General features: G+C 37.4%; 1 protein-coding gene across 1 annotated transcript; it reads left to right on the plus strand.

Moving 5' to 3' along the window:
* Positions 1 to 12,825: 12,825 nt before the first annotated feature.
* On the plus strand, positions 12,826 to 91,359 carry LOC131072110 (small ribosomal subunit protein bS20c). Its single transcript, XM_058008173.2, has 3 exons — positions 12,826 to 13,162; positions 13,420 to 13,571; positions 90,796 to 91,359. The coding sequence occupies exons 1-3, from the start codon at positions 13,018 to 13,020 to the stop codon at positions 91,027 to 91,029; spliced, it is 531 nt and encodes a 176-aa protein (XP_057864156.1). The 5' UTR covers positions 12,826 to 13,017; the 3' UTR covers positions 91,030 to 91,359.
* Positions 91,360 to 144,179: the final 52,820 nt, after the last annotated feature.

Consider the following 144,179-nt stretch of genomic DNA (forward strand, 5'->3'; position numbering starts at 1 on the left):
TTTTTTTTCGATAACTGACGGAGACCAGCTTTTGACGCGGGCAGAGTTTTGATCACTGATTTGTGGATTTGTTTGATTTATTTTCTCCAGTTTGAGTATTTCAGTTCCAGGGATGAAAACGCAATAAACACGTAAGATGCATAATAATTCCAATCACAACATGCTAACCCTATGGAAGTTGGCTTAGAGAAAAAAACCTTTGCTTGCTAACTTAGGTACACACCCAATAGCTAATCAGAATACAACTATTGAGTCTCACGCAATGGATTCTCAACGTCATATTAGCTGACTCCAAATGCTAATGGGGGCACGATATGGCAAGTGTCTTGGGAGAGTTACTATCTCTCTTGCACAAAGATTATCCCCCTTTTGGAGGTGAACCAGGTAGCTTCTATCTTATAATTCTTAGTCAAGAATTTCATTTGAAATTACCCCTTGAAGTCATGCAAGCATGATTGAGGCTTATAGCCCGACAAGGTACCAAAACAAGTTGTAGTCACGTAAACATGATTGAGACCGCGAGACCCTACAAAATGCTCGATATGAGAGATCTCAAAGAGAAAACTCAAATAATCTCATCCTCTGAGACTTTAATCATCAGAGGCTTATTTATTATAGTGAGTTGGAATGCTCAGGTCTAGCTGTACTCACTTGGGTCATTCTCAAAGGGTGATTACTTTTTCCCACTGTGATAGGCCCGCTAAAAGTACACAAATCTCAAAATTTAGAAAAAGTTTCGAGGGTCTAGATTTCTGATTGTTTGTAAAAGACAAGAGCATACTCTCCTAACTCTCTGATTTTTTTGAAAACATGAAAGACAGATTTTTTCTTTAACTAGATAGCAATTTAAGTGCCTAAAAAAAATAAAATTTAAAGAATACACGAAGTTTGGTCGATTATCTTTTAGGCAACCTACAAAAACAACACATTAGTAGTCATGTTGTTTTTTATTCTTTGATAGGCGTATGTTTTATTGATAAATTCTCTATCAAGCGTCCTGCAAGAAACTGGTTAGGCTGTAAAAAAATCTTAGGTAAACAACAGACAGACCAGAGTTAGCATCAGTGTTAGTATAATCAAAATTTAATTCACGAAAAACTTTGGCAAGTAAACTATTTTTGAAATGATAAAACATAATTTCGTACGACAGATTATACCTTCTCACACGAGTATTCTCACAGACCCAAATGATAAAACACAAAGTCAAATTATCAGAGCAGAAACTCGTATGAGCTGCTTTTCTGATCCGTATGATAAAACAGAGGCCTTGACAAAATGTCGTATGATGAAGAAATTAAACTCGTACGATATTTAGTAGAGACTGTACAAACGAGACCTATAGGATAGAAAAAAAAGTGATTTTGAGGCCAAAGTATTGAATTCCGAGCCCCACGGTGGGCGCTAAAAATGTGTGTGTGAAAAGTGGACCTATATCTGTATCTGGAATACACAACACTTCAATTAAGTCATTAGATGCATGGTTAGTAAATCAATAATGAATGAATAATAAACCATTACAAAGCGACCTATTGCCTTCTAGTAGATGCGAGTTTAGATTGCTCTAAGATTGCTAAGCTATCCAGTGACTAGATGACACCTAAACGAAGGATTTTTAATCTATATGAGCATGAATTCGAGCTAAATGAATGCACGATTTAAGCTAGATGAATGCAAGATTTTCAAGATTTAATCTAACATGATGTAAGCTATGAATGAATATTTAAGCTAGATGATTTAATGAATATGAAATAACTAATATGCAATATCTCAATGCAAATTCTTAATGAACCTAGAGCAAAAAACAACATAATAACAATATATTCTCTAGGATCCTTGAATGAGAGATGAGAGATTGAATTTATAGAAAATTCAGAAAGAAAACAATGGCTGAGATCAAATGATGATGAGCGGTCAAGATTTTCCAAGAGGAAGCACAATCTAGGTGAATTGATGTGATTGACTGCTTTTCTCAGTTTTAAAGGAAGTTGAACTAAAATTAAGATAAAATCATAAAATACTGATTTATTCTCTATTTCATTCAATTTTAATATTTAAATGTTTTAATTGCTTTCTCTAAGATTATTCTTCAATTTTTAATTTGATTTTCAAGATTATCTCCAATTGATTTCTTTTCTCAATTTTTAATTTTTTTTGTCAATTACTTCCTTTTTTGATGATTTGAATGCAAATTGATTTATTTAATTAAATATGCTAGGATATTTAATAAAATAAATAGGATAATTGTTAAAAATGATTTACTTGGAATGATCCATTAATTAAATAAATATTTAATTAATATTGGTTGATTAATTTTCCATGTGACATTTAATGATTTTAGTATACTCAAGATTAATTTTAAATTGCCTTTGGTTAGGACCTTGGTGATGGAATCGAGATTAGGGGGCCTATGGTTTAGATGACCATTTTTTAGGGTATTACACTAACTACTGTCACTGATCTAGGTACATGCACACTAGACTCTTTAACCAGATTATTTGTCTTATCTTTTGATAGAGCCTTGGGCTTAGGTTCATTATTTTTTAAGCTTAGCAGACACTTGCTCATCTTGACCTTTATCAACAAAACCTTCAATTTCCTCGCCTTTACTAGACTCTGAATTAACTGAAGGAACATTAAAGGTTCCAAGAATATACATAACATTGTCAATGGTAGATGTACCATCATATGGGTCATTATCAAGATTATCAACGAGGGCGTTAACAAGATTAACTGACACATTTTCAGGTATACTAGTAGAAGTACCAGAGTTAACAGGAGGTACCAAACCAATATTCTTAGCAACTGTCATTACAGTCTCCGTGATTTCACTTTTAAGTTTTTCTTTGGCATTAGCCTCTCCTAACATGAGACTACCCAAAGTCTTCTTGGTTCTCAATTTATTTTTTCAAGCTTCAATAAGGGTAGCCTTATTATCTTGGGAAAGTGTGGAACCAACTAATTCAAAGACTTGATCCTTAATGAACTATTCCTCTTCACTAGCAATTTGTCTGATCCTAATCAATTTATCATACAACTCCTTTGGAATATCATTCCTAAACTGATCAGCTACAAATTTCAAACTTAACATATTATAATAAAAAGGCTTTAATTATGCTATTTTGATCCTCAACATTTACCTCAGAATAAAGACCACCTACCTCTCTTGGGATTTTACCCTGAGCAAGAGATTCACATAGGCTCTCCATAACATGTGGCTTCTTGGCAATCTTTCCTTTAGACTTCTAGACATGATTCGATATTGCTCTCAATCTTCCTCTTCTTCATATTCAAGCACTATTGTCTTCCTCTCAGCTTCTGTTTTCTTCTTCGGGGAACTGGATGAGGGAAGCTACTTTTGAGAAACTTTAGATGCTTTGGATGCACTGGAAAGCCTTCCGGAATGTCTGATTTCAGTAATGTCCTCCTCAGTCAGTTTAGCCTTATCCATGGATTCTTGAATTACTTTCTTCACAACCTTTTCACAATACTTCTTAGTGAGTTCCATGCGAACTTACAAAGACGTTTCGTCTGTTGTCCCAAAACGTTCTTGAGACTCATCGACCAAACTTTGCAATAGGACTTTAGTTGCACCTTCAATTATCTCTTGGGTAGCTTCATATTTGAATGAAGGTGTTGGCATTTCAGTAGAAAGAAAGATTGTTGGCATTTCAATAGAAGGAGATTGTTGATATTCAGTAAGGATATTAAGAAGGTTGTTGAAGATTATTTGATATAACTGAAGAAGGATGATAACTATCTTTATAACATTATTTTGTCATTGATGTCAAGAAATTGATTTTCTGATTCAGTATGATGTTGCCATATCTTGAGAAGATTGATTTGAAGAGAATTAAGATGTCGATAAAAGACACAGAAAGAATGTGATGAATAAGGGGAGAAATTAGTTATTCAATGGGCAACTATTACCAAGTTAGACAATGATGAGATCATGATGTTTAGATTGTTTTGATATCCTACATATGTTGCTGATTGTAAGGTTAATACTATACTATGTCATCAAGCAAAGAACCTAGTCGGTAAACCCTAAGGTTATCGATATCGATTAACGAAGGCGGAATGTCTATCGAGTAAAGTTTAGTATTTACCGAGTTGCAACCGAGTTATGACAGATCACATTGGATGGATAAAAGCATTATTTAATGAAGGACAATGATTAGTTGGAGATGTATAAATGATTGGTATGTCATGCATGAAGTTTGTTAAGGATCTATGGCAAAGGAAAATCGACAGGAAGATCTACAGCTCAGATTGAACCGCAATAACCTTGTGCAAGTTCCAAGAAAGGAATGCAAGTCCCTAGGCAAGGTAAAACGTTTTCAGATCGAAGGATACATTGAACCTAGTCAAGATTGAAGATCTGATGGCTAAGATTGATCATGTAAAATGTGATCAAGAAGATTAAGCGGTTAGCGATTGTTTATAAATAAGGAATTGTTGATAAACAATGCATGCGGGCAAGTGTAAGCACAAGGATGCTACAGAGTGATTGCCGAGCACAGAAGCTTGAAGACCTATTTGAATAATAGAGTAGGGAGCCCAGCAAAGGGACAAGATAATCCTATGACTAGATTATTTTGAGCAAATAAGAATCTGCTTTAGCATTTTAGATGTGAAGTTGCAGATATATTTTTATTACTGTTATTTTGTAAGCGACATAAAATCTCTTAACCGAGTGGACTTAACAGTCTTATTTGTAAACCCTCTAGCAAGGTAACATTCTAAATGAGTGTTTGAAATCCTTTGACAAGGTCACTTCTAACAAAGTGAAGATCCTAACAGATCTGAGGGAAATCCCTTAGCTGGGTCACATCTAGCAATGTGTTTGTAATATTTAACAGGATTTGCTTTTAACCGAGCATACTCTAGAAGAGTATATTTCTTAGTGGGCCCGAAATCCCACAGTGGTTTTTCCCTATTTGGGTTTCCACGTTAAATCTAGTGTTATATGTGTTATGATGATTATGTGTTTATGAGTTAGCATGTTTAGCAGTTTTTGGTTGTATTGCTGAAGTATAAGTTACCGAGGTTGAATCTGTTGATTTATGGAAGATTAAGTTTATATGATTCACCCCCCCCCTCTCATCTTGTTAGCTATTGGCATCTGTACTTTACATTTAGTATCAGAACTTACAATTGGTATCAGAGCTTTGGACTCCAGAAGAAAATTTTAAAGGTACTTGAGGCAAAGATCTGAAGATGTATAAAAGGGATGCACCAAAGCTGAACAAGTCAAGTTTCTCCACATGGCAGAAAAGGATGAAGCTACATTTATCAAGAATTGGAGAATATGCAACATACTATTTGAAGAATGATTACATTGCACCGAGCACCAACCCTATGACCTTGGAAGAGATAAAGGCAAAGCAAGAACATATTCAAGCTATGATTGAAATAACATCAGCATTGATCGACTCTGAGTTTAATGATCTAGAAGGTTGCAATGATGCAAAAGCAATGTGGACTAAGCTCATATCTGTGTATGGCGGTGATGAACATGTTCAAAGAGCAAAAGTAGATAGTCTAGGAGGACAACTTGAATCCATGAGAATTAATGAAGGTGAGAACATAACCCAATACAGTACAAGGTTAAAGGAGACTGTCGATCAAATTAAAGGAGTAGGAGGAACTATTGAGGAAAAGGATGTAACAAGTAAGTTGTTGAGAACCCTTCTACCTGCTTATGCTATTCAAGTCTTTGCAATCAATGAATTGAGGTCTGTACCTAACATGTCGGTTTGTTTGGATTCTACTATTGGTAAGCTACATGCATTTGAGTTAAGTAATTTTGATAACAGTGGGTCTTCGGTAAATAAAGTAGAATATGCATTCAGTTCTTTTCATATTGGTGAAACTGATGATTACAATGACAAAATGAGTAAGTACTCTAAAGGGAATCACAGTGGAGCAAGTGAAAGATTTCGTAAGAACATGGAAGAAGGGCACAAACTGTATGAGGAAATCAAGAAGCAAGAAGAGTTTGAAGCATTATTAGCCAGAAGGTTACCGAGAGGAAAAGGTAAGTATAAAGGAAAGCTACCTTTAAAATGTTTCAATTGTGATAAAATAAGACATATGGCTTCTAACTATCCTGACAAAGAATCTAGTGAAAAGAGAGAATACCGAGATAATAGGCAGAAAGACAACCAATACAGAGGACACCGAGACTTCACGAGGAGAGATAGAAAGACATGTCTAGTCGCTGATGAGGAATCCTATGATGACAAATCTGATGAGACTGATACTGAGGAAGTTGTTTATGTGGCTATTAAAGATGGATCTAATGAAGAAAGGTATGAAGAAAAAGCCCTAATATCTCACATAAATAATAATGATTCTTGGATCATAGACAATGGATGCTCACATCATATGACAGGTGATAAACACAAATTTGTTAAATTAGAAGACTATGATGGAGGCTATGTAAGATTTGGTAATGATGCACCATGTTCGGTGAAAGGTAAAGGATCTATAACACTTCTTGACAATGCTAAATGTGATGATGTATACTGGGTTGAAGGATTGAAATACAATTTGTTGAGTGTAGCACAACTAAACAATACAAGATACCGAATAGAATTCCAGAAAGGATATGTCAAAGTTCATGACAAGCATGGAAAGTTAGCTGCTACCGAGACACAAACAAAAGGTAATACATTTCATCTTGACTCAGCTTGAAACAAGTGTCTTTATGCTAAGATAGATGATACCTAGTTATGGCATAAAAGGTTTTGTCATGTAAATTTTGATAATTTGATCAAAATAAGTAAGAAGCACCGAGTAAGAGGTCTATCGAGTCTGGAAAAACCTGAGAATGCTATGTGCCGAGGATGCCAGATGGGTAAGATGACAAGATCAAGCTTTACAAGTAAGTCCTACACTTCTAAAGGAATTTTAGATCTAGTACACACTGATCTTTGTGGTCCCATGAAAGTTCAAAGTTATTATGGTGATAAATATTTCATATTATTTGTGGATGATTACTCAAGGATGATGTCAGTTATGTTTTTAAAAGAAAAATCAGAAGCTTTTCAAATGTTTAAATGGTACAAGGCAAGAGTTGAAAATGAAAGAGGAAGACAACTGAAATGTCTTAGATCTGATAGAGGAGGAGAGTTCACTTCTGATGAATTTAACTTATTCTACAATGATCATGGTATAAAAAGGCAAGTGTCTGCACCGAGAACACCTCAGCAAAATGGGACAGCCGAGAGAAGAAACAAATCAATTGTGGATTGTGCCAGAACCCTAATGATAGAAAAAAGGGTACCTCAAACATTTTGGAGAGAAGCAATTAGCACTATAGTTTACACCCTGAACCGAGTTCAACTGAAGAAAGGAACTATGAAGACACCATATGAGATCTGGTATGACAAGAAACCTAATGTAAGTTATTTTAAAATCTTTGGAAGTAGATGCTATGTTCACAAAGATGATAGAAATGGAAAGTTTGATCAGAAAAGTGAGGAAGGAACATTTCTTGGTTATTCTTCTAGAAGTAAAGCATTTAAATGTCTGATCAAATCATCTAACAAAAAAGTGGAAAGTGCAAATGTGAAAATTGATGAATTTGTAGAAAGAAATGATGAAGGAAATTCCAAAGAACCAGAAGATTATGAAGAATTTGTTTATGTTCAACCGAGAAGTCCTACCGAGAAAGCTGCTGAAGAAAATGAAGATAATGTCTAGTTACCGAGTGATGAAGAAGATCATACGGAACCTACCGAGCCTATATTAGCCAAATATGTCAGAAGACATCATGCATCAAGTCAGATTATTGGAAATAAGGATGATCAAGTGATGACAAGGAACAAACTGAGACAGAACACATGTTTGATATCTGAATTTGAACCGAGAATAGTGAAAGAGGCATTTAACAGTGAAGATTGGGTAAATGCTACGACAGAAGAGATTGATCAAATCAAGAAGAATGACACATGGACACTGATCCCAAGACCAAAGGACAAAAATGTAATCGGTACAAAGTGGATTTTCAGAAACAAGCTAAATGAAAAAGGTGAGGTCATTCACAACAAAGCAAGACTAGTTTGCAAAGGTTATGCTCAAGAAGAAGGAATAGATTATGGTGAGACCTTTGCACCTGTGGCTAGACTTGAGGGAATAAGAACATTGTTGGCATATGCTGCTTTCAAAAATTTCAAGGTATATCAAATGGATGTTAAATTTGCATTTTTAAATGGTATACTAGAAGAAGAAGTTTACATTGAACAACCTGAAGGATTTGTTGAAGACAAGAGTAAAGATCAAGCATGTAAATTAAACAAAGCTTTATATGGTCTGAAACAAGCACCTAGAGCATGGTATGAGAGACTGCACTCTTACTTAATAAAGATTGGTTTTATAAGGACAAGTGAAAACAACAATATGTACATGAAGAATGATGAGGTCAATGGAATACTGATCTCAGCCATATTTGTTGATGATATTATTTTTTGTGGTAATGACTCCTTATGCAAGAATTTTGGAAATGAAATGTGCAAAGAATTTGAGATGTCACTAATCGGTGAGATAAAGTATTTTATAGGTTTACAGATACTGCAAATGAAAGATGAGATTTTCATTACTCAATCCAAGTACATAAAGAAAATTTTGAAGAATTTTGGAATGGAGGATTCTAAACCAGTAAGTACTCCTATGACTACTAACTGTAAACTATCAAAGAATGATGAATCCGCATCTGTTGATGAGACACTTTACCAATCTATGATTGAGAAGTTGCAATATGTTGTGCATAGTAGACTGGATATAACACATGCAGTAAGTATTGTTGCAAGATTCTCTGCAGATCCCAAGGAAACCCATATGACTACAATCAAGAGAATTTTCAGATACCTGAGAGGCACTCAAGATTATGGCTTAGTATATGAAAAGAGAAATGATTTTGATTTAAAAGTTTATACGGATGCTGACTGGGCAGGCAACATAGATGACAGGAAAAGCACAAGTGGTGGAGCTTTCATTTTAGGAGAAAGACTAGTGAGTTGGCTTAGCAAGAAACAAGGATGTATTTCACAGTCAACAGCTGAAGCTGAATATGTTGCTGCAACATTGAATTGTACCAATATAGCATGGATCAAAAAACTATTGGAAGGTATAAATGAGAAAGTTACCGAGCTAGTAACTATATTCTGTGATAACACTAGTGCCATTAACATTTCAAAGAATCCAGCAATGCACTCTAAGACAAAGCATATATCTATAAAGTATCATTATCTCAGAGAAGAAGTTCAAGAGAAGAAAGTTGTGCTAGAATATATCAGTTCAAAGGAGCAATTAGCAGACATCTTCACAAAGCCACTACCAAGGGACACTTTTGAGTATCTCAGAAGCAAGTTAGGGGTCCTACCCCTATCTTCTACTCACTAACAAAGTTTGGTGAAAGCATCAATTCGATGAATCTACAGAATATTATGTGTGGATTGATGCTGATTTACGCACTTTAGAAGGTTTTCTAAAGGTGTGCAGGAAATAGTGAATAGAGACAAGTTGTTCTGACCGAGACTGAGATGATACATAGCAAGGCAAATCACTTCACAAAGGAAGAAATCATGATTTAGTTCTTTTACTTTTTGGCATTGTTGTCAAAGGGGGAGAATACTAAATGGTTGACTGAATGGTAAAGCCCTAAATGATGAAAATAACAGAAGACTAATGACAGGGGGAGATTACTGCAAAACAGAGAAGACTAAATGCAAGACAACAACTAAGAAGCCTAATGAAAAAGGGAGAAGACTTCAGAAGATTTTAACAGCTCAAGGATAACAGGAGAAGTCTAACAACAATCTGAATCTGAATCAATTTGAATATCTTGTTGGTATTACCATTTAAAAGTTGGTTTTGCCATCAATGCGAAAGGGGGAGATTGTTGGCATTTTAGTAGAAAGAAAGATTGTTGGCATTTCAATAGAAGGAGTTTGTTGATATTCAGTAAGGATATTGAGAAGGTTGTTGAAGATTATTTATAATTGAAGAAGGATGATAACTATCTTTATAACATTATTTTGTCATTGATGTCAAGAAATTGATTTTCTGATTCAGTATGACGTTGCCATATCTTGAGAAGATTGATTTGGAGAGAATTAAGATGTCGGTAAAAGACACAAAAAGAATGTGATGAATATGGGGAGAAATTAATTATTCAATGGGCAACTATTACCGAGTTAGACAATGATGAGATCATGATGTTTAGATTGCTTTGATATCCTACATATGTTGTTGATTGTAAGGTTAATACTATACTATGTCATCGAGCAAAGAACCTAGTCGGTAAACCCTAAGGAACCTAGTCGGTAAACCCTAAGGTTATCGATATCGATTAATGAAGGTGGAATGTCTACCGAGTAAAGTTTAGTATTTACCGAGTTGCAACCGAGTTATGACAGATCACATTGAATGAATAAAAGCATTATTTAATGGAGGACAATGATTAGATGGAGATGTATAAATGATTGGTATGTCGTGCATGAAGTTTGTTAAGGATCTATGGCAAAGGAAAATTGGCAAGAAGATCTACAGCTCAGATTGAACCGCAATAACCTTGTGCAAGTTCCAAGAAAGGAATGCAAGTCCCTAGGCAAGGTAAAATGTTTTCATATCGAAGGATACATTGAACCTAGTCAAGATTGAAGATCTGATGGCTAAGATTGATCATGGGAAATATGATCAAGGAGATTAAGCGGTTAGCAATTGTTTATAAATAAGGAATTGTTGATAAACAATGCATGCGAGCAAGTGTAAGCACAGGGATGCTACATAGTGATTACCGAGCACAAAAGCTTGAAGACCTGTTTGAATAATAGAGTAGGGAGCCCAGTAGAGGGACAAGATAAGTCCTATGACTAGATTGTTTTGAGCAAATAAGAATCTGCTTTAGCATTTTAGATGTGAAGTTGCAGATATATTTTTATTACTGTTATTTTGTAAGTGACAGAAAATCTCTTAACCGAGTGGACTTAACAGCCTTATTTGTAAACCCTCTAGCAAGGTAACATTCTAAATGAGTGTTTGAAATCCTTTGATAAGGTCACTTCTAACAAAGTGAAAATCCTAACAGATATGAGGGAAATCCCTTATCCAGGTCACATCTAGCAATGTGTTTGTAATCTTTAACAGGATTTGCTTTTAACCGAGCATACTCTAGAAGAGTATATTTCTTAGTGGGTCCGAAATCCCACAGTGGTTTTTCCCTATTTGGGTTTCCACGTTAAATCTGGTGTTATATGTGTTATGATGATTATGTGTTTATGAGTTAGCATGTTTAGCAGTTTTTGGTTATATTGCTGAAGTATAAGTTATCAAGGTTGAATCTGTTGATTTTATGGAAGATTAAGTTTGTATGATTCACCCCCCCCTCTCATCTTGTTAGCTATTGGCATCTGTACTTTACATTTAGTATCAAAACTTACAGAAGGTACTCAAAATTTCCTTGGCACAACAACCTCCATATAGCATTTATCAGTTGTGAGTACAAATGTAATGTCGTTCTTATACTTGACAATGATCTCCTTCAGGATCTTGCCTCTACTTTGCATGTTCATATAAAAAATGGCAAATAAGGATGCAAATACTTACTCTCTTGCCTTAACATTGATGAACCCTTTTAACTTATCTGCAATCTGATGGGCTACAGGGGTATCTAGAGACCAAAAAATCCTACCTTGACCGGGTAACTCTTGTGAGAAATAAAATATTGGCTGACTGAGAATTGAAATAATTTTAGAAGAATAGGTTATAATCAATTTTGATAAATTAATTATAAGGCTAAGGTGATAAAATTAATTAAAATATAATTTAATTAATTTTAAGATGAAGGAGGATTGACATATGCAAAAAAGGTTTGAATTAATTAAATATTAATTTAATTAATTTTAGGCGTTTACACACATCAATCGTTGAGTTATCTTGAGCAGTCAAGACTTGACAGTTAAAACCTTGAGGTTGTCCCCTTTGATCATTTCACAATAGCATTAGGGACTCCCTTATCCAAGAGAGAATGAGATATGCTCAACATTTTATTCTGTGTTGACCAAAAGCAAAGCATACTTTTCCCACACCAACAAGAATCTCTACTATGATTGAGCCAAATAAACTTTTTAGGTTCAACATGAACAACCTTCCTGAGGGAGGAAATAATTTGTTTGGGCAAGGGTTAGTAGTGTAGGGACATTCTAGGAAGTTTGAGCCAAATAAGCACTTTAAGAGTGTATTGATTAGACATGACGAAATCCCTTATTTAGGGAGAAAAACAAGTAAAGAACTATGCATGTAGCAAGGTCCATGACAAAGGATTGTGTTTGCACGATTGACTTCCACAAAGTAGAAGAGAAAATAACCTTTATTTAAATTGTAGATGACATCTTATTTAACCCTATGAAAAGCCCACACAATATTTATTCAACAACAAAGCAAGCCTTTAGATAACACATGTTTGACAAATTAATTAATGAATGTAAATGGCTTGAAACATTACATGTATTATTGAAATCAATAATCAAGAGTATAATATTTGATAGATTAACATAACACATAATGTAAAAGATTTTTTTGTTGTCATTGTTGTTCACTCCAATTTCTAATCATTCAACATCACTAATTGAAGATTTAAAAACTTTCATGAAAAGATTTATTCAGTGAAGAAAATGTTGAAAGTGCTTATTATTATCACCTTACATGAAAAAATTGAATTGCAAAAGTTGATTTGTTTGAGCGAGCTGTCCCAAGACCATGTTTAGCCTCCTAGATGCTGAAATTTCTCTTCTTAATTAAAAAAAACCCTACAAAACTAAGAAGAAACAAATACAAGAAAATATTACAATGTAGCATGAGAAGATGAAACAGAAGACATGACACTAACCAAAATCAGACTTTCCTAATCTCCTCTCCCAAAACTTTACTGCAGCCCCGCTGATTTCATTTTACAAGTACACAGAGCTATTTTTTTGAATACAGAGAAAATTAGATCCCACGGATTTCCCTAAAATGGCCCTGCGTTTTTTCTTTCGCCGGGGCCTGTCTGCTGCAATATGTTATGGACACAGGCTTTCTCCGACCAGTTCTAATGCAACTAACAACTTTCATTTATTCGAATTTTCCTACTTGTACAGGGAAAGTGCGTTGGTTCCACGTGAGCATTCTTTTTACCCACATCTGTTTTCAGTTTGCATGGTTTTTCTGTTTTGTTGCAAAATCTTTTCTTTGGATGAACTCAAGACTGTGTATATATCTGGTGGGGCAAAGGAGGAAGTATATTTCTCAGGGTTTGCTACTTTGCCACGGAGTTATGATTTTAGGTATTGGTGGTGGAGTTGTGGAATTTGTTTCTCTGCTGTATTTCCTCAAAAAGTTGCAGGGAGAGTTACAACTCTTAGTGTTTTTTTGTAGCTTTCTTCAGGCCCCTTTCGACGACCTCCATAAGGGCGGAAGCTGCTGGAAGCAAGAAAGGTGGCTCTGCTGAAAAAAGAGCTCGCCAAGCAGAGAAGAGGCGCATTCGCAACAAATCACGCAAGACGCTGATAAAGACCCGCATGAAAAAAGTACTGTGACACTTGGGTACAATTATTCTGATTTTGCAGTTGTTAATACTTTTTCTACATGTTACAATCAGCAATTTTGCTAAAATAGTTTTTCTACTTCATTTAGAAACCTGCACTTGAATTCAAAAGTACCTATGAGATGGCCTGGACCATCCCACACATACCTGTGACTAAAATATAGCCCTCCCTGCACAAATCCCACTGAAAAACAACAAATTCCATAAAGTTAATGCATAGATTACACCAAATGAAGATGATGACTAACAAGACCCTGATAGTCTAATAACTTGACTCAAGTTTTCAATCGCATCTCCCCGATGAGGAGGTCTTTAGTCCCTAAAAGCTCAAGGACCAATTAAATTGGGAATTCCTTTCCCCACATCTCCTTTGAAACTCCATTTAACTCTTCTTTGCAACAATGCCTTCAAACCAACTTGTTTATCAAACTGATGTGAACCAACCCACCTAGGTTTCTGGACTGATCCAATCACAATATCACGGAAACTGAAAGGAACACTACCGTCACAGGTCTTAGAAGGTAACCTCTCGAGTCTCAACACTACGCTCCTTATGTCAAAGAGAGCACAGTTATTTGGGCTCAAAAAGGATTGTAAACCTCTGTTGCAACTGCTGTTCCACAGCCTTCTGCTTCTTCCTTGACTGAAGTACGTACATGGTTCCAACTACTGCTTCTCTCTTGTTGTCTACTCAACAATGGAAGAATAGACTTCCCTGTAGCATTGATTACCCTTGTATATTTAGAAGTACTTGCCAATGTGGCCTTGGACTTCCTAACACAAGTATGCAAGTAAACATCTTCTCTTTCAAGATGAGCCAGCCTATACTAATTATTCACCTTATAATAGACAACATCTCTATCATAGAGATAATGGCTTTAAAAAATGACATCACAAACATCTAATGAAATGACATTTACTGACAGTCAGAAGTATGTCCAAAAGAAAATTGACATTGCTTGATCACTGCTCTCTCTACTTTTTTGCAGCCATCCTAAAGCATATTAGTGGATGTTCTACCATCTCCAAACCAAGTTCACTAACCACCCTAAAATAAATGAAGTTTTCTTGTGAACATAATTAAAGGATAGCATCAGCCTTCTTATCTTTGCTTGGCTTTTGATTTGGAAGAGTTGAATGAGCTTCTTCCATCATTTGAGCTAACACTAACCTTGTAAACACCTTGACAAAGACACAAGACAGCCTACCATCTGCCAGGGAGCTGCATTTGATCTTTATTGTTTTGCCTCCCATTCATGTCTATCCCCTTCTTAGCCCAACAAGGTGCCGTTGATGTGTTTTTTATGCACTTCAAACACAGAATAAAATACTAAGTATTCTATCCTCTATTGAACAAGGAAACCTTATATGCTAAACAATGTGATCAAATAAGATAACCCCAAGGTTTCTTTAGTCAGGTCTTGACATTGCAATGGATAGACTCAGTTGAAATGATGTGATATGCTGGTATCACAAAGGGACTTATGTTTATGAATCGCAGTTGGAACTTGCAAACTAACTTCTCTCAATCAAAGAAAGTTAAAAAGGGATAAAGGGTTTAGGGAAATCTAGTCTAACACCTAAGGACAGTGATGATAATGAATAATGCTTTGATAGACAAATTCCTTCAAACCAAGCTTTGCTTTGCCATGATAACAATAGCTACACAAAACTGGTGCAATCTCCCAAGGTAATGAAAGTTTTGCATACTAGAACCATTCATTCAAATACCCAATGTTTGCACAACTTGAACAAGTATCCACAATCAAACTTAGCAACAATAATTAGGCTCAGACTAACTTTACACTGTAGCTTACAATTAACAAACCACAAAAAATATGAACCAAGGAATTCATCACATATCGTTACATTTCTCCATCAAGATCAATGAACTTCAACTAAATTTGAGAAGTAACAAGAAACCATGCATAATGTAGAAACACAACACACGAATCCACCATATCTTCAATGAAAATCATGTATTTATTTCGACATAGTCTTGGCAACAACTTCGAGTTTCCTCCTCCTCTACTTCTATTAATATCAACTATTCTTCTACTATTGAACTATTAACCCTTAAAAATGAAAAGCCAAGCCTTTTATAGACATCCCAATTACAATTCAAGGGCCAGGAATGATTTAAAATCAATGGCCAAGATTTGAACAACAAAACCCTAATTAGGGTAAGTTACAACTAACTCCTCTTTGACCATTGAGAAAATTACATTTGTTTGATTACATGTCCTTCTAGGACCAATGAGAAATAAGTTGTAACTTTCTATATTTCTTCAACTAGATTTAATGTATCTGGATGCTTTGACTTGGAAGTATGTGATTGGTGGATGAAGGTGAGTTGTCGCCACCTTAGCTACTTGCATGCTTTGTAGACTTGATACCTCATCGCAAGCAATATCTCTTGATACTTAACATCATCATGTGGCTTTTGACTGATTGTGATGGGTCATATTCCCGAATTGCATCATCTTCTAACTATGATTAACTCTTCTGAAACTATCTACTTGAGAGATGCATTCACTGATTTCGTCCTTTGCACTTGCATTCTATCTTCATCTTTCATTGCCTTCACGATGCCAATGCTTGATCTTCATGTGTAGTTGTTGCAAGTGTAGCCTCCATTTGCACGGTCTCTCCTTGTCACCAACTTGCAAAAGATATCCTTAACCCAGATTACTTCCTTGTTATACTGACCTTGATCTTGGATTTTCAAAGGAAATTCAAGATTGTTGTAGCATCTTTTTTCATGTCTTAGTTCGCGATCTTGCCTCTTGGTGTAACTTGATCCTCCATCCGGTTGAACTATTCTTCATTGCATTTTAGAGTTCTTTCATCCCTGAAGTATGAATGTTTCCTCCCTTCACACTGTGGAATCATCTTTCTTCTCCTCAAATGCATTAATCTTACTCTTCCTTTAGCATTTCATCTCTTATATTTGCTCTTCCATGATGTTGATCTTCTTGTTGTATGTTGTTCGCCATGTGGTAGAGTCTTCATCTTCCTTGGGTCTTGGATCTTGACTTTGATCTCTTCTTTTGCATGACATGAACTTAGCTTCTTCTTGCATGTTGTCATCTTGATTTCTTCATCCTAAGTCGTGAAGTGTTTCTCTCTCATGCTGTGAAGGCTTCATCTTTGTCTTGTTGAATCTTCCACCATTGGCCCCTTCACATGATTTGATTTCCCCATGTGAAGTGTCTCTTCTTCATGCATCATTCTTCGCATCCATCATTCCTCACGCTCCCTTGTAATTTTTCCACATTGTTAACTTGATTCCATATTATCGTTCGCTTGCAATGTTCCTACAAAAGAACGCATTAAGAAAAATTATAATAATTCAAATCTGGAAATTGCACTTAAAATTGCTTGTCTTTGTACTTTAAATCTGGAAATTACTCTTGTTAAATTGCTTTAAAAATCTGGAAATGATTGGTATTAATGATGCAAAACAGAAATTGCTAATGAATGAAATAAAATCTGCTCTGATTTTTACAACAGTTGTGGTCTTTCACCTTTGATCTGCCTTGTTTCAATGTCTTTTGCTCTCTTTGCAAACTCTAGGTGGAGGAGTGAATGGTGTTTGAGTTGAGAAAATAATTTTCACATTTACTCCTCATCACATGGCATCTTCCTTACTTGAATTGGTCTTTTAAAACCTTGATGTCGCTGATGATGATCAGAAACTATTGATGAAAGTAATCAATTTCTTCTTGTTATTTTGAATCACCTCTGCCCTTAATATCTCGATCTGCTCCTCGAATCTATGAATTTATGTTTGGATTTGAATTGTGAAGTAACAAATATGAATTCTTGCTCCTATATATTCTTTAATCACCTTGTAAGAGAGGGTCGGCTAGGCTCCATTTTTTCACATGTTTCATACATCTTTGTTCATTTCTCATATGTTAAAAAAAAAACTGAGTTGGCCTCATTACACACGTGAAGAGCACACAGGAAATACTGAAGGGGGGGGGGGGGTTGTGAATCAGCATTTCATATTTTTACTCCTTTTTTAAATGCATAAAAACCACATAAAAGAAGAAATAGAATAAGCATCAAGATGCAAACGCCAAATTTCTCACGGAAAACCTTTTTAGGTAAAAAACCACGGCACACAAAAGCTTTCAGTACCAAAAATTGGGCACCGACCTAGATTACACAAGCTAGCACCAACTCTCCTTGAAGTACAAACTGTAAAGTTTATTCAATTTCAATTGAAGAACAAGTTATATTACTAATAATGCTATGTGATTATTATTTCTAAATTCAATGTCTAATAATTCTAATTTATGATGCAGGCTGAAGGAGAGAGATCATTTATCATTTTCTATGTCTTCTCCAAATGATTCTTATCGGCCTTTATATGTTTAGGCAATCAATCAATAGATGTCTAAGGCATGACCGATCAAGGCACCTATTGATTGGTGCCTCTTCATGCCCGATATCGGTTATTATTTGGCATTTAGCAATTATCATTAATTATGCAGCCTGATAATGAATCGGTGTTTGATAACAAAGCGGGGTTTAATTTATGTTTACCCGATACCATTACATTGCGGGTTTTATAACATAACATTATATGTTATCGGGTTAATACCCTGATAACATATTAATGTCGATTCATAAAATGAATCGCCATTAATATGTGTTTATTAGCCCGATAGCATATAGATCAATGCTTATCATATATGCACAGTGTTAACAATTGCTAATAACAGTGACAATATTTATAATTTGACAATCATCTGTTAAAACCCGATTATCATATTCAAATCGGAAAGCATAGCAAAGAAGAATAAACAATAACAGAATTAAGGAGGTCAATTGCAATGGTTAGAGATGTCTTATCTTGCAGAAGCTATTATGCATTAACACAAACTACAATGATGAAGCACCTACTCCAAAAGTGAGGCATCAACCTCAGAATCTCTGATTTTGATATGTTTCTTTTCTTTAATTCATAGAATTCCCCTTTTCACAGCTTCTATAATCTGATTGCAAATCTATTATCGAACTCTCAAGTCTCAACATCTTGATCCTTATTAATTTTACACACAATGTATTTTGCACTCCACTATTATAACTTAGCATCTCCGCACCTTATCTCACCCTACATCAGGATGTTTGGCTCCTTTTTAATATCTCACACCCATGATACCCACTTCTGTGTCTGGTCAAACTCCAAAGACATGACTTCAGCTCTGAATATCCGTCACTTGCTTCTCAAAAAAGTTCAATACACCCATACTTCCCTTATACACAGCACTGTGTATTTAAAAAAAAAACGTAATAAGTACTCCACCTCACATATAAACTCAGGGCCGCCTATGTAGTTATACCATACACTATTTTTATCTCCACTGCAAACCGTTATCTGAAGCATGATATTCAGCAGCCACACAAGTTTTTTTTTAGTATTGCATCCCCTCAAAATATACTTTCAACGCATCCTTATTAATTACCTGCTCCACACACACCATCCATATACTCCATGCGTTAAAGCCTGACCAGCGGCAGACTTTTGACAATTAGGTGGAAGGAATATATTAATGATCTCACAAACCTCTCATACACATTAGCAAATCACAAAATACTTTTCTATTAACTACATCCAGAATGTAGTATAAAAATAGCACTCCAGTTATTCATATGCAATGCACTACTATATATTTAGCATATGGTTCATCAGTTCATCCCACCTTATGTTATGCCCATTAAATGATATTTGAAATTCATCATGGATGATGTGTCACTTGAAAAATACAAGCAGGCAGGGGACTTGGACAGGCAGCCAGCTCAAACTGACACCCAAGAAGCCCAACCACACAGTCAATTAGCTCAACCAGACAACCAGGTAGCTCAACCAAACAGGCAAGTAGCTCAACCAAACAACCAGGTAGCTCAACCAGATAGGCAAGGAGCTCAACCAGACAACCAGGTAGCTCAACTAGATAGGCAAGTAGCTCAACCAAACAACCAGGTAGCTCAACTAGACAGCCAAGTAGTTCAACCAAGCAGGCAAGTAGCTCAACTAGACAACCAAGTGGCTCAAGCAGCTCAATCAGGTAGCCAAAATTATTCAACCAAAATCTGATGAATAATCAACAGCTTAACTAATATTTCATTCCAATTCTCTTTACAGAAATCTTGACAAACATCCTTTGACATCAATGACAAAATATCCAAAAACACGCTACATCATTATTTTCATGTCTTGTGAGGCCCAATACCTTGGGTCGGCCTTACACCTCTCCCACACGTTTTACCTTGCAAATGCTGGTTGGCCTACTCACATTTCAAACAAACTGGCTCACCTTTAGGTCGGCCCTACATTCACCCTTTGCACACCCTGTATATACATGGTGGGATTTTATGATCAGCTTGCAATTCAAATCCAATTTTATATCTGCTATGCTTTTGATTTCAGGTTTTAGGCATGATTATGTAAGAAATCAGGATTTTCACTTCAGCATGTAAGATTTCAGGACTTTCGCTAGGCCATGTAAGAAAGTGGGATTTGAGCATCCTCATGCATGATTTCGGGGTTGTGCACCTCTTGTGTATAGCTGGGCGGGATTTTCACAAATTTGTGTAATGCAGGTGGTGGTTTTGATGTGAGCATGGATAATGTAAGGCGGAATTTAGACTACCTTATGTAATGCATGGCGGAGACAAGAAGGGTTTGTGCATTGAATTCCAAAAGACTCAAGTGGTCTTGTGATGAATGGTGGGGATTTGATGAACCTATGCAATGCAGATTGGGATAATCAACTACTCATGTAATGCAAGGTGGAAGCTAGGGCTTGTCATGTATTTGAGAAGCAGACGTTTGACCTGGCCATGTAATGTATGGTGGAATCCCAAAGGTTTTATGTAATTACTTGTGGAGATTGCACCTTCTCATGTAATATGGTGTGGAATTTTGATGCCTCCATGTATTGACTTCTGGAAATTGAATAAAGTCATGCGTATCAAAGCAGGACTTTCATGCAGTCATGTATTTCAAGTGGGAAATACCACTTGACCATGTATTTTTAAAACAAAACTTAACTTCACCCTTGCTAGTCTCAAATGAAATTTTGCCTTAGACTAACCTTTTTTGGCAACATTTAAATTTTGATCAATGTTTCAAGGCAGAGATTTAATAGAATCTTGCAATTTGAATTGGAAATCCACCTTGCATCAACATTTTTAAGCGAGTTGAGAGGCAATCAGCACTTCTGTTTAGACTTCAAATATTTGTGCAACGATTTCAAATGAACATTAACTCCATCCTTACACTTCTTACGTAGGAATTCAAGCACTAATGCATTATACTTTAAGTTGGCCCATGCATTGAATGATGAACTTTCCCCTTGCCTTGTAGAATCACAACTTAGCCCTCATCATACCCTTGCTGTGTACTCGTGGTTTCATCATTGCCATGTACAAAATTGGAGTTTTGCCATCTTCATGCTGGATTTAGGGATTTTGACTACTTTACATAAGAAATAGGAACTTTTGTCACTTCACAATGTCTTCGACATTCAGGAGTTTAAGCAACTTTGCACTGGGACATCGGGGAGGCAAAATTCCAAGGGAACCTTGCAATTCCACACTTGTAATAACTAAAGCAAGGAATCTTGCAACCTCATCTTTCAAAACTTCTCTTTCAATCGCGGACTCACTCTTGGACTTGGTTGATGAAACCCTCTCATATTAAGGTGAAAGACCACAAAAATGTTGTTAAGCAAACACCAGACCAACAAAACACCTAACCTAGCCAGCGAAAAGAGGGGTCCCCATTTGAAATGGGGCGATGTGTGAAAATGTCACAGCAGGTACCAATTCTAGGTGCAACTTCCAACTCTCGTCCTTTGTATGTCCATTTTTATCGCTATGGGTACAATGCTATAATGGTGAAAAATTAGGGTTTCACCCAATGATGAAGTAAAACCCTTGATTTTTGCTTAGGGACCACTACATTAAAGAGGGATGAATCCAATAGATCTTGCCTCAATCCAACAAAGATAGGGCTAAGAATTCTTATAAGATTCACTGGTTAGGATTGAATACCCTCTTTTAAGTTGAATTGTGAAAATGCTGAAATTAGGGTAAATGTGTTGGAACTGAAGTAATTATGCATAAACAGTGATCTATAGTCATCAAATGGAGCCACGAACCTAGATCTGAGCAATATGAGAGTGTTTGGATATGTACCCAAAAGGTCGTCCTGAATTGTTGGGACTAGAATGCTTGTCCCTTTGGTCCTCTGCACTTTTCGCCATCCAAAGGGGAACCTGCTCGTCATTGTGAATTATGCCGATCCTTGAAAGTTACAACTTCGCACCTTAGATTTACAATTATTGATGATGATGCTTTGCTTCTTGAATGTAATCATATATGTTGTATGAAACGGCATGAACATGACAAAACCCTAATCACACACACATGCTTGCATATGAATGATGTAATTTTCCTCCACAATGGTTGAATGAAGAATATGCAGCCTTGAAGATCTCTGAAAATGTTTGATGATGAATGCTTCACGGATGTAAAATCGCTGGTTATGTCCACTTATGATTAATGGATAAAATTAGGTTGATCAAATGTCTTTATATAGGGGTATCTAGGTCATTTATCGATTAGGCTGACCTCCAACGGTCATGTAGAGCCACAAAATTGAATTCTCGCCGGAGAAGTGAGACCCTTGACCCATTTTGAAATAGGTCCCAACTAAGAGGGACCAGGGCGTTGGTCCTGTTGAGGTGTTTTTTATGACAGCGCCTAACACAGAATAAAGTTGCCCAACGGTCACTTTACTCTCTCTTGATCAAAGAACAATTATATGCTAAGATTGCAGTAAGTTTAGACAATCGACTCCAAGGTTCCTATATGCAATGGACGTGACTCGGTTGGCTAATGTGATTGCTGGTAATCCAAGGGGACTTATGTTTGATCATTCTTTCACTTCTTTGCTGTGGCTGTAACTTCATCAATGGATATAGTAATTCTGCGATGCTTCTGCTTCGAATGAACTAAACTGGAAAACTGAAATTAAAGGGGAAAAGGGTTAAAAGGATCTAAATCTACTCCTAAGGGTAGTGATATCAATAGATAGTGCTTTGATGGACAAATTCCAAAATAACCAAGTTCTGCTTTGCCAAGATTAACTACAACTCCACGAGAATTGGTGCAATCTTCCAAGGACGTTGAAGGATTTTCATATCGAGAAAGTGCATTTGAATATGCTAAATGGCCCAATCCAAACGACTATCCACAATCGAACTTAGCACAATTTTGGTGGCTCAGGCTAACTTTACACTGCAACTTATAATCAACAGGATGCAAAAAGTATGAACCATGGAAATTCATCAAACACCATTACATTCTCCATTGAAATCAAAGCACTACTCTACTTCTACTCTAAGTGAGGAAGGTGAAACCATGCAAGTTTTGAAGAAATAACTTAAGTGGACACCATTAGAGAACAATGTTTCACTGTTATTATCTCAAAAACTTATCGCAACAATTTCATACAAATCTCCCCCCCTTACAAATGAGGGGGGTCACCCCTTTATATAGGCCTCAAGCCTTGGCTACATGCAAAACCCTAATTAGGGTTTACCCCAAAAGATTCCCCACATGATGCAACATGGTGGGAATCGGCCATAAATACCCATTATGCCCATATACAATTAATTCCAGCCCATTACAATTGGTATCCAAAATGCATTAAATGCACCACTCTTCACTAAATTCGCCCAACATGCATTGAATATTCCTTCATGCAAAAATCGCCCCATTATGTCATAAATGCACCATGATCTCCGCATGCGACAACTGTATGCAAAAAGAATCAGCCATAATGCCTTAAATGTGACGGCTACATGGAAAAAGATACTCCATTACCTCAACATGCATTGACCCGGTTGCCACTTGGTCAAGAAACCCTTGGAGAGAGAAAATTCTTGGAGAGAAAACTTTATCTGAGAAGAATTTTCTTGAAGTTTTCGAATTTGCCTTGTTTTGGAGGGAATTTCTATTAGTTTTCAACATCTATTTTTTAGGAATTTTTTTTCAAATTAGGGTTCTGTTGACGTGTATTTTGTACACCATCATACACAGAATAAAATACCAATAGGCATCTTATCCTCTCTTGAGAAAATAGTCTCTAACTGCTGAAGATTCGCATAAAGGATCAGTTAGGTAGACTCCAAGGTTCTTTTAGTAGGGTCTCTACGTGTGGACAAGCTTCAGTGGTATGATGTGATTTACTGGGATCACAAGGGGACTTACATGTGATGATTGAACTTCCGATCTGCTTTGCTGGACACAGGCTCTTACTAACTTAGATTTGAAAAAAATGAAAAAGGATGGGCGAAGAGAGGATCTAATCCTAATACTAAGAATGTAGGAGCAATGATTGATCTTTGACAAAACTCTAACTAGGTCTTGTTTTGACATCAATGGAACATCTACACAAGGCTAGTGCGATCTTCTAAGGGAAGCTTTATGATGTTCAAATCATCACTGCGGGCATAGATACCATCCAAGTTGATGCATATCAATGAAGAGGCAACAAATTGAAATTGAGCTTAAGCTGAACGATTCCAGTTGACTACACAAGGCAAGTCTGCAATCAACAAACTGCTAGTAGTATGGATATACGAATTCCACCATTAGTCAATCACATTTCCTGCATTCATCTAATCATCTACCATCTATGATTGAAGACTCAACAAGAAACCATGCAAATTGCAAGAAACGACACACTTCACCATTACTTCAATGAAAATGGAGTTTGTTTACAATCAATGGCAACAATTTCTTGCCTTGTCCTCCTATTCTACTCTAATTGCTATTCTATTTCTATCTTCTAATTATTCCAACTATTTACATGCTATCTCTAACTTATTGCTAATTAGCCTTTACAAATGAAATGCCTGGGCTTATATAGTGCCCACAATACAATTTGATGGCTTAGATCAATTCAAAATCAATGGCCGAGATTCAACAATGAAAACCCTAATTAGGGTTTGTTACAACCATTACATAACATTTAATGCTTGACCAATGATAAAATTGTATTGCTTGGACACATGTCCCTTCTGGAAAAATCGACCAATGGATAGCTGGGGTAGGTACATCGGAGTTTGTGCCACCTTCCATGAGTTAAGTACATTGAATCTGGACATGCTGAGGTGGACCACACTGACTGGAGGAGTGATGACTAGGATGCCACCTCATCTGACACTCGTAGCTTGCTAGATATTCAATTTGATGTCGTTGAGAGGCTATCTTTAATTAACTCTTGTCCTAACTCCTTTTGTCCTTGATGTGCAGGATGATGATGTACCTCGCCTTGGAACGCTGGATTGAAAGAGGTCGCCCCTGTCCTGGCTTGATCGTCCCGACGAAGATCGTCCTTGATTCGACTTGATTTTTCTTTGATGAGATCTCCATTTGATGCCTACAACATTTCAAAATTAGTACCATGATTTTGCAATACATAACATAAATTAGAGAGCAAATTTTAGGAAACTTAATGATAAGTCCTTTATTAATCATTTCCTAAAAACGACTATTGAGCTATGAATTCAAAATTTCAAAATTTCAAAATCTAAGCTATGACGATCAACAATTCAAAATTAAAACAATAAAATCAAATCGCCATACCTCAATAGAGAGCTAACTCTAGAATGCAAATAAAGAAAATTCGCCTAGGCAAAAAGATCGAAAATATATAGTCTTCAACGTGATCTCCTCAATGCCTTTGACAATTCGCTTCAAATGGAAACTTGGATTCGCACCACCTTAGATGATACTAGCGCCACCTTGCTTTGTAAACTCTAAATCGCACCACCTTGAATACAACTCGCACTTTCCTTTGTCTTCCTCAAATCGCATGTGGAAAGGTAAAAATGATAATGTGAAAATAATGGTTTTCACCTCTACCTTTATAGCGCTCACACCACAATTACCATATAGGCCGACTTGGTGATTAAACAAGGCAATTTAAATGATTTTTTTGAATAAATAACAAGGCCGACTCTCACAAACCAAGCGCTCCTTTTGAATTTTATTTAATTAATAAATAATTAATTAAATGCCTTTATTATTTAAATAAATAAATTTCGATTTTTATAAAGGCAAAATAATTAATAAATATTAAGCGCAAATTTTAAATGCCATTTCTAATTAAATATCGATTTTGCTAGCATTTAAATAAATTCAAAAATGTTTGTTTGAGCGCCAAAATATTTTGAAAATGAAGTATACGTACCTCATCGCCCTGGTCCCTGACTGGGGACAGGAGCGATCCATCAACTGGGTCTTGATTCTTGCAATTTCGACGTTCAGAGTCTTGATCTCCACGTTGAATTTGCCATTTTCGCTAGGATCTTCGAACTTGAGTATCTTGCTTGTGCGAATGAATGTCCTTTATGACCATTATCGCTCTGGTCCCTTGGAGAGGGACAGGAGCGATCCATGTGTTTTCTCCATGATCTTGCATCTTTATTCTCAAATTTCCATCATAAGGCGAACATTAGTGTTATTTCTTCATTCCATGCTTGTTTCGCTTGAGTTCTACAAGGCGTTTTTTGATGTTTAGAGGATCATCGCCCTTGTCCCTTGGAGAGGGACAGGAGCGATCCTTATCTTTTCTCCATTTTAAGCTCAAACTGGTAATATTTAACGTCTATCTCCCTTTGTATCGCCTTCCAAATGATGTTTAAAACCTTGTGCAACCTTATTCCAACGTGATCTTTAAAGGATATCATGCGTTTTGGCAAATATCGCCCTGGTCCCTTGGAGAGGGACAGGAGCGATTCTAGTGTCCTGGCTCAAATTTGTAAACATTTGATCTTCGTTCTTCGTTCATTGTCTTCCAAAGGACGTCCTTGACCTTGCCTACCCTTGCCTTGTCATGATTTTGAAGGAACATGGGTATTTTAATGAAAATCGCTTTGGTCCTTGTCCAAAGGACAGGAGCGATATAGGCTCTTTATACAAATTGGTGATCGTTTAACGTTTGAAGCCTTTGTATATCATCTTCTAATCATGCCTCGGACCTTTTACCACCTTGCAAAACCTTAACTTCACGTGATTCTTGAGAGATTTGGCCAATATGATAAACATCGCTCTGGTCCCTTGGAGAGGGACAGGAGCGAACTTCAAGGTTTTGAGCTTGTTCTTGCGTTCTTCAACTTGCCATTGCTTTCGATGCGTAAAATGAAGTCCCTTGATTCTCCTTAATCACTTAACACTTGATAAACTTTCAAAATCTTGGCCTTTATAGGAATTTCGCTCTGGTCCCTGCCTGAGGGACAGGAGCGAATTAGATGTCTTGGTGCAAATCCTTCATCTTTGGCAATTTTTGATGCTTTGTTCTTCAATGAGATGCCTTAAAACGTCCACGCCACCCTTCACCTTGACTTGGAGTGATTGAACTTGGAGGAAAAGGCAATATAATCATTATATCGCCCTGGTCCCTTGGAGAGGGACAGGAGCGAATTTGTACTTGTAGCCTCCATCACACTTCGTCAGCTTCCAAATTTATCTTCAACGGTCTCGTAATGTCCCCTTTCATTCATCCATGCCTTGAGATCGGTTGTAACTTGGCAAGAAATTTGTCTAAGACAAAAATCGCTCTGGTCCCTTGGAGAGGGACAGGAGCGAACTTGGGCATTTGGGTCCCTTGTTGACGTTTGATAATCTTCAATTTGTCTTCAATGGGTTCAATTCATCTCCTTTCTTGCCTTCAAACATAAAACTTGCTTGATCTTTGCCCAGATCGTACCTTATGAAGAATTTCGCTCTGGTCCTTCAGTGAGGGACAGGAGCGAATTTGACCCTCTAGGCAAAAACTTCATCATTTCGTTGTTTTTGATCAAGTCTGGATGCTCTATCATGCTCATTTCGTCCTTCACCATGCCTTTGATGTCTCGATTCGTCCAAACAAGGTCAGGAATGGCTCAACTAAGCATTTTCGCTCTGGTCCCTTGGTGAGGGACACGAGCGATTCGCCTTGGTCCCTTGGAGAGGGACAGGAGCGCTTTTCGCTCTGGACCCTTGGAGAAGGACATGAGCGAAATTTGACCTTTCGAACTCTCTATCAGGATAAATTTTATGGAATATAACATCTAAGTATAAGTGACATTTCTTATACTTTAAGTTATATTCCATATATACTTTCAGGATGTTTGAGAGTGGTTTCAGACCTCCAGGAGTTATATTGCAAAATCTAGTTTTTGGAGGTTTTTCAGTTTCCAGACTTAGTCAAATTCAGGATCAGGACATTCCAGACTTAGCCAAATTTCAGGATCAGGACCTCACTCAAGCAGGACTTGCTATCCTATTGATGTGATCCCCTGGGCAACGTTCAAAATGCAAAGGCTAGCTAACAAAACCCTAAAAAACCTAAAGAACAAACCCTAAAAAGCAAAAAACAAGGGTCCCCATTTGCAATGGGGCGATGTGTGAAAACGTCACAACAGGTTCCAAGGTCCAGGAGAGAGAAAATTTTCTCACTTAGCCAAATCTGACTTTTTTTGAAATTTGGATGAATTTTGATGCCCGAAAATGGATTTTTTCAAATTTTTTCTCGGGGGGAATTTTCTTTTCAATTTATCCTTGACTTCCATTTTCCTTGCCTTGGAATTTACCCTTCAAACTTGGGCGTGGTATTCATCCTGAGGAGGATTTTGACCTTTTCCTTGGCTCCTCATATCCAACGCTCTATCTTTTTTCTTGGGTGTTGATTGACCCTCATGGAGGAATTCTTCCTCTGCTTGACTTTCCATGACACCCCCCTTTTGGCGCCACACTCCTAACTTGGGCGCTATTTAGGCATGATGGAAGAACTTTGATCTTCTGTGGCTTTTCCTTGGCATCCCTCATCTAGCACCCCAAATTGGCCTTGGGCGCTAATTCACTACAGAGGAGGAATTCCTCATTCATTGACCTTTTCCAGGTCACCTTGGTTCTAGGCTCTAGCATCCATCCTTGCACGTGGGCGGAAATTTGGTCTCATGGAGGAACTTTTTCTTTTGCCAACTTTCCTTGGCACCTTGTTTTTGGCACCCATAGACCTAATTGGGCGGATTTTAGACATGGTGGAGGAAAATTCGTCCACACCCTAAGTTTGGCGCCCTCCTAACCACTTGGGCGCTAGATTGGCATGGTCATGGAATTTTGGGGGTGGAGGAAAATTCCTCCACCACCCTAGTTTAGCGCCCAACTCCCACCATGAGTGCCATTGGGCATGGTCAAGGAATAATGGATTTTCTTGCTTTTCTTTCCTGGCCTCAATCCAATGCTCATTCCTGACTTGGATGCCTTTCTTTGGTGAGGGATTCTTGCTTGGTTCTTCATCCAGACTATAAGCCATTTTTTTACGTTTCTGGAACAGGATGCCATTTTGAGCCGAAGTGGTTTTCTTGCCTCAAGAAGATTTATCAATGCTTTCCATTTTTGAGTGATTTCCATTTTTTGATCTATCAGTCTGCTTTTTCAAACTTTCTGGATTTAGGAATGTTCAGGAATGCTCAGTCTTTAGTGTCTGCCTGTGAAGAACCTGCCAAAAATAGACTTTCCTAGAATAGTAAGTGTTTCAAAATGTTAGGATTAGGGCAAAACAGGTCAGGAAAGCACTTACTAAAAATAGAAACTACTAATAATAGTAAGTTTGATTTTTGGCAAAATTAGACCAATCCGAGAGGCAGTGAAATCCCTAAAAAATAGGAAAAAATAGAAAGTTGCTCAGAATTCACTCAAATTTCACGTGTAGGTTCCTTGAAGGGTCTTGATTTCAATGCAATGCTCAGTTTTTCCAATACCCTAAAGGAAAGGCCTCAAATCTAAGTCTGAAGGGCAATACCCTAAAATGGATTTAACGAGTTCTAGACTTAGCCAAAATTATTCAAACGACTTGCAGACTTGATCAAATTGACCCCAAATCACTTGCAAAATGAGGAGACTGCCGCTAAAAGGCCTAGAGAAACACAACCAAAAGACCAAGAGGACCTAAAAAGTAGGGGTCCCCATTTGCAATGGGGCGATGTGTGAAAAGGTTACAACAAGTCCTTCTCAGTTAGGGACCTTAATTTAGCCTCAGGGAGAAGGATACTACTTTGGAAAATCAGCTAGTGGGTGTACATGGCATCGGAACTGGAGAATTAGCACAAATGGACCTAAATAGGAGACGAGAGACATGCTAAAGTAGGGGGCACAAACATGAGGTGTAAATTGGCCCTGTGACAATTTACGACGCTACAAATGTAAACTTTTCTTACCTTTGCCATTTGTAGTAGTGGTGTTCTTCTTGCTCTTGCCCTTGCTAACTTCCCATTCTACTAAAAACCTTGTTGTTACTCTTCACCCCGTTGTTTTCACTCGTAGGAAGAAGTTCCTTTCTTCTCCAACTAATTGTAATGGACTTGGGTACACATTTTATCAATATCCTGGGGCTTTGCCACAAGGACAGGGCTCTTTAGGTGACCAAACAGCCTACCTGTGTACTTCTTCAAGACCTTACGATCCATAACATCCCTCCCTAATTGTTTCGTTTTCTTCTTGAGCTTGGACACTTTGCCCTTGCCCTTGCTTCAAGTAATGCCAATTCATCTCCATTTTTTCCTCATTGTTAAATAGGGTAACACTGTTTTGTTAGCCACCCTTTAAAATTCTCTCAGTTGGAGATTGGTGGTACTTTTTTAATTTCCAAAGATGTGTATAACTCTAATAATAAGTAAGAGCATGCTCGGACAACTTCAACCTTTCAAAACAAAATTTGTTGATGAGGAGACACTTTGTGGGTACTGAAGTAAATCTCCATTTGAGAAGCCCACTGATCCAACCTCTTGGCACTTACCTCTCTATCATAAAGTTGAATATTGAACTCTTCCTCAACTTTAAAGAATCTCCCAGAGGTACATTCTCCTTCCTCACAATCAACTTCTCAGATTTTTTTCCTCACAGTGCTCACGTAGAATCCTAAGCTTCTCCATTAGGATTTGCATCATAGCTTCCAGCCTATCCAGTTTCTCTTTTTTGCTGGAAATCCTTGCAGCATCTTCTTTCAACCTCCTAATCAAGCTTCTCCACCATCCCCTTCTCTTGTTGTCCTTATCATCTTCGCTCTCTCTGTTTCTCCAATTCTGGGCTCAAAAGGCAGTAAATCGATCCTCAATCCCACTGTCTCTAGTAGAGGGCATAAACCAAAATAATCAGCAAAAACTGAAAATTCCCACAAATACAGGCATATGAACCTACAATAATACCACTTGATCCATTAATGGAGAGGATATTCCTTACACTTTCATCGACGATGGATATCACTTGACTAACCTTGCATAGCCTTCAAAGACTGTTTCTACCACTAACAGTGGTTAAATATACAATGCAACATTACCAAATCGCCCTGATAACTGGCAGTTTCCAGGTATGAGTCATGCTGGAATTAGTTATGGCTTGAAATTGCTTGTCAGTTTTAGGGGTTTGATTTGGAGCAGTGAGATTCGTCTAGAAATGATGCAGCTTGAATCCCAGTGATTTTGAGGTCAATGTTGAGAATCCAGAATGATTTTAGAAGTGGGTGAAGTTTTCAACACATTTTTTGTTGACTTGTTAACTCACAGGACCCTAAATGACCATTGCCACACTATACTTGCATCCAAATCTATTTGATTTTTTGTTGATCTTTTATTCTGAACCTCTGGTGGCATCATGAACATTGGTGGTGCAATTCATCATGTACTGGTGCTATGCTGCCTACCATCACTAAACTCTTCACTTTGTTACTGCAGAACATCACTTTCCACTTCTTCTACACCACCATGATTGGACATACTCAACCCTTCTCTCTTCTGCACAAAGCTAACCTTTGAATTTGTGATCACTGAATTCACCGAAAACCAATTTCTTACATATACCTTTCATTTTACTGTTACTCTTGTTCTAGATATCAGTGGGTCATTCTGCAATTCCATGGGTGCCTTCACATTTCTTCCATTCTAAGATTTTTGAACATTCATGTGCTACTGTTTTTTGCTCTGGCTCAAAAAACAACTGCTGATATTTATTATTAGTTACTAAATTAATATCAATATTAATTTCCATCTCTGTTAGTTATTAGGAGATATCTATTACCATATTAATAACTATCGGTAATATTTACATTTTTAATATCTATTCTATTTAATAATTCTTATACTAGCATATCTATACTTTAAAAATTCTTTCAAATATAGTTTAAAAAAAACATATTAAAGATAGTATGGTATTTAAATTTAATTTTTTGGAATATAGCTAAAAAACTAAATGTATATAATATTAGCTATATGTGTGTGTGTTTTGTATGGATGTATCCAAAACATACCTGGTGCCCCAACTGCACCACCCACCTCCAACCAAAAAAAAAACACATCGCGTCCACATACCGTACCTGATTACCATTCTGATTCAGTGACTTAGATACAATGTTTTCCCACTTGTTCATTAGAATTGCAACATAGAAATAAGAGCATACCAATGCAGATAAATTGAAATGAGACCTAAATATTATTGAAACCAAAGATGTAAAAATCTTAATCGGCAATAAATCTTTTGGCTGAAAATTTTTAAAAAATCGGGAATCGGCAAAAAATCGGCAATAAATCGGCAAAATTATCGAACATTTGAAAATATATAATTTCTTAAAATATTCTAAAAAAACACAGTAATTTATATTTAATTTAATACCACATACATAAAATATACCATATATTTAATAAAATTGAGTACATGATTTATAAATTAAATAATATTAATTATTAAAATTTAAATATATATGATATTATATTTATTGATTAAAAATATTAAAATTTACATTAATATTTTAGACAAATAATATTAGACTAATAAATTAGATGTATTTAACTTTAAATATAATTGTATTAAATATTAAAATAACAAAATTTAATTCTAATAAATTCATAAATTAATAATAATAAAACTATTGCTTTATGTATTGTTTCAAAGTAATGTTGAGTAAATATTTCGAAACAATCTAAGTCTCATAAATTAATAATAAAAAAACTATTGCTTAATGTATGGTTTCAAAGCTATGTTGAGTAAATGTTTTGATTCAATCTTTCAACGCAAATCATTGCAGAGTCCTTAGAAAACCCTGCCGTATATTTTGAATGGTTAGGAATGTCTGTCTGCTGCCGTATTTCAATGCTGCCATATTTCAAATGCTTCAGAATGTCCATCTTGAAACCCTCGATAAAGTCGGAGCCCTAAAAAGCGAAAAAAATCCTCTAGAACCCTTTAGAAGCTGGAAAAACACCTACAGAAAACGTTTTACTCAAATATATGTTATTAAAAATGCAACACCATATGATCTGGACGAATGTTGTAGCAAATTTCAACGATTTTCCAGCAATAATTTGAAGTTCGCCGAATTTCGAATTTCATGGACAAAATTCGGCGAACCTTGTGACTTAGATTTTAGGGTTTGCGTTGATTTTAGAGGGCGCAATTTTTTATTTCAAACTCGCAATTTCAACCGAAAAAATCCCGATTTTTACAGCTAAAAAACTGCGATATTTTAGATAAATTCGGCTGCGATTTTATCAGCGATTAATTCGGCCACCTATTTGACTCCTGATATATCGCGATTTCGACAATTTTTTGCTGATATTTTCTTCCTTGATTGAAACACAAGATCTTATTGCTGGAGAAACCCTAAAACAGGGCAAAAACACCAGTAAAAGTGAGCCAAGCTCCTTATGACACTATGTTCTAGTCTTGTACAAGTGACACAATGCCACTAGGGTGCATGCAAAGCTCAACAATGATTGCCACCAGTTTGTAACACCTGCAATTAGTCTCAGCAACTCCAAGAAACAAGGTTCTTCTACGAGACGACCATGAAAAATGAACCAAAGAAGGCTTACAATGAGGTATTCAAATTCTTCTATGCTTTCAACAAGGGACAACAACAACCTATACAAGAAGCCTATGTCTCTCTTATAACCTCCCATATGCAAAGAATGGAAGATCAAATGCTAAAAAGAGGATTTGAAGTGCTAAAACTCTTCATATTCCACTTTCTGATTGTATTATGTTGAATTCACCACTTCTGACATATTTGTCATTCACATATGCTGCAGTTGGTAATGTTTCACCATAGGTGGTGATGTTTTTGCTCTGTGTGACAGCAGGCGGTTTCTCTAAATTAAGTTTTCTCTTTATTTAGAAACCTGCAGTTCAATTTTTATGTATGAGATGGTCTAGAACATTTCACATATACCTTTGACCAAGTTACTGTCCTTCCTATGCAAAATCCTCTGAAAAGCAACAAATTCAATGAAGTTAATACATAGACCACACCGAATGACTGATGATGGCAAACTAGAACTTAAATCTTTCAGACTGTTTTTGATGAAGAAAAAATACAGGAAGAAAGTACCAGGCGGTTCTTCTATGAGACGACCATGAAAAATGAACCAAAGAAGGCTTACAATGAGGTATTTGAATTCTTCTATACTTTTAACAAGGGACAACAACAACCTATACAAGAAGCCTATGGCTCTCTTATAACCTCCCATATGCAAAGAATGGAAGATCAAATGCTAAAAAGAGGATTTGAAGTGCTAAAACTCTTCATATTCCACTTTCTGATTGTATTATATTGAATTCACCACTTCTGACATATTTGTCATTCGCATATGCTGTAGTTGGTAATGTTCTCATCATAGGTGGTGATGTTTTTGCTGCATGTGACAACAGGCGTTCTTTATTTAGAAACCTGCAGTTCAATTTTTATTTATGAGATGGTCTAGAACATCTCAGCCCTTCCTATGCAAAATCCTCTGAAAAGCAACAAATTCAATTAAGTTAATACATAGACCACACCGAATGACTGATGATGGCAAACTAGAACTTAAATCTTTCAGTGTGTTTTATTGATGAAGAAAAAATACAGGAAGAAAGTACCAGGCCACCCCTTAAATCTTGTCATCCCCTGAAATGCAAATTGATCTTAATTATAATTTGTTCAAGACTGACACGTTGACTAGTGTGATTCTGGATGTCTGTCAACATGTTATGTCCCTGACTTGGAATATGCCATTTTAACTGATAAGCCTATAGCTGAGATTTGGAAATCGGAAAGCCTGAAATCTGATGAAAAATTTGAAATTATATAAGAGATTTGATTTGTTTGAGTGATAAAGTACACTGAAATGATTGGAAAACAATGACACAGAAGATTTGTTGATATTAAAAGAACTTTTCAGCTGGTACTGTAATGTCCCCTACTAGGTATAGGCCTGTTGAACAATAATTAATCTATTTCAGTACACTTATGACTTAGACTAAATTAATTAGGAGACAATTCTATTCTTAGTTCTTTCTTAACATAAATCAAATCAACTAAAAAAAAAAGTCTGCAACCTCCTGGACAGTCTGCAACCTTCCCGCCTATGCCATCGTTCGAGTTTTGAATCGCCTGTATGACCGCCCCCTCTGGGGAGGTCCCCTCCTCCTGCAATCGGACCCCCCTCCCGATACCACGGTCGGTCCACATGCCCCCGATTCCGCTTCTGGGACCCCACTGTCTGCAAGTCTTACGGAAAGACTGTCAAGATCGGTGTTCCTTCTGGCTCTTCATCTTTGGTATTGACGGATTCTAGTCAGAGGGATGAGGACAAAGGTTTGGATAACCTTGAAGCAAACAAGAAGAATCCACCTCCTTCTGGACCGGAAAATGTTTCCGGTCAGAAGAATGTGGAAGATGGCAAAAGAGATTCCAAATCCAATTGGAAAAGTGCTCTTCTAGGGTCCACTTATACGACTACGGGAGCGGCTTTGGCTAACTTTACCCAAACTGACGAAGGAATAGAGATCAAGCTCCCTGATAGTCTCATGGATAAAATCGCTTCATCCCTTCACCTGGCGATTGTTGGACGTTTCTTCTCCTTCAGACCATCTATTGACATGGTTAGGCAATGGGCTAAGGCAAGATGGAAGTTAAAGAGAAGTGTTGATATCTCGGCTATGCCAGGAGGTCTCTTCCTTTTCAAGTTTACTATGGAGGAAGACTTGATCTTCGTCCTTTCAGGCTCTTGGGCCTATGGAAAGTATATTCTAACTCTTGCTAAATGGAAGCCTGGGTTTGACCCCTCAGCCGAACTCAATCGCATGGCTCCTGTTTGGGTTAGGCTCCTTGGCCTCCTGCTGGAATTCTGGGATGAACAGATCTTCCGCTGGATTGGGAACTCATTTGGCAGCTATGTTACAGCGGATTCGGTCATCCTTGCTAAATCCAGGTTAATTTATGCCCGTTTCTGTGTTAATGTTGCTATTAACAAAGCGCTTCCCAACTTTGTCTCCCTAAACTCAAAGTGGGGAAAATGGTCCTAGGCCATTGTCTATGAAAATGCTACTCTTTTTTGTCAGAAATGTGCTAAGCAAGGGCATACGTTTGCTAAGTGTAAGATCCCGGTGACTGCTGAACCCAAGCTTAAAGAGAAGGCTATTGTGGTGATCCTATCAGCCCAAGTGCACCCTCTTCTTCAGCCCCTTTGGGGCTGCCTAATGTGTGTGAGATCTCTGATGATTACCCCCACACTGACAAGATCCTAGACATTATAAAAACCCCTGTTGATCCAGTGAAGAAATCTAGTCCAGTAGCGCCTCTGGAAGATGGAGAAATTCCCCCGATGATTAGTCTACGACTATCCCTTGGTCCTTCTGCCTCCCCTCCTTGGCTATGGGTGATGGCTACCTCTCCCCTAGGCCTTCTGTTGTTACTATCCCCACGACTCCCCATGCCCCTTTTAACCTCTGTGGTGTTAAGTCTTCCCCGGGTGGAACTAATCTATTAAGTTTCACAGCCCCTCATTGTCCCCCTAGCAGTTCGGAGATTTCGGAGGAAGTGGCTAAATCTCCCCTGCTGACTTCTAATGTGAAGTTATCACCACCCTGTTCTCCCTCTACGGATAATGAGTACTGGTTGACTCAAAAGAAAAAAACGAGATCTAAGAAGGCAAATGTGGGCATTGATAGTAAAGCCAGAAGACCAACCGAGAGGGTGCTAAGACATAAAGTTATGGCAAGGGATATTGCAAGGGGCAGACAGTTGACCCTTGATGGAATCAACAGAACCAAGAAATGAAGTTCCTCTCTTGGAACATAAGGGGACTCAATAGCCCCCAAAAGCAATTTGCTATAAAACAATATATCTTAGAGATGAAATTAGATATTTGTCTACTTCAGGTAGTCAAAATGTCCTACCAAACTTTTGCAACCATTGCTGGTAAACTTTGGACGGGGGCTGCCTTTTTATATGTTGAGATGTTGGGGGCGTCTAGTGGAATTGCTACCCTTTGGGATCCCTGCAAAGTCCAAGGAAAGGTCTATGTAAGCTCTCAGAACTTCCTGGCGGTTACTTTTCAATATGGTGATCTCTGTTGGCACCTGTTCAATATATATGCCCCCAACTCCAAAGTGGGAAGGCGTCTGGTGTGGGAGGAAATTTCTGAGCTCATCCTTGACTATCAGAATTCTCATTACATGTTGGTTGGTGATTTCAACACCCCTCTCTATCCCTCTGAGAAATGTGGGGGTCTTGTGGATTTTTCTGATAGCATAGGAGATCTTGCTAATCTTATAAATGCTACTAGCCTCTTTGATCTCGATCTACATGATGTCCCCTTCACTTGGTCGAATAATAGGAAAGGGAACCACCTAATTCAAGTCAGACGGGATAGATTTCTTGTCTCTGCCAAATGGGATATTGTTGGTCACAACTCCTATCTAAGGACCCTCCCAAGGATCGCTTCCTATCATAGCCCTCTCCTCCTCCATTGGACTGATAGACCCCCTTTGGATCCTCCCCTGTTCCGATATGAGATCATGTGGGCCTCCCACCCGGATTTTAGAGATCTGGTCAAGGGCTGGTGGGCCACCCTGGTCCAAGGGACTGCGATGTTCAGAATTGCTGAGAAACTGAATCTCATCCGGAGGGAAGTGAAAGGATGGAATAAGGCGACCTTTGGTGACATCTTCAAAAAGAAGAAGGATCTGTGCTCCAGGCTTGAACAATTCCAAAGCAGCATGGCCTCAGGTGACCCCCCTCACTCTCTCCTTATTGAGGAGGAAGAATGCCGAAAGAATTGGAAGGAAATCCTTTCTAAGGAGGAAATCTATTAGAAGCAAAGATCCAAAATTCAGTGGCTGAAGTAGGGTGACAGAAACCCGACTTTCTTTCACCGCTTAGCTAGCATTCACAAAAGGAGAAACTTTATCAAATGCCTAAAGATGACTCTGGTCAGGAGATCACTGGCGAATCCCAAATTGGTCAAACTGCTATTGACTTCTTCATCCGTATGTATACTAAGTCCGGAAGAGGTAATGAGGCCCTTTAGGACAGGCTCTTGAGCAAGCTCCCTAATGCCATTGGGGAGGAGGATAACTGTCAGATCCTTTCTCTCGTTTCCTTGGAGGAGGTCCGTTTGGCTGTCGTTGCGATGGGTGCTTTCAAGACCCCGGGCCCGGATGGCTTCCCCCCGACTTTCTTCCATGATTACTGGGATATTGTTAGTTATGATGTCACTAAAGCGGTGAAGGATTTCTTCAGGACTGGTATATTACTGAAAAAGCTAAATAACACCTACATTGTTCTCGTCCCCAAGTCTCCGAACCCCAATTGCATGAAGGATTTTCGGCCTATAAGCCTCTGCAATTCTATTTACAAGATCATCTCCAAGGTCTTGGTGAATAGAATTAAGCTGCTTCTATCTAAGTTTATCAGTCCCTCCCAAAAAGGCTTTGTCCTTGGTCGTCAAATCTTGGATGTGGCCATTGCTACTCATGAAATTATCCATTCCATGGACAGAAGCAGAATCCCAGGTATGGCTTTTAAACTTGACATCTCAAAAGGTTATGATAAAGTCAACTGGTGCTTCCTATTTAAAACTCTCTCAAAACTGGGCTTCAATCAAAAAATTGTTGATATGATACGGGAATGTGTTTCTACGGTTCAGTTCTCTGTCTTGATCAATGGGACTCCTAGGGGCCACTTTAAAGTTGGAAAAGGTATTCGACAGGGAGATCCCCTATCCCCTTATCATTTTATTATGATTGCAGAAGTTTTGGGTAGGAATGTGGTGGATTTGATGGTCAATGGAAGACTGCAGGGGTTTAAAGCGGCTTCTACTATTCCCCCCTCGGTGATTCAACAATTTGTGGACGATACCTTTCTTTTTGGTATAGCCTCTGTGATTGAGGCTAAACACTGGAAGAATTTGCTTGCTGACTATGCCTCTGCTTCAGGGCAATGTATCAACTATGATAAAAGTAATCTCTTCTTCTTCAATACCCCCTTGGACCTTCCGACTAAAATTCTTAATATCCTTGGGTGCAAGTTTGCTACTCTTCTTGGGACTTACCTGGGTCTCCCCCTCACTATTAAAGAGGTTACCCTTGGGTTTTGGAATACCATCCTTGAAAGAGTATAGAAGAAACTTGCTGGACGGAAGGGCAAATTCCTTAGTAGTGCAGGGAAGCTCCAACTCCTTGCTGCTTCTCTCCAGGGCATCCCTGTGTACTTCCTTTCCCTGTTCAAAATCTCTAGTGCTGTGGGGGACAAGCTTGAGAAGATCCAAAGAACTTTTCTCTGGACGCGAATGGAGGAAAAGAAACGCCTCTCTCTGGTCAATTGGGATACTGTTTGCTTACCCAAGACCATGGGGGGTCTTGGTATTAGAAAGATAAATGCCTTGAACAAGGCCTTAATTGCTAAAGTGGGCTGGACCCTAACTAAAGGTGAGGCGGACTGGTGTAACATTATCAGGGCTAAGTATTTGGAAAGGGAATAGTTCTGCTTTAATTTGAGTTCCGGTGGCTTACCTCATGGGGCAAAATTATGGAACAACATCCTGAAACTTAGACCTGTTATCAGAGAAGGACTGAAGTGGCAGATTGGAAATGGTAGGAAGATTAGGTTCTGGGAGGACTCTTGGTTGGATGACAAACCTCTGGCTGAATCTCGATTCTGCCAAATAATGAATTCCCTAAAGGATCACTTTGGTGATTATATTGCTGACTACATTGTGTTGGGAAGAGGAGGGTGGAAGAACATCTCCCTGATCTTTACTGATCGACCTAACCTGTTGCCTACTGCCCTTGATCTTCAGGATCTTATGCTTGCGTGTAGGGTACCTTTATCTCCCCACGAGGACAGATTCATCTGGAAAGGGACCCAGTCGGGGGAGTTCTCGGTCAAGTCTGCTTACAGACAGCTCTTGAGACCCATTGGTGATGTTGAATGCTGGAAAAAGATATGGAACCCACAACTTATTCCAAAAATTAACTACTTCTGGTGGTCCCTTATGCATGCAAAAATCTTGACTCAGAACAATTTGAAAAGGAGGGGATTCCAACTTCCCAACAGATTTATCTTATGTAAAGTTGAGGAGGAATCTATTGGTCATCTTTTCATCCACTGCCCTTTCGTAGTGCACTTGTGGGCCATTACCCTTGAAAAATGTGGTATACAATGGGTTTTTCATGATAACATTCATCAGTTTGTTAATGGATGGTCACCTCCTACCCACCACCCCCTGATTATTCAGCTATGGAGGCAGATCCCTCCTCATATTTGCTAGAGTGTTTGGAAAGAAAGAAATAACATAATCTTCAGAGATGCTGAAACCTCCCCTGATAATGTTTTTTCTAGTTGTTTCAAAATGCTTATGGATAATATATCAGTGACTAGGTGGAAACCCCCCCCAAACCTCCTAACCTGATTGATAAAAGAATTGCGGAACTCTGGAAGCTCGCTCCGGAGTTTAAACTCTTCAATAACACTTCAAAGATCAACAGAAAAAGGACCAAATGGTAAGCCCCAAACCCCTCTTGGCAAAAACTGAATTTTGATGGTTCAGCTCAAAATACCTGGCAAGTGGGAGGTGGTGTTATTCGTGATCATAGGGCGACTACTATTGCTGCCTATGCGGGTAGCCTGAAGAATCATACCGTCACTCAAGCTGAGGGAATGGCTCTCCTATGGGGCCTGAAGTTCGCCACTACTATAGGTATTAGACAACTGAAAATTGAAGGTGATTCTAAAGTAATTGTGGAAGCTGTCAGTGGTAGATCTGTAGTGGGTTGGAAAGTGAAATCTATTTTGAGGGATGCAAGAATGTTTCTGGCTAACCTTGACTGTTTCACTATCCGCCACATTTTCAGAGAAGGGAATGCAGTTGCTGACTCTATGGTTGCTGTTGGTAGGCTGCAAGACGGCTTACGATGCTGGAGGAACATTGATCTGCTGCCAATGACCACCAAGGAGATTTTGGAGAAAGAAAAAACTAAGTCTTAATGACGAATCTTTCTAATTGTTATCAGATGAAGAGCATCAATTTTCAAATTTTGAATTTGGAGGGGAAACCCGCCCATCATGGGTTGGGGTTGCCACGTAGCTGCATATGGCCTTGTCATCAGTCTCAAGGGAGTTTAAATAATGATGATACTTATTGGCGTAGTACCGATATTGGGAAAGGCAATTTTCTATTTATCATTTGAATGAATGTCATTGGCGGTGATGAAGGCAATAGCTAGGCTCGGCTAAGTCACATTGGGCGGTATCTCGTTTGAAGTCAACGAAGATGTGATTGCTCAGTCGACAGGCCTGTCCATGGAGGGTAGGAAATGGAAGAAACAAAGCCGCATATCGGACACCACCAACCTAAACCAGTTTTTCCGCGATGGGGAGAACCTTGTGAAGCGGGTTGGTGGCTTTAACCAGGAAGAGCTTCCGCCACCTTGGGACGAGGTCTACTACATCGTCATGAAGTATTTCACTCTTGAAGGACGATATGGGGTTTTCTACTACTATCACCTTCCTTTCCTTAACCATCTTAGGAATAAAGATCTTATTTCCATCCCTCTTTTTTTTTTTATTTGCTGCACTCTATGGATTCTAATGTGAGAGATATTGCTGAAGCCAAGAAGTTAGGCAAGGACTTTACCATTCTCCACCAAGGCCTTATCCTCCGCCTTTACAATTTCCACTTGGCCCTCTGCCCTCCTCACACGATTTCTGTCCAGAATGTGCCTGAAAGCCAGTCTCCGGCCATAGCTGTTGACAACCCTGACATAAGCCCTCCTCGATTGCCCGAACTTGGCTCCTCCAGTAAGAAAATTAAAAAGCGCTACTTGGAGGGTTCGAGACCCCCAAAGAAAGTGAGAATCCTGGAAATCGACTTTGATGTTGAGATTACGGACGAAGCGAACACTCCCCGTCGCTCTGTGAGATTGGCGTCCAAACCCCCTAAGAAACCCTTAAGGGACCCCTCCTCATCCCATGAAACTGGGAATTCCATCCTCTTTGGTAATGTGGCCCCATTTCATTCCACCTCGACCCCCCATTCTACCAGCTCCACCCATGTGTCTGAGAGCCCTAAAAATTCCATGAGCCCGGATGCTGGTCCCAAATCTCGGGCAAACTCTCCGTCCCCTACTCTCAAGTTTGATAAGATGATAGTGGTGGAGGAAGTGAGCAGCATCAAGGAGGAAGCGGATGGCAAACTGACGGATTTGGAAAAGAAAGTGGATGGCATGATCGAAAACTTGCAGGAAATTGCCAACAGAACGGAGGCCATTGAGAACAAGCTGCATGATGTCTCCAGGTTTGCTCTGAATGTCATGTACAGCTTTGTGACCACTCTTTGTCTCTTGCAGGAAAGCACACTCAAAGGTAAAGGAAAGGAGGATGAGGACTACAAGGACCTCTTTAAATTCCTCACCAAAGAATGGGCAAGGAAGCTCCTCCCCAAGAGGAGCCATGGCAAAAAGAAGTAGTTGTGTTTTCTATGGGTTGGGTTTTTTGGTTTTTTGAATGGCCCTAATGGTTTGTCGGTTTACAGTTACGGTTTCTGGTTATTCCTGGACTTAACTATCTTTTGCCCTGCGTGGCATATTTTAATTATGACTTTTATATACTCGGTTAATATGCGTAGCATGTTTAAAGTTTTTGATAGAGGAAAGTTTAGGAGGCTGTGATTTTGCTGTTTCTTTGCTGACAGTTGTTTATCTACTGTTATCTTATCTGTACCCGGGTCAGCCCCCTAGTTTTGGCTGCTTTTAATATCAAAAACATAAATTAAATCTGTGATGTTCCCTATTTGAAGCTGTCATAGTTCAAATAATTTATCAATCATTAATGAATAAATCGTCAATTTATCATACTAGATAATTAATTTTTGTTGATGTATGTAGCTAGGTCGGAGCCCTTCTAGGGCCGACCTAGTGTGCATGTGGCCTTGCCGGCCTTAGAAGACATTAATAGTCGGGCCCTAATTGGGTGTCATATGTAACTTGTGGCATATGTAAATTGTGATCAAGTTAAATGTAACTTTCAACTAAGGGAGACTCATATGTAACTTGTAATATATAGGTCTAACCCTATCCTTGGCACCAAAATTATATCGCTGACTTGAGGTCCATTAGGAGGTATTGATTCATATATATGCAAGGTCACGAATTGAATAACACGAAGGACATGTAGTGTGCTCGGGGGTGACGATAAGAGCTTATCGTCTATGGTTGGGAAGGCAACAAATCTGATGTTTGCTTGTGGTTAACGAGCACTACCATAAAATCAACATGGTATCAGAGCGGGTTCCTTCTATAGAGCCTAACCGCTTGAAGGTAGATCGTGTGCTTTTGTGAGGGATCTGAAAACAGAGTTTCATAGTTTGGATTATGTGTATGTTTGGCATGCTTTTTGTGGTTACTGGGGTGGTGTGTGCCCTGGGAGTACAAAATTGTTGTCTGATTGACACCAAGGCTTTCGCCAGGGTTGGAAACCACCATGGAAGATCTGGCTGTTGATAAGATTGTTAACAATGGCGTGGGCCTCGTTCTGTCGGATTGTGCTATGGAACTTTATGATGCATTGCACTCGTATTTGTCCAGGGTGGGGATCGATGGCGTGAAGGTCGACGTTATTCATATTTTGGAGTTGCTGAGCGGGCCTTGGTGGGCGGGTGGAACAAGCTAAGGCTTATTTTAATGGGTTGAGCGAGTCCGTGAGGAAGTACTTCAAGGGAAATGGAGTGATTGCCAGTATGGAGCACTGCAACGACTTTTTGTATCTGGTCACTGAGCATATCACTCTCGGCCGTGTTGGACGAATCAGAGATTGCATTCAAGGAAGGAAGATTGCTTGCACTTCTTCGCAGAGGAAGAATCAACATTCAGGGGAAGTTTGACATATCGTCAGAAGTAACCTTGGACGAAGAGGTCAAAAGATTGATTTCAGCTTCAGAGGGAGCTTGAGGAAGCCTAACATTTCAGCTTCAGAGGGAGCCACGTCATCATGAAAATTTTGTTAATGAGTTCTTCTCTGTGAGGGAGAAGTTCGAGGTGCAATCCCTTGTTAATGAGTTCCTTCTTTGTGAGGGAGAAGTTCGAGGTGCAATCCCTTGTTAATGAGTTCTACTTTGTAAGGGAGAAGTTCGAGGTGCAATCCCTTGTTAATGCATTCTTCTTTGCGAGAGAAGTTTGAGGTGAAAGCCTTGGATCCACCCTCTGCGAGTAGGCATGGTGGATCCACCCTTTGCGAGTAGGCATGGTGGATCCACCCTTTGCGAGTAGGCATGGTGGAGATGCATTCTTCTCTGGGAGAAGTTTGAGGTTAGAGCCCTCGTTCCACCCTCTGCGAGTAGGCATGGTGGAGCCACCTTCTGTGAATAGGCATGGTGGTAATGCACCCTTCTTTGGGAGAAGGTTGAGGTGAAAGCCCTCTTCCACCCTCTGCGAGTAGGCATGGTGAGCCCACCCTCTACGAGTAGGTATGGTGGGTATCATGGAAGAAATTCCATGATGTGCTTGTTCACCCTCTAGAAGTAGCTATGGTGATCATCATCCATGGGAGTAGCCATGGTGGTTGTATTCACTTACATTTTTCATGGGAGCAGCCATGTATCTCGGATCTTGAGAAGGTCTCCTCTCTAGCTAAGAGGGAGTGTTGATGTATGTAGCTAGGTCGGAGCCCTTCTAGGGCCGACCTAGCTTGCCTAGCGTGCATGTGGCCCTGCCGGCCTTAGAAGACATTAATAGTTGGGCCCTAATTGGACGTCATATGTAACTTGTGGCATATGTAAATTGTGATTAAGTTAAATGTAGCTGGCAACTAAGGGAGACTCATATGTAACTTGTAATATATAGGTCAAACCCTATCCTTGGCGCCAAAATTATATGGCCGACTTGAGGTCCATTAGGAGGTATTGATTCATATATATGCAAGGTCATGAATTGAATAACATGAAGGACATGTAGTGTGCTCGAGGGTGACAATAAGAGGTTATCGTCTATGGTTGGGAAGGCAACAGATCTGATGTTTGCCTGCGGTTAACGAGCACTACCATAAAATCAACAATTCTAACATCCCTAATCCATAATTCTTAATGCATTGTTCAACCCTTGTTACTACCTAGTCCTAAGGAAGATGGAGATGATTATGTTACCAAAGTGCTTAGATACCAAAACACAATAGGCTCCCTCAAAGTGTACTGATGCATGCCCTTACCCTATCTTGGGAACATGCCCTTAAAGTTTACGTAACGCTGATCCTTACCCTATCTTGGGGTCACCCTATTGGTTGGATTTAGACTACCCCTCCCTGAGAACAAATCAGACCTCTTCCTCATAGGTACCTACTGAAATAACAAGAATTAGACTATAAGTATTCTCTTATATATATATATATGAAATTAAGTATGACTGTCATACATATTGCAGTCTATATTAATATTACTATTAAATTCTGCATAAGACATTATAGGCATCATATATTATGATGTCCCCATCTAAACAATCAAAGCATGATAATGCCTCTCTAAAATAGAATTTAATAATAAATAATAATACAATTAAAATATAAAACTATATATATATATATAACCAAATAAGTGAATAGAATGAACTAAATAAAATCTTAATAATAATAATAAACAAGATTTAATATATACTTTATATTTATTAAATATTAATATTAATTTCATATTTATCAAATAATAATATAAATTTTACAATATCATATTATTGACAAAATAACAAAGTAATTAGAAAACAAATATAATAATAAATAAAATTCAGAAAAATGACTATTCAATAAAAACATTATAAAATAGAATAGCAATCATCCTAATCAATAAATAAAGTTAATTATTAAATTAAATATAAGTAAACTGCTGGTGTCAGAGATCATCCCCTCACAAAAGACAGTGATATTCAGTAATATAATCAAAACTAATCATCACTTAGCACCGATTGAAGGGAGACATCAAAAGAATACTGATTAAGGACTTTATCAAACCCATTGGCTAGTTAATCAATTACTTGAATATGTTAATCAAGTAACTACTGATTACAAATGATCATGAAAGAGTTCGATTAGTCATAATCAGAGAAACGGGAATCGCCCAAAATCGTCGAGTTTGGGTGATTCCCGAGTCGAGTTGCCCTCCCCGAGTTTGCCAGGCTCGGACTTGGACTCGGACGAGTCTAGAGGGTTAAACTCGGCGAAATCACCCAAAATGCGAGTCTCAACGACTGGACTCGGTCGGCGTTGGGCATAATGAAAGTAAAAAAAAAACACAATTTAAAAGGTTTGAGCACATACAGTCCAAGAGGCGCAATAGATTATTTGTGGAGAGGATGAACGATCTTGTCTTTGCTCACTACAACCTCTGCCTCAGAATGAAAAGGAATGCAATGGCTGACAACTCCCCTATCATTCTAGCTAAGGTTGATCCTGAAGCCGAGTGGGCCACTGAGACAGAACTTGTCTTTAGTGACGACGACATTGATTGGGTCGACCGGGCAGATGCAGAGGCTGAGGCTGTAGCCATGGCAGAGGAGGAGCAGAGAGCACGAGCAAAGAGAGGCACATCAGAGCCAGAGGCAGATAGTGACACAGATATTCTTGATGTTGGTGAGGGTGGCATGGTGTCATGGGGAGAGGCTATGGCTGCCGAGTCATCCAGGACCTACCTTAGACGCCTTCATAGGGGGCCGGGGCTTGGGGATGCAGGCTCCTCTGAGCCATAGGCTTGCAGTTGTTTTTACTTTTGGTATTTGTATGGAACATTTTTATTTGATCATATGATGACATGGATTTTTTATTCCATGAGTGTTGTAATATTGTATACATTTGACAATATTTATATATCTATGTTTGTTATTTCCTTCAGCTACAATTTGTGTTTATGCTTATGTGATTGATGTATACTTGTGTTTGTAATCAAATTAGCTTCTATTTGATGATGTTATTGTGTCTTTAAGGTGTATTTAATAAAGGGTGCATGAAACAAGTTTTAAATCCTTAAAAATCTCTAAATTTCTTGAGTTTTTCACTTTGCTGAGTCCAGCTGAGTTTGTGTCGAGTTTCGACTCCGAGTCCCGAGTCCTGAGTCCTGAGACGAGTAGGCGTCGCCAAGTCGGGTCCGAATCCTGAGTCCTGTTTCTTTGGTTAGGATTGAATTTTGCAAGTTCATCTCATCACATACATTTGCATACTTTGAGACAAGTACAAGATGGATGCTCATACGTAATACAAATGCAAAAGCATATGGATTTCAAAGAATCGATGTTCAATTAATCAAGGAGACAAAGCTCCTTTAAATAGAGTTACAAAGACGATGTTTCTAAAAGAAACAATCGTTAACTAGAGGCGAAGTTAGAAACAACTTAAATGACCATTAATAACACAAAGAGAAAGATATTATTCTAATACCCTCCCTTAATGGTCATCGTTCTAACTACCAAGAGAAATAACAAAGAAGGTTGCCCCCTTCTTCTCAGAACATGCTGCAACAAAAGACACGAGCCTGCCACTGACTTTGCCACTGACTCTGCCACTTGAGATGAGTCTGCCACCGACCCTCCCAGAAACTGCAAAACTTCTGGAGATACCCAAAACAACACCAACCATCCAACTTGCTGTTGGAGAACTGTTCCTCCCTGTAACTAGAGACATACCAAGAATGGCTGTCACGATTTTGAGGAAAAAAATGGCAAACCCTCCAAACTATTGCAGATGAGCAAGATGTCCGAAAATAGACTGCAAACAAGAGACTGGTGCAGCTGTTCGCACAACAACTCCAGGTGCGACTAAAAACAGACTGCAACAAAGTACAATTTTTGAGGAAAAAATTATAAACCCTCCCATGATTTTTTTTAGGGACAAAAAATATTTTAAAACCCACAGATAATTTTTGAGGACAAAATTATTAAAACCCACATATTTTTTTAAGGGAAAAAAAAATATTAAAACCCCATCAGAATTTTTTTTCAGGTAAAAATATTAAAAATTCGAAACAAACATCGATGCCCAGAAGCCATCTTCACACTTTTCAAGGCACGAAAAACGAGGTACCTGAGAAGATGCAGAATGCATGAAACCTGAGGTACGAAGTTCAATGCACTGAGACAAGTACATGCACAAATTCCAAGACAAATTTGAGGCACCCAAAAAAATCTGAGACCAACCCAGAAAAGCTCTCGAAAAACCCACCAAGAATCTGAAATCAGAATGCAGATCCGAGGGCTCAAAAATCAAGGCATGAAAAACGATGCACCCAAAAAAATCTGTCGACGACCCAGTTGAGGTCTCGAAAAACCCACCAAGAATCTGCAACTAGAATAAAATTTTGACTTGAATTGAAGGGTCAAAACCCTAGTCAAAAATTGCAGAAACCCTAGGCACCCATGAATGAACCAAATCGAGCAAAAACACGTGGAGAATATACGCGGATCGAGGGAAAAGACACGCAATGTGATTTGCAGCAAAAAATCCACGAACTAGAAGTAAACCACTTCGAAAAACTTTTGAAATTTTTTCTAAAAAATTCCTTTCGAAAATTTATAGAATAACAAAGAAATTTCAAATTTTTTTAATTCTCTGCTCTGATACCATAATACAGATGCAAAAGCATATGGATTTCAAAGAATCGATGTTGTTCAATTAATCAAGGAGACAAAGCTCCTTTAAATAGAGTTACAAAGACGATGTTTCTAAAAGAAACAATCGTTAACTAGAGGCGAAGTTAGAAACAACTTAAATGACCATTAATAACACAAAGAGAAAGATATTATTCTAATAATACGTGTTGGTACCTGCAAGGGCAAAGTTATATGTTCCTCCAACCTCAAGGAATCAAAATTCCATCACAAGTAAACAGCTTTTTATTTTTATTTCTAACATTCCTACCATTCTTTCATGTTTTTTAAGTTGTATTGACTTTCTCTCCAATTTCAACAAATTGTGACTTCTTCCGTTGGGCAAAATAGGATTATGTATTCCTTTATCCACTGAATTAAGTGTAATAGGTTGGCTACAAAAAGAGTAGATGATTTTATCTGCATCCATTCCAACTTGTGCCTCCTAACACATAAGGAAGTTGACTACAAGGGGCAACAAAAAAATTGGGATATAGCCCATGAGTGTGCCAACTTGGATGCCTCTATTTTAGAGCTTGCCAAAGTCAAGATAGATGACAATGAAGCTCCTACACATGATGTTCATGTAGCTAGTGGGAGTGGCATTGTGGTTGTTTGTGGTTCAAGTGATGATTTAATTTATAGACTAGATGCTTTAGATTGAGAGCAAAATACAACTCTTTGATTTTATTTATTATTTTTCGAGTTTGTAATGATTTGACAAATAGATACATGATATTACATTGCATTATCAATTTTTTTTCCTTTCAGAAAATGAAATGTAGATATATGACAATTACAAAATTACATTCTATGACTTATAATATGACATATAGATATATGATAATATAATGTTGAATGAATTATGAAATGTATTTTCAATTATGTTTTTTCACTTATTTTTAGTATCAAGGATCTAATATACATTAAATTGTGTATAATCACTAGTGTATTAATATATGCATAGTGTAATGTCCCCTTAGTGTATTGCCCTAGAATTTGCCCTAAGATCACATTTGCAACCAATTAACATTAGGATGTCATCTTACCAAAAAAATATCTTTAAATGGTGCAGTCCAAGGTCAGAAACCTGCAATCATAATTGAAACAATATATGCAGATATACACATAGATATATTCAATTTTTAGATAACTTCTCATATTCATAAACATGTAAGCATATTGAAGTTGAGAGAAGGGGCATGGAGGGTCCGCCCAAAGCACTTTTCTATTGCAAGCCTAAGAGGGTAATATACGACAGCCCTCTCCCTTGGTGGCTTGTATCTGCATTCCCTGTCCACATCTCATCTCCCTAGAGACACTTGCCCCCTTGTGGGATTGTGCGGGGTTCATAAGTGGAATACTTGACCCTCTAGGTAAGTGCCCTCTGGTTCTAGGGACCCTCTTGATCCACTCTAGAACAGCTTCTTACCAGCCTAGTACATCCTTTTTGCTTACACCCTAGGCCCCTTCCTACAAGGTGGGTTTCAATCACTTATCATGTTTCATATTCTATCATAAATTCACATATTCATACATTCTTACATATGCATAAATAATATGTAGACATGTAATGCAATAAATGACAGTGATATCTAATTCACCAGAGTCTCATTAACTGTTAGTATTAATTCTGGAATAAGTATAGTTCTGCTGTGACAAATGGGACTGATCCTTCTTGGGGTCGCTGTACCTGTCTTATGGAAAGATACTTACTTTTTATGCTGTAATCTGCTAGGGATTTTGAATCACTTTCAGAAGTTCGAACTGCTGGAAGGCTACTCTCTCCTGTTTGATCTGGATATTTTCTTATTATTTTATTACTGTCTTTGTTTCTGATCTGATCCTTATATTAGTTCGGGCCTTGGTCAGTCTGCCTGATTCTGCAATAGATACACATATATACTATTGTTGTGTAGTCACTGATTGTTGCATTATTTAGTTTGTCGTCCCTTATGCTGCTCTTAATATATTACTGTTGCTGCTCATTGCTTACTACCCTTAACGATTTTTCTCTGCTTATGTCTGCTGTTCAACCCTAGAATATTTTATTCCATTCTTCTCCCTTAACTCTATCCTACCTATCCTTCTTTATACTCCACCTTCATATCTCATTGAGGAGACACATATCCTTGGAAAGAGAGATTCCTTAAGAGGGTTATGTCCCTTCATTTATGTCTTACTATTTAAATCAGATCCGCACTTCTAATTCTAGATTCAAGTTGTTTCAAATGAAGTTCTCTTCTCCCTTTTAAACCTCATGTTTGAGGTAGTCACAACTTTTCATTTCATGCCCTTTAAACATTCATTAAAATTAACTAAATTTTAATAATTTTAATTTTATTTTTTATATTTTAATTTTTATTCTTTTATATTTTAATTTTATTATTAGTATTTATTATTAAATCCTATTTCAAAATGGGTACATTAAACATAGCCAAACCCATTCCAGAAAACAAATTGTTGTACTGGCAAATTTCAAACCTTTCCCATACCAAAATTGGCAACTTAGTTGAAGAGCAATAGATAGCTACATGTATGTGAGCATGGGAGATTTAGCACTTCAAGGTCACATTCACATAATCTAACCTTTTATGTCAATCTTTGCCTTTGAATGTAAAATAATTTCCCCTTGTATCCCAGCACTTATATCCAACTCCGACTAGATCCAAGCACAAGAAGCAACAATCATAGTTTAAGTTCTTTTAGCAATGAGAATGAAATCTTCATTGCATCATCAATGGATATAACTTTAAGAATGTTACATTCCATATGTGAAGAGAATAATCAAGCAGTTCAAGCCACCAAGAATTGACTGTGAGGATGTAAGTAGAGTAGCTGGATATACCTTTGCTCCTGCTCAAGCAGGCGTATCCTCATATCCAATATGGATATAGATACAATACTACACAAATAAACATTGGTACCATACACACGTGCCCAAAAAACCTTTATTTTCCAACTGTGTCGAATATTATGTCATTTAATTTTGTTAAAATTTGACGTAAATCTTCCTAAATTTAAAAAACTTCAATCATGCATTTTTTATTCTTTTTTTGGTATAAACAAAACCTACACCAAATGTGGAAGACAAAAGGAATGTTTTTCTATTTCAATGACCCATTTTTTTGGGTTATCTTCCAATGCAACTCTACAATTTTTTGCATACAGCAAATTGTTAAATCAACTTATAATTATTTATGTAGCAATTATGTGTCTATATTGCTTTTAAGTAATAAAAATATCCTCTAATAACTTAGAAAATTGTGTTAAATATATGTGTATGTGTTTTTTTATGAATATCATATCCAGTTGTATCCAGTTGAATATGTGTAATTGTTAAAGGTTTTCTAGTGTAGAACTTCACTTGAACTTTTCAACTGTAAGAGCTTCTGAAAAAAAAGCTTTGTTAAATTTTTGCATCAACATTTCGGATCTCACTCAATGATCCATCATCATTTCATTTGATTCTGATCCTGATGATGGATCAGGGAGTGAGATCAAAACATTGATGCAAAAATTTAACACAGTTGTTCCCTGAAGCTCTTACAATTGAATTCATGGACTGTGAAAACTTGATGCTCAACTTAAAGTTCTTTCAGTCATTTTTCAAGCACTTCTACTTGAGGACAACACAATTGCACCTGCAAACAAGGCATGAAATGAAAAAAATTTGAAGTCTGAAGCTGCGAAGCTACATTGGGGTACATCAGAGCTACTTCACAGACTTTTTTTATTCTCACAACAAAAATTTTGGGCATCTAGCTGCATGAAGAGTATCTAGGTTGGGAACATCAATTAAGGCCAACACTGTAGGCTAGTGTTGGCCGTAGCTTACCTTTTGTTTCCACAGTAGGCACTGCATACAAGGACAACATCTTTAGAATTTCTTGCAACTTTCTGTTGGTGTACGTTTTATCATCTACCAAACATTAGAATAAGATACCGGCATCTAGCTGCATGAAGAGTATCTAGGTTGGGAACATCAATTAAGGCCAACACTGTAGGCTAGTGTTGGCCGTAGCTTACCTTTTGTTTCCACAGTAGGCACTGCATACAAGGACAACATCTTTAGAATTTCTTGCAACTTTCTGTTGGTGTACGTTTTATCATCTACGAAACATTAGAATAAGATACCCAAAGGTATTCTATCCTCTCCTGAAAAATCACTGCTGATTCCAAGGTCTATATGTGCGAACAAGCGACTTTAGTGGGATAGCTACTTGGGTAGTGTATAGTGAAAATCTCAAGGGGGACTTACGTTTATGAATGTCTTTCAAGCTTTTGGACTTAGATAGAATTATCAATTTCAGGCTCTCTTTGTTTTTGGATTTTCCGAGATTTAGACTTTCAAAAAGGGGAAAAGGGGATAGGGTTAAGAAAGCTGATCTAAACCTATGAATTTTGGAGACGGTATTAACTAGGTGTTCTCGGGAAACCACACTTTGCTTCGTCACACTAAGGACAACTACACAAAGCGGGTGCAATCTTCAATGGGTTGTGCTTATAATCAAGGTTTTGGCATACACAGGGGATAGGCTTAGACTAACTTTGCATAGTGAAATGGAAATCATCCATTCACCAAAAGTATGAGCGGAGATACATCGTTAATTAATACTTATCAAATCCTTCATTCAACTCTAACAACTTTGAAAGCAAATCTAAATTCACTTCTAATTAATGTGTTGAGGAAATTGAAACCATGCTAATCACTCAAATAACAGAGATAACAAAGCCTTAAGAGAAAGCGCACATGCAATGTATTATTTGAAAAAAATGACCTTCACGCAACAATATATCAAAAACCTCACTCTCCAAATGAGAGGAGGTAGCCTTATATATTTTTCCAGAAAACAATGAACGATCGAGATCAAACTGTGATCAAGGGCCCAGATTGAAAGATAAAACCCTAATTAGGGTTTCCCAAAACTAACTACCCCTTGACCAATGAGAAAATTACATTTGGGGACACTTGTCCTTCTTGCTAAATATGAACCGACAATAAAAATAGAAGGTTGTTGCATTGCCAAGTGTGCCCTTCTAGAAGCTTCTGGATAAGTCAGGTTCATTGAACTTGGACATGCTGACTCAGAACAATTTGATTGGCTGGAAGATGACGAGGCGCCACCTCAACGTGTTGGATGTCTTCTCTGAATTCTCCAATTTGTATGAAGAAATTGTCTAAGTATGGAAATTCGATTCTTCTTGTCACCATCTGATTCTGATTGGGAGCTTGTTTTTGACTCTTCAGGAGATGAAATCCTTCAAGAAGTTGTCCTTGTCGCTTCCATAGGATGAAATTCCCCAAGAAGTCTTGTTGATGTGTTTTTTATGCACATGCGAACACAGAATAAAATACCTAAAGGGTACCTTATCCTCTCTTGAATAAAGTCTCCGAATGCTGAAGATGTCGCGAAAAGGATCAATCGGGATGACTTCAAGGTTCTTTGTATGTAGGATCTCTACGTATGGATAAGCTCTCTGTGGTATGATGTGATTTGCTGGAATCACAAGGGGACTTACACTTGACGACCTAAATGTCTGATTTGCTTCGAATATTGCTAGAACACAGGATTTTACTAACTTAGATTTTGAAAAAAAAGGAAAAAGGACGAGGGCGAGGAAAGGATCTAATTCTAATACTAAGAAATGTAGAGCAATGATTGATCTTTGATGAAATTCTAACTAAGTCTTGTTTTGACATCGCAGGACCATCTCCACAAGGTTAGTGCGATCTTCGGAGGAAAGCTTTATGATGTTCAGATCATCACTACAGGCATAGACACCATCAAGCTGATGTATGTCAATGAAGAAGCGACAATTGAAGTTAAGCTTAAGCTGAATGATTCCAGTTGACTATACAAGGCAAGTCTGCAATCAACAAACTGCTAGTAGTATGGACATACAAGTTTCACCATCAATCAAACACATTTCTTCCACTCATCTAATAACATGAAATCAAAATTGAGAAGTATAAAGACCATGCAAATTGTTGAATTGACCCATAGATTTCACCATTTCTTCAATGAAGTTTTGCAAGTCTTTTACAACATTTAGGCAACAATCTTTGCCTTCTCTCTCTACTCTACTCTAATTGCTATTCTATCAACTGACTATTCACTATTTCTAACTATTCTCCCTCTAACTATTGAATAACTATTCTCTAACTATTAGCTTTTACAAATGAAGGCCCGGGGCTTATATAGTGCCCTTAATACAATTCAATGGCTAAGATCAATTTTAGATCAATGGCCAAGATTCTATAATGAAAACCCTAATTAGGGTTTGTTACAACAAACTCAATTCTGACCAATGAAATAATTGTATTAATTGGACACATGTCTTCTCTGGAATATTCGACCAATGGATAGCCGGGGTAGGTACATCGAAGTTTGTGCCACTTTTAATGAGTCAGATACATTGAATCTGGACATGCTGAGGTGGACTAACCCGACTGAAGGAGTGATGATTAGGATGCCACCTTGTCAGATACTTGCAACTTGGTAGATATCCAATTCGATGATGCTGAGAAGCTAGCTTCAATTAATTCATCTGAAACTATCTGCTTCCTCAACGAACCCTTGTTCTGACTTCTTTTGTCTTTGATGTGCATGATGATGATGTACCTCGCCTTGGAATGCTGGATTGGAAGAGGTTATTCCTGATGATGCTTGACTGAAGAAGGCCGTCCTTGTCTTGGCTTGATCTTCTTTTATGATACTGAGCTCGAGGAGACCGTCCTTGATCTGGCTTGATTTTCTTTAATGAGAGTCTGCCAAGTAATAGATCCTCCGGCTTTGGGTGGTTATTTGAAACCTACACAAAAAACTTAAAATTAGTCTTTGAGCATCATACCTTAAAGCATGAAATTTAAGACCTTTCAAGGGTATAACTTAAGATATTAATTTAAAAAAAACATGATAAATCCAGAATTCTAATTTTTCAAATTAATGGCAATGAAATCAAAATAAATCTTGAATAAGAACTTCAAAATGATTCTTCATACCTTCTCCCTTGAAAGCCTAACTATAAAACCTTGGAAAATGATGAAAGAAGACCGGATTTTGCTGGACAAGGGTTGAATTGTGGTCTTCCTTTGGATGAATTATGCCTCCACTAGCCTCCAAAAGAGCTTCTCCTTCTTTAGCAAAATTTCGCCTCCAATCTGCTGGATTTCGCTCCTCAAATTGCTCCTTAATTTCGTACTTAGAAGGGATGAATGAATGATTTGAAACTTGAAGCAATACTTCCCCATTATATAGAGCGCTCACCCTACTCCCTTCAAGGCCGACTTGGCAAATAAGGGGTAAAAACAAATAAAAATTCCTTGAAAAGGTGGCCGACTTGCCTATAAAGGCATAATAATGATTTTGAGCGCTCATCTTTTTTTTTATTTTTAAATTTCAAAATTAATTACAAGGCCCAAAGGTGGATTTTTCATTTATTTCAAGGCCTAAAAAATTAATTTATTAAATTAAAAATGCCTTTAATTAATGCGAATTTAATTTAATCCCCAAAATGTTTTAAGTTAGGGAATTTAGCGCAAATTGGGGATATCAAGGTTTGATTGAGGCTTAGTGAAGCTTCTTCAAGATTTCGCCCTGGACCCTCTGGAAGGGTTAGGAGCGATTTTTAGGTTTTAGGCCTACTCCTTTATCAACTTTTGTTGAATCTTTCACTCTTAGCTAGGCAATGTTCTTCCTTATTCACTCCACCCAAGCTTGGCTTGTCCCTGCAAGGTAAAATAGGGGTTTTTCAAATTTTCGCCCTGGACCCTTTGGAAGGGTCAGGAGCGAATTTTCCTCTTGCCATAAAAACTTGCATCCTTAGCAATCCAACCCAACTTCAAGGCAATTCAAATGTCATTTTACACCCATGTCCAAGCTTGGCCTTGCTCAAACTTTGGAGGAAAAGATAGGTTTTAGGATTTTCGCCCTGGACCCTCTGGAAGGGTTAGGAGCGAATTTCCTTTTCTAGGCTAGGTTGCTTCTTCTTGACCATCCAAATTATCTTCAAAGGACAAAACATGCTTCCTCACACTCCTTCAAGCCATAAAAAAAACAAAAAATTGCTTTGACCTTGTAAGAAAAAGGTGATTTTAAGGAATTTCGCTCTGGACCCTCTGGAAGGGTCAGGAGCGAAATTCACAATTAGGCTCAATTCTTCCACCTTTTGATAATTTCTTCCAACCTTAACATATTCTCAGGGGCAATTCCTTCCGTGTTTCATCTTATCCCTCACTTGGTTTAACCAAGTTTGATAGCAAAAAGGGGTTTTTGAGAAAATTCGCTCTGGGCGCTCTGGAAGGGTCAGGAGCGATTTTCACTAGTTTGACCAAAATCCTTCATTTTTTCAAGTTGAAACTTCCTCAGGAGGCAAAAAGGAGTTGTCCTTGTTTCATCTATGTCCAAAACTTGACTTTTTTCATTGCAAGATGAGAGCTATTCAAAATTTCGCTTAGGACCCTCTAGAAGGGTCAGGAGCGAAATTGCCTTCCTTGTCCAGAATTCATCATTTTGCATGCTTCCAAATCTTTGAATGATGTTCAATCTTCATTCCAAGAGACCCTGCACATAAAAAGTTAGCCAAAATTAGTGGCAAATAAGCTCAAATAAGATTTTCGCTCTGGACCCTCTGGAAGGGTCAGGAGCGAAATCTTCATCCCAGGCTAAACTGCTCAATTTTCAAGTTTGAAACCATTTCACAAGACAAGGTTAGATCATTTTCAAGGCCAGGAACAAGGTTTCAATCTCAAACAAGGTGGCAAATGAAGTTTATGATGAATTTCGCTCTGGACCCTCTGGAAGGGTCAGGAGCGAAATTCCTTTTCCAGGCTAAAATCCATCATTTTTCAAGGTTTTCAAACATTTCCAAAGTCCAAACATGTCCACTTTTCCCTTCAAAATGCCTTGCAAATCAAAATTTGGTCGAATAAGGCAAGAAATGAATCCTAGGTTGATTTTCGCTCTGGACCCTCTGGAAGGGTCAGGAGCGAAATTCCTAATCTTGGCCAAAATCCTGACTTCATTTTCACATGTTTCCATCCAAATAAGTGTTTTGCCCTCAAAGATGCCTGGGAACGAGTTGGTTCTAAGTTTGGGTCAAACTAGAATGTCCTATGGAGATTTTCGCTCTGGACCCTTTGGAAGGGTCAGGAGCGAAATTCGCTTTGGACCCTCTGGAAGGGTCAGGAGCGAAATTTGACTTTTTGAACTCTTCGTCAGGATCATTTTATGGAATATAACATTTAAGTATAAGTGACATTTCCTTCTATCTTATACTTTAAGTTATATTCCATATATACTTTCAGGATGTTTGAGAGTGGTTTCAGACCTCCAGGAGCTATATTGCAAAATCTAGTTTTTGGAGGATTTTTCAGTTTTCCAGACTTAGTCAAATTTCAGGATCAGGACATTCCAGACTTAGCCAAATTTCAGGATTAGGACATTCCAAACTTCATTTCAGGATCAAAACATTCCACACTTCATCACTCATCAACTTGACCTCACTCAAGCAGAACCTGCTACCCAGGTGATCCCCTTGGCGACACTCGAAAGCTAAAGGCTAACAGACAAAACCCTGAAAGACCTAGAAAACAAACCCTAGAAAGCAAAAAGCAGGGGTCCCCATTTGCAATGGGGCGATGTGTGAAATGGTCACAAGTAGTCTGAAATCCTTCTCATCAAGTCTGAGGACTTTTCTTTCTTGATGCCTTGAGATTCTTTCAAGTGCCTTGAATTCGGAGAAGAATTCCTCTAGGCCTTCGTCATAATAGCTCTTCCCATACTTAGCCAAATTTTGGCCATCTTTATGCTTGGACGAACCTTGCTCGTGGACTTGTCTTCAATTCTGAATTTGGCTTGAAACTCCATTTGTGCTTTCTGCGATGATCCCGCCTTCAGCTGCCAATTTATGCTGCGTGGGAGGAGGGTAAAAAGCCTTGGATAACTCCTCACTAATATGAATTGATGTGATCTAAAGTTCAGCTTTTCAGACATTCATCGTGTTCAGCCATCATCCAAAACCTTGATCAAGGGCAGACTTCCTTGATACCATGTTATTCTCATTCACTTGGGTGGACTTCATGAAGTTTGTTTCTGTTTGCACTTGAGGTAGGGCGGACTTCAAAACCTTTCCTAACAACTCCAAGGCGGACTTTGCCACATTCATGACCCTTCTCTTTGGGCGGGGTTGAGGAGACTCGTGCACCATTCTTGTTATTGCTTTACACCCCAAGGTGGACTTTGTTGGACTTATTTCAACCTTTATCAAAGATAAGGCAGACTTTTGAGTGTTGGGAACCATCATTTATCACCTTGGGCGGATTTTATCACCTTTGAACCTTTCATCTGCAGCAGGGCAGACTTTGCTGAAGTTAAGCACTATAGACTTGTAGGTTAGGCGGACTTTCTTGATGTCATGCACCATATGTTCTACTTCTTGATCAGACTTGATCTGATTCTTGGCACCACTTCATACACTTAGCCATATTTCCTCATCCTCAAGGTAAACTTCATTTGATTCTTTTCTCAATACCTCCAAGGCGGACTTTACCAACTGTATGTACCTTACTCATGGCGGACTTTACTGATCTTAAGCTCCATGAAGGCGGACTTTGTGATGTTTAGGAACTTTATGCAGGTTAGGTAGACTATCTTAACTCCAAGAACCAAGGAGGGCAGACTTTGTTCATCTCTTCATGACCCATTGCCATCACCTTCAAGGCGGACTTTGTTCCTCTTATGCACCATATTCCTTGACCAAGGGTGGACTTGAATGGCTTCTCTCCTTCTTGCACATGGCGGACTTTGTGAGTCTTGTTCTCCATCATGGGGCAGACTTTCCTTGCCTTATGCACTTGGTCTTTGTAGGAGGGCGGACTTTCTCATGTTCACACACCACTTACCATCTCCTTAGGCGGACTGTGTGAGACTTATGCACTTTTTACTTGCTTCTTATCTCACCTTAGGGCGGACTTTGGAGGGGTTGATGACACTTTGCCTCAAGGCGGACTTCAAGAGGAACATGATTATGCTTTTGCTTTGAACTCACCCCTAGGGCGGACTTTGAGAAGCTTGAGAAACCTTAATCTTTCATTGCAAGGCAGACCTTATTTGATCCATGATCTTAGGAGGACAGACTTTTTGCTTCCTTGCACCATGGCTATGACCTCCAAACACTTAGAAACTTCCTTCAACATTGTCAAGGTGGGCTTTTTGGAGTTAGGCACCCTCACTCATCACCTTGGGTGGACTTTCTTGCCTCCTTGGACCTTCTTCATTGGCGGAGTTGCTTGGGTGGACTTTGAGAAGGTTTTGGAAACCTTGGAGGGCGGACTTCATCAACTTCATGCCACATTGCTTGGGCGGACTTTCTGGAGTTCATGACCTTCTCCATCATCCATAGGGTGGACTTTGTAGATGTATGATCCTTTGGACGGTGGACTTGCTTACTTCCAATGCAAACCTAGCCTCTTATCTAAGGCGGTCTTTCTAATATTTGAGAACCTTTCATTTGCAGCAGGGCGGACTTTTGGAAGGTCATAACCACGCTTCCCTTCCACGAGGGCAGACTTTGTGAAGCTCTTGACATAACATTCACCACCACACATGATTAGCCAGACTTGGAGAAATACTCGAAAAACTTCAAAATTTGATAACTTCTTCAATTTTAGCTAGATTAACATGATATTTGAAACCCATACTCAGGTAACCCATTCGAAGCACCATGACCCCTAAAATGTAGGAACTTAGCTTTTTGGGTCAAAACTTGAAAATTTTCGATTGCAATCGATGCAGGCCAGTGGTACAAGTGCAAACCCTAGGTCCCTATTCCAAAAAAGCAAACAACAAACATCCTTAAAAAATAGGGGAAACTTTTTAAAAATAGCCATCCCGGGGATCGAGCTAAAAATGCCAAAAACAAAACTTCCTAAAGAGTAGGAAAAAGCAAAAAAACAGACTTTCCAAAAATAGAAAGTTGTCCAAATTCGTTCAAATCAATTGTGTTCTTCATCCTTTGGTGTTTCTGGGCACCTTGACGACGTCTAGACTCTGTTATCACTTGGTTTGCAAAAACTGACTTTCAATCCTTAAGACTCAAACCGTTCAAAGCTGACACACTTGGCAAAACTGAAGTGGAAGGCCATGGGACACTAACAAAAACCCTAGAAACCAGGAAAAAGGGAGGGTCCCCATTTGCAATGGGGTGATGTGTGAAAAAGGTCACAACACTTTCTACTCATGCCATATTGATATTGTTAAACACGATATTTATTAGCCATGTTCATACGACCAAAATTGTCAGATGGTAGTCCCTTTCCCAAAACTTGTTCTTTGTTAATCTGTAGCTCCTTTTGCACATTTCCTTTCAAAAAATGGGGAAGGCAGCCATCATTGACAGGTCCATTATCTTTTCTATCCATTTTAACAGAATAGCATATTATTGACCTTATATACTCTTAATTACTATGGCATCACAGGTCAAAGATATTGACCATTATACAGGGTAAACCAGGTGCAAATACGGACAGGGGTTCACTATACTCAAGCAAACCAGAACTAACAGGAAACAGAACAAGATTTAACTTGCTGCTACAGAATAAGCATGGATCCCAGGAAAAGGAAAAATCAACAATGAAGAATAAGGTGATTAAAAATGTCAATCAGACATTTACAAGGAAACGATGACTGTAGCAAATAGACCCTAACAAGGAAGGGTCCCAAAGAGAAGACAAGGTGTGCATGTTGGTGACAATTGAAATGATGGGTGCCATGGTCATCACACAAGAAAGTCAACGGAGATATCAATGCTAAAGCAGGATGAGAACTATTTATCTAACCAACAAAAGACAAAAGACAATTCAGGAAAATTATAAATTTACAACTTTAAACAGGCTTCTAAGACGGAAAAATAATATAATTTTGAAAAAGTTTATGCAGGTATTCTGTGAAATACTAAATCCTTTCACCATGTGCAGCACTCATACTGCTATATTATCTTCCACCCAAGTTTGGTGTCCACATCTTAAAAAAATTTGTTTGCCTTATGCACCTGTCATGACCCTTCCTATCAACCACTTCTTACCCGTCTTTAAGCATGAAGGAAAACAGAAATAAATAAAGAGATGCCATTGATCAGAAAATCGTCTCTGCTATGAGACTTCATGATTTTTATCATGCCCCAATATGGAATAGTGTCTTGATCGCTCTTGAACAAGAAGAAAACAAATAATAACATATCTGTACGTACCTCTCCCAATAATGTTGAGTATTATCGTTTCTTAGAAAATTGTCTTATCAGTAAGACTTCACAATTTTTATTTGAAACCTATCATACCCATACTTGATGAGACCAGGCTCAAGTGGAGAGTAAGCTGTCTATTCTGATATCCTCATTCTCTGTTATATGACATAAAGTTTGAAGTGTTAACATATCATAATCATGAGATTGTCTCTCTTCCAGCCACATGAAAGGACACCTTTAGGTTGTGGTGGTCTGTAGATGATGGCTGTAGTGGAGTTAAGGTCGAGTTGGTGTGAAGATTCTTCAGGTCAGCATAATCAGCGATCAAGAGGGATAGATTAGCAATTAAATAATAACAAAACAAACTATAATGAACAATTTGGTATGGAGGGGTGCGATCAAGAGAAACAAATAAATGATTGATTAGCAATTAAAGGAGTGGCACGCCTCCTCACAAAGGATTGTCCCTTCCCAAGGAATAATAAGGATATAAAGGAAGAAGAAGAACATTAATCCAAAAGGACATGGAAGGAGAATGGAACATATATATATATATATATATTATCTGCAACCGTCAAATGGAATATATATTATCTGCAACCAATGAATGGATTCAAAATTATGATATATAGTTTGCGTTCATAAAAGAATGTCGGGTTGCATCACTGACAATCACCATCGATCTGATCAGATCAGAACTGTTATTAAATTACAGGCAATAACATTCTTGTTCTTAGTGGTATGCACGGGGATGTGCTTAATATGCATGCTTAATATATGTAATGTCCCCTTTTGGAATTTACCATCATTTAGTCCTGAAACAACATTTTTAACTTAAAGTGAGAGTTGTAATATATTAATAAATATAACTTTATCAAAATTAAGTATATTTTCTTATAATTTTTAGCTTCAAATTCTGAGAATAGTTTAGAGGATAGACTTATCTTGATAGCTTCTTATGAGTAGATGATACATAATCCGAATCTCTTGCTGTCACTTCATCTGATATAATATTTTATTGACAACGCTCTTACCATTAGATGTAAATAATGATTATCCTCACACACATATACCACCCATTTTGTACCTTCTGTTTCTTCCCCACGAATGATTTTCATCTCCTCGTTAATATAAGCTTTCTCAGTAAGGCTTCGACTCTTTAGATAATCGCTACCCTTCGTAACACTCTTTCTATACAGCCACTGCCTTTGAATCACATAACCATATCCTTTGATAAACATTACCTCATGGACTAATCACATCTCAGTGGAATCCAAATCTCATCTTAGGCACTACTTTATTTGTGTGATACTGATACAAATTATTAATTTTATATGGTGACTGATATTAATCATATAATACGTTACTGTATAATGTTCATGTACCTATATTCTTTGCAATTCTTCACAGAGAGAATGTCCAGAAATATACACAAACTGGAAGATAGTGACCGTGCATAGCTTTATACATCAATATGATTAATGATGTAATCGGATTGCAGAATAGACTAAATATTCTCTGTCTGATATTCCTGGATAATGTTCGATAGCAGCTTATAGGAATGTAGATTACTGATGTATGAGAGTTTGATGGCAATGAACTTTCAAAAGAGCAGATCCATTTAGGATACAAATAAAAGACAAGACAAATTCCAATGATCTTTGAGGAATGAGGATCGATCTCCTATTATATCTTGTACGGTTGAATAGTTCCACCCTCTTCGTTTGGTAATAGATGCATCTCTCTCTTGATCTCACCTCTCTTCTATACAAATCGTGCCTCTTGGTTAACTTTCTGTCTAAAAATTAGTTAGATAATTGAGCGAACTTGATGACGAATGAGCATTGATTATTTATGACTAATTGAACTCTTTCATGATCATTTGTAATCAAGTAGATTCCTAACATTATCCACCACTTTTGGATTTGAGAAGATTCTTTGAAATGCTTTCTTGTACTCTTCAACAACTTCATTGTCTCTATATGGTGCCATCCTCTTGGCCCATGAAACTATTTTCACGCTAATATTTGGGAGATGGTGCATTTGCAAGGAGATGCAAGGGCATGGTCATCTTGTTCCAATGGTCAAGAATGATGTTCTTCACCCTTAGGAATAATGCTATTTTTTAAGGCATTTTGCTTCTCTGTTATTATGAACTTTATTATTTCTATCACGGAGTGAAACGCTTTGTATAAACAAATTTGATCATACTCATGATAGGCTTGGTGAAACTCAAGACGTAGTCCACACGAGTCCACCAATCATCAACCAAGATCAATGATTTGACCTTTTGGGCCCTTTGAATTCGATTGCCTCCACACACTCTGTTGGTTTCTAATAACCATGTTGCTCAATGCCTCTCACACCTCACAAGTCATCTCAAAATGATTGTGTGATGTGAAATGAGTCTCAACAACCTTTTTTAGTGTAAGAAATAAGTTAATGACAAATTAAAAATTAGATAACTAAATGTCATATAAATCAATTTTTTATGAATTTACCTTCCACAATTCCAAGTTGGAGAAAGTCCTAAAGATGCCTTGTGACATGTCATTGTTTGTTATGAACATTTAAATCATCTCACCTTGTTCTATGTTTTTTTACCCACTTTATTTGAGTGTCAATTTTTTGCATCAATGAATTGAGGGTGTGGACAGTACATGGTGTACAGAAAATGTGTTTGTACCTTTCTTCAGCCAAAGCATCTACTACCTTACAATTTTTTGTATTATTTGTTATGACTTGGACAATGTTCTCAACACCCACTATCTCCAGGGACTAAATGAGGATTTTGGAAATGAAGTTTGCATCCTTCAATTGCCCCTTACAATAAATTGCCTTAAAAAAATTGCCCCTAGGGTACTCGCAATGAAGTTTATTAACGATTTTTACAATCTTTCCATCCATTACAAATAATGGACTCCCATGTCAACCCACAAATCTCTGATTGGTTTTAGTGATGTCAATAAGGTGGTGCACACCTTCTCATACTTAGGGTTTGTGTGATTGGAGGGTGTTTGATTGTTTGTCGTCTTCATTTCTCTTCAATATGGTGATCTCATTAGGTTGAAATGAAGATCATTGACATAAATGTAACATGCAATTTATTCATTTGCATTGTCCCTCGCCTCATTTTGAAATGAAGATCATTGACATAAATGTAACCTGCAATTTATTCATTTGCATTGTCCCTCGCCTCATTTTGAAATGTCTTCTCCAATGGGCCTCTTTAGTGGGGAGAAAGAGGGATCTTCTTCTTGGATAAATAGCGTCTCTAGGAAAAGATATGGGGCAACTACTATTGAAGGAGACCTTGTAGGTGGCTTCCTTGATTCTTTTTTGGTTAAATGATGCAATTTTAATTTTTCTCTCTCATTCATACTTCATCTTGGTTAAATGATGCAATTTTAATTTTTCTCTCTCATGCTATAATTTGTTCCTTTGACAAGCCCTTCTTGTTTGGCCCTCAACAAACACTAATTTCTTGGCCGATTATAAAATGAGGTGTGCTTTCACTCGACTATAAGAGCTTTTATACTTAATCCCATGGTGACCACAATGTCAAAGACAAGCCCCACCTCTTGGAAGTTGTTCAATCACTGCACATTTTCATAGAGGTGAATCACGCTCGATCGTATTTGAAGTGGCTAACTATTTATGGGGCCATTGAACTTGAACTAGTAGCCACTTTTAATAGATTGCTGTTATAAGAACAAATAAAAAAAATGAAACTGTAACCATGGAGTACAGTCTCTTAGAAAAATAAAACAAAAACAAGAATACAACCTTACAATACATATAAGCATAATAACAACAAAAAATATTATTTAAAAAAAAAATTATAAAATAGGAAAATTTAAATTCAAATTTTAAAAAAATAAAAAATCCTACAAAAACTTGAAAGAATGTCACAAAATACTTACCTTTGATTGATAAATCTCCTTTGCATAAGCTAATTTCTTCCCATAGCACCTTGGAAATGTATTTTCAGCACCTTTGCAATTCTTCACATTTAAAAAAAACCAGTGAGCTTCTCAAATGCAAAATTGGCAAAGGGCAATGATATTGGTTGTTTTTATCAGAGTTCCGTGACTCGCGGCGAGTCACGCGAGTCAGCGGGCCGGGTGACCCCTGCCGGGTCATGGTGACCCTGACCCGGTCTCAGACGGGTCAGGGGGCATGACTCGCCTGACTAGCCGAGTCAGGAGAGTCACGCCCTGACTCTCCGAGTCCGAGGGTCGTGACCCGGCATAATGCATGTGATCCAAAAGTTTTCATGTCAAAACATGTGTTCAAATAAATTATAAACTTCATACTTCACATTTCCCAATTACAATGGTTCAAAATAAGAGCAGATTGGTATTGAATTACCCATTCTGTGTCTGAAGCATATTTCATGATTTGGCATCGAGGACACATCAATTGGTGAAGCGTTTTCCTCTTGGGTTGAGGGCGACCAGCTAGTAGGTGATTTGAGACATTTATCTGCAGTCCTCATTGTCATCTCAGACTTTTCACATCTGCAGCAAGGTACGACAGTGAGCAGTTCGATTGGGCATTAGGAAGTCCTCAATATTTTGGATATTGCTTGATTCTTCATCACCTCATCAAAGCGACTCTTACCAGGTTCTTTGCTTATCAAATACATTGCATTTCCAGTTTGAATGTGTGAGTCTATAACTGTCATATGTTCTCAGACAATCTGAAAGTGTCCATGTCTGTTGGTCAATATAATTGATGTAAATCGGCTATGTAATGAGCCTATTTGATTCATTAATGAAGGAGTTATAAGGCTGTCCATTTAGACAGTGTTATATGATGCTTGCCAATTATTTGTCTTAATGACAGTCTGCTGTAACCTTTATTTTCTGCATACCATTTTATGTCAATGAATCAAACTTTAGGAATTGTGGCTGCACTATCATTCTAGATCATAGTTTATGTTTAGCAAGTCACCTTATTTACATTTCTACGCATGTGATGGATGTATGTTTATGTATGTGATCAAACTAGCTTCTATTTGATGATGTTATAGTGTCTTTAAGCTTAATTCAATAATGGGTGTATGAAACAAGTTTTAAATCGTTAAAAATCTCTAAATTTCAAGGGTTTTCTTATTTTGCCAAGTCGTTGCCGAGTCATTGCCGAGTCATTGCCGAGTCACGAGTCGAGTCAGCCTTGCTGAGTCAGAACCGAGTCCGAGTCTGGGAACTTTGGTTTTTATGCTTTGTAATTATGAAATGAATATATTACCATTGGCCACTTCTAGAGTTGAAATACACGTTTTAGGGTTTTGTAGGCTTTTATAATGTATTTTTTAAAGTTAAAAATATGATTTAAAAAAAATAAACTTTTCACTGGGACTTTGGGCCTGGCTAGAAGTGTCTAGGCTTGTCATGGGACTTGAAGTAAGACAGCAGGGGCATGCCCTGGCTGTCGTGTGTCCTGCTCCTGTGTGATCTTATCCTGCACTAATGCCTGCTATTTCTGGTAACAAGCTATTTGAAGAAATCCAGGGAACCAGGAAATCATGGGCGTGCAGAAACTAAAAAGGAAATAAGAAATAAATTGGATTTCAAAGGAGGAAAGGCAAGATCAAAATTCTAACAGTGATTTTGGGGAAGACGGTAAATCATGTGGGATGATGTTTAGGTGGATCCATAACAATACTTTTTGCTACATCTTTTCATGTTGAAAAGCAGGGACACGTATCAAAAGAATTTAGAAAAGAAAAGACAGTGAACTAGTTTTAAGATACTTCAGACAGTTGGATCTCTGATTTTCATTTTCTGATCTATAGGATATATTTTCAAACATTGGAGATTCAAAAGATACACCTTTTGTGAAACAAAATCATTAAGGAAAGGAAAAACGATATTGGGATTATAGTGAAGGAGAATAATCTTATTATCCATATTTTCCAAGTGCTGTATTAAAGTTAAGCTCAATAGCCTTTAGTTTGTTCTGAACATTGGCATAGCTTGTTGACTTAAAAGTTAAAAGTTAAAACAGATATGAATGTAATATGAATGAACACAAATGCAGGAATAATGGATTGCAAATGTTTATCAAAGAGTTACTTGACAAAAGAGATTGAAGAACTATAGGGCACCATGCTAGAATTGTAAATTGCCAGATTGCATTGCAAAAGTTTTTTGTAGAATCTGAAAGAATGGATGTATGACAAGGTGTCTATCTATTGTGCTATCGTGTGTGTATCCTATCAAGGTATAGTTATATTACATTAATCTGCAAGAATGCAAAATGAACAAATGCAACGACTTTCCTTCTGTTGGTTTGTATCCTGTATTTTTCATTTAATAGAAATACCAGAAACAGTGAAATATCCCCAAGTAAGGATAGTAGATAATCACAATATCTTTCTCAAATTTGACACCAGATTACATATAGTTCTTATTTGCCACGAATTAAATCTGCTTCTATATTAGTTTCAGACTGCAGAATCTATTGTTTGATACATTTAATAATGGATGTAATAATAGTTCGATACCTATGTTCCACGGAGTTTCGGGGACGGGGACGACAGGGGACGCCGGGATGTGTTTCCGGTATAGGGGTACTTTTGGGTCATTTTTGGGGGGATGGCAGGGGACGGCTATTAAAAAAATAGGGTTTTTTTTACAAATATAGAGAAATTTCAAATATGCATATCATAACAATGGTAAAGCATCCATCATAGACATTAATACATTGCATTAGACTTGAATTGAGATTTCAGAAGAGAATTGACAAACATTTTACCAAAATTCAAATGCTTTTATCAATCATTGCCAACAAACATATGTCATAAACATCCATGATAGACATAAAATGATAAATATTAAATATTAAACATCCATAACTATGAGATGACATAAACTGTAAATAGAAGAGTTAAAACATAGAAGTCCATAATCAGCTGTCTATCATAATGTCAAGATAAACTAAGAAAATATATGGTTGTCCATAATCAGCACATGGTAGGTCTAAGACTAAGAGTCTAAATCAAGATCAGAGATAGAGTCTTTGTCTGAGTCATTATCAATATGAGAGGCTGCCTCCTCAACCAATGGAACCCCAAGCAATCCTGGAGTTGTCTTGTCCTCCTCAACTTGCATAGCATCTTCGAGATTGAGATCCCAACATAAGCCTGGAGTTTGACGATACTCCGGAGTCTGGCGATCCTGTAGCCGCAATGAGTGTCTTTTTCTTTCTTTTGTTTGTTTTATGCATTAGATTAGGGTTTGTTATGTTTTAATATTTATTTGGTGTCTTGGTGGGGCCAGCTGAACCTCTTTTATAAATTAAAAATATGTTTTTTATTTATGTAGGATTTCAAAATTTTCTGGGCCGTAGGGGACGGCCAGCTGTCCCAGGGACAGCTGGCCATCCCCTGCTGTCCCCTGCTTCCCAACAGCCGTCCCCAAAATGTCCTCGCGTCCCCGTTTCATCCCCGGTACAGGTACGAGGCAAAAATTGCAGGGGATGCGTCCCCGTGGAACATAGTTCGATACAAAACAACATATAGACCAGCAATGCCCAATATGCAGTTTACTTAAAATAGAGAGTGCAGATCTTACAGAACATTTTTGATGCAATATAAGACCTAGAAGGTTTGTGTTTGAGGGCACAAACTTCTCTCTAAATGCGGCAAGCTTCTTCGATAATAATATGCCAGGTCCTCTGAGTGGCACACAACAGCGATATACAACTGGCCTCAATATCTTACTCCATGCTCAGCAAATATATCCACCTTTAGGAAGAGTATATTGCCTGTATTCTGAGCTGCAATCAGAGAAGAGTAGACTGCAATGAGGTATGGAGACGGTTCAGTAAAATATTCACAGCAGAATGGAAGGAATGTTCCGGCAGGAACAAATAACTCTTTGCACTCTTGAGGTGCCGCCAAATACTTCTACGATGACTCACAGGATCTCTGTGTTCTGTCAAAGGCCCATGCACCTGCTAAGCTCAATATGCAATGAAATCACCAAAATGAAAAATCTAATATAGTTCGATATGAAATATTTAATCTTCTATTACATCAAACTCTAATGTCTCGGGGCACTTTAGAAATTATTACCCTCGATAGAAATTCCCTTCAATAAATCAACTTATATGAAAGTCTGTATAAAACACTTGCCGATAGATAATAATCGCTCCTAATGTTGGCCCATAAATTTATTCACGGAGCTTTCATATTTCAAATATAAATTGCCCCCCCACAATAATTATCAGTCCTCAGCCTCAATACTCCTATGCTGAATAGAGTGGCAATATGAAATATAATAGGCACCTCACACAAAGCTTAGGACAAATATATATATTTCCCACAGAGCCTTTATTATTCAGAAGTAAATAACTTTATTTCTCAAATAAGAAATAAAACCAAATATCTTTATTTATGAAGTAAACCCTTGCAAATTTGTCTCCAATTGAGACTTTATAAATTTGCATAGCTGTGAATCCACCCTTAGGAAGAGCTAGGTTTTCATCCAATGCTTCTGTCATACTCCTGAAAGTTTTCATCTCCAGAAATCATAAATGTTCATCAAATCCAAAGCATGAGCAATCCATCACCAAGAACCCCCTTATTCAAGGTCTCCAGGAAGTCTATAGAAGATAGGCTGACTTGGAGAAATATAATTAATAAAGTGACATTATAATTATATTTATTACTTTATTATTATTTGATTAAATTAATTAATATTAATTCATCATTTGAATTTTTTTTTTTTTGACAACTTAATAAAAATCAATTTAATCAATTGTCACTTAAAAATTGGGGACATCACAGCTCTCCCGGCCCAAATATTGCTTGTCCTCGAGCAATTCTCTGATGCACCACCAGGGTCCCAACCTGGCCATATGAAAAACACTAAGTTACCGGTTCTTCCCCTTTTGGCCTGGGTTCGGGTCCTGGTTCTTGCCCGGTCCTGGTTCTCCCCGGGTTCCTCCCGAGTCCTTCCCAGGTGGCCGGGTTCCCTGTGGGTCCTGCGACGCAGGACCCATAGGGAACCCGGCCACTTGGGAAGGACCCGGTAGGAACCCAGGAAGAACCCAAGAGGACCCGGGTGGACCCAGGAGGACCCGCGTGAACCCAAGCCTGTGGGTTCCCAAAAACGGGGCCCATGGGTCAAAAAAACAATAAAAAACAATAAAAAAAGACTTTTTAAAATAGTTTTTTTATAATAAAACTCTAATTCGCCCCTTGATGACTTTTTAAAAAAGACTTGAAACTTGAATATTATATTTTTTGCAAATTATGAATATGATATTAGACTTTAGTTATTAGTTTACTGATTACATTTGTGATATATGAATATTTATTGGCATTGGCAATTATGGATTTATGATTTATGTATGGAAAGTCACATTGTATATTTTTTTTTGTATGGATTGTATATATTGAACATATATATATATATATATATATATATATATGTACGGACGAACCCGTACCCGTACCCGTACCCAAGATTTTTTTTTTTTGCCGAATCCGCGAATCTGTACCCGAATCCAAACCCGAACCGGTAACTTAGGAAAAACACTATATCATTCCGGTGTTCCACTCTGATGCAACCCGCAGTACTGAACCCTGCAACTCTGAAACCTTCCCATTATCAAGCTGATTAATGGAATTCAAATCATCATGCTGTCTCATTCATTAAAAATGAGGAGATAGAAGTATCTCAAGAAGCTATAAACAATGAATAACTCTTCAACTCCACATGATCTTCCATGGATGTGCAAAATACCCATCATAGGTGCATGAAAAAACATATCAGCCCATCCTAGGCTGCTGATGCAATCTCAAACAGCGCCCATAAATCTGAAAATCAGACTCATGATGATGTGAGAAGTGCTTCTAATGACCAATGATGACAGTGCCTGATCGTTATGCCAACTTCCAATGATAAAGAGATGATCCATGTCTGTCCAAAAGACCCATACAGCTGCTGCCTTTGAAATGCTTCCAAGAAAATCCCTCTGTGCATAGACCAGCCGTGTCTCCACTTCTCCAAGTGCATACCAACCAAGAGCAAGTATCTCCATGACATGTGTCACAAGTCTTGGAATTGGGGCAATCTTAGACTTCATCAAAGAATCACCAATGCCCCGTCCAAGTACACTCCTTCATAGGTTGGCCCAATGACAGTAAGTTCTACCATGTGAGCTTCTAAAAGAGATAACTCCTCATCAAACTCTCCATGAATGACCACAAGCCCAACCAAATTTTTTATGCATCCCTCCACATGTGTAGGTCTAACACTAGTGGCTGATCCACTAAGTGTGTACTCAACTATACCATCTTCCTCAATGATTAGAGCCTTCAATGGATTCACTAGATGAGGAAACTCACCAACCTTAGGATGCAAAGTAGTTATCCCAATAAAATTTTCTGAATCATACCTCTTCTCTAGTTCACACCAATTTGAAAGTTCATCTTGTAAGTGCTGTCTTGCTTGGGCAATCAACCCCTCGGCCTTCCTATCTCTTTGTAGCTATCCATCACATATACCTTGTGACTTCTTTACATCTCCCCAGGTCTGATGTATAAAATCAGAACGTTTGTGGCTTGAACTTTTATTAGATTTCTCACACAAAATTTGAGTGCTATCTCATGATGCAAAGGTGAGGGACAATTGTTGCGAAGCAAGAAATCAGAATGGCAGCCATACCTTTCCATAGTGACCTCAAGAGCCTCAAGCACTCCTTCCTTCTTTGTTGAAGGTTCTTCATCAATTGCTGCTCCAAGAGATGTCTCTAACTGAAGATCGCATGCTTCAAGCTTGATTTGAGCCTCCATTCTCTTGGCTGTCATGTTCATAGGTGTGCCAACTATCCCAACTGAAGTGCTGTTGTCAACAATTGGAAAATCCGAATTTTTTGAAGTTAGGGCACCATCATGTTCAATCAAGAAATCACCCTCTTCATGATGAGATGTCAAAACACAAGGAGATCTCTTCCATTCTGAATCAAGGATAATTTATTCTCCAATTGCACCACTACCATCCCTTGATGGCCCACAAGGAGTATACACAATCTTTTCAACTTTGATCATAGTTTGAGCTCTCATTGCAACTTCTTCACTGGGAGGTTGCTTTTCAAGAAAGGCTGATTCAAAAGAGCATGCAACTGAAAACTACATGTATCTCCTTCATGGTTGCAAACTAAATCCTCTTCTCTATGAAGATCCTCCATTACTTGGTCAATTTCTACCATGCTTGCATAATTTCCCTCTTCCTTAGGTGAGGCTGCAAAAGATGATTGAACGTCTAATTCAGATGATGAAGAATGTGTCAAGCTCAACTCCCAACAAAACTTATCAATTTGATTTTCTGATTCTTGAAGGGCCATTTGAGTACTCTTCTAGGAAATCCACAGTAACCTTAAGCTCATAGGTGAACTTACCAACTTCATCTTCTTTTCTTCTTAATGCATCTACATATATCTCATTAAGCTGGAGGAGATGATTTCTATCCGAAAGTAGGTGTAGGTAGTTTAATTTCATCACAGCCAAAGCTTTTCTAAGTACCTATAAGTCTGCAAGAGATAGTTCTCCTTCAAGGCCTTTATGCCCCCCTTGAGCTTTCCACAAATAATCTGCCATTATCTTATTAGTATCGTTAATGTGAGTTAGAGATGCAATAATCATGTCTTCATTTAGCCTCAATTGACCTTTCAAGTGATGCGACTCTTGAGCTCTTACGTCTTCAAACAAATGTTCTGATTTGTCTTCATAATTGTACCATTCTAGCATAGCTCCCTTCACAACATCTCTTCCACAAAACTCTTGTTTTGAAGTTAGGCTATCATCATGCTCAATCAAATGATCCTCATCATAAATGTGAGTAGAATCATTTACCACATGCTCTTCTTCAACTGCTGATACGGAATCAAACTGTGAGCAATCTGAGTTTCTATCTTTTTCCTCATATTTATCAATCCACACTTGAGTGTCCTCCATGCAAGGTTTTCTGGTAAAACTCAGAAAATCAGAATCATGTTCCCGCCTTTTCAAAGTGTCTTCGTTGTTCTTTGTTGCATCTTTTTCCATGATAAGTTGCTTCCTCATAGTGCTGGTCTATGGGGTGTGTCCAGCTGAAAGTCACATGTTCTTCTATCTGCCTTAGCTGTCATTAAACTAATCCATACCTGCACCTCTACTTAGCTATGATAATTTTTGCCTCCAACGAACTCCATGGAGGAGTATTCATGACAAACCAAACATTATCAAACTGAAGGACCTTCTTGTTAGGCAATCTCGTAGTTTCCACAATCAGCTCTGTAAGACAACACACCTCATATGATCTTGACACATATTTCTCGAATGTAATCAGGGGTATGAAGCAAGGAAAATCAATCTCACTACACGACCAAATTACTGTATTGCTTTAATATGTACGAACATCATCACTATTCAAATCACAATTTGATTCTTTACCAATAAGATTTAGAGTTGGTTCAAGCTGGCAAAACTCCCTGAATGCATTTTCTTCAGCCTTGTGGTTGTCATGAAGTATGTGTTCTCCACTGGCAGGTGCAATAGTTGATTCTTGCTTGTCCATATCCTCATTTGGCTGAAGTGAACTTGTGAACATGGTTTCTTCTTCCTTGTGGCTTCCACATGTTTGTCGAGGAGTCCAAACTTCTAGACATATTGACTGAATTTTGTCTTTTCCATGATCATTTGTAGGCTGCAAGTCACAAGTAAGTGATTCCTCTTTCTTCTCCATCCTTTCTTTAATAGTGGCTTTTGAGTTTTCTTCTTCTAGGAATGTTCCTATTGGCTACAGCTGTTTACTCTTTTCATCCATTTCAATTTCTCCATTTGACTTGTCTTTAAGACAATACTTTGATTCATCATTTCCCTCTCGAACTTGAACTTCTTTTGACTCTGATTGAGATTCTGATTCAGAGTTCATTTCTTCTTTCCTCTTCCTTATGTAGTACCTGTTAAAAGATTCGGTGGCCTTGACCTCCTCAAGTTCATTTGAGTATTCATCAAAAACTACGATAATCTCCTCATTCACAGGTATAATATTTTCTGTCAGACTTAGATATTTATGTTATTGCTATCAAGATTCAACTGTGTAGTTTTCGAGTCAAACTTATTGACCCATGTTTCATGAGTAGTGGTTCACAAGAATCCATCTCTCATGAGAATGAATGGCTTACTTAGCACTCCTCATGAAACATGGGTCAACGAGTTTGACTCGGAAACTGCACAGTTGAATCCTGATAGCAATATCATAATTTGACTTGCAATGGAAAATATCTCCTACTTAAAGACTTAAGATATTCCTAAAATGTTAGTAGATTCTTCATCTTTTGACTCTTGTTATACCATCCAGCAATTTTAGAGGTTGCAACTTCATTTTACTCCTCTTCCATTTTTGTAATCATCCTTCCCATCCCACAGGACAGAATTTTGGCTCTGATACCATTGAAATATCCCCAACAAGGGATAATAGAGAATCACAATATCTTTCTCAAATTTCACACCATATTACATACAGTTCTTATTTGCCACAAATTAAATCTGCTTCTATATTAATTTCATTCTGCAGAATCTATTTCAACAATGGATGTAACAATAGTTTGATGCAAAACATTGAAACACCATAGACCAGCAATGCCCAATATGCAGTTTACTTAAAATAGAGAGTGCAAATCTTACAAAACAGTTTGATGCGATATAAGACAGAGAAGGTTTGCGTTCGAAGGTGCAAACTTCTCTCTATATGTGGCAATCTTCTTTGATAATAATATGCCAGGTCCCCTGAGTGGCACACAACAGCAATATAGAACTGGCCACAATATCTTACCCCATTCTCAGCAAATATATCCATCTTTAGGAAGAGTATATGCCTTGTATTCTGATGAGCCTCAACCAGAGAAGAGTAGACTGCGATAAGCTATGGAGATAGTTCAGTAAAATGTTCACAGAAGAATGGAAGGAATGTCCTGGCAGGAGCAAACAACTCTCTGCACTCTTGAGATGCTGCCAAACGCTCCTGCGATGACTCACAGGATCTCTATGTTTTGTCAAAGGCCCACACACCTGCTAAGCCCAATATGCAATGATGTCACCAGAATCTAATATAGTTTGATATGAAATATTTAATCTTCTATTACATCAAACTTTAATGTCTCGTGGCACTTTAGAAATGATTACCCTCGATAGATATTCCCTTCCATTAATCAACTTATATGAAGCCTGTATAAAACACTTGCCAATAGATAATAATCATTCGTAATGTCAGCCCATAAATTTGTTCACAGAGCTTTCATATTTCAAATATAAATTGGCCCCCACTATAATTATCAGTCCTCAGCCTCAATACTTCTATGCTGAAAATAGCAGTAATATGAAATATACTATGCACCTCACACAAAGCTTAGGACAAATATTTATATTTCCCACAGGGCCTTTATTATTTAGAAAATAATAACTTTATTTCTCGAATAAGAAATAAAACCAAATATCTTTATTTCTGAAGTAAACCCTTACAAATTTGTCTCCAATGGAGACTTCACAAATTTGCACAGCTGTGAACTCCGTCGCGAATCCACCCTTAGGAAGAGCTAGGTTTCCGTCCAACCCTTCTGTCAAACTCTTGAAAGTTTTCGTCTCCAGAAATCATAAATGTTCATCAAATCCAAAGCATGAGCAATCCATCACCAGGAACCCCCTTATAAAGGTCTCCAAGAAGTCTCTAGAAGATAGACATGGAGAATAATAAAGTGACATTGTAGTTATATTTTATTACTTTATAATTATTTAATTAAATTAATTAATATTAAGTCATCATTTGATTTTTTCTTTTTTTTTGACAACTTAATAAAAATCAATTTAATCAATTGTCACTTAAAAATTGGGGACATCATGTAATGAACCTTTGCTGTACCTGCCTCGCCTTCTTGATAATTAGGGCCTGATTTATCCACTGAAGGTTGGATTTAGGGCCACAAAAGGATTTACGGTTTCTTGCAACATTTAGATATTTCATTTTATATGTCAGTAGTAATATTAGATCAGTGGCATAATTATTGCAGCACAAAATACATACACGACCCATTCTAGATTTTGAGGACTTTCCAGGTTGGCTGGGCTACCCATCCAGACCCATCCCGTCTCTTAGGGCTAATAGGGCCACCTGAGGATGGGCCCAGCATACCCCTGGCTTGCACTCATTATCTTGAATGTACTAACAAACAGAGGATATTAGGAAGATAATAAATGCCTACAGAAAACATAGATTCATGACTATATTACTTTGTTAACATTTATCCATTATATATAAATTTGTAGGGATTAATTCATTATATTTGTGCCTAGTTGCAGAAACATGACTATCATTAATTAGTATTCCTTTTCTTTACTTATTAGTTGTGTCTGAGAATGAATGGAAATTTTTTATTCTTCTGTCTGCCACTAAAGTTAATATTAATGCAGCATACTAAACCTGATATTGCAGGTTACCTATTTGGCGTGAAGATTAAGTTCATTTTACCCTTTTGTACATTACAGATGTGCTTAGTTCATTTGGCAAGACATTTTTAGGCATGAAACCGATTTAGCAATTAATCTGGGCCAGTAGTTAAATTATATTCCTTATTGTTATATGAGGAATGAAAGCAGATTTAATACAACTTGCACAGAGACATACTTCATCATTTCGACATTTAAGCGGATTGGCCTGGGGACGTACCAACTTGTTGGTGATGGGGAGGGATGCTTAATAGACGCTGGTTCTTCATCGCTGGGAAGAACCAACGACTAGCCCTTTCACATCGTTTGTTGATTGATGCGTTCCCAGGGCAATCCTCATGGTTGTCTAGGCATCATAAATTATGAAAACTGAAATAAATATTATTACTGAGTAACAAAGTTACCTGTTGGACGCTTCTCCTTGCCCTTCTCTCCTTGTCACCTCCTCTCTTGTGTTTCCTTGGGGTGTGGGTTTATGCCTCTTTGAAACCACACGATTCCCCTTGAAACATGGTGTCTATTCTGGAGGTGGCTTGGGAATGGACGCGTCCTTTCATCACTCCCACTAGTTAAGATAAAACGTATTTTAAGCGGTAAAAATAATTTTTGTATTGAAAATATATATATTTATGTACATGTATTGTTAAATGTTTCTAATCATTGCCTGCTGTCTACACGGGAATATGACAGTCCTCCCCCCTTACATTGCTTGTCCTCAAGCGATGTGGAGATTTGGGTGGTTGAAGATCTCTTCACCCTCCCAGGTTGCATCCTCCTCCGGCAACCCTTTCCATAAGATCAAGTATTCTACAATGTTTTTACTCTTTATTCTCCTTTCTCTTACGTCTAAAAGGGCTTCTGGCTCCAGTGTTAATTTTCCCTCGTCATCTAACGGAGGTAATTCCTTGCATGGGGATATCTGCTGCCCTAATGCTTTTTTTAATCTAGACACATGGAATACATTGTGGATGCGGCTGCTTGGAGGAAGTTCAAGTTCATATGCTACCTTTCCTACCTTCCTTGATATTGGGTAGGGTCCGTAGAACCGTGGCTTCAGCTTCTCTGGCCCACTAGATTTCAGCGAAGACTGCTTGTAAGGCTGCAACCGTAGGAAGACTAAGTCTCCTATCTTAAATGATCTTTCAATACGATTACGATCAGCGTATATCTTTTGCTGATTTTGGGCTTGATGTATGTGATCTTTTAGAGCCCTTAGGATGTCCATGCTTTCCTGAATAAAATCCCTAGCTTGTGGTACTTGACTTTCTGGAGTAATTAGTGATCCAAAAGAGGTGGGTTCATAACCATAAAGTGCTTTGAATGGGCTCATTTGGATCGACATATGATGTGTAGTGTTATAACAGTATTCTCCTAAATGTAACCATTTGATCCAAGCTTTCTGCTGCCCAGTGACATAATTTCTTAGATATCCTTCAATCCATTTGTTGACGATTTCAGTTTGTCTATCGGTTTGGGGATGATAGCTAGTACTCGGAGTGAGACTAGTCCCTGCCATCCTGAAGATTTCTTGTCAAAATTGCCCCATAAACCGGTTGTCTCGGTCACTTATGATATTTTGGGGAAGCCCATGAAGTCTGAAGACTCCCTTAAAAAACACTTCTGCTACTTGAGATGCTTGGAATTTGTTTGTTATAGCAAAGAAGTGTGCATATTTGGTGAGACGGTCCACAACCACATATATACAATCTTTTCCTTCGGCCTTGGGTAGGCCGGTGATAAAATCCATCGAAATGCTTTCCCACTTCTGTTCGGGAATGGGCAATGGTTGTAGCAACCCGGTTGCGTGGTTGAGTTCTGCTTTGTTCATCTGGCACTGTGTACATTCTTGTACGTATTTTTGGACTTCCTTCTTAAGTCCTTTCCAAGAATACCGTTCTCTGATTTGTTTATATGTCTTATCGAACCCTGAGTGTCCTGCCAATGGATTATCATGGTACTCTTTAACTATTACTTCCTTGAGTTTAGAGTTGGGCACCAAGTACAACCTGTCCTTATATAGGATAAGCTCCTCCACAACTTTGTATTTTGCATGACTTGATGGGTCCCTCAAGATCTCACTAGCAAAAGGGTCTTTGGCGTATTTTGCCAAAAGATCATATTTCCAATCAGCATTTATAGAAGTTATGGTATTTATTTGTGGCTTCCTTGATAAGGCATCGACTACCACATTGGTTGTTCCTTTAACGTATTCAATATCAAATTCATAAGCTTGTATCCTGCTGACCCATTTTTGTTGCCTATCATTTAGATCCCTTTGGTTTAAAAAGAATCTTAGGCTGTTATGATCTGTCTTTACATGGAATTTGGTGCAAACCAGGTATTGGCGGAATTTGGCTAGGGCATGCATGATGGCTAACATCTCTTTATCATAGATGGGAGCTTACGGCTTTCGAAGGCTATGGGGTGTTTGTTTTGCATGAGGACAACTCCAATCCCTTCTCTGGAGGTATCACTTTGTAGTTCAAAAGGAAGGGAAAAATTAGTGTTAGCTAGGACGGGGCATGAGCTCATAGCTTCCTTCAAACTTTCAAAAGCTCTTTGGGCTGCTTCGCTCCAAGTGAAAGCCCCTTTCTTAGTTAGATCGGTGAGAGGGGCTGCCACTTTGGAGAAACCCCATACAAACCTTTCGTAATAACTGCATAACCCCAAGAACCCCCTTAATTGTGTGAGGGACTTAGGTCTAGGCCATTCTTTGATAGTGGCTATCTTCTCCTCATCCACGCTAACCCCCTCCACATTAATCTTATGCCCTACATATAGGATTTCCTCCATTCCAAACTCGCATTTGGACGCCTTAGCATAAAGTGACTCTTGCTTTAGGATCCTCAATGTTTCCTCAATATGTTTGAGGTGCTCCTCCCAAGTTTTGCTGTAGATCAAAATGTCGTAAAAAAAAACTAGTAAAAATTGCCTTAGTTGCTTGCGGAAAGTATGATTCATACATGATTGAAATGTTGCTGGTGCATTGGTTAGACCGAAAGGTAGAACCAAGAATTCAAAATGTCCATAGTGACACCGAAAAGCTGTTTTGTGGATGTCCTCTTCCCTCATCTTGATTTGATGATATCCCGATTGAAAAGGTCGATCTTGGAGAAATATCTAGCTCCGTGTAGTTCAGCAATCAACTCATCTATCCTTGGGATTGGGTACCTTATTTTGATAGTTTTCATATTCAGTGCTCTATAGTCAATACACACTCTTAGAGTGCCATCTTTCTTTTTAACAAGTACCACCGCTGATGCGAAAGGGTTGGAACTAGGTTGGATGTGTCCCATAGAAAGTAGTTCCTTAATGGTTTTCTCAATTTCTTCCTTATATTTGTGAGGGTGGCGATAAGGGGTAGTGATGATTGGTTTTGCCCCCCCTTCCAATTCTATAGTGTGTTCAAACCCCCGTTTGGGAGGCAAACCTTGGGGAATTTCCCCAAACACCCCTTTATATTTCTCCATGATGGGTTTGATGTCCATATGCGTGGATTTCTCATGAGTATTGCTCTTATCTAGTATCATGCATTGGGCCACCCATTCTCCTCACCCTTTTCTAAAAGTTTGCTCCAATTTCTTACAAGAAACCACTTTAGGGCTACCATCAGGTAAGCCCTTGAGAGTAACTTCCTTCCCTTTATGTTGAAATCGGATTATTTGGTTTGGGAGATCAAACATGAAACATCCCAGTGAATAAATCCATGGAGTCCCCAATATGATATCTATGTCCAATGGTACCACGTAGAGATCTTCCCTTACCGGATGGCTACCTATTATGAACTCCAACTTAGGTACTGTTGTGACGTTTTCACACATCGCCCCATTGCAAATGGGGACCCTTTCTTTTTTGCTTTTTAGGGTTTGTTCTTTAGGTTTTTTAGGGTTTTGTTAGTTGGCCTTTGCATTTTGAGTGTTGTCGGGGAGATCAATAGGGTAGCAAGTCCGGCTTGAGTGAGGTCCTGATCCTGAAATTTAGCTAAGTCTGGAATGTCCTGATCCTGAAATTTGACTAAGTCTGGAAAACTGAAAAACCTCAAAAAACTAGATTTTGCAATATAACTCCTGGAGGTCTGAAACCACTCTCAAACATCCTGAAAGTATATATGGAATATAACTTAAAGTCTTATACTTAAATGTTATATTCCATAAAAATTATCCTGATAGAGAGTTCGAAAAGTCAAATTTCGCTCCTGTCCTTCACTGAGGATCCAGAGCGAATTTCGCTCCTCTCCCTCTCAGGAGGACCAAGGCGAAGCGCTCCTGTCCCTCACCAAGGGACCAGGGCGATAATACTTATTTGAGCCATTCCTGACCGTGTTTGGACGAATTGAGACATCAAAGGCATGGTGAAGGACGAAATGAGCATGATAGAGCATCCAGACTTGATCAAAAACAATGAAATGATGAAGTTTTTGCCTAGAAGGTCAAATTCGCTCCTGTCCCTCACTAAAGGACCAGAGCGATTTTCTTTATATGCACAATTTTAGACCTTTTTTTGGACATTAACTTTTATTCATAGCATGAGGCAGGATGATATCTTCCCTAGCAAAGACATTTCATGGTGAAAAGTGAAGCATTTGGGCCTGGAGGGCAAAAATCGCTCCTGTCCCTCACTGAAGGACCGGAGCTTGAAATCCAAAATTTCCTTGTCCTTGAAAGATTTGAACGATTTGACGACTTGAGGAGAACCAAGGAAGTTCTTTTTACCAGTTGAATATAATTTGAAGGCACAAACATGAGGAAAAATAGACCAAAATGCAAAATCGCTCCTGTCCCTTAGTCAGGGACCAGGGCGAAGTTCAGTGTAGCTCCCGTCCCTCTCCCAGGGACCAGAGCGAAATTCCTTATAAGGCATGTTTTAGGCAAAGATCAAGCAAGTTTAGGGTTTGAGGCAAGCAAAGATGGTGTTACGGATTCGTTGAAGACAAAATTGAAGATTGCAAGACACCAAATGGGACCTATATTAGCCTGGGCGCTCCTGTCCCTCAGTCAGGGACCAGAGCGATTTTTACCTTAGACAAATTTCTTGCCAAGCTACAATGAATTCCAAGCCATGGATGAATGAAAAGATACATTACGAATCCGTTGAAGATAAATTTTGAAGTTGGCAAAATGTGATGGAGCCTACAAGTACAAATTCGCTCCTGTCCCTTAGCCAGGGACCAGGGCGATATCTTAGTTATGTGCCTTTCCTCCAAGTTTAAAACCACTCCAAGTCAAGGTGAAAGGTGGCAAGGACGTTTTGAAGCGTCTCAATGAAGAACGAAGTATCAAAGGTCGCCAGTATTGAAAGAATTACATCAAGTGTCCAAGTTCGCTCCTGTCCCTCAGTCAGGGACCAGAGCGAAATTTTCATAAGGGCCTAGATTTTGAAGGTTTAACAAGTATCAAGTGTCCAAGGGGATCAAAGGGACCTCATTCTACATTATGAAAGTAATTACAAGTTGATGGAAGCAAGCATGAGCCCAGGACATTGAAGTTCGCTCCTGTCCCTCAGGCAGGGACCAGAGCGATATTCACCATAATTGCCAATTCATGCAAAAATCATGCCAAGTCAGGATTATATGAAGTTGCAAAATATCAAAGGTGTCTTAAGATGATGATATGCAAAGGTTTCAAACGTCAAAAGACTATCAATTTGAACAAGGAAGCTATATCGCTCCTGTCCCTCATCAAGGGACCAGGGCGATTTTCATTAAATCATTCGTTTTTCTTCAAGATCACGTCAAAGTCAAGGTTCGCAAGATCAAGGATATCATTTGCAAGGTGATGAACAAGGAGTAAAGCTTGAGAGATAGCAAATGTTGGCCAGAGCATGAAGTTCGCTCCTGTCCCTCACCAAGGGACCAGGGCGATATCCACCTTAGAGGGCATTCATCCACCAAATCAAGACGATCAAGCTCGAGTTTTTTGGCAAACATGCCAGTCTCAACGTGAGGATGGAGGTTTTGAACATAAAAGGCAAGAGAATCAAGACTAAACATCAAATTCGCTCCTGTCCCTTAGTCAGGGACCAGAGCGATAGGTTTGTGTCCTTACCTCTTCCAAATTTGGCGCTAAAACATTCTTTAGATTTTATTAAATGCTAGGAAAAAATTGATAAATTTGAAATCCAATTAAAGTTAGCATTTAACATTAGTGCATGGGTCTTTATTAATTAATTTTTGCCTTTTAAAAATCGAGTTTATTTAAAATTATAGGCATTAAATTAATTAATTATAAATAAAATGGGGCGCTTGATTTAAAATTTGTTTCATTTTACAAAGGTCGGCCTTTAAGTTTATTTTAAATTTGCCTTATTCACCAAAGTCGGCCTAGGGTCAATGTGAAGGTGAGCGCCTATAAAGGGAGGTGTTTATTTCATTTTCAAATCATCATTTTATCCTCTTTCATATGCGATTTTGGAGAAGACAAGGTGCGAAATTATCATCAAAGAGGAGTGCGTGTTTGTTTCAAGTAAGGCGAATTTGTTATCTTCAAGACATTGAAGACTCCTCCCCCAAGGTGGCGAATTGCTAAAGTGGACGTTCATTTGGAGAGAGATCACGTTGAAGCCATCAAATTTTGATTTTGCCTAGGCAAATTCCTCATTTTGTATTCTAGTGTTAGCTCTCAAGTAAGGTATGGCAAGATCCCTTGTTTTAATTTCGAATTTTGATCGTCATAATCTTAAATTTTGAATTTTGAATTTTGAATTGTAATAGCTCAATCGTTTTTTAGGAAATAATAACTCAAGGATTTATTATGAAGTTTCCTAAAAGTTAATTTAATCTATGTTATTCATTGCAAAATCATGTTCCTAATTTTGAAATGTTGTGTAGGCATCAAATGGAGATCTCATCAAGGAAAATCAAGCCGGATCAAGGACGGTCTTCGTCGGGACGATCAAGCAAGGACAAGGACGACCTTCTTTGGACTAACGTCATCAAGGGCAACCTCTTCCAATCCAGTGTTCCAAGGCGAGGTACATCATCATCCTGCACATCAAGGACACAAGGAGTTAGAACAAGGGCTCGTTGAAGAAGTAAATAGTTCCAGATGAATTAATTAAAGCAAGCTTCTCAACAACATCAAGTTGAATATCTACCAAGTTACAAGTGTCAAATGAGGTGGCGTCCTAGTCATCATTTCTCCAGTCAGTGTAGTCCACCTCAGCATGTCCAGATTCAATGTACTTAACTCATGGAAGGTGGCACAAACTCCGATGTACCTACCCTGGCTATCCATTGGTCGATTTTTCTAGAGAGGACATGTGTCCAAGCAATACAATTTTATCATTGGTCAAGCATTAAATGTTATGTAATGGTTTTAACAAACCCTAATTAGGGTTTTCATTGTTGAATCTTGGCCATTGATCTCGAATTGATCTAAGCCATCGAATTGTATTGTGGGCACTATATAAGCTCTGACATTTCATTTTGTAAAGTTAAGGAGAGATAATATAGAAATAGTTGAAAGTAGTTAGTAGATAGAGAGTAGTTAGAAATTGATAGAATAGCAATTAGAGTAGAATAGGAGGACAAGGCAAGAAATTGTTGCCATTGATTGTAAACAAACTCCATTTTCATTGAAGTAATGGTGAAGTGTGTCGTTTCTTGCAATTTGCATGGTTTCTTGTTGAGTCTTCAATCCTAGATGGTAGATGATTAGATGAATGGAGGAAATGCGATTGATTAATGGTGGAATTCGTATATCCATACTACTAGCAGTTTGTTGATTGCAGACTTGCCTTGTGTAGTCAATTGGAATCATTCAGCTTAAGCTCAATTTCAATTTGTCGCTTCTTCATTGATATGCATCAACTTGATGGTGTCTATGCCTGCGGTGATGATTTGAACATCATAAAGCTTCCCTTAGAAGATCGCACTAGCCTTGTGGAGATGGTCCATTGATGTCAAAACAAGACCTAGTTAGAGTTTCATCAAAAATCAAATCATTGCTCCTACATTCTTAGTATTAGGATTAGATCTTCTCTTCGCCCTCATCCTTTTTCCATTTTTTCAAATCTAAGCTAGTAAGAGCCTGTGTTCCAGCAAAGCAGATCGGAAGTAGATGTAAGTCCCCTTGTGATTCCAGCAAATCACATCATACCACTGGAGTTTATCCACACGTAGAGACCCTACTAACCAGAACATTGGAGTCATCCTAACTGATCCTTCATGCGAATCTTCAGCAGTTAGAGACTTTATTCAAGAGAGGATAAGATGCCTTTAGGTATTTTATTCTGTGTATGATGGTGTACAAAATACACGTCAACAGGTACCAACTTAGTGCATTGGACCCTTGCCCTTGTGGCTGTTGTTGCTTCGAACCCCTTAAAAGTCTGTGTGGGTAATTTATGCTGCTTGACAACCCTTTCATAGATGAAGTTATGGGAGGCTCCACTGTCCACAAGTGTGATTCTAAACAGGCCGTGTTTAGCAGCATGGGTGATAGTGGCAACCGTGGCTTGATCTTCCTCCCCCAGTCTCATCCTTTTGCTAGGTGGCTCTTCCTCATCCTCATATGTTGAGGCTTCTATTTTGTGAGCCCGGCCTTGACATTTATGACTCCTTCCTTCATAGGGTTTTAAGCATGTGAAACAAAGTCCCTTCTTTTCTAGGTCCTCCAAGGTTGAACACATATGTCCCTTTTCTCTCTTTCCCTTGCAATAGGTGCAAGACCTTACAATCCCTTCTTGATTGTGTTTACTGTCCTTGGGTGGAGGTTTGGAGGAGTTGCCAAAGGGCTTGGTCTTGTCCTTGGGTGAGCTTTCTTCAAATTTCATAGCTTTTTGTATAGCATCATCTAATGTTTGGGGTTCATGGGCACTTACTGTGCTTTTGATTGATCCCCTCAGGCCTTCTATGAATAGGTAAGTAAGCCTTTCTTGTGTTAGACTCGGTACCATTGCTGCTAATTTTTGGAATTCTGTGGCATAGTTTTCAATAGTCCCCTGCTGCCTTAGTTGGGTGAGCTCTCGAGAGTACCACTCGGGATGCTTTTGGTCAAATCTTTTTATGAGCTTTTGGGTGTACTCCTCATATGTGTTTATAAGTTGATGTCCTTGAGTGATGAGGCCATGGTGCCACCACTCATGGGCAACTCCGGATAGATGAAGTATAGAAAATTTAATGGCATTGGATTGAGTCATGGGGCTGAGGGATAAATAGGTATCCAATTTTTGGACCCATGACCTAGCCGATACCTTTCCTTCCCCATCATAGTTGGGGATAGTCACCTTACTGAGCTTGTTTTGAAGCTCTTTGTGGGCTGGAGGATGTCTTTCGTTACGACCAAGCGTCTTTAGTTTGGCATCACAATAGTCTTTGAAGGTTACAAGATCTCGTAGTTTGGGATCCAACCCGCGATAGTCTGCAAGGATTTGGTCTACATTTCCCATGGGTTTGTCATGGTTATCATCACTTATTGGCGCTTCCTCAGGTAGGAATGAAGGTCGGGTGGGCCTTGAGCTAGTGTCCTTTGACGGGGTGGGGTGGTGGTTTGCAAAATGATTGGATTGGGCTTTTTTGGTGTTATGGTTGCTTATGTTTTGGAGGGCCTGAAGGACCAGTTGGTTGTTCCTCTCATTCTGTTCAATGAAGGCCTGCATGGTTCTTTCAGTTTGTTCCCTCAGTGCTCGAGTGGTTTGCTCCATGAAGGCCCTAAGTTCATTACTAGCTTGTTCACTCATGTTGTTGGCTCCTTTTTTCCTCTCTCTTTCTAAGGCCGTACGGGATATTTGGCTTTGTTGCATCAACTATATCCACAGGGTGGCAGGAAGGAGGCTTTGATACCACTGTAATGAACCTTTGTTGTACCTGCCTCGCCTTCCTGATAATTAGGGCTTGATCTATCCACCAAAGGTTGGATTTAGGGCCACAAAAGGATTTATGGTTTCCTGCAACATTTAGATATTTCATTTTATATGTCAGCAGTAATATTAGATCAGTGGCATAATTATTGCAGCACAAAATACATACACGACCCATTCTAGATTTTGAGGACTTTCCAGGTTGGCTGGGCTACCCATCCAGACCCATCCCGTCTCTTAGGGCTAAAGGGCCACCTGAGGATGGGCCCAACATACCCCTGGCTTGCACTCATTATCTTGAATGTACTAACAAATAGAGGATATCAGGAAGATAATAAATTCCTACAGAAAACATAGATTCATGACTATATTACTTGGTTAACATTTATCCATTATATATAAATTTGTAGGGATTAATTCATTATATTTGTGCCTAGTTGCAGAAACATGACTATCATTAATTAGTATTCCTTTTCTTTACTTATTAGTTGTGTTTGAGAGTGAATGAATTATTTTTATTCTTTTGTCTGTCACTAAAGTTTTTTTTAATGCAGCATACTAAACCCGATATTGCAGGTTACCTATCTGGCGTGAAGATTAAGTTCATTTTACCCATTTGTATATTACAGATGTGCTTAGTTCATTTGGCAAGACATTTTTAGGCATGAAACCGATTTAGCAATTAATCTGGGCCACTAGTTAAATTATATTCATTACTGTTATATGAGGAATGAAAGCAGATTTAATACAACTTGCACAGAGACATACTTCATCATTTCGACATTTAAGCGGATTGGCCTGGGGACGTACAAACTTGCTGGCGATGGGGAGGGATGCTTACTAGGCGCTGGTTCTTCATCGTTGGGAAGATCCAGCGACTAGCCCTTTCACATCGTCTGCTGACTCGTGCGTTCCCAGGGCAGTCCTCATGGTTGTCTAGGTCTCATAAATTATGAAAACTGAAATAAATATTATTACTGAGTAACGAAGTTACCTGTTGGACACTTCTCCTTGCCCTTCTCTCCTTGTCACCTCCTCTCCCGTGTTTCCTTGGGGTGCGGGTTTATACCTCTTTGAAACCACACGATTCCCCTTGAAACATGGCGTCTATTCCAGAGGTGGCTTGGGAATGGACGCGTCCTTTCATCACTCCCACTAGTTAAGATAAAACGTATTTTAAGCGGTAAAAACAATTTATGTATTGAAAATATATATATTTATGTACATGTATTGTTTAATATTTCTAATCATTGCCTGCTGTCTACACGGGAATGACACATTACAAACAGCTGCATGGAACAGGGCTGATATTGTTGGGGCTGTGTGGTATAAATGAAGAGTTAAGCTTTGCAGTGTGTCCATGTGTTTGTTCTAGGATAGGTCCTGATGCTAGCGCTGCAGACAACACAGGATGCAAAGTCACATCGTTTCAATATGACCAAAGTCATAATATCTTCTTGGCCCAATGCTCTTGCTTGCTACTCATAAATGTTTAATAGAATTTTAAATCAACTGAAGAAAATAAAAAACAATAAAAATATATTAATCAAAGGCTTTTGTTTATTTACAATTGTAGAAACCATTTCAAAAATGAGGAAGGCAAAATATAAAGGAGATATTCTTTGGTGTTTGATCAAAACTTCTATCAAGCAAATCTTCTTAATCAAACAGTCTGCATAGGCCATTTTGTATATGAAGATTAGAATCATTTGGAAAGACTTACGCTTGAAACTTGATCAAATGGGCCAATTGAAAAATTTATATCAATAAAACAATCTAGAAAGACACTTTCAAAATGTGAAAAACCTAAAACAATGTAATTAACACATCAAAGGAAGGTCTCAATGGAGTCTGAAATATGACATAATATTATTCATGGGTCCAAAGGCCCAACAAAGGGCACCCACCACTTTGACTGCAAAAACATGAAGAGTCATGCTTCTCATAAGTCAATTGTCAAACTTGTGTTTATAAATTATATGGTCTCATCAATATCAAAGGACACAATCCTTATCATTTAGAGATGGCGAGATATGTTCAAAGTTTCTCTTTTTATCTTCAAACATTCAATATCTAGGCTGAAATTTCTTTGGCCCTTTCTCCATAAGATATTTTTGCTTAGAGGGATGCAATTTCAAGAATACCCAATTACTTCTACCTCCGGGTTAACTAGAAGTTTTCTTTCAGTTGTTTCAAAGTTAGCTGGGTCTCCTTAAAGAAATCATGAATGTTGTTCGGTGTTTCTAATATACCATATCTCCAATTCATAAATTAATGAATAATGTAGATTCATAATTGTGAAAGGCCATAAATGGAAGCCTTCATATAGATTAGTGATATGTATTGTTTGCTAAATGCAATAATTTTGGTCATGAGGCCTGTCGGCCTGCAACGTGGTTTCTTAAGCACTCTAGACTTCTGTTAACAATTAATATCTATCTGTTTGAGTTTGATAATTTATTGAGTACTTGGACGATCTTGGAGTTTAGATGGCACCTGAAACTGCAGACAGTTCCTTTCAGAAGGCATTTATTTTGGGTCTTCATCATATAACACTCTTTGAAGTTTATAAAGTCTATAAATATGCTATCACTATCATAATGGTGAATACTACTGCTATACTCTAGTCAAACAATGTTCATCAATCAAATAGTTTCCCACTGAAATCAAATCTGTGCCTTGCAGCAGTGGAACTTCATATGAATAATGTTGATGTTACCGAGTCTTTTTCTGTCCAACTTAAATGTTGTCTTATCTACCCTTGGTTGTTGGACAAGTTCAAATATACAATTTATGGCTGCTCAGCTATGATATTCATAATCACATCAGTTGCCAGTTGGTAATGATATTCTCTAGTGTTTGTTTCATTTGTATATCTGTTTCTGTTTATTGAGTCTTGTGAGGTTTGGTTGTTGTTGATGTTTTTTTAATGAGACACTTTTGTTCAACCATATTTACTTTGCACATATCTTAGAATACATTTGCTTTGATATGCCATACTTATAGTAATTGGTGATCTAGATATGGTCTTCATATGACCGTATATATTGATCAGGCAAGTCACACCTCACTCTGTTATTAGCAAACTGTTACTCAATGAAAATAACAAAACCCTTAAATTGTACTATTAACGGCTTATTCTGAATGCCACACTAACAATGATCTACAAATTGAGTAATATGGAGATTCTTAAACATGTGCAAAAATAAATAGATGGAAACACACAAAATTGGTCACACACAGTTTGCCTTGGAGAGGATCCAACATAAGGTGAAAAATTCTAGCTCTAGAGAGCAGATACCTCCATTCCATTATCAATAGGTTGATTACAGATGATTACGATGTCCACATATCATCAATTAGCTTGCACGATAAATACAAAGCTTCTACTGCACCTGCAACACTCTCAGTTAAGTTCAGACTTGCATTCACACTTGCAACAGTCATGACGATGGACTGCAAACACCATACATGAGAACCAAACCCTCTTAAATGTGGAATAGGCAACATATGACTGAATGAGCCGATACAGTGTTGATACCAAAAATTAGTTTTCCCAATCCTTCTGTTTGAAAATATATTTTATAATATGAGAATGCATCAGTTTGTGCTGCAAATGGTCAGGTACCTCATAGCTGTCTGATCAAGTATGTTTATCTTTGTTTTGTAGGTTTTTAAATCTATAGACGAAGTGAAAGTATCTTCTTCACCTAGTATGGAGGATTTCAAAGCAATTAATAAACTGATATCAGAAGCACAGTCAGCTATTGACAAAGCTGTAAAAGGTGGTACCTTGCACAAAAATACAGCAGCACGCAGAAAGTCTCGGCTTTTCAGAAGAAAGAAAGCAGTACAGATACAACTTGGCATGAAAAAACCAGCAACAGATAAAAAACAAGTGTAAAGCTTAGCACAGAATGTGAACAAACACTTAAGACGGACGAGTTGCTCTTTTTGATGACAATGGTTTTATGTTTGTACGTGGCTTTACTTCCATTATATGGTGCCACCCATAGTTTCCTACTCATGGTCTTGTGGTGTAGTACCTGTTGGGTTACAGGTAATTTGTTATCATTTTACTCAATTGTCTTATATCTCTCTCCCTCGCTTCCTTTTCCAGGACATTTTAAAATGGTTGATTATCTAAGCTGATTGTTATTTTGCACCTTCTTGAGATGTTACTGGTATCATGGATGGTTTCGTATATTTATGGAATGTTTATTGACATTATGAATGTTATTGTATCATCTTACTGGATGGATGCAGACAATGGTGCCACCCCGCAGTTTCTTACGTGTTCTGTTATAATATAATAATACCCATACTCATGTTTACAGGTCTTCTGATATCATTCTACTCACTCTTCACATGTCTCTCTTCCTCACTTTCTTTTCAAGGACATTTTAGATGGTTGATTATATCAACTTATGGTTATTTCTCACCTTCTTGAGATGTTGCTGGCTTTATGGATGTTGTGGTATATTCATAAGATTTTATTGACTTTCTTGGATGTTATTTCATTATCAATAGGATGCTTATATAATATCGTGTAAGATTGATGCTTACAAATGGATAATTCTGGTTACTAAGGATATTAGGCATTATTGTTTAGACGATTACTCAGCATTGTGTATATTATGTGTATGGGTGGGTTGTGCTATATTGACATTATAATTACAATGGAGGATGTGGATTTTGCTTGATAGTGGCTGTGGGATAGTCCCTTATTGTGCGCACTGTCACTGTGGGAGTGTGGGTGTCTTGTATGGTGTGATTATTGTTTGTACATTTGTGCTCAAATGTAATAATGTAGAAATTCTCATTTAATTATGTAGTTATATATATGTTTTGTGTATGCTGGTACATTGTGGAGTGTGTAGGTGACATTCTAAGCTCACCCAAGGACAACTGCTCAATAAGCTTTCACGTATTGCCTCTGTGCATTGTGCCAGGGGTATCCTAAGGGTTGCTTTTAGTCAGACTTTCCTAGATGTTCCTAGCACTAGGGGGTCACTTCGATGTAAGGGGAGTTGTGTCTATTTGACCTTAATTCAGATTAGGATTTTAGGGACCTATTAGGAAGTCATTTCAATGAAATTAAATTGTTTATAGTGGAAAAAAATTGCACTATGCATAGATCCAAGGTTAGAGATCTTTAGCAATATTTATGGTCCCATGAGAAAGCTCACCCAAGGAGGATAAGTGCGCAATAAGATTTCATCTAATGGCCTTGAACATGTACCAGGGGTGTCCAACAGGTTGCTTTTATTTAGACCTTCCTAGATGTTCCCAGCAGTGGGGGTCACCTTGATGGAATGGGAAATTTGTCTATTTATTCCTAACTCAGATTAGGATGCTAGGGGCCCATTAGGAAGGCATTTATGTGAAATTAGAATTTTTTTCAATGCCAAAAAGTACACTACCCATAGTCATGAGGTTAGGGAACTCTAGCAATATCTATGGTTCCATGAGATTGTTCTAGAAGGTTAGGGAGGATTGAATACAAAATTTGAACCTCAAGTTTCCCAAAAAGGAAGGAAGGGATATGTTCCTTCTCTATTGGACAAATTAAAAACCTCCTTTTATAAAAACCCAAAATTTTCTAATTAGAAATTTTTAGGGAGAGGGAAAAGGTAGAGGCTATGAGTAAGAAGAAGTTATTCCTCCCTCGAAGAGCCATGAGGTAGGAGGTTGAAACTCCCATTAGATCTAGAATATTGCATACAGTGACATAAACTTGATCGATCAATGGGCAGGTTGCTTTGTGTGTTAGCTGGCTCTATTAAAGGAGAGGGAGGAGGGAAGGCAACAATTGTGGATGTAAACACAATTGAGGGGGTGGAATACTCTAGATTTAATTTATGCTACTGTGATGAAGGGAAATAGGGTTTACACGTTTAAGCATGCAAACTAAACCTATTTCCACAACGTTACATTGTGGAGGAGATGAAATCAATAGATTCAACCTTCTTTTCTTAAAAGGGCTGAATGCTAATTAGATCTCACTACTCTTTATGTATGAAAGTGAATGCTAGATCTAGGGCTAAAGATGGAAAATTGACATAAATGAATATGAATAGGTAGTTGCAGATTAGATGTTAACCTATAATCATAGAGCAGAGATGAGGAAGATGACTGGAACTTGTGATTGGAATTCGAACTTGAAAAATCGAGACAAAGTAGTTCTGAGTGAATTTGTCCACTGAATGTTAGATGTAGACAAATTTATTTAGTTGAAATTAGAATGTTGCTCAGAACCTATCCTAGAATTTTCATAGGAAATTCGTTGAACACTATAGTGTCTGCCAAAGCAGTCCTCTGCTTTTTGTGCCTACAAAAGCTAGATATGATAGTCTCTGTCTACTTTGTTAAATCCTAGATTTATAGCTCTTGAACATATCACTTGCTCACAGAAAGAGAATAAGGGCTTGCCTAAGTCAAACCACTGGTTTGGAATTAAACCTATAATTGAAATTGAAATGCAATTGAAATATAAAGTGTGCCTTTTGAGGGCAGAGGCTAGATTTGAATTGAAATGTTATACATTGATAAGTCTTGCTTTGAAGTCTTCATACAAGGTTGATGTTGTCATGTAGGATGTCTTCATAGAATCTTGATCATGGATTCCATCTTGAATGCTTGACCTCTCCTTCAATGTCTTGAAGATGCTTGATTGCTTGCTGACTTGAATTGAATCTTACTCTTGAGAAAATTGAATTGTGAACTTAGGAAGAGATATTCAAATGAGGGGGTAAGGCTTTTTCTTATACCCCACTACGTCAAACGTGTTTGAAATTTCGAGATAGGCCAACATGAGAGGGGAATTCTTACCCACATTTTGTGACCATTGTTAGGACCAAAATTGGGCCCTTTTTGTCAGGACAATGGCATCCAGGGTGCAATTGGCACTTTTGTCTGCCAATCAGGGTAGAACTTGGGGCCACAAACCAAGTGATAAGTGAAGTTTGAGAATGGAAGACAATGTGAGCAGAATTAAACATGGTCAAGAGCACGAAAGGCCTGACACCAAAGCGAGGATGAAAATTGTCTAGGGGTACAATTTATGACGCTACAACTACTATCTCTTGTATTATGGCTGTGAGTTATAGCTTGTTGCCAATGATGATTTTGTGTTTGATTGTCATGGTTCCTTATTATGTCTAGTTTGAAATTATTGTGCCATGTGGGTATTCTTCGAGCAGTGTCTTTGCAAGTTTTTGGGTAACTTGGATACCTTTTGCAACTTGCTTGGGTGTGTTTAGTACTATATGTCATCTTGTAGGTTTGATTTCATAAGAACTAGCCTATGAATGGATGCTCATTGATGATGTACTTGCAATCCTTTTAGTTTGTTGAGAGTTTGGTTTTTGATTCCTCATGTTTTGATCTTCAAAAAGATTATATTCATTGTCATTAGATTTATGGTTCCTATTGGGCAATGGAGGGTTAGCTTTCATTGCTTAGAGATTGAGATAGTCCACTGTATTCCTTGAGTTGATAGGATTTGTTGCCTATGCCCTCTCCGAAAGATGGAGATGAAAGAACAATATATTTTTAAGTGTCCCATCTAGTAAGAGAACTAAGGACGACATTATTGTTTTTAAGAGAATTCAGAGGGTCTATTGCTACCTTATCTTATCCTACTATCTTAACCATAGGTGCTTGTCTCTTTACTTTAAGAAAATGTCTCTTTCAAATGTCAAGACCTTATAGAAACTATATGGACTAGTAGATTAATTATCTTCATTTTTAACCTATTATAGTAGTTACAGGTTTCAAACATCCTTTGGATGCTATAGCCAAACCACACATGGTGATATATTGCTGCATCATTCTCTGTAAACAGTTATAGGAGTTCCTCCATTCTCTCATTTTACATGCACTAGAAACTGTATGCCAACTACTCCTTGTAGCCATGTTCTGGAGCTTCATTTGTTCCCTTATGCCATTTCTACTAGTTAGGTCCCTTATGTCATTTATACTGGTCATACTTTTGAGCCCCATTGATTTATTTTGGTCATTTCTAGATATTAATAAAAGTTCTCCCGTTCATTCTATAATATCTCGAAGCTTATCAACCATGGATGTTACAAGAGTTTTAAGGATGTGGTCTTTGTACCCTCCCAAGATTACCAACTAAAATTGTTGGGTCCAAGACATTCGATAATGGACATTGTCAAATTGTGTACTTACTTTATGGTGGTTGGTGAGGATGCCTATCTTTCTAATACTCTATATGTTGTTATAGTCTAGTGTCATCTTTTACTTCTAGCTATGGTTTCAATATGATGCTTTCTGTTAGAGTTATCATGTATTAGCTAATAATTATTTATTTAATTATTAGTCTATTATCCTCTACACTTAGGCTAAACTTAGGCATTTAATAATATTGTAGGTATTTAATAATTATTCTAATTATTAAATACACATTATCCCTTTAGGGTTTCTTTAGGGTTGCATAATCTCCTTTTATAAGGATTGTATTGTATTTCTTTATTCATTCCCTTTTTGAATGATAATCTTTTTCTTCAGAGCCATTATTGTTTTTTTGCTTCCATTCTTCTCTTGTGACAAGTATTTTGCTTGCGGGTGTTCTTGGGATCTTTGAAGTTGTATTTCTCAACTTTTTCATGGTATTAGAGCACAGATCTGCTGCTGCCTATTCTTGTTTATTTGAAGATTTTCTGGAGCTTTGAGGGTTTCAAGTTTTTCAGAGCCTTTTATTTGGATTTGGGGTGCTTCTTTGTTCTTGGACATTTTGGGCTTAAACGGACCTCAACGTTGAGCTCAAAACACCCAAAACCCCCCATTTTCATATAAAATTTGTCCAATCTGGACAACTTTGGCCTCAAGAATTATTTTGGGATTCTTTGCCCTTTTTGGGCACGAATTTCGAGAAATTTCAAAAAATAAATAAATTATTGTTTGGGCAATTTAACGACGTGCTCAGGCCGACACAGTCCCAACAACCGTTGTGGTGTTCAAATCTTTTTTTAAAAAAATTGTTAAAAAAAGGGGAGGGGGGCGTACCCCTGCTGCAGTCCGTACAAACTGTATCCATACGACTTGCAACACGCTGACGGTTGTTGCCGGCTCCACAGACTCCCGCCCCACCCACCACTGGCCCCTGACGCCTCCCGGCCACAGGGGGTACCACCCCCGCCTATGACCTTGCCTTGTCTGGCCCCCCATGCAGTGCACCTTTTTCCGACGACTCCCTATGCTTTTTCTCCACCGCCGGTCCGTTTTCGTCGGCATCCCCTCTTCGTCGCTCCGAGCATCTCGCCACCAGACAACTGACCAATTTTCCGGCCAACAACTTTTTTCCAGCTATATTTTTAGGCAACGAATTTTTTTTTCCAACAGACTGGGAATATTCTAGGAATATTTTGCTAATGTCAGTGTGACGTCATGCTGACGTCAGTAGTACAGACTGCACAATGGCCCCATTAGACCCTCTTCGTGCCCTAAAAGAGGGGTCTTTTTCTTTTAGCCATAACTTGGGCATACGATATCGTTTTTTGGCAAACGAGATATTGTTGGAAAGCTAGTTTCGTTTACTTTCCAGATTTGTGGGTTTCATCACCTGGTTTTACTGCTGGTACATTTTACAACCATTTGAAGTCAGAGGTGCTGTTTTCAGTCTCGAGCTCCTATCTTTTCGCCAGTTTCTCTGTTTTTCGCGATTCCAGCAGCGTTGAGACGGTGTTTCAGAGCTCGACAACCATCCATGCAGTTTTTCCAGATTTTACTCCAGGTACATTTTATTCAGTTTTTTGTGTTTTCACACTCTGGTGAATTACTTGGACATATGACGTCATGGAAACTTCTCGTTTGCGTGGGCGGACTTTTTTTTGGCTGTTCTTCATGTATTTCTAGCCTTTTGTCTTCTTTGAGCATTGCATACATCATTTTGTAAGCATTTTCCTTTTTGCAAACACACTGAGATAAAGTGCCACTATGTTTTGCATGCTTGGGATCTTGCACATTTTGTGCCTTATTGTACTCGCGCTCCATTATAAAGTGCCATGGGCGGTTTGATGTTTGTCTTTGTTTACCATCTACCTTTGTCACGTGAGTGTTCCTTCCACGACATTAGCCTCATGATGTGTGTCAAGTGAGTGTTCCTTCCACGACACTAGCCTTTATATGTGTTCGTACTTTCTGCTGCACTCTTGATGTTCCTGGTTCTTCGTCATGCAGTTTTTCTTGGCATTTAGTTTCAATGTACCTGTCACCTCTCCCTTGTTAGCATTATGGGGGGTTTTCTCCCGTTGGTTGTTGGTTCTAATGCTTCCTTGGTTTGTTGGAGTGAGCTATGTATTCAGTATTTGTTGCTATGTACTAGGCGGATGCAATGGCTGGTTACCTATGCATTTCGGTGAGATGGATCATTTACCATATGGACACTCTTTCATTCCTTTTTTCGGAGGCAAGCTTCCATCTTTGATTGATCAACTCTTTAGACTTTGGTGTTTTTGCCATCTATATCTTCGAGTTCAGTTGTTTGCCTTTGTTTGCCATCTGATTCGAGTAGTGTTATTTGAGGGCACTCATGCAATTACAATCTTCTCTACCTGATCATCTTCTATTTCAGTGGAGGTTCTTCAGATCTACAGTTATTCTTCGACAATGTTTGTAGCTTCATGCTTTAGTGGTGTTCTTCATGTTCATCCTTTGTTCCTTTTTTTCGGGACATTCTCTTGTTTGGAAGCTTCTTCAGTCCTTCACTTGTATTTCTCTCTTTAGGAGATGAGTTTTTCCCATGAAGTTTTCTCCAGTTCTCCAGTTCTGAGAGATCTTTTGTACTTGGGTACCTCATCAGGCCTAGTTGCCGGGACCCATTGTTACTTTCATGCATTTTGTTTACATGCATTTTTTGTTCTTAGTTGTTTTTAGTTACTTCCTAAGTTCATCTTAGGGGGGGTGTTAGAGTTATCATGTATTAGCTAATAATTATTTATTTAATTATTAGTCTATTATCCTCTACACTTAAGCTAAAGTTAGGCATTTAATAATATTGTAGCTATTTATTAAATACACATTATCCCTTTAGGGTTGCATAATCTCCTTTTATAAGGATTGTATTGTATTTCTTTATTCATTCCCTCTCTTCTTCAGACCATTATTGTTTTTTTGCCTCTATTCTTCTCTTGTGACATGTATTATAATCTTTTTCTTCAGACCATTATTGTTTTTTTGCCTCTATTCTTCTCTTGTGACATGTATTTTGCTTGCAGGTGTTCTTGGGATCTTTAAAGTTGTATTTCTCAACTTCTTCACTTTCTTTGTAACCTTTTAGATGGTCATTTGTAGATTTGTAATACGTATGTATGTTAAAGGTAATGCCTTCAACCTGTCCATTGTTAGAGCTGTTTGTGGTGCCAAATTTGGGATGCTTGGAAGTTGGTTCATTATCATTTAAAAAAAATAGTTCATACATCTATCTTCAATTAGGAATTTTTTGGTATATGATTGTATTGAATTATAATTTCTAAGGCTAATATCTGACTGAAGAGGAGCTCTCATTTGGAAAGTGCAATTTGCCTCCTCTTTAGCCTCTCTTAAAAGCATAACAAGATAAAAGAAAGAAAAGAAAAGAAAATATTTTAGTGTTCACAAGTGACCACAAATAGATCAATGGGAAGAAACCAACTACGACCTGTTGAGTGGTGTTTTGTGACCACACCAAAACAGAATAAAGTTTTCCAATGGTCACTTTATCCTCTCTTGATCAAAATCAAATGTATGCCAAGATTGTAGGAAGATCATATACATTGATTCCAAGGTTCCAACTGTGTACTAGCAACTTTACTGTGGATATAGACTCGTTTGACTTTGATGTTTGCTGGTAATCCAAGGGGACTTACGTTTGGATCATTCTTTCACTTGTTTGTTGTGGTTGGAACTTCATCATCAGATATAGCAATTCTGTGATGCTTCTACTTCAAATGAATTGAATTGGAATGGACTATAATTAAAGGGGAAAGGGTTTAGGATGAGACCAACCACACTTCACTTCGCCACTAAACAACTACATGATGCAGGTGCAATCTTCAGAGATTGTGTTTGAAGGATTCTTAAACCATAGATGAACACCATCAGAGAACAATGTTCATCTAATAATTTAGATTAGGCACACACATACAAAAGCTCAGTCAAACCTTGCATTGCCAATATAAATCATCTATTTACAAAAGGTATGAGCAATCGATCTTCACCTTAAAACATTGCAATCAACTTTGTTCATCTAACTGTTTGGAAAATAAATTTCTACTCTAAGTGAGGAAGGTGAAACCATGCAAGTTTTGAAAAATAACTTAAGTGAACACCATCAGAGAACAATGTATCACTATTATTATCTCAATAACTTATTCAACAATTTCATACAATCTCCCTCTCTTTTACAAATGAAGGGGTGAACCCTTTTATAGGCCTCCAAGAGGAAAATGGACAACCAAGATTACAAGCTGATCAACGGTTAAGATTAAACATGCAAATCCTAATTAGGGGTTGACCAATAAATTCCCAAATACATGATGCCAAGTAGTGGGGAGAGTCATAAATGAGGAATCTTGCCCACTTTACATTAATTATCCTTTGCTCAAAATGGTGCCCATAATGCATTAAATGCACCACTACATCCAAATCGCCCAACATGCAATAAATGAACCACCACTTCCTAGATAATGATAGATGTCATGCATTAAGTATGCCACTACTTAGTCATGATGTCCACTAGCAATAAATGCGACATCATGCCGCCATGCAAATGGACCTTGCCGTCATAAGAACTTTTATAATTTTTCGGGTTGTGCTTCAGTAATATGAAATATTCTCTTCGCATGTCACCAACTCATCCTTTACAAGAATCTTTCCATTCTGTGCTCACAAATGACATTTTGGAAGATTTTTCGGCCTTGGAAGAATTTTGACAATCTTTTCCACTTTTGAAGGATTCATGTATGTCTGAAATTCTAGGAGAGAGAAAATATTTGTAGAGATTTTTTTTGTCCTAAAGGATTTTTTTTGCATTCTAGTTCACATCTTGTTCTAAAGGAGATTTTTCCATCAATTGACCATTTCTTCCACGTTTTGTTTTGTCCTTGGGCGTTGTTTGAAGGTGGTGAAGGATTTCTTTGGAATTGACATTTTCGTTCTCAACCATGTTTCTGCATTTTTTACTTCACCTGGAGTGCATCTTCTAGGGAGTGGAGGAATTTTGGAATATTAAACTTTTCTTCCTTGACGTCACTTTGGCGTCCATTCATTTTCTAGAAGACATTTTCTCCATGGTGAGAGAATTTTTGATGTGGAGGAAATTTCCTCCTTAATCTCATTTTGGCGCTCAACCTTGACCTTGATTCTACTTTGCCCCGGAGGAAGGAAATTCTTCATGCCTTAGCCAATGTTACACGATTTCCAAGAATTTCGCCCCGAAGGGGAATTTCCAACACTTAGTCAATTTTTCATTTTTTCCAAGAATTATGTCCTAAACGAAGGAATTTCCAACACTTAGTCAATTTTGCACTTTCTTGGAATTTCTTCATCTTGGATGTAATCTCTCTTTGGGAAGATATTTTGAAATCTTGAAATTTTTTCCCTGACCATGAATTCTTTTTCCAATTTCTCCGACCTTAGGCATATTTTCGTCTTAGAAGGACAAATTTTGGAAATCATTAGAATTTACTCTTTAATAGCATTTGGGCACTCAACCTTATGTCTTGGGGGGAATTTCTTCCTCATGAAGGAATTTCACACTTGTAAGGAGTTTCCTTCCTTAGCCCTATTTGGCACTCACCTTTGGATTTGGGTGCTATTTTACTAGTGCACATGAATTTCTTGTTTGGAGGAAAATTCCTCCCTCATGCCAATCCAATGTTTTAACCTCTGCTTGGGCGGAATTTTACCATGCAAGAGGAAACTGCCTTTGGGAGGAAATTCCTCCATGACTCTTGTTTGGCACCCTGACCTAGATTTGGGCAACATATCCACTCCGAGCAGGAATTTGACTTTTGTGAGGAAATTCCTTCCTTAGCTTGATTTGGCACCTTGATCCGACTTTGGGCGGAATCTTGCCTTGGTGGAGGATTTTCATATTTGGATGGAAATTCCTCCCTAAGCCCTGTTTGGCGCCCTATCCTTGACTTGGGCGCTAATTCCACTAGGAGGAGGATTTTTTGAGGTTTCAAGGAATTTCTCCTTGACCCTCATTTGGCTACCTCTTTTTGACTTGAGTGCCATTTTTGGATGATGAATGATTCTGATGAGGTTTGGATTTTCTTCCCCAACTTGTCCATTTTCGCTCATTATACAGATTTGGATGCCATTCTTGGAATGAAGTGGATTTTTCGTTCCTTAGAAGGTTTTTCCACGTTTTTTCCATTTCAGGAAATATCTTCATGCTTAGGCCATTTTTTTAATCAACAGTCTGCTTCTTCAACTTTCCAGATTTAGACTCAGATTTTTAGGAATGCATTACCTTCAATGTCTTGACCATTCCCTGAGATGAACATACCAAAAATAGACTTACTAAAAATAATAAGTGCTTAGAATTTTCTCAAATTTCACTGGTAGCTTCCTTGAAGGACTCAGACTTCATTGCAATGTTTAAATATTCCAAAACCCTAAAGAAATGACCTCAAATCTAAGTTTGAAGGGTAAAAACCTAAAATAGACAAAATCGGTTCCAGACTTAGTCAAATTCACTCAAATGACTTGCAGACTTGATCAAATTTCATCAAAAACACTTGCAGATTAGGGGAGACTGAAGGGATCGTTGCGAAAAGACCCAAATAACCAAAACCAAAAGACCAAAAGGACTTAAAAAGTAGGGGGTCCCCATTTGGAATGCGGTGATGTGTGAAAACATCACAACATCTAGCCCCAACCTAAATAAATATTTCCGAACATTTCAAAGATAAAAAACCCAATCCATTCCCAAAATCATTGGAAAATTCCATCCAATCTATCAAATGATTAGAAAATATACATGAAAAGGAAGTAGAATCTCAGATTGAATCAAGTCACTCAACCTCAGATTACCCAAGTGTGTGCAATTGAATTCATTTCGACTCATAAGATCATTAAGATCCCTAGGATTGGCTACATCAAGCTAAATGTATCTATACTTTGGGGGGCTAATTACACACTTCACTTCCGTAAAAGCATCTTGGACATTGTTTTGCTGCCGGTCAAGTGTCCATAGCTCCGACGAGGTTGTCTTTGAAATTCCCAAGAATATTGCTCCACTACCAGCCAGACGCCCATAGTCCCGATGTAGTTATTCGCATAGTCCCAAAACCAATGTTTTAATATTTTCTTTTCATTTTCATCTTTTCTTTTCTTTTGATATTTCATTTTCCGTTTTCATCAATTCCTTTGGCTCGTAAGCAATGAAGCTTACTAAAGGTTTGGAAATTATTTTAGTGGCACTGAAGCAAGATGTAAGGTTTTCACCAGCCATAACTTTCCCAAGAAATCTAAATGATTAAGAGCAATTGATTAAGCGTGTGAAGCATGACAATCTAGAGATTCCTATGTCAGGATACAACATTAGTGGAATATAACCAAGCTTGTGCAAGGGAAAACATCATCACCCTACTCACAAACATGGATTCCAAACATTTAGGGCACTCCAAAACCCTAAACCTAAGCAAAACCACTTGAGTGGATAGGCTCAAGAGAAACCAACACCAAAGGCTAAAAACCGAAAACCAAAACCAAAATCCCAAAACGGGAAAGGGGAAAGCCAAAAACAAATGGGAAAACAAACCAAAAACAAAAACAAATCAAGGGGAAACCTAACCTAAAAAAGAACAAATTTTTTTTTGAATGAAAAAACTCACAATACCTAAATATAAACAACTCCTAACATAATCTCTTAGATGTGTAGGAGCAAAATGATATTAGTCATGGTTCTAAGCCTTGCAAATTCATCTTTAAGCCCAGAGAAGTAATCTTTCACAATGCGAATCTCAAACCCAAGCAAAACTTCAAGAAAGATTAGTAACTGTGGCAACTCATTAGGATGATTAATCCATAAACAAGTTGTTCTTCCTAAATTTCCGTAATCAAATTCATAGCTTTCAAACTCAGGAGCAAGGAAAGAGACAACCTGGTGGTCCTCATGCATGGGCGGGAATTCGTGTGTGTCACCTACTGCTTCATTAGGAGGTCAAAGCTGGTGATGTATCATCCCACTTGCATCTACAACATGCAACTCAGAATTGCAATCCTCAATAGGTACACAGTGGCAAAATTTGGACTCAAATGGAAACTTGGAAACATGAAGTATTTCAACCACTAGCTCCTTTTGAATCTTTAGTAACGGGTCTAGCCCCAACCCGAATTGCTCTTTGTACTTTGCTTCTGTTGGCTTGATGATCATTGTAATGAATAACTTCATCATATGTTGTCATTGATGAAACACATACACACACATATGTTCATATTGTCTACCGGTGTGACTCCAAAGTTGTTTATATTGCAACCGGTATACTAGAGGTTTATATCTAACCGATACATGGTGACAACCGGTATATACATGGAGTCAACTGGTGGATATACATAACTCGTCATCAACCTGAAGATCCAATGGAGATTATCAAAGGAACATCAAAGGATAAACGGTTTATATGTTTGACTCCAACCGATATTCTTGATTATGTGATGAGTTATCACTAGTTGTGATGAGTTATCCTCACCGACAATTTTTGGTGGTATTTTTGTGATGAGTTATGATTGTTTGACTAGATACATTGCACCTAGGAAATTGTGATATGATTTCTAGAGGCCGACATGAAATCTAAATGTCTATATATTGACATCACAATGAATTATTTTGTATGAGCGAAGGAGATATGTTATGAGATGATTTGATGCAAAGGCATAAGTGTTAAGTTGCAGAGTATGTTGATAAAGAAGTGTTGAGTGCATAGAAGAGGATCTATACAAGCAAGTTGTGCTACTACTAGATCACACCACCTGTTGTTTTCTAATCACCGCAACAGTCAAATCCCCTAACCGGGTAAGCTCTAACAAGCTTCATTGTACAAATCCTCTAACTAGGTGATCCATTAGTTTGGATTCAGAAATCCTCTACCGAGGTTACTCCTAACCGGGTACTACTTTTTACAGGGTATAGATTTTAACTAAGCTTTGGGATCTTTAATAGGATTCGCTCCTAGCAGAGCAACTTTTTGTAGACCTTAAACGGTCAGTTATCTATTACTGCAGATAGTTAACTTGTGAGTCCCATCTCATCGTGGTTTTTCCCATTTGGGTTTTCCAAGTATAAACACTTGTGTTGTGGTGGATGTTTTACTTATTGTGGATGATGTTATATCATTTTGGATTGCATGCATATTGTTTAACAAACTTGTTAAGTATATCTACCGGTCAGTGTTTAAAGTAGTATTGTTTTTGGTGTCACTGATTCACCCCCCCTCAGTTCTTTACAAGTCCATCAATTGCTATCAGAGCCTAAATTATTTAAAGCCTAATCGATTGGAAGGAAACCCTAAAGCCACCATGGGGGATATGAGCTACTTTGAGATGGCTAGAGAGCTTGAGGCTAGTAGAAATGAGCTTGAAACCCTAAGGGTCAAACTGAAAGCTTCTCAAGTCAAAAGGAGAGAGCTAACTGAACAACTGTTAGAAATATCTGATTATAGTTCTTCAGATGAGGCCAATATTGATGCTTTAGCTAAGGAAGTTGATAAACTAAACAGTGAAAAGCTAAATTTGAGGAGAGAGCTAGAAGGGCTTACTATCCGCATGAGTCAGGAACTAGAAGCCAGGAGAACTGTTGAAGATCTCATCAAGGAAAGAGATCATGAGATTGCCAAGATCAAGCGAGAGAATGCTACTTTGCATGAGCATTTGAATGCAGAGAAACAAGAAAAAGAGAACTTACAACTAGATCTTGAATTGACATCATCTCTGAGAGAGAACCCGTCAAAACATAATGAAGATCTCACCAGATAGCTCATTGAAGCGAATCGGGTATGCTGTAACAAGCTTCATTGTACAAATCCTCTAACCAGGTGATCCATTAGTTTGGATTCATAAGTCCTCTATTGAGGTTACTCCTAACCGGGTACTACTTTTAACAGGGTATAGCTTTTAACTAAGCTTTGGGATCTTTAACACGATTTGCTCCTAGCAGAGCAACTTTTTGTAGACCTTAACCGGTCATTTATCTATTATTGCAGATAGTTAACTTGTGAGTCCCATCTCACCGTGGTTTTTCCCATTTGGGTTTTCCACGTATAAACACTTGTGTTATGGTGGATGTTGTTATATCATTTTGGATTGCATGCATATTGTTTAACAAAGTTGTTAAGTATATCTACCGGTCTGTGTTTAAAGTAGTATTGTTTTTGGTGTCACTGATTCACCCCCCCTTTTAGTGCTTTACAAGTCCATCAACTTTCATCTTGGTGACCCATTAATCATCAAATTTTCCTTCTTGCCTTAGGTTGCTTATCATTTCTTTCATATTGAGCATGCATCATCAAGGACTATTCATTCTCGAAGTGCACTGGAACCACTTCCCTCTTCATGTTTTTCTCCTTGGATGAATGAACTTTGGAAATCTCTCACATCATCTCTACTTTGAGCTAAGTCCTCCATTTCTGGTTCTTGATGATCTTCAATAACTTGCAATTATGTATATTCATTTGCTTCCATATGCTGACAGTCACCTAGGGTGGTTCTTCTTGCTTGGATGTATTCCATTTCTTCTTTGATCTTTAGTCCAACGACCCCTCATTCTAGTGTGATGTAGGAACAATTTTCATCCATTTGAATGCTTGATTCAATTGTACTATCTTCTTCCAATTTTCTTCCTTTACAACTTGATGATGTTGCAATGCTTTTCTCTTTTGATGCAGAACTATGATGCTCGTTCTAGATGCATTTCCTTGGTAATTATGATAATCCCAACTGACACCTAGCTTGGTTGATGGCCTCTTCGCATATTGAACAAGTGAATTTTGAGTGAGGTACATTGTGAATCCGACACCAATGAGGAAGCAACACTCTTTCAAGTCGTTCATTGCCCAACTTTATTTGATTTTGAATTCTCAACTGGAATCTTGAGAAAGGATCATTTTCACTGATCTCATTGTTAGGCTTTATGCACAATTTTGGTTTTGGAACATCCCAAAAGAAGAATTTTCCTTGTAGAACCAATTCTATGACAAGAATGTCAAGAAATTCATCTCATCATGTTCGGTGGTTTCATGAATCCGACACCTCCCTAGTAAGGCAAATTGAGACAAATTCCTTGGGAGCAGTTGTGCATTCAAATCTTCTCAAATATGAGTGATATCCACAAGGAGACTATCTTGACAACAAGAAATATGAAGCAGTTGCACATCTATTGAGAAATCTTCTTTTTGATTTTATGTTTTCTGATTTTTTTTGGATTTTGGATTTTTTGACATATAAGAGATCTAACATATCTATGATTTAGCACTTGAATGTTCATACTGGTTCCATCCATCTTGAATTTCTTCACTTGTGAAAATGAATGATTTGATGTTTATGCCCTCCTTCTAGTGCCAATTCTATTGAGTGGTGTTTTTGACCACACCAACAAAATAAAGTTTTCAAACGGTCACTTTATCCTCTCTTGATCAAAATCAGATATGTATGCTAAGATTGCAGGAAGATCATACATTGACTCCGAGGTTCCAACTGCATACTAGTGACTTTACTACGAATATTGACTCGTTTGGCTTTATGTCTACTAGTAATCCAAGGGGACTTACATTTGGATCATTCTTTCACTTCTTTGTTGTGGCTAGAACTTCATCATCAGATATAGCAATTCTGTTATGCTTCTACTTTGAATGAACTGAATTGGAATGGACTGAAATTAAAGGGGAAAGGGTTTAGGAAGACTAAGCTAAATATAAGAAATCAATAGATAGCAATGCTTCAAATGAGATCAACCACACTTCACTTCGCCACTAGAAGACAACTACATGAACTGGGTTCAATCTTCAGAGGTTGTGTTTGAAGGATTTTTAAACCATAGATGAACACCATCAGAGAACAATGTTCATCTTATAATTTAAATTAAGTGCACACATACAAAACCTCAATCCAACCTTGTACTGACAATAGAAATCATCTATTAACAAAAGGTATGAGCAAGTGATCTTCACCTTAAAACATTGCAATCAACTTTGTTCATCTAACTACTTGGAAAATAAAATTCAACCCTGAGTGAGGAAGGTGAAATCATGCAAGTTTTGAAAAATAACTTAAGTGAACACCATCAGAGAACAATGTATCATTTCAATTATTTGAATAACTTATCACAATGATTTCATACAATCTCCCTCTCTTTTACAAATAAAGGGGTGAACCCTTTTTATAGGCTTCCAAGAGGAAAATGGACAGTCAAGATTACAAGCCGATCAACAAATAAGATTAAGCATGCAAACCCTAATTAGGGTTTGACCAATAAATTCCCAAATACATGATGCCAAGTAGTGGGGAGAGTCATAAATGAGGAATTTCACTCACTTTACATTAACTATCCTTTGCTCAAAATGGCACCCATAATGCATTAAATGCACCACTACATCCAAAATTGCTCAACATGCAATAAATGAGGAATCACTTCCTAGATTATGATAGCCGCCATGCATTAAATATACCACCACTCAGTCACGATGTCCACTAGCAATAAATGCACCATCATGCCACCATGCAAATAGACCCACTGTCATAGGAACTTTTATAATTTTTTGAGTTGTGCTTCATTAATACAAAATAATGTTTTTACATGTCACCAACTCATTCTTTACAATAATCTGTCCATTCCATGCTCTCAAAAGACAATTTGGGAGATTTTCCTGCCTTGGAAGAATTTTAACAATCTTTTGCACTTTTGAAGGATTCCTATACGTCTGGAATTCTAGGAGAGAGAAAAACTTTGTAGAGAGATTTTTTTTTGTCTTAAAGGAATTTTTCTGCATTCTATTTCACATCTTGTTCTAAAGGAGATTTTTCCATCAATTGACCATTTCTTCCATGTTTGGGAAATTTTATTGTATCCAGAGTTCTTGGAGAGATAAAATCCTATCTCTTAACCAAATTTCCTTGTGCCTTGAAATTCTTCACCTTGGCCATTGTTTGAAGGTGGTAAAGGATTTCTTTGGACTTTTTTCCCCTTCTTGACCATGTTTGTGCATTTTCTACTTGTCTTGTAGTGCATCAGCTAGGGAGTGAAGGAATTCTAAAAAAATAGACTTTTCCTTGATGTCACTTTGGCATCCATTCCTTTCTTAGAGGACATTTCTCCATGGTGAAGGAATTTTTGATGTGGAGGGAAATTCTTCCTTCACCTCATTTTGGCATGCAACCTTGACCTTGATTCTACTTTGCCCTAGAGGAAGGAAATTCTTCATGGCTTTGCCAATTTTACACGATTTCCAAGAATTCTACCCTGAAGGAAGGAATTTCCAACACTTAGTCAAATTTTTACTTTTTCCAAGAATTCTATCCTAAAGGAAGGAATTTCCAACACTTAGTCAAATTTTTACTTTTTCCAAGAATTCTATCCTGAAGGAAGGAATTTCCAACACTTAGTCAATTTTTCACTTTCGTAGAATTTCTTCATCTTGGATGTAATTTCTCCTTGGGAAGAAATTTTTGAAATCTTAAAATTTTTTCCTTGACCATGATTTGTTTTCCCAATTTCTCCAACCTTAGGCATATTTACATCTTGGATGGAGGAATTTTGGAAATCATTATAATCTCCTCCTTAATAGCATTTGGGTGCTCAACCTTATGTCCTGGGTATAATTTCTTCCTCATGAAGGAATTTCACATTTGAAGGAATTTCCTTAGCCCTGTTTGGTGCTTACCTTTGGATTTGGGTGCTATTTTACTAGTGCACAAGAATTTCTTGTTTGGAGGAAAATTCCTCCTCATGCCAATCCAATGCTCTAACCTCTGCTTGGGCAGAATTTTATGATGCAGGAGGAATTTGCCTTTGAGAGGAAATTCCACCATGATTCTTGTTTGGCGCCTTGACTTGGATTTGGGCAGGATTTCCACTTTGATCAAAAATTTGACTTTCGGAAGGAAATTCCTTCCTTAGCTTGATTTGGCGTCCTAATCCAACTTTGGGTGGAATTTTGCCTTGGTGAAGGATTTTCTTATTTGGAAGGAAATTCCTTTGTAAGCCTCGTTTGGTGCCATATTATTGACTTGGGCACTAATTCCACTAATAGGAGGATTTCTTGAAGTTTCAAGGAATTCCTCCTTGACCCTCATTTGGCGCCCTCTTTCTGACTTGAGTGCCATTTCTAGATGATAAAGTATTCTGATGAGGTTTGGATTTTCTTCCCTGAATTGTCCATTTTTGCTCATTATCCAGATTTGGATGCCATTCTTGGAATGAAGTGGATTTTTGTTCCTTAGAAGAGTTTTTCATGTTTTTTCCACTTCAGGAAAGAACTTCATACTTAACTGTTTATTTGATCAATTGTCTGCTTTTTCAACTTTCCGGATTTAGACCCAGTTTTTTAGGAATGCTCTGTCTTATGTGTCCTGACCATTACCCAAGATGAGACTGGCAAAAATAGTCTTACTAAAAATAATGAGTGCTCAAAATTTGCTCAAATTTTATTGGTAATTCCTTGAAGGGCTCTGACTTCGTTGCAACGTTCAAATTTTCCAAACCCTAAGGAAATGACCTCAAATCTAAGTTTGAAGGGTAAAAACCTTAAATAGACAAAACCAATTTTAAACTTAGTCAAATTCCCTCAAATGACTTGCAGAATTGATCAAATTTCATCAAAAACACTTGTAGACCAAGGGAGATCAAAGGGATTGCTACGAAAAGACCCAAAGAACAAAAAAAAAAGACCAAGAGGACCTAAAAAGTACAACGAGGCCAAAAAAGTGGCCCTAGACATAAATAAAACACATGCGGGGGCTAGCATGTACAAAAAAGGGGGAACACCATAAACAATAATACATAAAAGACCATCCACGTGAGAACCAAAATATTCAAGTGTCAATATTCTAAGATGTATTTATGAATCTAACAACCTTTACATAATACGAGAATGCTTTCCAGGGAGAGTACAAAGTTAGACGACTAGGCTAAACAATCTTAGGAGGTAGTTGGTGCCTCACAAAACCCCTTCTCACATTTGAGGCAGAATAAGTGCTGGGTAGTGTGACAAAAACTAGTAATGGGAACTTGCTGTTGAGATCTGCACGATGGAAGGCAAGTGAGAGAAGTTCTGCAATGTTGGGGTGAGAAAGATTTAGCCACTAGAGTGAGCACTAGGGCACACAGGAACTTTAGCTATAGTAGGTTGCAAGGAAGATGAACCATCACACCTTTGGGCCTAATTGACCAAAATGAATATATTCAAGCACCTATTGAGGAAAGAAGGAACCATAGACATGGCAATTGGAGGGCCTTAAGAGTGAGAAGTTAAAAATTGGGAAAGAGGTTTTTAGACTACACTCCAAAGAGGTTTGCAATACTCTTACATTGAATTTTAGGGTTAGACAAGATCATTTAAGATAATTTACATGCATGAATGTTAGTATTGCTATACCATATGGAAGACCAAACACAAACACTTCAAAAGCATAAAGGACCATACAACATTTATTTAAGCATGTTGTGGATTGCTATAAAAAGAAATGGAATTGTCGGGTCAAAGTAATTCTATAAAACTATCATAATTTGTTTGCAAGAGAAAAAATACTTAATACTATGGAGGCTTTTAGAAAGAAATTGGATTTTAGGGTTAAATGCAACTCTCTTGAACTTTGATCACTTCTCCACAGGTTTTGAAATTGAACATTATTTTAGAGCAAATAATTTTATGTAATGAAACCAATAGTTTAATACTGCAATGACTCTCCATAGTGTTGAAACCAACTCTTTAATAGGTAGTAATATCCTTTGAAGGATTGAAGGCAATTCTCTTGTTTTGTATAGGGGTACTATATATTTTTACTTGCATGAGTTGATTTCTTATTTCAATACCTTGCCACTCAAATTTTGCTTCTTCAGAAAAAAATGCTAGTAATCTCCCAGATTAAAATCTGTTCACATGTCAACTGATTGGATTCAACTTAAGCATCCTTGAAAAGTTCCTTGGGAGAGAATTTTTTTTTTCTTTCCCTCATATGACAGTCAAAATCTTGATTTTGTGCTTAAACAATTTTAGGGATAGAAAGCTCTTCTAGTTATTTCTATAGAAATAAGCAATTTGATTTTGTCGCTTTCATAGCTGAAGGAATTAGTATCTTTGAAAGATGATGGCAGGGTCCCTTAATTCAGAGGGTATTCAATGTTATGTCATATTTTTTTGTATCTCACAGGGAATACTTGGGACTCAAGGAAATCTTCCACATAAAGGACAATTGAGGACTATGCTAGAACTGCATATATCAATCCCTTCAAATGCATATCATTCATTTGAATCTTCAGAGCTAAATAATGAATGACAAATGATGTGTCTAAAGGTTGTCCTTGAGAGAAATTGGATCACAAGATTGAAGCCAATATTTTATCTCTCGGGACTATAATTTCCCTTTGAATTAATTAATTTGCTAGAATAAGTCATGTTATGCCCCCTGACAACTGTAATGAAATGAACCTCCATTGCTGCCAATGACACATTGATGAATGAATCCTTATGAAAGGATTAATGAAACTCTAGATGCAAAACCCTAATGCAAGATTAAATTAGGTAGCACCAAGTTTGACAATCATAATGAATGAGACAACTTCAGATATTGTTAGCCTAACTAAATAAAATAAAAAACAATCTAAGTTTAGCTTAAGTGAATAAAGTAATTAAATAACCTAATTAATTAAAAAATTAGATGAAGTGTCCTAATTACTCCAACACCCCCCCTTAAGATTAACTTGATAAGCTAAAGAGCTAATTTGAATGCAGGATGCAAGCATGAATGGGTCCTAGCAACAAGGCTTGATTAGGTACCCATGTACAAACCAATGCAACTCTCACAAATAGAGAAAAGAAGATAAATCCAATTGGAGAAAACTCATCTCAAAAAAGAGAAAATACAATAAATGCACTAGTAAAAGAAGAATATGAATTAATGCGACCCCCCAAGGACTGCTTTTGTCACAATAGTACGATGAATATCCCCTCTATAAGAGAGAGAAAATGAGGATGGGAATCCCCCAAATGAATAAGTATCTCTTGTGCCAATGATGAACACGCGAAGACAAAACATGATCCACTGTTTGCAAACAACATTTTCCCCCTTAGGAAGAAACAAATCTGCTGGTGATATGAAAAGACACTCCAATAAACAGGAAGATGAAAGAATCCAACTCCAAATTATTTGTACCTCTGAAAATTGCTCATATGTTGCTATGTTTATGATAGATGATGATGCCACAAACCAATCGGGTACACGCCCAATCAATGCAGGAAGTGACAAATTAGGACTGCAAAAATTGATGAAGAACAAGCTACACGGGTGATGATGATGGGTTGACAACATTGATATGGCTATCAACAAAGAGTAGATGAATGTCCTCAAAATAATCCTCCAGATATGGAATATGGGACTCCACAAATAATGTTGATATTTATATAAGATATCAATCCCAAGTAGCCATATCTAAAAGAACAATGTTGTGTTGCACTAAATCAATAGGGGCGATGCATGTGCTAATGCCAAAGTAATCGGGATCAACAAAAGTTGAAGATGATTGAGATGTGATGTCAATATGAGAAGTAGTAACATGTAGATATGCCTCTAATCCATTAGAATGTGAAAGATTTGTGATATACTCAATCTCCGATAAAGTGCATTATCAAAGGGCATACAATCTATATGTGCAAGGGAAATAAGGCAACTTGTTGCAAGATCCTCTGAGAATGGAGAGATATACCTCTTGGAGTGACTGGTTCAAGTATGAGTTTATACAAATAAGATAAAATATCTAGCCACCTAAGATATGTCAAGATGTTATTATTACCCTTTGCTAGGTTAATAACATAAGGATGAATGAAAAAGCCCATGATGCCTCCTCAAATGAAATAATCAAGCCACAAAAAACCTCATCATGTGTAAAGTAGATCAAATAAAGCCCTCTCCCACAAATAGATCCATTTCAAGTGCCAAAACATCCAAGTAATTGACTAAATAGTGAAATCACAAAAATCTAAACGGAATTTAATTGGGGAAAAATTTAGGAAAAATAACCCAAGAGTTGCATAGAGGAGTCCACTAGGTTTCCACACTTTCTTATTTGCAAAAAACAAAGTTTAGATGTGCAAGATATGGCCCTAGAAGTGCAAAATTGAAGATCTAACTTTGTAGGCCTTGTATGGAAAATTGGAGTAGAAAATAATAAAACCACCAACACCATTAGATTGGTGCTAGAACTAGCTTTCCAACTATATCTCGTTTGCACGCTTTTGACTCTATATGACCAAGTTATGGCTAGAATACCAAATGCATGTTAATTAGGGCTTGGAGAGCTTGAAAGAGGTTAAAGGGTTGACCATACTGTGTGAGTGAAAAGTTGTAATTTGCAAGCCGTAAGGCACAAACACTTCAATAAATCATTGCATGCATGGTTAGACAGATATAATCATGAATATAAAAACAATAACAAATCGACCTATTGCCTTCTAAAAGATGCGAGTATAGATTTGCTCTCAGATTTGTCTAAGCAATACCAGTGACTAGACTACACCAAGACGAAGGATTTAATCTATATGAGCACAAGATTAAGCTAAATGGATGCAAGATTAAGCTAGATATGCAAGATTGAGCTAGATATGCAAGATTAAGCTAAATAGATGCAAGATTAAGCTATGAATGATTAAACTAAATATGCAAAAAGCTAAGATGCAATAATCTCAAAGCACAATATTCTCAATGACTCGAGCAAAAACTGCATAATAACAATAAATCTCCAGGGTGTCTTGAATGAGAGAAGAAAGATTGAATTGATACAGAATCCAAAGAGAGACCAACGGTCAAGATCGATTAATGATGAGCGGTTGAGATTCCTCAAGAAAAAGCACAATCTAGGTGAATTGAAATAATTGGATGCTTTGATTCAGTTTCAGAGAAGATTAGATTGAGTTAATCTTGAGATAAATTCCAATTAAAGCCTGATTAAATGCATTAATATTATAAGTTTGAGTTTGCATTGGAGATAAAATTAGTTGATTCCACGCACATGACATAAAATTTAGAAAAAGCCTCTTCAATGCAACTAAACTTCTTTTCCTCAAGATTTGCTTTTAGTTTTATTTTTAGAGAAAATGATTTATTCAATTTAATTGCTTTTCTTGCTTTTCTGAGATTTCTCAAGTAATTTTAGAAAAAAAATATCTCAAGTTGATTTCTTTTCTCAATTTAATTTCTTTTTGTAAATTAATTCTTTTTTGTAAATTAATTCCTTTTTGTAAATTAATGGCATATTTAGTTATAAATTTAATATTCTAGGATATTTAATTAAATAAATAGGATAATTGATTAAAATGATTTACTTGGAATGATTAATTAATTAAATAAATATTTAATTAATATAGAATGATTTATTTGCCATGTGACATTGATGATTGAGAAATTAGTTAATTAGGTGCTCAAGATTATTTAATTGCCTTTGGTTAGGACCTTGGTGATGTAGTCAAGATTAGGGGCCCATGGTTTAGGTGACCATTTTTAGGGTATTACATTTGCCCCTCTTTGAATTGATGTGCGAGCAACGCATTGATTCAAAGAATAGTTGATGTCAAATAGATATCGGTTCTGAACTTGATGGATCACAAATCGATGAAGAGCGAGATGTTCAACTTGATTTGAAGCGATGAAACTGAACAGATTAATTTAAGTGATACCGATCCCATACTTGATTGAACTAGGACCGATAAATAGCGAGATACCATTCTTGAACTTGATGGATGAAGAAATAGGCACCGATCTAGAACTTGATTGAACTAGAATTGGTTGAGCAAAAAGATAAAACCGATTCTGAACTTGATTGAACAAGAACCGATTACCGAAATAAAATGTCTCGCTTGATTTGATGCAATGAAACTGAACACCTATTTAAAGTTTGAGCATGTGATCACTGTAAAAAAGACTCTTTAAAACCTTGATTAGGTTTAAACGAATAGCTAGCTTGATGAGATGTTTTGAAACTGATTACCGTTAAGAGATTGATTCAGACGAAGACAACATCAACTTGATTTGGTGCGATTAAGCTTTGATTTGAAAAGATTTTTTGCTCGACTTTTGATGAAGATTTGAAAAAATTCTCATTTTTTTGATGATGTAATCACTGATAATGTTGATGTAATGAGTATGCCCCCTCGAGAGCGAAATCGAAAGATAACGAGATCGCAGTGATTTTAGGCAATTTTATTTAATAATTTTGATTTAGCGAGATAATTTGAACACGAAGATTGATGTAAGAATTAAATTGAGATCATAATTGATTCATAAAAGATTTGAGCATAGAGTAATGTGAATATTGACGCGAAGATGAAAGTGCCAAGTGGTCAACATTGTGAAAATTTGACTAGAAAATTGACGTTAGATTTTGATTTCGATCCCGAAATTAGCGAAGAAATGATGATTGTTTCAAATTCAAACTCTTATTCAAAGGATGAAGAGAATAATGTTATCATGAAAAAATCACTTGAAATGCACAAAGCTTAGTATGAATGCAATTTAAAACTTAGTCACTAGATTTGGTATGCTTATTTATCATCACTGAGCGTTTTACAATATAGCAAGTGAACATAAGCACCAAGGCATAAAGAGCCAGGATGACTTGAATGTTTTTTGCATGAAAACACACAAGACAAAGCAGAGTTCCTTCTTTTTCATATGCAATCATTAATTATCTTGTCCGCAATGATCCGTTTATCGTTCATAACCTAGGACAGATTAAGCATGCATCCAGATTGCATAATAAAGAAATTTACTCAAAAAGACAAGGACATGATTCCAACCTCCCTGTAGCATACAAATAAACGAAGTCGAGGTATGTGTAGTGATTTCACCTTGATGTGAAGGCACTTATCACAGACACCCAGCTTATGAGATGTTTTCAGATCATCGAAATTATTCCCACAAGCAGAAAACAAAGAAAAGTGTTATGCCCCCAGTCCTTGCTCCTCTTAGTCAAGATAGACTTCCTTGAGTTACTCAGAGGGAATGATAAATGAAAACCAATTTAAAAGACAACACACAAAGAAAAAAGTCAATCATATCTCAAACAGTAAAACAAAGATGTATGAAAGCGGGAAATAAAACAGGAAATGCCAAATTTGCGTTGATATGATATTTAGGATTTTTTTAGGAGTCTTTATGATTTTTTTTTCGGACTTCTAATGATTTTTTTCAGGACTTTTTAATGATTTTTTTCAGGACTTTTTATGATTTTTTTCAAGAATTTTTAATGATTTTTTTATAAGACTTTTTAATGATTTTTTAATATTTTTTTCAGTTATGCCCCCAATATGTAGACCTCTATGACATGATGGTCTACAGAATGCATGTGGAGTCATTGATTTTTTTATATGACCTATGTTAATGGAATATGCATGATGAAAATGCATTTCCTATTCAAACAAGGATGACTATGTTTGTTTAGCATTTCGTAATACACCAATTGAATTGGAGGTACAAAACATTTCATAGATAAGTGGTCAATCAATCTTTAAGGCCCCTTGGAACATCCAAATTAACACACTTAGTGACTACGATTCACAAATGGAGACGCTGAAAAATTTCCCATTGATTCTTGAAACTTTGATCTTCTTTTGCCCATGTGAGTGCAAATGAGTTAATTCATGCTCTTGTATTCACTAAAGATCCTTAGCATCCTATATGACTAGCTACGTGGATTATTCTAACTTCAAAAGTATCCCAAATAAAGCCTCACTGCCAGCAATCTTTTAGAGCTTCGACGAGGTTATAGACTGTAATTTCTCAAATATTGCTCCATTGCTAGCAGGCGTTCGTAGCCCTAATGGAGTTACTCGCATGTTCCCATAGTCATGCTTTTTTGTCGCATTCACATGCGTGATATTTCAATTATATATCATTACTCTTTTTCCCTGAGATGAATATGTTGGAAAATGACACTCATTTGATTGGTTTCAATATGTTGTCATTGATGGCAACATGTTCCGGCTTCATATTTTGGTTTAGTAGTGTACCGACAAACACTTCACCGGCACCGGCACCGGCACCAACACCGACACCGACACCGGCACCAGCACCGACAGGTATCTTCACCGGTTGGGAGGAATTCTTTGGGTATTGACATTGCAGGCCAACATGACTTCATCGAGATAAAGGTACAAAAGTCCAACATGACTTCATCGAGATAAATGTACAAAAGGCCGACATCATTTGGGAGATCCGACATCGACAAATTGATTTTGATATTTATATATTTATGTTATTGAGCCGACTTGTATATTCATTTTGTAATTATCTTTGTAAGTCGACATAAGGCATGAAAGATTGTAAGGGTATATAGGTCAGTTGATTAGATCATTTTGTGATATGAGATGATATGGGAGTGTGTAAGGTTATGAGAGATCTGAGAGTGATATTTGTACTGTGAGGAATGTTGATTATGTAAGAGGGTATTCCGGTAAGGGTTTAAGGTTTTAGACCGAAATAGACAAAGCTTAACTGGAACTGTATTTAGGCATAGAAGATGCTATCATTATAATTCACTCATTTCTTTGGATTGTAGTCTATATTTGTATGTAGTCAGTGAGACTCCTTTTGTGATGAGCAGTGTGCTCTAGGCTGTAAGCCTTCCTGCAAGTTCAGGCCCCCATATTTTCTAATATCTCTTCATATGGCCAGTGGATTGATATTGTGGGTCATAAATCCCACCATGGTTTTTCCTCTTTGATGTTTTCCACATATAATTCTGTGTGTTATGGTATTCATTTGTGTGATTGGCTTTTTGATTGCTTTACTTCTTTCAATTCTATATGTACCAGTATATCGGTTGGTGAATGCATGTTTTAAAAAGGTTAAAATTGATAGATCCGGTAGAATATTGATTCACCCCCTCTCTCAGTGTTCTTGGATTCTAATAATTGGTATTAGAGCCTTGTGCCTCAGAGGAAGTTTAATAGCTTGAGGGAAATCTTGAATTCGGAATCCATTTATATGAGTTTGGAAAGACAACTTGAGGTAGCACTTGAAGATTATGATGCTGAAAGGATGAAGAACTTGAAGTTACAAGATGAATTGAATTCTTCTCAGGAATTCATTCTTGTCCTACAGGAGAGGCTGTGATCTGTTCAAGCTAGGAGGAAGGAAATTCTGCAAAATCAGGATAATGAAGAGAAAGATGCCCTTAATGAAAAATGTCAGAAGCTAAGTCAGGAGAACATGGTCATGAGGAATAAAATGCAAGCTCTAACTATGAGAATGTCAAAGGAGATTGAAGATCGGAAGAAGGAAGAAAATCTTGCTATATCTCTGAAAGAGAAATTTGAAGAATGCACTCGGTTGGTTCATGAAAATGATATGTTGAGAATTGATTTAGTGCAATCCTAGAGTAATGAACAAGAACTTGAAAGGCAAATGATGATTCTGAGAGATGATTTGACTATTGCAAGTGAGTATAAAGAAAAATTCAAGGTTAGTTCAACACAACTTGATGAATTACTGAGAAGTCAAAGATAGAATGGAGATTCCATTGGACTTGGATTTGAACAAGGTCAATGCTCTGATACTGCAAATAAAGATCAAAACCAAAAGGCACCGGTAAGGCAACTTAATGCTTATAAATTTAATGGTAGATACTTTGTTTGTAATAAATTTGGTCACATGGCTAGGCAATGTAGAAATAGAGCAAATCAGAACTATAATTCTGCTCCCGGTCAATGTTTTAAATGCAATAAGTATGGTCATAAGACAAAATATTGCAGAGTGAATGTAAAATGTTATGCATGTGGAAAATTTGGACATATGGCTAATCAGTGCATGTCAAGCAATTATACCGATTTTAGCAAATCAATTCAAAAGAACAATGTTACATGCTATGCATGCAATGAGGTTGGACACATAGCTAATTTCTGTAGAAGCATAAATCCACCGGTTGACAATGATGATCAAATGATAAAGGGAAAGAGAAGGTTAATGAAATTTGGCAAGATCATATCAAGAAATAGGCCAGGAAGTTAGATGATTAATCTACAGATGGGAATGATCTGATTACTCAACTGATAGAGGAGATTGCTCTTGCATTGGCAAAAAGCTCATCTGGTAATCGAGGAAGATGCCTTAGGGTTAGGCAAAATTCATGAAGATACTGTTTAAGCCCCAGGAAGAGGTTCTGGAAGATGTTCCAGACATTGGAGATGCTTATCCGACATCGAGATGTTTGATCGAGATTTGGTATCTTTCACCAGAAGTCATTCATATCAATGATGGATTAAGGTTTTTATTGGAGTTAAAAGGTTGAATTCACTTCATTTCTGATCACCTTGCATTCAGAGCGATTAAGAGCGATTCTAAGGCGATTGAGTGCGATCGATATCTTCTTGGGCAATTTCACTAGCGATCAGAAGAGTTCTTTAGGGTTTTCACTGGCAACTATTTCACAGGTATTTATCTTTCATCATGGAAGTGAGATCATCCTCTGCACCTACTTTTATTGTAAATCCTACTATTGTTGAGGTCAAGGACCGTCCTAGGCAGATTTTCAAATGATGTCCGCATATTGCCACTTTGGATGATTCAGTTGTCGCTATTTCCCATGTCCCGGAAGGAGTTGTATATTTCGAAGATGTCAGAGCTTACATTCACTGTCACATTGAGGATTTGGGAACAAGTGATATCAAGAGAATGTATACGAGCGAGTTAACAGGAGATTCTAGAAAGATTAAGCCCGAGTATCAACACATTGAGGATCTAGGGTTTACCGACATTTTGGATATTTCGAAATTTGAAGATGAGATTGTCAGATATGTTTTGAGCAGAGTGCATGGATAATTAATCTGATTGGATAGACCATACAAGGTCTCAAAGGAGGCTATTAGGGCAATCACCGAGTTGCCGCAGATTGGACAACGTCCAGAGAAGAAGGTTTCTAATGATCAGGTTAACAAAATCACTGGCGCAACATCGGACAAGCGATCAATGAGGATTATCACTATCACAAATAGAGATATCAGATTCAGAAGCATGGTTATTGGATATTGTTGGCCATTTGGTGGAATTGATTATGTGTTGCGTTGATGTTTTGTCATTGATGCCAACACTAGCTATTTGGATGCTTTACTGACACCCTTTTGGTCCCGGTAGGTTGAGTGGTTTCTGGATGATTTGGATCCGACATGATCCGGTAGGCTCCGGTATATTTTGGTGATAGAATTGGATTGTTAATGATACTCATTCTCATATTTGGTCAGTTGGTTTTGGTCTGGTGATCGGATGCTATTCTGTTTGATTGGAAGCTTGGTTTCTGGTTCCGGCAAGGGTTTCACTGACAAAGCTTTTGATAAAGATATTTGATGAATTGCATAAGTGGTGTTGGTGTAGCTTCTGCGGAGCTTCAGGATGTTGTTGGTAATCATGTTCGAGACTTGGCAGATGGAGATCATTGTTGTAGAGTGTGGACCTATACTAGGTCCCGGTTGATCTAGGTTATGGACCAGATTTAATGTAATGTATGGATTGGACCTCTCGATGTATTTACGTGATGTCTTATGTGTTGGATATTATTTGTTTGGTCTAAGGCTGACATGGTCTGTAATTATGTAATTGGTTTATTATCTGGTGGCCGACCTGATTGTTTATGGTCAAGGGTTTGTATATATAGATGTAAGATCTCATTGTAGATCATCATTGTTATGTTAGAGGTCATGGTCAAAGGAATGTAATGTGCAAATAATGTAATATCAATCAGGCAGAGGAGTTGGTCAATCATTGGAAATTGAATTGGGTTTATATAAGAGGATTTAGTCCTCCGGTATTGAGCTTAACCGAAACTGTACTCAGGCATAGGAGATGCTATCTTTTGTAGTTCAACATTTCTCCGGATTGTAGTATGGATTTCTATGTAGTCAATGAGGCTCCTTTGTGATGATAAGTGCGCTCTAGGTTGTTGGCCTTTATGCAAGTGCATGCCCCTCAATTGTAATTCACATACTTACCGCAGAAGTATTATTTGACTGTGATGTAAAAATCTTGGTGTAATGTGGATGGTATTTATTCTGTGATTATTGTCTATGCTTAATTGGTTTAACTGGTATTTCGGTATTAATGTTTTGGGTTCTGGTATTAAAGTTTAAATTTTTAATAGTTCTGATAATCTGTGACAACTGATTCAACCCCCCTCTCAGTTGTCTTCCGGTTATTTGGACTATCTAAAAATTGGTATCAGAGCTTTGGTCCTCTTTGCAGAAAGCCTAACGGCTTAAGGAAGGTCCTATGGTGACTAATAGTTCAAGTTCATCCAGTTCTTCTAGAGCTATCTTTCAGAGGGATATTCCGAGGCTTGATGGAATAAATTACATAGTATGGAAGATTCAAATGGAGACTCATCTGAGATGTCTTGGCAAGCAGATTTGGGAGATCACACATAATGGTGTCACAACTTATAATTCGGGATCTGGCAATCCTCCTCTGGCAAACCTGGACAAGAAGCTTGAAAATGATTGTAGAGAAAGAGAAGCCCTCTTGTGTGCACTTTCTGATCAACAAATAATGAGATTAACTGACAAATCATCTGGAAAAGCTATATGGGATAATTTGGAGACTCTTAATGAAGGTGACCCTACAGTGAAGATTTCTAAACTTGATGGTTACCAGGTGAGATATGAAAACCTGAAGATGGAAGAAGATGAAAGGATTACTGCATTCATGGAAAGGGTAAATCAGATTGTTATGGGAATTCAATGTTGTGGTAGAACTCTGAGCGAAGATGAAATTATTTCTAAAGTCTTGAGAGCCCTACCACTGACTTATAAAATGAAGGCTACTTCTATTAATTAGTTGAGAACAATGGCTAATACATTTGTCAACAAAGATACCTTGGTTGGGAAACTATCTTCTTTTGAGCTTGAAGAATTTGGACCTTCTAGAGTTGTGAAGGCTGAACCTACTTTTCATGCATCTACATCTACAACCGGTAAGCAAGACTGGAAAGATTTGTATGTAAAGGAATTGGAAGATATGAAGAGAGAAGATGATGAATTTGAGCAACTTGAAGCACTATTTGCTAGAAGAGTACCTAAAGGACCGGTAGGAAGTAAGTATGAAGGAAATACACCTTTTAAATGTTTTACATGTAATAAGATTGGTCATTTTGCATCTAGATACCCTGAAAGGAATTCAAGATTTGAAGAAAGAGTTAGAAGATCATTTAAGACTAACTCTGGATATCAGAAAAAGTATAAGTACAATAAAAACAAAGACAAATCATGCTACATAGCGGATGAGGAAGGCATTACTGATTCTGATGATGACCCGACAGAAGATTTTGCTAGTGGTTTTGGCAATGGGAAGGAATAGGTGTTCCTAGCTATCAAAGAAGATGATCCGACATTGGAAGAGAAGGCACTTGCTACTAAAATTGAAGACAAGGATGAATGGGTAATTGACAGCGGTTGTTCACATCATATGACTGGAGATAAAGGGAAGTGTCTATTTTTGCAAGAATTTGATGGCGGTCTAGTTAGATTTGGAGATGACAAAGCATGCATGATCAAAGGAAAATGAACTTTATCATTGGATGGTAAGAACAACACTGACAATGTTTATTATGTTGAAGGTTTGAGGCATAATCTTTTGAGTGTAGGACAACTAGTAGATAAGGGATTTCAATTACAGTTCAAGGATGGAAAATGCAAAATCATTAACAAATATGTATTGGAGATTGCAACTAGTACACAGACAAAAGGTAATATATTTCATTTGAACTCCAGTGAGAAGACATGTTTGATTACACAGATTCATGAGAGTTGGCTATGGCATAAAAGGCCATGTCATGTGAATTTTGATTGCATTGTAAAGATTAGTTCAACTAAGGCAGTTAGGGATATACCTAAAATTATGAAGCCCTATAATCCGGTATGTAAAGAATGTGAAATGGGTAAACATGTCAGAACGTCTTTTAGGAGTATACAAGAAAAATTAAACGATGTTCTTGATCTTAATCATCTTGATTGGTGTGGTCCTGCTAGAGTTAAAAGTTTTCAAGGTGATATATATTTCATGCTAATCATTGATGATTATTTTAGAATGATGTCGGTTACTTTTCTAAAAGAAAAATCTGAAGCATTTGAAAAGTTTAAAATCTTTAAAGCTAAAGTGGAAACTGAGATAGGATTGAAGATTAAATGTTTGAGGCCAGATCATGGTGCAAAATTCACATCCGGTGAGTTTAATTTCTTTTGTGAGAAGCATGGTATAAGAAGACAATTTTCGGCTCCCCGGACACCTCAACAGAATGGAGTTGTGGAAAGGAAGAATATAACTATCTTGGATTTTGCTAGAACAATGATGATCAAATCTAGTCTACCTCGTATCTACTAGAGAGAAGCAGTGAACACAACGGTTTATACATTCAACAAAGTACATATCAAAGGAGAAATCGGTAAGACACCTTATGAATTATGGTTTGACAATACACCTATAGTTAAGTATTTCATAAGTTTTGGTAGTAAATGTTTTATCAGGAGAGGTTATATCATTCGGAAATTTGATCCTAGATGTGATGATGACATATTTCTTTGTTATTCTAATGAAAGCAAAGCATATAGATGTTATAACAAGAGATCACAAAGAATTGGAGAGAGTGCTAATGTCAAAGTAGATAAGTCAAATCAGAATTTATGAGAAGGAACTGGCACTGGAAATGATTATATCTGAACTGGTAGCACCTTTATCAGAATAGAGTGTTGAACCAGTTACTCTGATAATATCAGAGAATTCTACTGTAACTGAAGAACAAGGACAAGGAACAGAAAGTCAGAAGACTCCTAGATATGTGAGATTGAATCATTCAGAAGATCAGATCATTGGGGATAAGAGCAATGGAGTGATGACAAGTAGAAGACAGACAACTAATGAGGTATGCTTAATTTCACAAGTTGAATCGCTATCAGTAATTAAGGCATGTAAAGATGAATATTGGTTGAAAACTATGGAAGAAGAATTAGAGCAAATTGAGAAAAATAACAGATGGACCTTGGTTCCCTAGCCTAAAAATAAAAGTTATTGGAACTAAATAGGTTTTTAGGAATAAATTGAATGAGGATGGTCAAGTTATAAGGAATAAGGCTAGATTGGTTTGTAAAAGATATTCTCAACAGGAAGGAATTGATTGTGGAGAGACTTTTGCACCTGTAGCTAGGATTAAAGCTGTAAGATTATTTCTTACCTATGCTGCTTATAAAAACTACAAGGTTTATCATATGGATGTTAAATGTGCATTTTTGAATGGGAATCTTGATGAGGAAGTTTATATTGAGCAACCTGATGGTTTTTCACTATTAGATGATACAAATATGTTTTGCAAGTTAAGGAAAGCTTTATATGAATTGAAACAAGCACCTAGAGCTTGGTATGCAAGGTTGGATAAATATCTTTTGAAGCTTGGTTTTACTAAGGGCAGTGTTGAAAAGTTATAATATAAGTTCACTGATGATGATATACTGATTATTGAAGTATTTGTTGATGACATTATTTTTGGAGGTGAAGATAAGTTATGCATAGAATTTTCTAAAAATATGGAGAAACAATTTGAAATGTCTATGATTGGTGAAATGAAATGTTTCTTAGGCTTGCAAATTACTTAGATTGACAAAGGTATTTTCATCTGTCAAACTAAATATGCTAAGGAATTGTTGAAGAAATTTGGTATGGGAGATTCTAAACCGGTAAGTACTCCTATGGTTACAAGTGAGAAATTGATAAGAAAAGATGTTTCAGCACCGGTAAATCCTACAAGATACAAATCTATGATTGGAGGTCTGCTTTATTTGACTCAGACTAGGCCTGACATTATGAATGTTGTTTGTATTGTTTCAAGATTTCAGAGCGATCCTAGAGAAAATCATGAGATTGTGGTGAAAAGGATTTTTAGATACTTGCAAGGTACATCAAAATATGGCTTGTGGTACCCTAAGGATGATAACTTTACTTTATGTGCATATATAGATGGTGATTGGGTTGGAGATGTTGATGACTAGAAAAGTACTTCCAGTGGAGATTTATTTCTTGGAAAGAAGTTGGTTTTATGAATCAACAAGAAACAGTAATGTACTTCTTTATCTACTGTTGAAGCTAAGTATGTTGCTGCTGCTACTAAATGTACACAAGTTTTATGGATGAAACAAATTTTGAAGGATATAAAGGTGGATTGTGATGCATTGGTAGTTATTTACTGTGATAACTCTGCTGCTATTGATATATCAAAGAATCCGATATTTCATTCTAAAACAAAGCACATATCTATCAAGTATAAATTTTTGAAGGAAAAGGTGGAAGCAAATGAAGTTAGACTGGTTTATGTTAACGCTAAAGAGAAGATTGTAGATATTTTCACTAAACCTTTGCCCAAGGAATCACTTGAGTACCTGAGAGACAGATTGGGAGTTTCTGCCCCTCCGATAGAGACTTGATTGATGCGGTTTGGCATCAGCCTGACATGCATTATCAAAGATACTATTTATTTCAACACTGATGTGGGATGCTACTGCTCAAGGGGAGTAGTCAACTTTGTGATTTAGTGGTTAATGTTCTTACTTTTGATATTTTTGTCAAATTTTTGGCATTGATGTCAAAGGGGGAGAGATATTGATGTGAAAAAGACAAAGGAAGAAAAAGAAAAAGTCATAGGGGGAGAAATATGAATAAAAAGTAAAGGGAGAGATATTGACATTCAGAGTTTTATGTGGGAGATTGTTGGCTGTCTTCCATTGGGGGAGACTTGTTTGACATTTCTTGGTACTTAGATGTTTTTCACATCTAGTTTTGCCATCAATGCCAAAGGGGGAGATTGTTGGCCATTTGGTGGAATTGATTATGTGTTGCATTGATGTTTTGTCATTGATGCCAACACTAGTTGTTTGGATTCTTTACCGGTACCCTTCTAGTCTTGGTAGGTTGAGTGGTTTTTGGATGATTTGGATTTGGCATGATTCGGTAGGCTTCGATATAGTTTGGTGATAGAATTGGCTTGTTCATGATACTCATGCTCATATTTGGTCAGTTGGTTTTGGTCGGGTGATCAGATGCTATCATGTTTGCTTGGAAGCTTGGTTTCTAGTTCCGGTGAGGGTTTCACCAATAGAGCTTTTGATAAAGATATTTGATGAATTGCATAAGTGGTGTTGGTGCAGCTTCTGGCGGAGTTTCAAGATGTTGTTGGTAATCATGTTCGAGACTTGGTGGATGGAGATCATTGTTGTAGCGTGTGGACCTATACTGGGTCCCGGTTGATCTAGGTTATGCACTGACTTTAACGTAATGTATGGATTGGATCTCTCGATGTATTTCCAGGATGTCTTATGTGTTGGATATTATTTGTTTGGTCTAAGGTCGACATGTTCTATAATTATGTAATTGGTTTATTATTTGGTGGCCGACCTGATTGTTTATGGTCGAGGGTTTGTATATATAGATGTAAGATCTCATTGCAGATCATCATGGTTATGTTAGAGGTCATGGTCAAATGAATGTAATGTGTGAATAATGTAATATCATTCAGGAAGAGGAGTTGGTCGATCATTGGAGATCGAATTGGGTTTATGTAAGAGGATTTAGTCCTCCAGTATTGAGCTTCACCGAAATTGTACTCAGGCATAGGAGATGCTATCTTTTGCAGTTCAATACTTCTTCGGATTGTAGTCTGGATTTCTATGTAGTCAGTGAGGCTCCTTTTGTGATGAGTAGTGCGCTTTAGGTTGTTGGCCTTCTTGCAAGTGCAGGCCCCTCAATTATAATTCACATACTTACTACAAAAGTATTATCTGACTGTGGGTAGGCTTCCCACCGTGGTTTTTCCCTTTACCGGGTTTTCCACGTACAAATCTTGGTGTCATGTGGATGGTATTTATTCTGTGATTATTGTTTATGCTTAATTGGTTTAACTGCTATTTCGGTATTAATGTTTTGTGTTCCGATATTAAAGTTTAAATTGCTAATAGTTCCGGTAACCTGTGACAACTGATTCACCCCCCCCCTCTCAGTTGTGTTCTGGTTATTTGATCAGTTTAACAGATACAAGTTAACTTAGTCAAACCGTCTGAATTCTGTTTCTAGCTCCTGCATTTATGCAACACATAAGATGATGAGGGAAAATGAGAGGTTAGATCTCTGTGGATGGATGTTAGATGAATTGTTAATTAACCTAGGGAAGATCAAATGAGTGAAGAAGGGAACATTTTGGTATGGTAATCTTATTGTCTGTTTGATGTTTCTTTTCATTAATGAAACTCTCAGTTTTGGGAAGAGACAATTGGCATTTGATATTCCGGTAGGGAGGCAATTGAAACAATCTATTGCTAGTTTGGGTAGTCAACGAGATGATAAAGTTTGTGGTATCTATAAGGCATTCCAGAAGCCTATGAATTCTAGAGAGAGGGTTCCAAAGCATATTGTTGATAAATGTTGGCATTGTACACTCTAATGAGAATTGTAGGTGATTGAAGGTATTGTCATTGATGGCAACCTTGCAATCCTATGGCACCGACAGACTCTACACTGGCAGATAGTTTACCGACAGTGACAAAGATGATTATCGACACCCCAGCCAACAAGATTTTGATTATTGTATTTTGTATTTAATTGTAATATCTTTTTGTAAGCCGACAATGCCTATTGTAATAAGACTCATATATAAGTATAAGATCTTGTAGATCATTTAAGATGCGGAAATGGTTAGATTATTGTAGAAGTAATATGTGAATATTAATGCAGATTTTGGAGTAAGGTTTATGGTTATTGTATGAGCTTAAACCAGTACTGAACCTGGCATAGCAGATGCTGAACTAAAGCAGTACATTATATTGGATTTGTATAATCTATTTTGTAAGTCAGTGAGACTTCCTTTTGTAATTAAGCAGTGAGTTTTAGGTAGTTGGCCTTCTTGCATGTGCAGGCCTCTATTGTAAGTAATATCTATTCATTGGCCAGTGAGTGAATATTGTGGGTCACAAATGCCATCGAGGTTTTTCTCACAACGGGTTTCCTCGTTAAAAATCTTGTGTTATGGCGTGCTTTCTATGTTGTGCTTATTGTTCATATTTACTGCATTAATTCTTGTTTACCGGTACATTGTTTTGGAATGCAATTTGTTTAATAAGATCAAAAAATCTACTAACCGGTTAGATGCTGATTCACCCCCCCCCCCCCTCTCAGTATCTTTGGCAATCCTAACAATTGGTATTAGAGCCTGGTCCTCTTTTTTCAAAAGCCTAACAGCTTGAGGGAGATTCTAACACTGGTACAGATGGAAAACTTAAGAAAGCAATTGGAAACAGTGCTTGTAGATTATGATGTTGAAAAGTTGAAAAATATCAAACTTGAAGATGATTTGAAGGCTGCTCATGAAATCATTCAAGGACTTTAGGAGAATCTTACTATTGCTAGAAACAAAAGAAGAGAACTTCATGAGAAGATACAAAATGATGATGATGAAAAGGAAACCCTTAATGATCTTATAAGCAAGATGAAGCAAGAAAACATGACCTTGAGGAATGCGATGCAAGATATGACTATGAGATTTTGTAAAGATATTGAAGACAGAAAGAAGAATGAATATGACTTGACTAGAAGACTCAATGATGCTGGAACTGAAAATCTAAGACTCAGTCATGAAAATGATATGTTAAAGACAGATTTAATTCACTTGGAACATGATAAAACTGAACTCATGAGACAAAAGGATTTCTTTGAAAATGAGTTGGCTACTGCAAATCAACGCAAAGAAAAATTCAAGAAAAGTTCATAAGAACTTAATGACATTATGAAAAATCAGAAACCTAATGGAGACACTAATGGTCTTGGCTTTGAAGTTGGTGAAAGCTCCGATACTGCAAACAATCATGATCACAGTAAACCGATAAGACAACCTAACGCCTACAAATTTAATGGGAAATGCTTTAACTGTAACAAGTATGGTCATAGAGCAAATCAGTGCAGATCTAGAAACTATCAAAACACTAATGCACCCACCGGTCAATATTCTAAATGCAACAAAATTGGTCATAATTTAGAAAACTACAGAATGAATGTAAGATGTTATGTTTGTGAAAGATTTGGACACTTATCTAATCAATGCAGAACACATACCGACATAGGATATGGAAAAGCTATTCAGAAAAATAATGTGACTTGTTATGCTTGTAACAAGATTGAACATATTGCAAAATTTTGTAGAAGTAAGGCATCACCGACAAATAATAAAGGACCTAGCTTGAAAGGTGAAGAGAAGGTTGAAGAGGTAAAGCAAGACTTTTCAAAACAATGGATTAGAAAGAGAGATCAAAATGTTGATGAGACTATTCCTTCACTGATAGAACAGAGTATTACTCCACCGATAGGAGATTCTTCATCTAACTAAAAAGAAATCTTTTGGGGGTATAGCAACTAACTGAAAATCATGCTAGTTTACCCTCGGTTGATGGTAAGAAGATGAAATGCTTCTTTACTGGCAATTAAGTTAAGTTTTCACTTAACCGATAGGCATTTATTGCGGTAGTTGAAGGAAATGATATTATAAAGCAAGTGTTTTTCACTCTTTTTCACTCACCGAGCATTCAAATTTCCTAAGAGCGTGAAAAACCCGAGCGAAGGCATCCACAACGAGAAGTGAAGCAAAATCTATCAAGCATTCAAACCTAAAGGCAGATTAAGGTATTTATCAAATGGTTTCCTCCTCTGCACCTGAATTCATTGCAAATCATATTGTTGTTGAAGTGGTTAAACGCCCTAGGCTCATATTTAAAATCATACCCAAAGTAGCGAAGCAGGATGATACCCTAGGTGCATTCTCTAAAATCCCTAAAGGAGTTGCATATGCAAAAGACCCTAGGATATACATACATTGTCATATTGAGGAACTAGGTGCTGATGAAATTATGAACATGTATAGGACTGTAATTTGTGATGAGAATGGTATTGTGAAACCGGAACATAAAATCATAGAAACCCTAGGTTTTGTGGAAATACTTGATATTATAGATTTTCCTAAGGAAGTTGTGAGAATTGTACTCAGTAGAGTTCATGGAGAATTCTTTTGGCTTGACTCCATCCACAAGACTATAAGAGAAGCAGTTAGGACAATGACTGGCTTACCTTCCATCGGTAGCAGACCTGACAAAAATAAGAAAGTTCCAAACAACACTGTGGTGACACTAACTAGTGCAACCCATGACAACAGATCCTTGAGAGTCAATGATGTGAAAGATATAAATGTTAGATTCATTAGCATGATACTAGGATACAAAACTACACATGCTAACAGATTAAACTCTGTTTCTAGTTTATGTATCAAGAGTGCTTATGACATGGTGAACAGTAACACTAAGATTGACATATGTGAATGGCTAAAGGATAAATTGATTGACAATCTGAAGAAAATTAAAGGTGACAAGAAAGGTACTTTCAAATTTGGTAATTTACTTGTATGCCTAATGCTATACATTACTAAGGAAGTTCCCGGTATAGGTAGAAAAGAATTTGGTTTTGACATACCAGTAGGTAAACAACTTTTGGATATCTTTACCAACATGGGAGATGACAGGGAAAACAACATAATTGAATACTTCCAAGCATTTAAGGCTAGAATTAAAACAAGGGAAAGACTATCTCAAAGCATAGTTCACAAATATCAGAAAGAGATATGTTTTGTTATAAAGAAAGATGAAATCTGGATGGAGGCAATGGTTCCTAGAACTGTTTGGGTGACAGAAATGGGTTATGAGGCAGATGAAAACATAATTGAGACATATGATAAAGCCCTACTTGAAGCCCCTAGAGAACCTGAAGAGGAAATATTTGGTAGTGCTGAAACCATTGAGAGCAAAGTGCAAACACTTAAACGAAGGAAGAAAAGAGAGAAAACTATCAGAAAAAGCAACAAAATAGGCCAAAGAGATCAAGGAAAACACATTGAATATCACCGGTATTAAGGAAAGTGACTTGGAAGGGTTACAACCAGAAGCTCACCTCTCACCAGTTGGAACTTCATTTGACAGTGAAATCCCAGCTGAGTTTAAGAGAGTAGAAAGGAAAAGAAAACCTTCACCGACACCCTCTCCTACACCAAAGAGAACAAGAAGGAAACAATAGGCAGTAAGGCCCCCAACAAAGAAAATGACACCAAGGAAGAAGAAGGAAAAACAAGTTATTCCTCCTTTAGATAATCTTTTGAATGAAATAACGGATGATGGAAACTTGTCTAATGTCAGTAAATTATATGATACTTTTACCAATGAAAAAAAGGAAAGCATAGAAAACAGTGTCATTCTACACTTAGACATATGTAAGAAATTTTTGATAGAAGTTGTAGATGATTTACCAAGTGAATTATATAGAAGACTAGATGCAAAGAGATTAGCCATTGTGGAACTGGATAAGAAGATAAAGATAGAAAAAATGCTTGCAATTCACTCAGTGAAATCAACAGAAGAAATTGATGAACTGATAAGTGAGGCAAACAGGACTGTATTTTCCACTAGTCACCGACATGTAGATTTAATGGCTGGCAGAGTGAATGAAATATCTGAAGAGACAACGGATAAATGGGATATCTTCTTTGTGGAGAAAGAAAAACAAGAAGAACTTAAACGACCCAAAGCTTTCAGAGTTTACCAAAAGGAAAAGGATAAAGGTAAAGGCAAGGTAGGTGGACCTCCAAACATAAAAGTGACAGACAACTTGCCCCCACCTCCTTCTGATACTTCACCAGTGAGATTGTTAATACTCCACCGACTACTGATAATGTTGAGTTGGAATCAACACATGAGGACACCAATCCCGATTCAGAAGTTTTATATACTATGAATATTGATACACAAGAGGTAAATATTATGGTTGATAAGGAAACCACTAGAGAAAAGAAAAATGTGGCTACTGAGCCACCGACTGAGATATTGTAGTGGAAACACATGTAGAACATACAATTGAAAATTTTAAAATTGGGGTTGAGACACAAATTGAACAATCAGTTGATCCTTTGGCTTTTGGAATGGTGACTAATACCACTGGTGCATACATTGAAAAACCCATTGAGTTAGAAAAACCGTGTGATGATAACATAGAGAAACTAGTTGAGATACCGACAATGGACAATTTAGAGGTGCATACTGAGAAACTGATAGTAGAGAGCATGGAGAAACAAACTGAGGTACACACTGAGAAACAAGAAGAGAAAAAGGTTGAGACTGAGACAATGCCACTGGCAACAACTGAGAAACCTAAGCCTTTTCTAGTTGAGATGCAGACACAAACTGACCTATTAGAGGTCAACACAAGCAAAGAGGTTACTCACACAGGCGAAATACAGATTGTTATGGTAGTTGGACAATCATCTGGTTCTTCCATGACAAAATTCAGACCAACTAATGTAACATCGGTATTATTGGATTCGATTAAGAAAATCACAGAATGTAATGCACTAGCATATAAGGCTATTGATCATACCATCCCTATTCTGAAATTGATTGCACCCAAGTGCAATGTGGAAAATAAAGACTCTTTAAGTCAATTAGACACATTGTCTAAATATATCACCGACAACCTATTAACAGTTGATCAGATTAATGAGGAGACATTCAGTGAGAAAATGAACAGAGAAAAGGAAAAATTCTTTGATGAGACAATAAAGAAGTGCACGGAACACATTGACACACTCCTACCGGCACTAAGAAAAACAATAATGGAATTTAAGGAGTTGTACAGAGACACATGTAAGACTAATATTTTGACAGTAGATATAGACAAGAAGATCAGTATTGTGCAGAAAGAAAGAAATGATATAGCTGATAATCTCATCTGTTCATCAGAACCCATATCGGTTATAGAGCAGGAAATAGCAAGTTTTGAAGAGAAAATCGAAAAATTTGAAAAAGAAAAAGAGAGAATAAAGTTCAAGGCAAAAGAGCTTAAATGTAGACTTGGTCCTAAACTTGACAACCTCATCTCTTTGAGAAAAGAGATCTTTGAGGCACTTGTTCCAGAACTAAAGATACCGGAAGAGCAAATGCACATCCTCACCGGTACAATTCAAAGGACTGAAGTAGCATTGAAGGATAGTGAAAGGTTCACTCATAGTCTAAATTTTGCATTGGTAGATATATTTCAGATTGTAACCAACCTGTTACAGGGTTCAGTTGACATTTCTGACAGCCTTTGTCATTGATGTCAAAGGGGGAGTGGTAGAGATGAGAAAAATGATGGATATAAGAGATCATCTGCTCATGGGGAGCACATAGTTTTGGCACAGTTTTTGGTATGATTTTTTGGACTTCAATTTTGGATACATTTTTGTATTTTTCTCACGGGTGTTGCCATCAATGCCAAAGGGGGAGATTGTTGGCATTGCACACTCCAATGAGAATTGTAGGTGATTGAAGGTATTGTCATTGATGGCAACCTTGCAATCCTATGGCACTGTCAGACTCTACACCGACAGATAGTTTACCAGCAGCGGTAAAGATGATTACCGACACCCCAGCCAACATGATTTTGATTACTGTATTTTGTATTTAATTGTAATATCTTTTTGTAAGCCGACAAGGCGTATTGTAATAAGACTCATATATAAGTATGAGATCTTGTAGATCATTTAAGACACAGACATGGTTAGATTATTGCAGAAGTAATATGCGAATATTAAGGTAGATTTTGGAGTAAGGTTTATGGTTATTGTATGAGCTTAAACCGGTACTGAACCTGGTATAGCAGATGCTGAACTAAAGCAGTACATTATATTGGATTTGTATAATCCATTTTATAATTCAGTGAGACTTCCTTTTGTAATTAAGCAGTGAGCTTTAGGCAATTGGCCTTCCTGCATGTGCAGGCCCCTATTGTAAGTAATATCTATTCATTGGCCAGTGAGTGAATATTGTGGGTCACAAATCCCACTGAGGTTTTTCCCACACTGGGTTTCCTCGTTAAAAATCTTGTGTTATGGTGTGCTTTCTATGTTGTGCTTATTGTTCATATTTACTGGATTAATTCTTGTTTACCGGTACACTGTTTTGGAATGCAATTTGTTTAATAAGATCAGAAAATCTGCTAACTGGTTAGATACTGATTCACCCCCCCCTCTCAGTATCTTTGAGAATCCTAACAATAAATACTCAATCGATATATGCTTCATGGCTAAGAAAGATGAAACCTTGATGGAAGCAGTCAAGCCCCAGAGGATTTGGATTGAATAGATGGGTTATGAAGTTGATGCACAGATTCTAGATGCTTATGCACAATTGCTAATTGATGCACCTATTGATGAAGCAGAGAAATCCTTTGGTACTGCTAAGTAGAAGAAGCAAGAGGTTGAAACTGAGTTTAACCAGAAGAAGAGGGAGAAACAACAGGGCAAGGCAATAAAATTTGTGGAACGGGTATCTCAGGATATCAAAGCATTAATTGATGTTGTTATGGAAAAAGGAAGGAAGAGGAAAGAGCCTGAAATATTTATTGAACCTATTCCATCAGAATCTGGATATGAGGATGACACACCCTTAGCATTCAAGAGAGTATTGAGGAAGAAAGCTGAGGAAACTAAGGAGGAAACCAAGAAGCAACCGGTTAGGAAGGTTACAATCAGTGTACCGACACAGAAAAGAGCTCCAAAAGAAACACCTTCTGCTCCATCTGGTACTGAAAGAAGAAAGAAGATGGATGACACTGATCTTGCACTTGTATCTGGTAATGTAACTATTATTCCACCCAAGACTTGTGCAGAATTAGTAGATGAAATAACTAAGGATGGTATGTTGAAGAATGTACAATTTTATTATGAGCATTTAGATGATGATGAACAGAGAGAAGTTGGGGAAGCAGTTTTGTTGTATTTGGATATATATAAGAAAGCTTTATTGGAAATTGGAAATCAAATACCGATACAGTTATATGACAAATTAGATGCTAGAAGATTATCAGCAATGGAGGAGGACAAGCATATAAAGATTCAAGAGTTCTTAACTACTCGTGCATCCATTACTCCAGAGGAGTTGGATGGACTCTTGAGGTTGCAGACAAGAAGAGGTTTCACAACAAGCACAAGATAATTAGTCTTATGTTAGGAAGGGCTAATGAGATAGTCACTGAGACCCACAAGGCATGGGTTCAATTCTTTCCTACAAACCTTGGTTTTTATTGTTCACCGAAGGCTAAAATAGATACTATAGACATCCCGGTTGAAGGGAAAGGTAAAGGTATAATAGGTACAATTTTGAAGGATATTAAGATATTGGATATAGAGCCCCCTATAGAATCTAATATACAGGAAACAAAGGTTACACCGACAAATGTAGATATACCGGAAGATTCAGAGAATGTACAAGTCACAAATGTTGAGGACAATAGTCCTCCAGATCAGAATGTACAGGTTGAGGTCACAGTTCCTAAGGAGGAACCAACAATTACTGATACTGCACCAAGTGGCGAAGCCACCAGTGCAAGAGAGGAAGCTATAAAAGTTAACAAACCATTAGAGGAGAAGAAAGATGAATCCGGTAGGGAACTGGTAGTGAGCCCATAATTGTTGTCAATTGACACCTTGTAGGTTGAACACAAAAGCATAACTGAGTTGAGTTCTACTGAGATCATGATGATGGCTGCACAAAAGATGATTAAGGGTCTATGGACAAAGGAGTTATTGATCAGTCTATCCTAATTTTGCATAGACTTGTCTGCAAATGCAAATTTGACAAAGGAGCAAGCCCATCCAACACACTTAAAATAATCATACAACATATTTCTAGGGACTTTCAATCTTTACAGTAGATATCAAATCGACAGTTATTGGAGAGGTTTGCACAAACTAAGAGAGAAACATTTCAATAGATGATTGAGTCAGAGAAGAAAGGAGATTAATGATAAACTGAAGTTGATTGATAATGCTTTGAGGCAGTGTACTAACATTTACAAAGTATGTTGTAACACGGGTTTACTTACTACAAAAATAGATAAAGGGATTAAGGATATTCAAGAGAAGATTGTAGGTATAGTCAATTCTTTTAATGGTTCACATTCTTTGACTACATCTATTGATGGTCAAATTTTGGTTTTGGAAGCCCAAGTTCTAGCTCTTGAGAGGGAAAAAGATAAAATCATAAGGAGAGCTAGAGGTCTTAGAGGATTGGTGAGTCCCTGGTTGGATTCATTAAGTGTACATAAGAAATAATGCATTGATTTGGTTGGTAGGCCCACACTGACAGAGCTTAATGAGAGAGAGTCATATTCCCACATGCTTAATGGACTTGTATCTATTTCCGTCACATTCAAATTAGGCTGGGATACTTATCTAGAGCTTTTGGAGAAAGCTTACCCAAAATTTTTCAAGAATATTCAGCTCCGGTAAGATATTTTAGGGCATATTCTTTGTAAAAATTTTCATTCTTCTTCTCGGTTTTTGGTATATTTGGTTGGCATTGATGTCAAAGGGGGAGGTATAGGTGAAAAATATTCAGGAGATATGTAGATATGGAGTATTTTGTTCAGATGATGATTACAGATGGATATTCAGCTCAGGAGGAGTAGTCTCATGATGAAACCGACAGATGGAAACCATTATCATTTTTCACATGAGTGTTGCCATCAATGCCAAAGGGGGAGATTGTTGGCAATTGAAACTCATTTGATTGGTTTTAGTATATTGTCATTGATGACAACATGTTTCGGCTTCATATTTTGGTTTAGTAGTGTACCGACATACACTTCACCGTCACTGACACCGACACCGACAAGTATCTTCATCGGTTGGGAGGAATTATTTGGGTACCAACATTGCAGGCCGACATGAATTCATCAGGATAAAGGTATAGAAGGCCAACATCATTTGGGAGATCCAACATCAACAAATTAATTTTGATATTTATGTATTTATGTTATTGAGCCGACTTGTATATTCATTGTCAAATTATCTTTGTAAGCCGACATAAGGCATGAAAGATTGTAAGGGTATATAGGTCAGTTGATTAGATCATTTTGTGATATGAGATGATATGGGAGTGTGTAAGGTTATGAGAGATTTGAGAGTGATATTTGTAATGCGAGGAATGTTGATTATGTAAGAGGGTATTCCGATAAGGGTTTAAGGTTTCAAACCAGAACAAACATAGCTTAACCAGAATTGTATTCAGGCATAGAAGATGCTATCATTGCAATTCACTCATTTCTCCAGATTGTTGTCTAGATTTGTATGTAGTCAGTGAGACTCCTTTTGTGATGAGCAGTGTGCTCTAGGCTGTAAGTCTTCCTGCAAGTGCAAGCCCCCATATTTTGTAATATCTCTTCATATGGCCAGTGGATTGATATTGTGGGTCACAATTCCCATTGTGGTTTTTCCTCTTTGAGATTTTCCACGTATAATTCTCTGTGTTATGGTATTCATTTGTGTGATTGGATTTTTGATTGCTTTACTTCTTTCAATTCTATATGTACTGATATACCGATTGGTGAATACATATTTTAATAAGGTTAAAACTGATATATCCAGTAGAACACTGATTCACCCCCCCTCTCAGTGTTCTTGGATTCCAACAGACTATTTGGCATACAACTTTTTCTTTTTCTTGCCTTGACTTGTAAGTAATGAAATTTACTTGGGTGTGACAATTACAGTGGCGCTGAAGTAGAATGTTAGATTTTTCACTAGTCATGTGATCAACTAGGTATCTAGCATGAATTAGAGATTTTGTTAATGTGTTTGAGATATAGCAATTGATAGATTTTGGGTTAACAAGCCTCAAATAGTGAAATCACTACCCAACCATAAGTAAAGCGTCATCACAGGGTAATGTTGAAAATGAATAACCTTAGGACCTCAAAGACTTAATGTCTGAATATCTAAGAAAGGAGACGACCCTTGTCTCTCTTGAATGTAAACAAATGATAAACTTGGATAGTTGCCTTGTTTTATTAATGTTGCTCTATGAAAATGTAGAAATTTTGTGAATGCAATGCATTAAAAAAACAAAACTATATGTGATGCAATTCTTTGAATAAAATGATATGCAATGGAAAAATCAAAACCTAAACTAACCCAACCCTTAGATATAATATCGTTTAAGGTGCAAGCCATTCATAGGGTCAGAGAGTTTTGTGTAGGTACTTCATTGGTCTTTGTTTGAAGAATTGGATAGAGATGTCTTTTCCAATAGGATATAAGGACTTAGTTAAGTGTACATGTTCAACATCTCCAATGCTAATTTCCTTAGTTTTTAGATTTTGTGATGAAATTAGGGTAAAGTCTTATGCAAAGGATTGTTGGATAAGGGGGATGGAGGAGTGAAAAAGAGGTGTTGGATAATGGATCAGATATTGAAAGGTTGGTGCATGAGTGAATGGAAATGTTGGCGGGATCAACATTGGCACACATCGTGATGTGTGGTGTGATGAAGGAAAAGTGGATCTTAGATTTTGAGATTTGGATGGAGAAACAACTAGGGATTTTGGGACATAAGGATCCAAAATGGATGAAGGAGGTAATGGATGAATAGATTTGGAAAGTTTGGATGGAGGAACAACAATTTTGGATTTCAATTTGGATTTTTCTTTAGATTGTTGTGCTTCAAGGAACCACATAGGGATCCACATGGTTTTTGATTTTGCATGCTTTTGTAGTTCCTTGGAACACATTGCTTCTACAAGTGCCTTAGGAACCCATATAACTATTGATTTTGCTTTCTTTTTCTCAGTGGGCCTTTGTGTCCTTTTAGATTCTTCTTCTTCTTTTTGGATCATATTTTGCTTTGTTTTGACATGTTGATTAGATGGGACATGTTGATCCTTGAATACATGTGGATTACTTGACTTATGAATTTTATACTTGGCATCCAAATTGCATGGAGAAGGAAAATAATGAGTAGATGGATAGGAATGATATGGAGGTATTTTGGATGGATGGAAGGTGCTCAGAGATGTGTGCCTTTGTTGATCCTACATAAGGGATGGAGGGATAAAGGGTCCTAAAATGGATGGAAGAGATGAAGGGGAAGGCGTGTATTTGGATTTTGGTTTAGTAAGGATACCAACATCTTGAGGAATGTCACTAAGGCCATGACCCTTAATATTTTCTTTAATATGGAGAGGTTCTTGCTTGTGAAGGACTACCCCTTTGCTTTTATAAATATTTTGACTTGTAGGATACACTTTGCTTTGGGAAGAAGACGCAAGTCCATTATGAGGTGGAGGTGGAATGTAGGGAATGATAGGATCATGAGAGGGATTTGTAGGCATGATGGATCCTTGAGGTGGACATGGAGGATTATGACAAGGAGATGAAGAGATACCTTGATCTTGACATGGAAGAGGACCATTGGATAGAGTAGGAAGGGTGTTTGACTCTTCATTTTGAATAGGATAGTTTGAAAAGGTGGAAGAAGCATCATGATATTGCTTAGGAAGTGGATTAGGAATGGGATTTGGAAGGATGCCTTGCTCTTGAGATGGAAGGGAATCATCTTGGAAGAAATGGAAAGGTATAATGAAATCATCATGGGATTATAGGGAGATAGGATCTTTTTCAACCATTGGATGGGATTGAGAAGCTTTGGTGTCTTTATCTTGATTTATGATAGGAATTGTTTCTTCATTTTCCAAATTATCCTCTTGAAATGGAGCCACTTCTAAGGAAGGTGTAATATTGTTGATATGCATGGGGGATTCTTGGATTTGTACTGTGGATAGCCCTTGAGGGTCAACATAAGAAGTTTCATCATTAGATTTATTATTTGAGGGATATGGTATGGATTGTTGTTGAGGAGCCTTAGGAGATGGAGGCATCATGGAATATATGTAGGCTACATGTGTGCCATTGCTAGGCACAGGTTCATAATTTTGATCATGCTTGGTAATGATATCTGGTTTCTCCTTAGGTGAATTATTAGGATCTTCAATTTCAATAATACCATCATCAAGGAGGTCTTTAATTTTATGTTTTAATTTCATACACATTGAAGTGTGTTTGTTATGCCTATGATATGCACAATAATTACTCAAAATTTCACATCCCCATGTGGTCTTGTTAGGCAATATGATAAGTTTATGCTCAAGAAACTCTTCCAAAGTTGACTCAATAGATTGCCCCAAAGTTGTAAATTGTCTATCTAGGGTGTATATGTCTTTTTGTCTTGGTGAAGATGTCTTGTGATCTTGTATGAGATTTTTATTTTTATTTTCAATTACTTTATGTTCCACCTTATATAATTATTTTAGCATTTCTTGAAGTCTGGTGTTCTTGATATCATGAAATTTTATCTTAAGAGGGGTCATTGAATCTTTTTGTTGGGAATGAATGTCATATATTTCTCTCTTGAGATCTTGACTTTGTTGAGCCAAGGTAGCCATATGACAGTTTTAATTTGCAAGAATGGATTAGTTTGCATTGAGTAAGAGTGTTGGACCTTTGTCAAGTTTTTTAGAAGAGCTCCTGGTTCGAACATGCATTTACAATTGATGTGACCGAGAGCTAGAAGTGATATAGATGTCAAGATTAAATCAGAGCTAGTTGTTCGTTTGAGGTAATGATTGAGTAAAGTGATTGAGACCAAGTCTGGTTTCAAGAACGATCTATCATGTATAAGACGTGATCTAAACAAATTAGTTTGATCATATTGATGTAGGATTGATTGAACTAGCTAAGATATAATCGACAAAATCGTGTAACACAACGGTAGGGTTACACTATCAAGATTGTTTATACTTAGGATGAAAAAGACCTGATATACGCTCACTATAGACTGATTAGGCAAGTATGATAGATCTGGAAAACCACATAAAAAGACAGGCTTCTGGACTGCTGAATACACAGGCTTGTACGACAGAATAATGTGACCTAGACGACAGTTTAAGGAGTCGCAGACGACAAAGACTGTTTCTCATATGAGTTGTTGTTCAAACTCGCACGGCAGTTTAGACTTGGTTACACAAAAAACTGATAGTAGTAATGGAGACTCGTATGACAATTTAGTGTTGCTCATATGATAATTCATGGTAGGTAGTAAGAAAAACTGGCAATAATGACTCTCTAAAGTGGTGACTTGTATGATAGTTTACTATTAACCAGACGATAACTCTCAGAGAACAAGATGACAAACTAGAAGGCTCGTACGACATAGGACTGGACAGGGACGAGTTTCTGACAAGGACAAAGTTTTGACCATTGAGTTTTTGATGTTTTTGATTGTTTTCCTGTTTCAGTTTCAATTTCCAAGACAAAGACACAACAAACACAGAGGATGTAAAGTGACTTCAAGCACAACATGCTGATTCTAAGGAAGTTGGCTGAGAGAGAAAACCTTTGCTCGCAGACTCAGGCACACACCCAATAGCTAATCAAAATATGGCCGCTGAGTCTCATGCAATGGATTCTCAACGCCGTATTAGTCGACTCCAAATGCTAATGGGGGCATGATATGGCAAGTATCTTGGGAGAGTTACTATCTCTCTTGGACAAAGATTATCCCCCTTTTGGAGGTGAACCGCGTCGCTGATATTTTAAAGTTATTCATAAGGATTTCCGTTTGAAATTACCCCTTGAAGTCGCCCAAGCGCAATTGAGGCCTATAGCCTGACAAGGTATTGAAACAAGATGTAGTCACACAAGCCTAAGTGAGACCACGAGGCCATACAAAATGCCCGGTATGAGAGATCTCCAAGAGAAAACTCAAATAATCCCGTCCTCCGAGACTTTAATCTCGAAAGGCCTATTTATTATAGTGAGTCAGAATGCTTGGGTCTAACTGTACTCACTTGGGTCATTCTCACAGGGTGATTACTTTTTCCCACTGTGACAGGCCTTCTAAAAGGTACACAATCTCAAACTAGAAAAGCTTCAAGGGTCTGGATTTCTGATTGTATGTGCAGAAAAGAGCATACTTTCCTACCTTTTAGACTCTTCTCAAACACAAAAAACAGACTTGTTCATTAACCATATTGTAATTTAAGTGCCTAGAAATAAATTAAAGAATACACAATGTTCAGTTGATTCTCCTTAGGGAACCTACAAAAACAACGAATCAATAGTCATATTGTTTTTGAGCAATGAATTGTTTGACAAGCGTAAGTTTGATTGATAGATTCTTTGACAAGTGTAATGCAAAAAACCAGTTAGGCTGCGAAAATCTCTCAGGCAGACAGAAAACAGATCAGGGTTAACATTAGTATCAACAAAATTCAATTAGAAAAACCCTACAAATCACTCTGTTTTTAATACAAGAAAACAAAAAATCGTACAGGTAACCTTACAGAGGCATACGAGAAACCATTAATTCGTACGAGTTTTCTCACAGAGCCGCACAATTATTCTTAGCTAACTGGATGAGTAATCATAGAATGAAATGACAGAAGAAGAATATCGTATGAGGATTCAAAACGAACCAGACGACAAAACACATAACTCGTACTGTGTGCTACATAAACTCGTACTATAGTTTGTAGAGACTGTATAGACTAAATCTGGAAAATAAAAATAAATGATTGCAAGGCTGAAAAATTGAATTCTCGAGCCCCACGGTGAGCGCCAAAAATGTGTGTGTGAAAAGTGGTAATTTGCAAGCCGTAAGACACAAACACTTCAATAAATCATTGCATGCATGGTTAGACAGATATAATCATGAATATAAAAACCATAGCAAATCGACCTATTGCCTTCTAAAAGATGCGAGTATAAACTTGCTCTCAGATGTGTCTAAGCAATACCTGTGACTAGACTACACCAAGACGAAAGATTTAATCTATATGAGCACAAGATTAAGCTAAATGGATGCAAGATTAAGCTAGATATGCAAGATTGAGCTATATATGCAAGATTAAGCTAGATAGATGCAAGATTAAGCTATGAATAATTAAACTAAATATGCAAAAAGCTACGATGCAATAATCTCAAAGTACAATATTCTCAATGACTCTAGAGCAAAAACTGCATAATAACAATAAATCTCTAAGGTGTCTTGAATGAGAGATCAAAGACTGAATTTATAGAGAATCCAAAGAGAGACCAACGATCAAGATCGATTAATGATGAACGGTTGAGATTCCTCAAGAAAAAGCACAATCTAGGTGAATTAAAATAATTGGATGCTTTGATTCAGTTTTAGAGAAGATTAGATTGAGTTAATCTTGAGATAAATTCCAATTAAAGCCTGATTGAATGCATTGAGATTATAAGTTTGAGTTTGCATTGGAGATAAAATTAGTTGATTCCATGCACATGAAATAAAATTTAGAAAAAGCCTCTTCAATGCAACTAAACTTCTTTTCCTCAAGATTTGCTTTGAGTTTTATTTTTAGAGAAAATGATTTATTCAATTTAATTGCCTTTCTTGCTTTTCTGAGATTTCTCAAGTTATCTCAATTTTAGAAAAATAAATATCTCAAGTTGATTTCTTTTCTCAATTTAATTCCTTTTTGTAAATTAATTCTTTTTTGTAAATTAATTCATTTTTGTAAATTAATGGCAAATTTATTTATTAATTAAATATGCTAGGATATTTAATTAAATAAATAGGATAATTGATTAAAATGATTTACTTGGAATGATTAATTAATTAAATAAATATTTAATTAGTATAGAATGATTTATTTTCCATGTGACATTGATGATTGAGGAATTAGTTAATTAGGTGCTCAAGATTAATTTAATTGCCTTTGGTTAGGACCTTGGTGATGTAGTCAAGATTAGGGGCCCATGGTTTAGGTGACCATTTTTAGGGTATTACACATACGACTGACGTCAATTGAATATGCTTGGAATATTTTGTTCGTTGAAAAAAATCCTCTCTAGCAGAAAAAAAATGTTGCTAAAATATACTAGAGATTCCCTTA

This window comes from Cryptomeria japonica, chromosome 11 (assembly GCF_030272615.1).
Source record: "Cryptomeria japonica chromosome 11, Sugi_1.0, whole genome shotgun sequence".
NCBI classification, from domain to species: Eukaryota; Viridiplantae; Streptophyta; class Pinopsida; order Cupressales; family Cupressaceae; genus Cryptomeria; species Cryptomeria japonica.

Bases quoted from the DNA above. Each gene is read 5' to 3' on its own strand.
- LOC131072110 (XM_058008173.2), top strand. From the start codon at position 13,018: ATGGCCCTGCGTTTTTTCTTTCGCCGGGGCCTGTCTGCTGCAATATGT. The intron at 13,163-13,419 runs GTGAGCATTCTT...GTTTTTTTGTAG, and splicing joins GGAAAGTGCGTTGGTTCCAC to CTTTCTTCAGGCCCCTTTCG. The intron at 13,572-90,795 runs GTACTGTGACAC...TTTGTTTTGTAG, and splicing joins TAAAGACCCGCATGAAAAAA to GTTTTTAAATCTATAGACGA.